Source organism: Anomaloglossus baeobatrachus, chromosome 11 (genome assembly GCF_048569485.1).
Source record: "Anomaloglossus baeobatrachus isolate aAnoBae1 chromosome 11, aAnoBae1.hap1, whole genome shotgun sequence".
In the NCBI taxonomy this organism is placed as follows: Eukaryota; Metazoa; Chordata; class Amphibia; order Anura; family Aromobatidae; genus Anomaloglossus; species Anomaloglossus baeobatrachus.
Genome location: NC_134363.1, coordinates 189684636 through 189808116, shown reverse-complemented (window position 1 = coordinate 189808116; position 123481 = coordinate 189684636). Strand labels below are relative to the sequence as shown.

At 52.3% G+C, this 123481-nt stretch overlaps 4 protein-coding genes across 13 annotated transcripts in view; 2 read left to right on the top strand and 2 right to left on the bottom strand.

The window, feature by feature from the left end:
* The first annotated feature begins 12031 nt into the window (after positions 1–12031).
* LOC142257076 (cryptochrome-1-like) lies at positions 12032–49921 on the top strand. 7 transcript variants are annotated; one of them, XM_075329146.1, is made up of 11 exons: positions 12032–12241; positions 20243–20462; positions 20560–20754; positions 25636–25754; positions 29809–29963; positions 30036–30176; positions 31092–31259; positions 31521–31661; positions 31803–31954; positions 42969–43201; positions 49435–49921. In XM_075329146.1, the coding sequence occupies exons 2-11, from the start codon at positions 20248–20250 to the stop codon at positions 49479–49481; spliced, it is 1566 nt and encodes a 521-aa protein (XP_075185261.1). In that variant the 5' UTR covers positions 12032–12241; positions 20243–20247; the 3' UTR covers positions 49482–49921. The 7 variants fall into 7 exon arrangements, with proteins under 7 accessions (XP_075185261.1, XP_075185260.1, XP_075185258.1 ...); XM_075329145.1 differs by lacking the exon at positions 12032–12241 and adding an exon at positions 13140–13248; XM_075329143.1 differs by lacking the exon at positions 12032–12241 and adding an exon at positions 13140–13305.
* A 2841-nt stretch (positions 49922–52762) lies between these two features.
* FOXRED1 (FAD dependent oxidoreductase domain containing 1) lies at positions 52763–67880 on the bottom strand. Of its 2 annotated transcripts, XM_075328591.1 has the most exons (12): positions 67685–67880; positions 60279–60499; positions 59889–59999; positions 58920–59038; positions 55915–56009; positions 55736–55837; positions 55358–55434; positions 55070–55230; positions 54863–54992; positions 53994–54098; positions 53617–53872; positions 52763–53276 (listed from the first exon to the last, which is right to left on the bottom strand). In XM_075328591.1, the coding sequence occupies exons 1-11, from the start codon at positions 67821–67823 to the stop codon at positions 53618–53620; spliced, it is 1515 nt and encodes a 504-aa protein (XP_075184706.1). In that variant the 5' UTR covers positions 67824–67880; the 3' UTR covers positions 52763–53276; position 53617. The 2 variants fall into 2 exon arrangements, with proteins under 2 accessions (XP_075184706.1, XP_075184707.1); XM_075328592.1 differs by lacking the exon at positions 67685–67880 and having other exon boundaries at positions 60266–60351.
* A 119-nt stretch (positions 67881–67999) lies between these two features.
* SRPRA (SRP receptor subunit alpha) lies at positions 68000–83694 on the top strand. The gene is made up of 14 exons (XM_075328590.1): positions 68000–68227; positions 74629–74712; positions 74888–75051; positions 75151–75305; positions 75499–75649; positions 75727–75883; positions 76191–76312; positions 76389–76507; positions 76680–76766; positions 79019–79191; positions 79261–79474; positions 79606–79769; positions 79861–79959; positions 82426–83694. Exons 1-14 carry the CDS (start codon positions 68111–68113, stop codon positions 82552–82554), a joined length of 1935 nt encoding a protein of 644 aa, XP_075184705.1. The 5' UTR covers positions 68000–68110; the 3' UTR covers positions 82555–83694.
* Positions 83695–111979: 28285 nt separating this feature from the next.
* The window catches only part of FAM118B (family with sequence similarity 118 member B), a 25217-nt gene continuing 13715 nt past the window's right edge, over positions 111980–123481 (bottom strand). For 2 of the 3 annotated variants that reach the window (XM_075329026.1, XM_075329027.1), the window contains exons 5-8: positions 122236–122463; positions 121714–121842; positions 114540–114825; positions 111980–112684 (exon numbers count right to left, since the gene is read on the bottom strand). In XM_075329026.1, coding sequence (XP_075185141.1) covers positions 112026–112684; positions 114540–114825; positions 121714–121842; positions 122236–122463 — 1302 coding nt within the window. In that variant the 3' untranslated portion in view covers positions 111980–112025. The remainder of the gene's footprint in view (positions 112685–114539; positions 114826–121713; positions 121843–122235; positions 122464–123481) is intronic. The other variant, XM_075329028.1, reaches the window with a different exon arrangement.

Genomic DNA, 123481 nt, shown 5'->3' with positions numbered 1-123481 from the left:
CAGTGACTAACATTACACAGGTCATGTAGGGAATTGAGGAATACATATAAATGCTGCTGTGTAGATGGGCAATGGAGGAACTGATTTGAGGGTTGACCACATCCTCGTTGGTGCAGGAGCATGTGACCTGACACGCCCATCAGCCTCCACCAATGGTAAAACCTCACAGGGGAATGCTGCTTTTTTATTGGTGGAGGCTGATGGGCGTGTCAGGTCACATGCTCCTGCACCAACGAGGATGTGCCACCCCTTTATGGACAGCAGTGCTGGGCAGTGTGTGAGGAGACCGCACCAGCGAGGAAGCGTTCACCCCCTTTAATATTTAGCAGATGCCCTTACACCTCAGCCGATCACATGCCCCTTACACCACGGCCTATCGCACGCCCTTACACCTCAGCCGATCACATGCCCCTTACACCACGGCTTATTGCACACCCTTACACCTCGGCCTATCGCACGCCCTTACACCTCAGCCTATCACATGCCCCTTACACCACGGCCTATCGCACACCCTTACACCTCAGCCTATCACATGCCCCTTACACCACGGCCTATCGCACGCCCTTACACCTCGACCTATCACATGCCGCTTCCACCTCGCCTATCGCACGCCCTTACACCTCGGCCTATCGCACGCCCTTACACCTCGGCCTATCACATGCCCCTTACACCACGGCCTATCGCACGCCCTTACACCTCGACCTATCACATGCCCCTTACACCTCGGCCTATCGCACACCCTTACACCTCGGCCTATCACATGCCCCTTCCACCTCGCCTATCGCACGCCCTTACAGCTTTTTTGTCTAATTAACCCCCCTTGTTTTATTATTTCTAGTTGACTGTGAATATTTTCTCATGAATGGTGATATATCTATTGATGGAAGAAATTAAATTGAAAAGACTGAGGATCTGACATCTAATACTTTGTGTATGAGTTGATACAATGGATACGGCCGAATGACAGTGTTCGGTGGATATATGGAAAATGCTAAACAGCAACCACTACGGCCGCTCGAGCAATGGGGGACTATACTTATCCTCCTGTTTCATGAGATTTAGATATATGTATAAGTATGTTAGTCTATATACTATATTATATGTCTTGTCATAATATCTTCATTCGTCCTCTTTTGTTGATATCTAAATTGAAGATGGGCACATATATATATACCCCATAGTTACCTCTGTTTCATGAGATGATATTATTCAGATCACTAGTTTATATATATAACACAATTTTTTGCACATATATTTCATCTGATACCTGCACGCACGGCTGTCACTGGCGGCCGGCCCTGACCAGTCTGCTGTGTCTATACTGGTTTTTCACTCCCGGGTTATAATATCCTGGGGCTGATGACCGGTGACGCGGTAGCTGGATGAGCGTCGGCAAGGCGTCATGACAACGCGCGCGTCATCTAAGGGGTTGATGGTGATTGGAGACAGGCAATATTTAAAGCCTGTGCTCCCGGGTGATTAGACACGCCCCCTGACGAAGGTTGAGAAGCCGAAACACGTGTCGGGAGTCCTACTACACAGCGGTAATTACAATCTATGTGTCTTGGTGACCACTATGGCTTGGTATTTGAGCATGCTGTAATAGCGGTAGTGTATCTAACCTTTGCTTCAATGTGGCGATGGCGACCTGAGGCATTATTATCTGGATATCTAGCACATGATGCATAGGTCTCTTTTGGCTACATATTGATCATTAGTAAAATCTGTGGTATAGCGACCCCTGCTGTATATTTGTAAAAACTACCTATATGTGAGCTTACCTATATACCTATATATCTAGCTTATGACGCAGAGGTTCCTTTTGGCTATATATTGGCCATTGGGTTAATTTTGGAATATAGTGACCCCTGCTGTCTACTTGTAAAAATGATTTCTATATAATTGGATCTAATTTTCTCTTAGGATCCTGGTATATATGTAGACACATATTCTGGATATTTTTGAATAACAACCCCTCTACCACATTAGCATAGATACTATGTGCATGAATAGAGGCTATAATTTATAATAGGATATGCTATTGGTGGTCACAACCACACAACTCCGCTGTATATATTGAATTTTATATGACATATATGATGCATAATTTGTGTCCACTGGAATACTTGTGAGAACACTTGCTAATAATAAAAAATCACTTTTTGTATAAATTTGATCTTTATCTTTATTGGGCTCTGATCGTCTGTTCTCTTTTTTGTCTCATTATATTTATACGATTTATGCCCTGATTTGATATAGTCCTGGTTTCCAATTGAAATTATTATATATGAAATATCATAATTTATGAAAATGTAATAATGTATTCTATACTGCTGGTTTGTGTTCTTAATAGAGTCTGTAGCATACAGTGCAGCAAGAGAGCGCAGCAGCAGACAGATCGCTGGAAAATACATTATAAATAATTCTTATATATTCCTGTGAGCGCTGCTGACACCAGCAGTCAGGGTACGGTCGGGTCCCCGTGTCCTCCAGCACAGCAGCATCTGGATATGGGTTTCAGTGACTAACATTACACAGGTCATGTAGGGAATTGAGGAATACATATAAATGCTGCTGTGTAGATGGGCAATGGGGGAACTGACAGGGTATGTTTTGAGGGTTGACCGCTTCCTCGTTGGTGCAGGAGCATGTGACCTGACACGCCCATCAGCCTCCACCAATGGTAAAACCTCACAGGGGAATGCTGCTTTTTTATTGGTGGAGGCTGATGGGCATATCTGGTCACATGCTCCTGTAGCTGCCACCCCTTTATGGACAGCATTGCTGGGCAGTGTGTGAGGAGACCGCACCAGCGAGGAAGCGTTCACCCCCTTTAATATTTAGCAGATGCCCTTACACCTCGGCCGATCACATACCTCGGCCTATCACATGCCCCTTACACCTCGGCCTATTGCACACCCTTACACCTCGGCCTATCACATGCCCCTTACACCACGGCCTATCGCACACCCTTACACCTCGGCCTATCGCACACCCTTACACCTCGGCCTATCGCACGTCCTTACACCTCAGCCTATCGTACGCCCTTACACCTCGGCCTATCACATGCCCCTTACATACATATTCACTACTTCCGGGTCCTCTCATCAACCCTCATAAATAATCACTGCTTCCGGGTCCTCTCATCAACCCTCATAAATAGTCACTGCTTCCGGGTCCTCTCATCAACCCTCATACATATTCACTGCTTACCTCCTATTCTGATACACAGCCAAGATGAGCGCACGGCTGGGGGCTGCAGTCTGTAGCCGTATACTTTATCTGTGCTGGGTATCACAATATGGGGGGAGCTTACACCAATTTATTTATTTTTACACTATAGGGACGCAGACAGTGTGTGTGATTCCAACCAATATATGGTGAGTTTTTACCTCAGTGTTTGGTGAGTTTTTACCTCAGTACTTGGCAGACGGCAGGCAGGAGTCATAGCCATCTCTGGCCACGTGCACATGTTATTAGGGGAGTTTTACCTCAGTATTCGGTGAGTTTTTACCTCAGTGTTTGGTGAGATTTTACCTCAGTGTTTGGTGAGATTTTACCTCAGTGTTTGGTGAGATTTTACCTCAGTGTTTGGTGAGATTTTACCTCAGTGTTTGGTGAGTTTTTACCTCAGTATTTGGTGAGATTTTACCTCAGTGTTTGGTGAGATTTTACCTCAGTGTTTGGTGAGTTTTTACCTCAGTGTTTGGTGAGATTTTACCTCAGCATATGGTGAGTTTTTACCTCAGTGTTTGGTGAGTTTTTACCTCAGCATATGGTGAGTTTTTACCTCAGTGTTTGGTGAGATTTTACCTCAGTATTTGGTGAGATTTTACCTTAGTGTTTGGTGAGATTTTACCTCAGTGTTTGGTGAGATTTTACCTCAGTATTTGGTGAGATTTTACCTTAGTGTTTGGTGAGATTTTACCTCAGTGTTTGGTGAGTTTTTACCTCAGTGTTTGGTGAGATTTTACCTCAGTATTTGGTGAGATTTTACCTCAGTGTTTGGTGAGATTTTACCTCAGTGTTTGGTGAGTTTTTACCTCAGTGTTTGGTGAGATTTTACCTCAGCATATGGTGAGTTTTTACCTCAGTGTTTGGTGAGTTTTTACCTCAGCATATGGTGAGTTTTTACCTCAGTGTTTGGTGAGATTTTACCTCAGTATTTGGTGAGATTTTACCTCAGTGTTTGGTGAGTTTTTACCTCAGTGTTTGGTGAGATTTTACCTCAGCATATGGTGAGTTTTTACCTCAGTGTTTGGTGAGTTTTTACCTCAGCATATGGTGAGTTTTTACCTCAGTGTTTGGTGAGATTTTACCTCAGTGTTTGGTGAGATTTTACCTCAGTGTTTGGTGAGATTTTACCTCAGTGTTTGGTGAGTTTTTACATCAGTGTTTGGTGAGATTTTACCTCAGTGTTTGGTGAGATTTTACCTCAGTATTTGGTGAGTTTTTACCTCAGTGTTTGGTGATTTTTTTTACCTCAGTGTTTGGTGAGATTTTACCTCAGTATTTGGTGAGTTTTTACCTCAGTGTTTGGTGAGTTTTTTACCTCAGTGTTTGGTGAGTTTTTACCTCAGCATATGGTGAGTTTTTACCTCAGCATATGGTGAGTTTTTACCTCAGTGTTTGGTGAGTTTTTACCTCAGTGTTTGGTGAGTTTTTACCTCAGTGTTTGGTGACTTTTTACCTCAGTATTTGGTGACTTTTTACTTCAGGATTTGTAGTGAAAACCAGCAGTGGAACAATTAGAGGAGACGTATAATAGACACACGGTCGGCTCTGCTGAATTTATGACCCACTCCTAGATTTGGCTACAAATACTGAGGTAAGAGCTCCCCGAATATTCACTGTGTCCATCTGCCTCATTAGAGTGAAGGGTTCTGCTGGCTCTTGTCTGAATCACATTTTTGTGGGATTTACATGGAAACCCTGACATAAGTGCAGAACACAAGAATGTTATCTCAGCCTAAGGCTTTGTGCCCACGGGACTCTGTATCTGCAATTTTTTCTGCAGCTAAATCCGCAGCATTCCCCCGGAATCCGCACCTTTTCATAGGTGCGGATTTGACGCGGATTTCGTTGCGGATTTTGCGATATTTTTTTTTTTTTTTACATTCATTTGAATAGGCAAAATCCGCAGGTAAATCCGCAACATTAATTGACATGCTGCAGATTTTTCCGCACAGAAATCCGCATGATTTCCGCTGCGGAAAAATCCGCAGCGTGGGCACAGCATTTCCCAAATGCCATAGAAATGGCTGGGGAGTAGCTGTGCTGCAGATTTCCGAAAAATCCGCGGCATTTCCGCGAGAAATCCGAGACAAAATCCGCGCATTTTCCGCAGCGTGGACACGTAGCCTTATACTGAGAGCGATCAAAAAATGTTCTGTACCCGAAAATGCTACCAAAAAAAACATAACTTACCCTGCACAAACCCAGCCCCCACTCATGTCCGTCATCTGTCACTGGAAATATTGGGGGGTCCTCTGTTACTGGCAGAACAAAGACTCTGGAAAATCAACGGCTCCCACCCCCCAAATAAGATCCAGTGAAATTCGCACTAACAAATGTAAATGCCCCCCACGTTCTGAGCCCTACAGTGCGCTGACCAGCTGAAAGAGGCCACGTATGCGGCATTATTCTAGTGGAGAGAGCGCACTTAATAATTTACAGGGTGCGGGTCTCCAGAGGCAGAAGCTGGGTACAAAATATGGGGGGCACGATGTATGGGGGTTCTACAATGTATTGGGCGCTACAGTATATGAAGGTACAATGTATGGGGGCACAATGTATGGGGGTTCTACAATATATAGGTGCACAATGTATGGGGGTGCTACAATATATAGGTGCACAATGTAAGGGGGTGCTACAATATATGGGGTGCTACAGTATATGAAGGCACAATGTATGGGGGCACAATGTATGGGGGTTCTACAATATATAGGTGCATAATGTATGGGGGTGCTACAATATATAGGTGCACAATGTATGGGGGTGCTACAATATATGGGGTGCTACAGTATATGAAGGCACAATGTATGGGGGTGCTACAATACATGGGGGCACAATTTATGGGGGTGCTACAGTATATGGGGGCACAATACTGGCATATTAGCAGTTCTCTATAATGGGGGTGCGATCTCAGTGGCGGTCATTTAACCCTCTCAGTATCACGCTTTGATGCCATTTTTGTGGCAGTGTTTTCCTTTGTGGTGCGTTATTCCCATCCGGGCTCCTCATTGTATTTTATTGTTGTGATTTTTTATTTTTGAGGTTAATCCTGTAAAAAAAAAACCCAGAAGATAAGTAATTGCCGAATAAAGAAGACAACGTCTGGCTCGTGTTGTGACTGGTGTTGTGACTGGTTGTGCAGAGCTGGGGTCCCGGCGCTGCGCCCCCCACTCACTCAGGCAGAGAAGAGGATGGACACAGGCGCCTCAGATGCTGGAGAGTCTTCTCGATTGTGACCGTCAGCGATCACATTGGCCGAAATCAGTTCTAACGTCCCGTCACTTGCTTCCCATCCAGTGTGTACAGGGTTAACAGATGTGGGTGTGACCACAAAGGCTCGTTCTTATTGGTCTTTCCGGCGGAAGCTCCTCCCCCGCTCCGAATGTTGTATAACTCTTCAAAGAACGTGATATAACCAAGAGGAGAGAATATAAAAGCAGAAGGTACCGAGAGGAGAGGAGAAAAGAGCAGGAGGTACCGAGAGGAGAAAAGAGCAGGAGGTACCGAGAGGAGAGGAGAAAAGAGCAAGAGGTAAGTAGAGGAGAGGAGAAAAGAGCAGGAGGTACCGAGAGGAGAGGAGAAAAGAGCAGGAGGTACCGAGAGGAGAAAAGAGCAGGAGGTACCGAGAGGAGAAAAGAGCAGGAGGTACCGAGAGGAGAGGAGAAAAGAGCAAGAGGTAAGTAGAGGAGAGGAGAAAAGAGCAGGAGGTACCGAGAGGAGAGGAGAAAAGAGCAGGAGGTACCGAGAGGAGAGGAGAAAAGAGCAGGAGGTACCTAGAGAAGAGGAGAAAAGAGCAGGAGGTACCGAGAGGAGAAAAGAGCAGGAGGTACCGAGAGGAGAAAAGAGCAGGAGGTACCGAGAGGAGAGGAGAAAAGAGCAAGAGGTAAGTAGAGGAGAGGAGAAAAGAGCAGGAGGTACCGAGAGAAGAGGAGAAAAGAGCAGGAGGTACCGAGAGGAGAAAAGAGCAGGAGGTACCGAGAGGAGAGGAGAAAAGAGCAAGAGGTAAGTAGAGGAGAGGAGAAAAGAGCAGGAGGTACCGAGAGAAGAGGAGAAAAGAGCAGGAGGTACCGAGAGGAGAAAAGAGGAGGAGGTACGAGGGGAAAGGAGAAAAGAGCAGGAGGTACCTAGAGAAGAGGAGAAAAGAGCAGGAGGTACCGAGAGGAGAAAAGAGCAGGAGGTACGAGGGGAAAGGAGAAAAGAGCAGGAGGTACCGAGAGGAGAAAAGAGCAGAAGGTACCGAGAGGAGAAAAGAGCAGGAGGTACCGAGAGGATAGAGGAGAGTATAAAACAACAGAAGGTAAGTAGAGGAGAGGAGAAAAGAGCAGGAGGTACCGAGAGGATAGAGGAGAGGTGAAAAGAGCAGGAGGTACCGAGAGGAGAAAAGAGCAGGAAGTACCGAGAGGAGAGGAGAAAAGAGCAGGAGGTACCGAGAGGAGAAAAGAGCAGGAAGTACCGAGAGGAGAGGAGAAAAGAGCAGGAGGTACCGAGAGGAGAAAAGAGCAGGAAGTACCGAGAGGAGAGGAGAAAAGAGCAGGAAGTACCGAGAGGAGAGGAGAAAAGAGCAGGAAGTACCGAGAGGAGAGGAGAAAAGAGCAGGAGGTACCGAGAGGAGAAAAGAGCAGGAAGTACCGAGAGGAGAGGAGAAAAGAGCAGGAGGTACCGAGAGGAGAAAAGAGCAGGAGGTACCGAGAGGAGAGGAGAAAAGAGCAAGAGGTAAGTAGAGGAGAGGAGAAAAGAGCAGGAGGTACCGAGAGAAGAGGAGAAAAGAGCAGGAGGTACCGAGAGGAGAAAAGAGCAGGAGGTACGAGGGGAAAGGAGAAAAGAGCAGGAGGTACGAGGGGAAAGGAGAAAAGAGCAGGAGGTACCTAGAGAAGAGGAGAAAAGAGCAGGAGGTACCGAGAGGAGAAAAGAGCAGGAGGTACCGAGAGGAGAAAAGAGCAGGAGGTACGAGGGGAAAGGAGAAAAGAGCAGGAGGTACCTAGAGAAGAGGAGAAAAGAGCAGGAGGTACCGAGAGGAGAAAAGAGCAGGAGGTACCGAGAGGAGAAAAGAGCAGGAGGTACCGAGAGGAGAAAAGAGCAGGAGGTACCGAGAGGATAGAGGAGAGGTGAAAAGAGCAGGAGGTACCGAGAGAAGAGGAGAAAAGAGCAGGAGGTACCGAGAGGAGAAAACAGCAGGAGGTACCGAGAGGATAGAGGAGAGGAGAAAAGAGCAGGAGGTACCGAGAGGAGAGGAGAAAAGAGCAGGAGGTACCGAGAGGATAGAGTAGAGGATAAAACAGCAAGAGGTACCTAGAGGAAAGGAGAAAACAGCAGGAGGTACCGAGAGGAAAGGAGAAAACAGCAGGAGGTACCGAGAGGATAGATGAGAGCATAAAACAACAGGAGGTACCGAGAGAAGAGGAGAAAACAGCAGGAGGTACCGAGAGGAGAGCATAAAACAGCAGGAGGTACCGAGAGAAGAGGAGAAAACAGCAGGAGGTACGGAGAGGAGAGGAGAAAACCACAGGAGGTAGGGAGAGGAGGAAAGAGCAAGAGGTACGGAGAGGAGAGGAGAAAAGAGCAGGAGGTAGGGAGAGGAGAAAAGAGCAGGAGGTACCGAGAGGAGAGGAGAAAACAGCAGGAGGTACCGAGAGGATAGAGAAGAGCATAAAACAGCAGGAGGTACGGAGAAGAGAAAAGAGCAGGAGATACGGAGAGGAGAAAAGAGCAGGAGGTAACGAGAGGAGAAAACAGCAGGAGGTACCAAGAGGAGAAAATAGCAGAAGGTACCGAGAGGAGAGAACAGCAGGAGGTACCGAGAGGAGAGGAGAAAAGAGCAAGAGGTAAGTAGAGGAGAGGAGAAAAGAGCAGGAGGTACCGAGAGAAGAGGAGAAAAGAGCAGGAGGTACCGAGAGGAGAAAAGAGCAGGAGGTACGAGGGGAAAGGAGAAAAGAGCAGGAGGTACCTAGAGAAGAGGAGAAAAGAGCAGGAGGTACCGAGAGAAGAGGAGAAAAGAGCAGGAGGTACCGAGAGGAGAAAAGAGCAGGAGGTACGAGGGGAAAGGAGAAAAGAGCAGGAGGTACCTAGAGAAGAGGAGAAAAGAGCAGGAGGTACCGAGAGGAGAAAAGAGCAGGAGGTACGAGGGGAAAGGAGAAAAGAGCAGGAGGTACCTAGAGAAGAGGAGAAAAGAGCAGGAGGTACCGAGAGGAGAAAAGAGCAGGAGGTACGAGGGGAAAGGAGAAAAGAGCAGGAGGTACCGAGAGGAGAAAAGAGCAGGAGGTACCGAGAGGAGAAAAGAGCAGGAGGTACCGAGAGGATAGAGGAGAGTATAAAACAACAGGAGGTAAGTAGAGGAGAGGAGAAAAGAGCAGGAGGTACCGAGAGGATAGAGGAGAGGTGAAAAGAGCAGGAGGTACCGAGAGAAGAGGAGAAAAGAGCAGGCGGTACCGAGAGGAGAAAACAGCAGGAGGTACCGAGAGGATAGAGGAGAGGAGAAAAGAGCAGGAGGTACCGAGAGGAGAGGAGAAAAGAGCAGGAGGTACCGAGAGGATAGAGTAGAGGATAAAACAGCAAGAGGTACCTAGAGGAAAGGAGAAAACAGCAGGAGGTACCGAGAGGAAAGGAGAAAACAGCAGGAGGTACCGAGAGGATAGAGGAGAGCATAAAACAACAGGAGGTACCGAGAGAAGAGGAGAAAACAGCAGGAGGTACCGAGAGGAGAGCATAAAACAGCAGGAGGTACCGAGAGAAGAGGAGAAAACAGCAGGAGGTACGGAGAGGAGAGGAGAAAACCACAGGAGGTAGGGAGAGGAGGAAAGAGCAAGAGGTACGGAGAGGAGAGGAGAAAAGAGCAGGAGGTAGGGAGAGGAGAAAAGAGCAGGAGGTACCGAGACGAGAGGAGAAAACAGCAGGAGGTACCGAGAGGATAGAGAAGAGCATAAAACAGCAGGAGGTACGGAGAGGAGAAAAGAGCAGGAGATACGGAGAGGAGAAAAGAGCAGGAGGTAACGAGAGGAGAAAACAGCAGGAGGTACCAAGAGGAGAAAATAGCAGAAGGTACCGAGAGGAGAGAACAGCAGGAGGTACCGAGAGGAGAGGAGAAAAGAGCAAGAGGTAAGTAGAGGAGAGGAGAAAAGAGCAGGAGGTACCGAGAGAAGAGGAGAAAAGAGCAGGAGGTACCGAGAGGAGAAAAGAGCAGGAGGTACGAGGGGAAAGGAGAAAAGAGCAGGAGGTACCTAGAGAAGAGGAGAAAAGAGCAGGAGGTACCGAGAGAAGAGGAGAAAAGAGCAGGAGGTACCGAGAGGAGAAAAGAGCAGGAGGTACGAGGGGAAAGGAGAAAAGAGCAGGAGGTACCTAGAGAAGAGGAGAAAAGAGCAGGAGGTACCGAGAGGAGAAAAGAGCAGGAGGTACGAGGGGAAAGGAGAAAAGAGCAGGAGGTACCTAGAGAAGAGGAGAAAAGAGCAGGAGGTACCGAGAGGAGAAAAGAGCAGGAGGTACGAGGGGAAAGGAGAAAAGAGCAGGAGGTACCTAGAGAAGAGGAGAAAAGAGCAGGAGGTACCGAGAGGAGAAAAGAGCAGGAGGTACGAGGGGAAAGGAGAAAAGAGCAGGAGGTACCGAGAGGAGAAAAGAGCAGGAGGTACCGAGAGGATAGAGGAGAGTATAAAACAACAGGAGGTAAGTAGAGGAGAGGAGAAAAGAGCAGGAGGTACCGAGAGGATAGAGGAGAGGTGAAAAGAGCAGGAGGTACCGAGAGAAGAGGAGAAAAGAGCAGGAGGTACTGAGAGGAGAAAACAGCAGGAGGTACCGAGAGGATAGAGGAGAGGAGAAAAGAGCAGGAGGTACCGAGAGGAGAGGAGAAAAGAGCAGGAGGTACCGAGAGGATAGAGTAGAGGATAAAACAGCAAGAGGTACCTAGAGGAAAGGAGAAAACAGCAAGAGGTACCTAGAGGAAAGGAGAAAACAGCAGGAGGTACCGAGAGGAAAGGAGAAAACAGCAGGAGGTACCGAGAGGATAGAGGAGAGCATAAAACAACAGGAGGTACCGAGAGAAGAGGAGAAAACAGCAGGAGGTACCGAGAGGAGAGCATAAAACAGCAGGAGGTACCGAGAGAAGAGGAGAAAACAGCAGGAGGTACGGAGAGGAGAGGAGAAAACCACAGGAGGTAGGGAGAGGAGAAAAGAGCAAGAGGTACGGAGAGGAGAGGAGAGGAGAAACGAGCAGGAGGTAGGGAGAGGAGAAAAGAGCAGGAGGTACCGAGAGGAGAGGAGAAAACAGCAGGAGGTACTGAGAGGATAGAGAAGAGCATAAAACAGCAGGAGGTACGGAGAGGAGAAAAGAGCAGGAGATACGGAGAGGAGAAAAGAGCAGGAGGTAACGAGAGGAGAAAACAGCAGGAGGTACCAAGAGGAGAAAATAGCAGGAGGTACGGGGAGGAGAAAAGAGCAGGAGGTACCGAGAGGAGAAAATAGCAGGAGGTACGGGGAGGAGAAAAGAGCAGGAGGTACCGAGAGGAGAAAACAGCAGGAGGTACCTAGAGAAGAGGAGAAAAAAGCAGGAGGTACCTAGAGAAGAGGAGAAAAAAGCAGGAGGTACCGAGAGGAGAGGAGAAAAGAGCAGGACGTACCGAGAGGAGAGGAGAAAAAAGCAGGAGGTACCTAGAGAAGAGGAGAAAAAAATTGCCGAATAAAGAAGACAACGTCTGGCTCGTGTTGTGACTGGTTGTGCAGAGCTGGGGTCCCGGCGCTGCGCCCCCCACTCACTCAGGCAGAGAAGAGGATGGACACAGGCGCCTCAGATGCTGGAGAGTCTTCTCGATTGTGACCGTCAGCGATCACATTGGCCGAAATCAGTTCTAACGTCCCGTCACTTGCTTCCCATCCAGTGTGTACAGGGTTAACAGATGTGGGTGTGACCACAAAGGCTCGTTCTTATTGGTCTTTCCGGCGGAAGCTCCTCCCCCGCTCCGAATGTTGTATAACTCTTCAAAGAACGTGATATAACCAAGAGGAGAGAATATAAAAGCAGAAGGTACCGAGAGGAGAGGAGAAAAGAGCAGGAGGTACCGAGAGGAGAAAAGAGCAGGAGGTACCGAGAGGAGAAAAGAGCAGGAGGTACCGAGAGGAGAGGAGAAAAGAGCAAGAGGTAAGTAGAGGAGAGGAGAAAAGAGCAGGAGGTACCGAGAGGAGAGGAGAAAAGAGCAGGAGGTACCGAGAGGAGAGGAGAAAAGAGCAGGAGGTACCTAGAGAAGAGGAGAAAAGAGCAGGAGGTACCGAGAGGAGAAAAGAGCAGGAGGTACCGAGAGGAGAAAAGAGCAGGAGGTACCGAGAGGAGAGGAGAAAAGAGCAAGAGGTAAGTAGAGGAGAGGAGAAAAGAGCAGGAGGTACCGAGAGAAGAGGAGAAAAGAGCAGGAGGTACCGAGAGGAGAAAAGAGCAGGAGGTACCGAGAGGAGAGGAGAAAAGAGCAAGAGGTAAGTAGAGGAGAGGAGAAAAGAGCAGGAGGTACCGAGAGAAGAGGAGAAAAGAGCAGGAGGTACCGAGAGGAGAAAAGAGGAGGAGGTACGAGGGGAAAGGAGAAAAGAGCAGGAGGTACCGAGAGGAGAAAAGAGCAGAAGGTACCGAGAGGAGAAAAGAGCAGGAGGTACCGAGAGGATAGAGGAGAGTATAAAACAACAGAAGGTAAGTAGAGGAGAGGAGAAAAGAGCAGGAGGTACCGAGAGGATAGAGGAGAGGTGAAAAGAGCAGGAGGTACCGAGAGGAGAAAAGAGCAGGAAGTACCGAGAGGAGAGGAGAAAAGAGCAGGAGGTACCGAGAGGAGAAAAGAGCAGGAAGTACCGAGAGGAGAGGAGAAAAGAGCAGGAGGTACCGAGAGGAGAAAAGAGCAGGAAGTACCGAGAGGAGAGGAGAAAAGAGCAGGAAGTACCGAGAGGAGAGGAGAAAAGAGCAGGAAGTACCGAGAGGAGAGGAGAAAAGAGCAGGAGGTACCGAGAGGAGAAAAGAGCAGGAAGTACCGAGAGGAGAGGAGAAAAGAGCAGGAGGTACCGAGAGGAGAAAAGAGCAGGAGGTACCGAGAGGAGAGGAGAAAAGAGCAAGAGGTAAGTAGAGGAGAGGAGAAAAGAGCAGGAGGTACCGAGAGAAGAGGAGAAAAGAGCAGGAGGTACCGAGAGGAGAAAAGAGCAGGAGGTACGTGGGGAAAGGAGAAAAGAGCAGGAGGTACGAGGGGAAAGGAGAAAAGAGCAGGAGGTACCTAGAGAAGAGGAGAAAAGAGCAGGAGGTACCGAGAGGAGAAAAGAGCAGGAGGTACCGAGAGGAGAAAAGAGCAGGAGGTACGAGGGGAAAGGAGAAAAGAGCAGGAGGTACCTAGAGAAGAGGAGAAAAGAGCAGGAGGTACCGAGAGGAGAAAAGAGCAGGAGGTACCGAGAGGAGAAAAGAGCAGGAGGTACCGAGAGGAGAAAAGAGCAGGAGGTACCGAGAGGATAGAGGAGAGGTGAAAAGAGCAGGAGGTACCGAGAGAAGAGGAGAAAAGAGCAGGAGGTACCGAGAGGAGAAAACAGCAGGAGGTACCGAGAGGATAGAGGAGAGGAGAAAAGAGCAGGAGGTACCGAGAGGAGAGGAGAAAAGAGCAGGAGGTACCGAGAGGATAGAGTAGAGGATAAAACAGCAAGAGGTACCTAGAGGAAAGGAGAAAACAGCAGGAGGTACCGAGAGGAAAGGAGAAAACAGCAGGAGGTACCGAGAGGATAGATGAGAGCATAAAACAACAGGAGGTACCGAGAGAAGAGGAGAAAACAGCAGGAGGTACCGAGAGGAGAGCATAAAACAGCAGGAGGTACCGAGAGAAGAGGAGAAAACAGCAGGAGGTACGGAGAGGAGAGGAGAAAACCACAGGAGGTAGGGAGAGGAGGAAAGAGCAAGAGGTACGGAGAGGAGAGGAGAAAAGAGCAGGAGGTAGGGAGAGGAGAAAAGAGCAGGAGGTACCGAGAGGAGAGGAGAAAACAGCAGGAGGTACCGAGAGGATAGAGAAGAGCATAAAACAGCAGGAGGTACGGAGAAGAGAAAAGAGCAGGAGATACGGAGAGGAGAAAAGAGCAGGAGGTAACGAGAGGAGAAAACAGCAGGAGGTACCAAGAGGAGAAAATAGCAGAAGGTACCGAGAGGAGAGAACAGCAGGAGGTACCGAGAGGAGAGGAGAAAAGAGCAAGAGGTAAGTAGAGGAGAGGAGAAAAGAGCAGGAGGTACCGAGAGAAGAGGAGAAAAGAGCAGGAGGTACCGAGAGGAGAAAAGAGCAGGAGGTACGAGGGGAAAGGAGAAAAGAGCAGGAGGTACCTAGAGAAGAGGAGAAAAGAGCAGGAGGTACCTAGAGAAGAGGAGAAAAGAGCAGGAGGTACCGAGAGGAGAAAAGAGCAGGAGGTACGAGGGGAAAGGAGAAAAGAGCAGGAGGTACCTAGAGAAGAGGAGAAAAGAGCAGGAGGTACCGAGAGGAGAAAAGAGCAGGAGGTACGAGGGGAAAGGAGAAAAGAGCAGGAGGTACCGAGAGGAGAAAAGAGCAGGAGGTACCGAGAGGAGAAAAGAGCAGGAGGTACCGAGAGGATAGAGGAGAGTATAAAACAACAGGAGGTAAGTAGAGGAGAGGAGAAAAGAGCAGGAGGTACCGAGAGGATAGAGGAGAGGTGAAAAGAGCAGGAGGTACCGAGAGAAGAGGAGAAAAGAGCAGGAGGTACCGAGAGGAGAAAACAGCAGGAGGTACCGAGAGGATAGAGGAGAGGAGAAAAGAGCAGGAGGTACCGAGAGGAGAGGAGAAAAGAGCAGGAGGTACCGAGAGGATAGAGTAGAGGATAAAACAGCAAGAGGTACCTAGAGGAAAGGAGAAAACAGCAGGAGGTACCGAGAGGAAAGGAGAAAACAGCAGGAGGTACCGAGAGGATAGAGGAGAGCATAAAACAACAGGAGGTACCGAGAGAAGAGGAGAAAACAGCAGGAGGTACCGAGAGGAGAGCATAAAACAGCAGGAGGTACCGAGAGAAGAGGAGAAAACAGCAGGAGGTACGGAGAGGAGAGGAGAAAACCACAGGAGGTAGGGAGAGGAGGAAAGAGCAAGAGGTACGGAGAGGAGAGGAGAAAAGAGCAGGAGGTAGGGAGAGGAGAAAAGAGCAGGAGGTACCGAGACGAGAGGAGAAAACAGCAGGAGGTACCGAGAGGATAGAGAAGAGCATAAAACAGCAGGAGGTACGGAGAGGAGAAAAGAGCAGGAGATACGGAGAGGAGAAAAGAGCAGGAGGTAACGAGAGGAGAAAACAGCAGGAGGTACCAAGAGGAGAAAATAGCAGAAGGTACCGAGAGGAGAGAACAGCAGGAGGTACCGAGAGGAGAGGAGAAAAGAGCAAGAGGTAAGTAGAGGAGAGGAGAAAAGAGCAGGAGGTACCGAGAGAAGAGGAGAAAAGAGCAGGAGGTACCGAGAGGAGAAAAGAGCAGGAGGTACGAGGGGAAAGGAGAAAAGAGCAGGAGGTACCTAGAGAAGAGGAGAAAAGAGCAGGAGGTACCGAGAGAAGAGGAGAAAAGAGCAGGAGGTACCGAGAGGAGAAAAGAGCAGGAGGTACGAGGGGAAAGGAGAAAAGAGCAGGAGGTACCTAGAGAAGAGGAGAAAAGAGCAGGAGGTACCGAGAGGAGAAAAGAGCAGGAGGTACGAGGGGAAAGGAGAAAAGAGCAGGAGGTACCTAGAGAAGAGGAGAAAAGAGCAGGAGGTACCGAGAGGAGAAAAGAGCAGGAGGTACGAGGGGAAAGGAGAAAAGAGCAGGAGGTACCTAGAGAAGAGGAGAAAAGAGCAGGAGGTACCGAGAGGAGAAAAGAGCAGGAGGTACGAGGGGAAAGGAGAAAAGAGCAGGAGGTACCGAGAGGAGAAAAGAGCAGGAGGTACCGAGAGGATAGAGGAGAGTATAAAACAACAGGAGGTAAGTAGAGGAGAGGAGAAAAGAGCAGGAGGTACCGAGAGGATAGAGGAGAGGTGAAAAGAGCAGGAGGTACCGAGAGAAGAGGAGAAAAGAGCAGGAGGTACTGAGAGGAGAAAACAGCAGGAGGTACCGAGAGGATAGAGGAGAGGAGAAAAGAGCAGGAGGTACCGAGAGGAGAGGAGAAAAGAGCAGGAGGTACCGAGAGGATAGAGTAGAGGATAAAACAGCAAGAGGTACCTAGAGGAAAGGAGAAAACAGCAGGAGGTACCAAGAGGAAAGGAGAAAACAGCAGGAGGTACCGAGAGGATAGAGGAGAGCATAAAACAACAGGAGGTACCGAGAGAAGAGGAGAAAACAGCAGGAGGTACCGAGAGGAGAGCATAAAACAGCAGGAGGTACCGAGAGAAGAGGAGAAAACAGCAGGAGGTACGGAGAGGAGAGGAGAAAACCACAGGAGGTAGGGAGAGGAGAAAAGAGCAAGAGGTACGGAGAGGAGAGGAGAAAAGAGCAGGAGGTAGGGAGAGGAGAAAAGAGCAGGAGGTACCGAGAGGAGAGGAGAAAACAGCAGGAGGTACTGAGAGGATAGAGAAGAGCATAAAACAGCAGGAGGTACGGAGAGGAGAAAAGAGCAGGAGATACGGAGAGGAGAAAAGAGCAGGAGGTAACGAGAGGAGAAAACAGCAGGAGGTACCAAGAGGAGAAAATAGCAGGAGGTACGGGGAGGAGAAAAGAGCAGGAGGTACCGAGAGGAGAAAATAGCAGGAGGTACGGGGAGGAGAAAAGAGCAGGAGGTACCGAGAGGAGAAAACAGCAGGAGGTACCTAGAGAAGAGGAGAAAAAAGCAGGAGGTACCTAGAGAAGAGGAGAAAAAAGCAGGAGGTACCGAGAGGAGAGGAGAAAAGAGCAGGACGTACCGAGAGGAGAGGAGAAAAAAGCAGGAGGTACCTAGAGAAGAGGAGAAAAAAGCAGGAGGTACCGAGAGGAGAAAAAAGCAGGAGGCACCTAGAGAAGAGGAGAAAAAAGCAGGAGGTACCGAGAGGAGAGGAGAAAAGAGCAGGAGGTATGAGGGGAAAGGAGAAAAGAGCAGGCGGTACCTAGAGAAGAGGATAAAAAAGGAGGAGGTACCGAGAGGAGAAAAGAGAAGGAGGTACCTAGAGAAGAGGAGAAAAGAGAAGGAGGTACCTAGAGGAAAGGAGAAAAGAGCAGGAGGTACCTAGAGAAGAGGAGAAAAGAGAAGGAGGTACCTAGAGAAGAGGAGAAAAGAGCAGGAGGTACCTAGAGAAGAGGAGAAAAGAGCAGGAGGTACCTAGAGAAGAGGAGAAAAGAGAAGGAGGTACCTAGAGAAGAGGAGAAAAGAGCAGGAGGTACCGAGAGGAGAAAACAGCAGGAGGTACCTAGAGAAGAGGAGAAAAGAGCAGGAGGTACCTAGAGGAAAGGAGAAAAGAGCAGGAGGTACCTAGAGAAGAGGAGAAAAGAGCAGGAGGTACCTAGAGGAAAGGAGAAAAGAGCAGGAGGTACCTAGAGGAGAAAAGAGCATGAGGTACCTAGAGAAGAGGAGAAAAGAGCAGGAGGTACCTAGAGGAAAGGAGAAAAGAGCAGGAGGTACCTAGAGAAGAGGAGAAAAGAGCAGGAGGTACATCGAGGAAAGGAGAAAAGAACAGGAGGTACCTAGAGAAGAGGAGAAAAGAGCAGAAGGTACCTAGAGAAGAGGAGAAAAGAGCAGGAGGTACCTAGAGAAGAGGAGAAAAGAGCAGGAGGTACCTAGAGAAGAGGAGAAAAGAGCAGGAGGTACCTAGAGGAAAGGAGAAAAGAGCAGGAGGTACCTAGAGAAGAGGAGAAAAGAGCAGGAGGTACCTAGAGGAAAGGAGAAAAGAGCAGGAGGTACCTAGAGGAGAAAATAGCATGAGGTACCTAGAGAAGAGGAGAAAAGAGCAGGAGGTACCTAGAGGAGAAAAGAGCATGAGGTACCTAGAGAAGAGGAGAAAAGAGCAGGAGGTACTGAGAGGAGAAAACAGCAGGAGGTACCGAGAGGATAGAGGAGAGGAGAAAAGAGCAGGAGGTACCGAGAGGAGAGGAGAAAAGAGCAGGAGGTACCGAGAGGATAGAGTAGAGGATAAAACAGCAAGAGGTACCTAGAGGAAAGGAGAAAACAGCAGGAGGTACCGAGAGGAAAGGAGAAAACAGCAGGAGGTACCGAGAGGATAGAGGAGAGCATAAAACAACAGGAGGTACCGAGAGAAGAGGAGAAAACAGCAGGAGGTACCGAGAGGAGAGCATAAAACAGCAGGAGGTACCGAGAGAAGAGGAGAAAACAGCAGGAGGTACGGAGAGGAGAGGAGAAAACCACAGGAGGTAGGGAGAGGAGAAAAGAGCAAGAGGTACGGAGAGGAGAGGAGAAAAGAGCAGGAGGTAGGGAGAGGAGAAAAGAGCAGGAGGTACCGAGAGGAGAGGAGAAAACAGCAGGAGGTACCGAGAGGATAGAGAAGAGCATAAAACAGCAGGAGGTACGGAGAGGAGAAAAGAGCAGGAGATACGGAGAGGAGAAAAGAGCAGGAGGTAACGAGAGGAGAAAACAGCAGGAGGTACCAAGAGGAGAAAATAGCAGGAGGTACGGGGAGGAGAAAAGAGCAGGAGGTACCGAGAGGAGAAAATAGCAGGAGGTACGGGGAGGAGAAAAGAGCAGGAGGTACCGAGAGGAGAAAACAGCAGGAGGTACCTAGAGAAGAGGAGAAAAAAGCAGGAGGTACCTAGAGAAGAGGAGAAAAAAGCAGGAGGTACCGAGAGGAGAGGAGAAAAGAGCAGGAGGTACCGAGAGGAGAGGAGAAAAAAGCAGGAGGCACCTAGAGAAGAGGAGAAAAAAGCAGGAGGTACCGAGAGGAGAGGAGAAAAGAGCAGGAGGTATGAGGGGAAAGGAGAAAAGAGCAGGAGGTACCTAGAGAAGAGGATAAAAAAGGAGGAGGTACCGAGAGGAGAAAAGAGAAGGAGGTACCTAGAGGAAAGGAGAAAAGAGCAGGAGGTACCTAGAGAAGAGGAGAAAAGAGAAGGAGGTACCTAGAGAAGAGGAGAAAAGAGCAGGAGGTACCTAGAGAAGAGGAGAAAAGAGCAGGAGGTACCTAGAGAAGAGGAGAAAAGAGAAGGAGGTACCTAGAGAAGAGGAGAAAAGAGCAGGAGGTACCGAGAGGAGAAAACAGCAGGAGGTACCTAGAGAAGAGGAGAAAAGAGCAGGAGGTACCTAGAGGAAAGGAGAAAAGAGCAGGAGGTACCTAGAGGAGAAAAGAGCATGAGGTACCTAGAGAAGAGGAGAAAAGAGCAGGAGGTACCTAGAGGAAAGGAGAAAAGAGCAGGAGGTACCTAGAGAAGAGGAGAAAAGAGCAGGAGGTACATCGAGGAAAGGAGAAAAGAACAGGAGGTACCTAGAGAAGAGGAGAAAAGAGCAGAAGGTACCTAGAGAAGAGGAGAAAAGAGCAGGAGGTACCTAGAGAAGAGGAGAAAAGAGCAGGAGGTACCTAGAGAAGAGGAGAAAAGAGCAGGAGGTACCTAGAGGAAAGGAGAAAAGAGCAGGAGGTACCTAGAGAAGAGGAGAAAAGAGCAGGAGGTACCTAGAGGAAAGGAGAAAAGAGCAGGAGGTACCTAGAGGAGAAAAGAGCATGAGGTACCTAGAGAAGAGGAGAAAAGAGCAGGAGGTACCTAGAGGAAAGGAGAAAAGAGCAGGAGGTACCTAGAGAAGAGGAGAAAAGAGCAGGAGGTACCTAGAGAAGAGAAAAGAGCAGGAGGTACCTAGAGGAAAGGAGAAAAGAACAGGAGGTACCTAGAGAAGAGGAGAAAAGAGCAGGAGGTACCTAGAGAAGAGGAGAAAAGAGCAGGAGGTACCTAGAGGAAAGGAGAAAAGAACAGGAGGTACCTAGAGAAGAGGAGAAAAGAGCAGGAGGTACCAAGAGGAAAGGAGAAAATCCGCTACTATTAACCCCTCCATACTCTTATCATCCCCACCCCACTAACCTTCACTATCACCCCCATCATTCTTTATCACCCCCACCATCCTCTACTCTAACCAGCCATTACTGTTCTCCTGATTTCTGTGCAGCCATCATGCCGCAGCGCTCCATCCACTGGTTCAGGAAGGGGCTGCGCCTCCATGATAACCCTGCCCTGCTGGCCGCCATGAGGGACTGTGTTGAGCTGCACCCCATCTTTATTCTGGATCCCTGGTTCCCTAAGAACATGAAAGTCAGCGTGAACCGCTGGAGATTCCTCATCGAGTCCCTGAGAGATCTAGACGAAAACCTGAAGAGGATAAACTCCAGGTAGAGAAAGGGCGCTGGGGGTTACACTGTGGCCCCTCTAAGTAGGGGATCCTCCTCCACGCTTGTGCTTTATGGGGGGCTCATTCTGTCTTTGCAGGTTGTTTGTTGTAAGAGGAAAACCGGCAGAAGTTTTCCCTCAGCTTTTCAGGAAGTGGAGGGTGACGCGTCTGACGTTTGAGGTGGACACCGAGCCATACTCAAGGCAGCGGGATGCCGAGGTGGAGAGACTGGCCGCCGAACACAACGTGGAGGTCATCCAGAAGGTGTCCAACACCCTGTACGACGTGGACAGGTGGGTGCAAGAGTGACGGACCCTGTATGATGTGAACAGGTGGGTACAAACAGGTGGGTGCAGGAGTGATAGACCCTGTACGAGGTGGACAGGTGGGTGCAAGAGTGACGGACCCTGTATGATGTGGACAGGTGGGTACAGACAGGTGGGTGCAGGAGTGATAGACCCTGTATGACGTGGACAGGTGGGTGCAGGATTAAATGACCCTGGACGACATAGACAGGTGGGTGCAGGAGTTGTGGACCCTGTATGATGTGGACAGTTGAGTGCAAGAGTAATGGACCCTGTTCTATGTGGACAGGTGGGTGCAGGATTGCCAGACACTGTACGACGTAGACAGGTGGGTGCAAGAGTGACAGACTCTGTATGATGTGGACAGGTGGGTGCAGGAGTAACTTACCCTGAACGACATGGACAGGTGGGTGCAGGAGTGGTGAACCCTGCATGATGTGAATAGGTGAGTGCAAGAGTAATGGACCCTGTACTATGTGAACAGGTGGGTGCAGGATTGCCAGACCCTGTACCATGTGGATGGGTGGGTGCAGGAGTGATGAATCCTGTACCATGTGGCTGCAGGAGTGATAGACTCAGTTTCATGTGGGCAGGTGGGTGCAGGACTGATGGACCCTGTACCATGTGGATAGGTGGGTGCAGGAGTGATGGCCCCTGTACCATGTGGATAGGTGGGTGCAGGATTGATTGACACTGTACCATATGGACAGGTGGGTGCAGGACTAATGGCCCCTGTACCATGTGGATAGGTGGGTGCAGGAGTGATTGACCCTGTACCGTGTGGACAGGTGGGTGCAGGACTAATCGCCCCTGTACCATGTGGATAGGTGGGTGCAGGAGTGATGGCCCCTGTACCATGTGAACAGGTGGGTGCAGGAGTGATGGCCCCTGTACCATGTGGATAGGTGGGTGCAGGAGTGATGGCCCCTGTACCATGTGGACAGTTGGGTGCTGGAGGGATGGACACTGTACAACGTGGCAAGGTGCATGCAGGAGGGCCGTACCCTGTACGACGTGGATAGATGGGTGCAGGAGTGACAAACCCTGTATCATGTGGACAGGTGAGTGCAGGAGTGATGGCCCCTGTACCATGTGGACAGGTGGGTGCAGGAGTGATGGCCCCTGTACCATGTGAACAGGTGGGTGCAGGAGTGATGGCCCCTGTACCATGTGAACAGGTGGGTGCAGGAGTGATGGCCTCTGTACCATGTGGATAGGTGGGTGCAGGAGTGATGGCCCCTGTACCATGTGGATAGGTGGGTGCAGGAGTGATGGCCCCTGTACCATGTGGATAGGTGGGTGCAGGAGTGATGGCCCCTGTACCATGTGAACAGGTGGGTGCAGGAGTGATGGCCCCTGTACCATGTGGATAGGTGGGTGCAGGAGTTATGGCCCCTGTACCATGTGAACAGGTGGGTGCAGGAGTGATGGCCCCTGTACCATGTGGACAGGTGGGTGCAGGAGTGATGGCCCCTGTACCATGTGAACAGGTGGGTGCAGGAGTGATGGCCCCTGTACCATGTGGACAGGTGGCTGTAGGAGTGATGGCCCCTGTACCATGTGAACAGGTGGGTGCAGGAGTGATGGCCCCTGTACCATGTGAACAGGTGGGTGCAGGAGTGATGGCCCCTGTACCATGTGGATAGGTGGGTGCAGGAGTGATGGCCCCTGTACCATGTGGATAGGTGGGTGCAGGAGTGATGGCCCCTGTACCATGTGGACAGTTGGGTGCTGGAGGGATGGACACTGTACAACGTGGCAAGGTGCATGCAGGAGGGCCGTACCCTGTACGACGTGGATAGATGGGTGCAGGAGTGACAAACCCTGTATCATGTGGACAGGTGGGTGCAGGAGTGATGGCCCCTGTACCATGTGGACAGGTGGCTGTAGGAGTGATGGCCCCTGTACCATGTGAACAGGTGGGTGCAGGAGTGATGGCCCCTGTACCATGTGGACAGGTGGGTGCAGGAGTGATGGCCCCTGTACCATGTGAACAGGTGGCTGTAGGAGTGATGGCCCCTGTACCATGTGAACAGGTGGGTGCAGGACTGATGGCCCCTGTACCATGTGAACAGGTGGGTGCAGGAGTGATGGCCCCTGTACCATGTGAACAGGTGGGTGCAGGAGTGATGGCCCCTGTACCATGTGGATAGGTGGGTGCAGGACTGATGGCCCCTGTACCATGTGAACAGGTGGCTGTAGGAGTGATGGCCCCTGTACCATGTGAACAGGTGGGTGCAGGAGTGATGGCCCCTGTACCATGTGGACAGGTGGGTGCAGGAGTGATGGCCCCTGTACCATGTGAACAGGTGGCTGTAGGAGTGATGGCCCCTGTACCATGTGAACAGGTGGGTGCAGGAGTGATGGCCCCTGTACCATGTGGATAGGTGGGTGCAGGACTGATGGCCCCTGTACCATGTGAACAGGTGGCTGTAGGAGTGATGGCCCCTGTACCATGTGAACAGGTGGGTGCAGGAGTGATGGCCCCTGTACCATGTGGACAGGTGGGTGCAGGAGTGATGGCCCCTGTACCATGTGAACAGGTGGCTGTAGGAGTGATGGCCCCTGTACCATGTGAACAGGTGGGTGCAGGAGTGATGGCCCCTGTACCATGTGGACAGGTGGGTGCAGGAGTGATGGCCCCTGTACCATGTGAACAGGTGGGTGCAGGAGTGATGGCCCCTGTACCATGTGGATAGGTGGGTGCAGGAGTGATGGCCCCTGTACCATGTGGACAGGTGGGTGCAGGAGTGATGGCCCCTGTACCATGTGGACAGGTGGCTGTAGGAGTGATGGCCCCTGTACCATGTGAACAGGTGGGTGCAGGAGTGATGGCCCCTGTACCATGTGAACAGGTGGGTGCAGGAGTGATGGCCCCTGTACCATGTGAACAGGTGGCTGTAGGAGTGATGGCCCCTGTACCATGTGAACAGGTGGGTGCAGGAGTGATGGCCCCTGTACCATGTGGACAGGTGGGTGCAGGAGTGATGGCCCCTGTACCATGTGAACAGGTGGGTGCAGGAGTGATGGCCCCTGTACCATGTGAACAGGTGGGTGCAGGAGTGATGGCCCCTGTACCATGTGGACAGGTGGGTGCAGGAGTGATGGCCCCTGTACCATGTGAACAGGTGGGTGCAGGAGTGATGGCCCCTGTACCATGTGGACAGGTGGGTGCAGGAGTGATGGCCCCTGTACCATGTGAACAGGTGGGTGCAGGAGTGATGGCCCCTGTACCATGTGGACAGGTGGCTGTAAGAGTGATGGCCCCTGTACCATGTGAACAGGTGGGTGCAGGAGTGATGGCCCCTGTACCATGTGGATAGGTGGGTGCAGGAGTGATGGCCCCTGTACCATGTGAACAGGTGGGTGCAGGAGTGATGGCCCCTGTACCATGTGAACAGGTGGGTGCAGGAGTTATGGCCCCTGTACCATGTGGATAGGTGGGTGCAGGAGTTATGGCTCCCTGTACCATGTGAACAGGTGGGTGCAGGAGTGATGGCCCCCTGTACCATGTGAACAGGTGGGTGCAGGAGTGATGGCCCCTGTACCATGTGAACAGGTGGGTGCAGGAGTGATGGCCCCTGTACCATGTGAACAGGTGGGTGCAGGAGTGATGGCCCCTGTACCATGTGGACAGGTGGGTGCAGGAGTGATGGCCCCTGTACCATGTGAACAGGTGGGTGCAGGAGTGATGGCCCCTGTACCATGTGGATAGGTGGGTGCAGGAGTGATGGCCCCTGTACCATGTGGACAGGTGGGTGCAGGAGTGATGGCCCCTGTACCATGTGAACAGGTGGGTGCAGGAGTGATGGCCCCTGTACCATGTGGACAGGTGGCTGTAAGAGTGATGGCACCTGTACCATGTGAACAGGTGGGTGCAGGAGTGATGGCCCCTGTACCATGTGGATAGGTGGGTGCAGGAGTGATGGCCCCTGTACCATGTGAACAGGTGGGTGCAGGAGTGATGGCCCCTGTACCATGTGGATAGGTGGGTGCAGGAGTGATGGCCCCTGTACCATGTGAACAGGTGGGTGCAGGAGTTATGGCCCCTGTACCATGTGGATAGGTGGGTGCAGGAGTTATGGCTCCCTGTACCATGTGAACAGGTGGGTGCAGGAGTGATGGCCCCCTGTACCATGTGAACAGGTGGGTGCAGGAGTGATGGCCCCTGTACCATGTGAACAGGTGGGTGCAGGAGTGATGGCCCCTGTACCATGTGGACAGGTGGGTGCAGGAGTGATGGCCCCTGTACCATGTGAACAGGTGGGTGCAGGAGTGATGGCCCCTGTACCATGTGAACAGGTGGGTGCAGGAGTGATGGCCCCTGTACCATGTGGACAGGTGGGTGCAGGAGTGATGGCCCCCTGTACCATGTGAACAGGTGGGTGCAGGAGTGATGGCCCCTGTACCATGTGGACAGGTGGGTGCAGGAGTGATGGCCCCTGTACCATGTGGATAGGTGGGTGCAGGAGTGATGGCCCCTGTACCATGTGAACAGGTGGGTGCAGGAGTGATGGCCCCTGTACCATGTGGACAGGTGGGTGCAGGAGTGATGGCCCCTGTACCATGTGGACAGGTGGGTGCAGGAGTGATGGCCCCTGTACCATGTGGATAGGTGGGTGCAGGAGTGATGGCCCCTGTACCATGTGAACAGGTGGTTGCAGGAGTGATGGCCCCTGTACCATGTGGATAGGTGGGTGCAGGAGTGATGGCCCCTGTACCATGTGAACAGGTGGATGCAGGAGTGACAGCGACTGTAGTGCCCCTTATCTGTCCATGGTAAACTCCTTTGTTGTGATAGATGCCGAGTTTTCAATCATCTGGGCTCTTTATATTCACCTTTTTTCATTATCTTTCTTCATCCTACAGAGTGATTGCTGAAAACAATGGCAAGCCCCCTCTAACCTACATCCGCCTGCAAACTGTCCTCTCCTCTATAGGTCCTCCAAAGCGTCCGTGTCCACCACCCACTGAAGAAAATATGAGAGGTACAAACTGAGGGTATAGGCAGTGATAAGAGGCTGTGGGAGACTTAGTCAGCTGCTTCTAGTGAGGGGAGTGTGACTAGTGATGAGCGGGCACTACCATACTCGGGTGCTCAGTACTCATAACTAGTGATGAGCGGGCACTACCATGCTCGGGTACTTGGTGCTCGTAACTAGTGATGAGTGGGCACTACCATGCTCGGGTACTTGGTGCTCGTAACAAGTGATGAGCGGGCACTACCATGCTCAGGTGCTCAGTACTGGTAACTAGTGATGAGCGGGCACTACCATGCTCGGGTGCTCAGTACTCGTAACTAGTGATGATTGGGCACTACCATGCTTGGGTGCTCAGTACTCGTCACTAGTGATGATCGGGCACTACCATGCTCAGGTGCTCAGTACTGGTAACTAGTGATGAGCGGGCACTACCATGCTCGGGTGCTCAGTACTCGTAACTAGTGATGAGAGGGCACTACCATGCTCGGGTGCTTTGTACTCGTAACTAGTGATGAGCGGGCACTACCATGCTTGGGTGCTCAGTACTCGTAACTAGTGATGAGCGGGCACTACCATGCTTGGGTGCTCAGTACTCGTAACTAGTGATGAGCGGGCACTACCATGTTCGGTGCTTGTAACTAGTGATGAGCAGGGACTACCATGCTCAGGTGCTCAGTACTGGTAACTAGTGATGAGCGGGCACTACCATGCTCGGGTGCTCAGTACTCGTAACTAGTGATGAGAGGTCACTACCATGCTCGGGTGCTTTGTACTCGTAACTAGTGATGAGCGGGCACTACCATGCTTGGGTGCTCAGTACTCGTAACTAGTGATGAGCGGGCACTGCCATGCTTGGGTGCTCAGTACTCGTAACTAGTGATGAGCGGGCACTACCATGCTCGGGTGCTCAGTACTCGTAACTAGTGATGAGCGGGCACTACCATGCTCGGGTGCTCAGTACTCGTAACTAGTGATGAGCGGGCACTACCATGCTTGGGTGCTCAGTACTCGTAACTAGTGATGAGCAGGGACTACCATGCTCAGGTGCTCAGTAAACGTAACTAGTGATGAGCGGGCACTACCATGCTCGGGTACTTGGTGCTCGTAACTAGTGATGAGTGGGCACTACCATGCTCGGGTACTTGGTGCTCGTAACAAGTGATGAGCGGGCACTACCATGCTCAGGTGCTCAGTACTGGTAACTAGTGATGAGCGGGCACTACCATGCTCGGGTGCTCAGTACTCGTAACTAGTGATGATTGGGCACTACCATGCTTGGGTGCTCAGTACTCGTCACTAGTGATGATCGGGCACTACCATGCTCAGGTGCTCAGTACTGGTAACTAGTGATGAGCGGGCACTACCATGCTCGGGTGCTCAGTACTCGTAACTAGTGATGAGAGGGCACTACCATGCTCGGGTGCTTTGTACTCGTAACTAGTGATGAGCGGGCACTACCATGCTTGGGTGCTCAGTACTCGTAACTAGTGATGAGCGGGCACTACCATGCTTGGGTGCTCAGTACTCGTAACTAGTGATGAGCGGGCACTACCATGTTCGGTGCTTGTAACTAGTGATGAGCAGGGACTACCATGCTCAGGTGCTCAGTACTGGTAACTAGTGATGAGCGGGCACTACCATGCTCGGGTGCTCAGTACTCGTAACTAGTGATGAGAGGTCACTACCATGCTCGGGTGCTTTGTACTCGTAACTAGTGATGAGCGGGCACTACCATGCTTGGGTGCTCAGTACTCGTAACTAGTGATGAGCGGGCACTGCCATGCTTGGGTGCTCAGTACTCGTAACTAGTGATGAGCGGGCACTACCATGCTCGGGTGCTCAGTACTCGTAACTAGTGATGAGCGGGCACTACCATGCTCGGGTGCTCAGTACTCGTAACTAGTGATGAGCGGGCACTACCATGCTTGGGTGCTCAGTACTCGTAACTAGTGATGAGCAGGGACTACCATGCTCAGGTGCTCAGTAAACGTAACTAGTGATGAGCGGGCACTACCATGCTCGGGTGCTCGATACTCGTAACTAGTGATGAGTGAGCACTACCATGCTCTGACCACCTTGCTCTTTCTCCTCTCTGACACTCTTGCTCTTTCCTCCTCTCTGACATTCTTGCTCTTTCCTCCTCTCTGACCCCCTTGCTCCTTCTCCTCTCTGACTCTCGCTCCTTCCTTCTCTCTGACTCCCTCGCTCCTTCATCCTCTTTGACCCTCTTGCTCCTTCCTCCTCTCTGACCCTCTTGCTCCTTCCTCCTCTCTGACCCCTCGCTCCTTCCTCCTCTCTGACCCCCTCACTCCTTCCCCCTCTCTAACCTTCTTGCTCCTTCTCCTCTCTAACCCCCTCACTCCTTCCTCCTCTCTGACCTTCTCGCTCCTTCCTCCTCTCTGACCCTCTCCCTCCTTCCTCCTCTCTGACCCTCTCCCTCCTTCCTCCTCTCTGATCCTCTCCCTTCTTCCTCCTCTCTGATCCCCTCGCTCCTTCTTCCTCTCTGACCCCCTCGTTCCTTCCTCCTCTCTGACCCCCTCGCTCCTTCTTCTCTGACCTTCTTGCTTCTTCCTCCTCTCTGACCCCCTCGCTCCTTCTTCTCTGACCTTCTTGCTTATTCCTCCTCTCTGACCTTCTCGCTCCTTCCTCCTCTCTGACCCTCTCGCTCCTTCCTCCTCTCTGACCCTCTCGCTCCTTCCTCCTCTCTGACCCTGTCGCTCCTTCCTCCTCTCTGACCCTCTCGCTCCTTCCTCCTCTCTGACCCTCTCGCTCCTTCCTCCTCTCTGACCCTCTCGCTCCTTCCTCCTCTCTGACCCTCTCGCTCCTTCCTCCTCTCTGACCCTCTCGCTCCTTCCTCCTCTCTGACCCTCTCGCTCCTTCCTCCTCTCTGATCCCCTTGCCCCTTTCTGCTCTCTGACCCTCCCGCCCCTTTCTCCTCTCTGACCCCCTCGCCTGTTATGATTCGGAACCATGGAAGACCACCATAAATCATTGGTAAAATGTGACAAGAGCATTGGCAACTAATCTGGCCGCCATCCCCTTGCTAACCATCAACACTAGAAGTAGCCGAGGGGTGAACTAACATCCTGTGCACCGCGAACCCAGCCGGAGAACTAGCTATCCTAAAGGAAGGAAAGATGAATAACTCTCTGCCTCAGAAAATAGATAAAGAATAGCAAGCCCCCCACATTCAAAGACTGCGGTGGTATAGGAAAAACACAATACACAGATAGATGATAGGATTAGCAAAAGGTGAGGCCCTACTGACTAAATAGGACAGGACAGGAAAGGGACTGATGGTGGCCAGAGAAAAACCCTGCAAAAATCCAAAAGCATGATAGTACAAAAAAGCCCTCAGATCGCTAGATCTGAACTCCGTCCTATATCAGGCGCTCTTGTCATACCAATGAACAGAAAGCAGGAACCATTACAAATTCAAGAAGCAACAAACACATGGACTTATAGGAGCAATACTCCAAACAAAACTGCAGGGAGCTTCCCAGCTAAGCAACTGAGAGGGAAGATCCCTGCATGCAAATAAACTGACAATAACCACAGCAAATGACAAACTCAGATAAGAGCAAAAAGAACCAAACAACAAATAAAGAGCCAAGCACTTATCTGGGGTAGATGTGGTCTGGAGCAGGATGAAGCAGGCTGGTGTACAAAGAACAACTGACATCCGGCATAGCCTGCCAGCAGACCAGGGTTTAAATAAGCAGAGAGTTAGCAATGGAAACGCCCATTGCTCAACACACCTGGTCTCTGTCCAAACCATTCTTGGCCACAAGAGGGAGCCTCACAGCAGAAAAAGCATAAGTGACATTCACAACACTCGCCCCTCTCTCCTCTCTGATGCTCAGGTTGGATGCTCGGATGGGATTGGCTTGTGTACAGAGTTTAATGGAAGTCAACGGGAAACTCAAGCAATTTTCTGGAAAAATGCTTGAGTTCCCCACTGACTTGACTCAAGTGTCCAACCTGCTTGTCTTGTTACCGTGCACCCAAGCATGGTAGAGGTCGCTCATCACTAGACATCACCACGTGTCGTTCTTCTTAGATTGCCGCACGCCATGGAAGACTTCATATGAGGAGATTTACGGGATTCCCACATTAGAAGAGCTGGGACAAGACCCCAGCAAGCTGGGACCTCACCTGTACCTCGGGGGAGAAAGCGAGGCCCTGCGGCGGCTGGACCTCCACATGAGTAGGACGGTGAGGAGACGTCTGCAGTGATTGGATCAGACGGATCTTGCTAAGTGCTTATTGGTTGTTTCTTTCTTTCAGGTCTGGGTGTGTAACTTCAAGAAACCTGACACCGAACCCAATAGTCTGACCCCCAGTACGACAGTGCTGAGCCCCTATGTGAAATTTGGCTGTCTGTCCGCACGGGTCTTCTACTGGAGATTGGTGGAGATCTACAACGGGGTGAAAAGATCTGTTCCAGACAAGTCCTTTCTATATTCGCTTTATGGATTGTGGGGAATGGAAGACACTTACCTCGCTCCTTCCTCGTCTCTGACCCCCCCCCCACTCGCTCCTTCCTCATCTCTGACCCTCCTAACTCCTTCCTCCTCTCTGACTCCCCCCTCACTCCTTCCTCCTCTCTGACCTCCCCCCCACTCGCTCCTTCCTCATCTCTGACCCCCCTAACTCTTCCTCCTCTCTGACCCCCCCTCGCTCCTTCCTCCTCTCTGACCCCCCCTCGCTCCTTCCTCCTCTCTGACACCCCTAACCCCTTCCTTCCCTCTGGCGCCCCTCGCTCCTTCCTCCTCTCTGACACCCCTAACTCCTTCCTTCCCTCTGGCGCCCCTCGTTCCTTCCTCCTCTCTGTCCCCCCCTTGCCCCTTCCTCCTCACTGGCTCCTTCCTCTCTGACTCCTCTCGCCCCATCCTCCTCTCTGACCCCCCTGGCTCCCTCCGCTCTGGCTCCTTCCTCTCTGACCCCTCGTTCCTTCCCCCTCGCTGCTTCCTCCTCTCTACCCCCTCCTCGCTCCTTTCTCCTCTCTGACCCCTCTCGCCCCTTCCCCCTCTCTGGTTCTTTCCACTCTGACCCCCTTGCTCCTTTCTGACCCCCGTCGCCCCCTTCTGCTCTTTGACCCCTTGTTTCTTCCCCCTCTCTTCCTCTCTGACCCCCTCGCCCCTTTCTCCTCTCTGACCCCTCGTTCCTTTCCCCTCTCTTGCTCCTTCCCCCTCCTCTCTGCCTCCTCGCTCCCTCCTCTCTGCCTCCTCGCTCCTTCCCCCTCGGTCCCTCCTTGCTCCTTCCCCCTCGCTCCCTCCTCTCTGGCCTTCTTGCTCTCTCTATGCCACCTCTTGATCATTTCTCCATGTTCCCCTTCTGCAGAGGCCGCACTCGTCTCCACCCGTGTCACTCCACGGTCAGCTTTTATGGCGCGAATTCTACTACACAGCAGGGGCAGGAACACCCAACTTTGACAAGATGGTGGGAAACTCTGTGTGTGTGCAGGTGGATTGGGATGAGAACAAGGAATATTTGAAAGCCTGGACAGAAGTGAGTGCCATGGGCGGAGGAGGGGGATGGTGCTGCAGGCTCATGCCTAACTGCAGTCCGTATTGAACACTGATCTGCCTCCGGGGTCTCCAGCTGTGGTAGAACTACTACCCCCAGCATTCCATGACAGTCACAGGCTGACACCAGTACATAATTACAGCCCTGGTGACCTGTTCTCCTGTGTCTGTTCTGACATATGCTGTAGAGTGTCAGCTCATGTGTCCAGTCCGCTTGGTGATCACTGTATCTGATCTCTCACAGGCCAGGACTGGTTTCCCCTTCATTGACGCCATCATGACGCAGCTGAGGACGGAGGGCTGGATCCACCATCTTGCTCGGCACGCCGTTGCCTGTTTCTTGACCCGCGGAGATCTCTGGATATCGTGGGAGGAAGGTCAAAAGGTCAGAGATGGCAGCGATGTACTGCTGCATTGTGGGTGATCTGATGGGAGTGATGGTCACGGGCTGGTGGGATTGATGTCCGCAGTCATACACCTGGCGGAGCAGATGGGCCGCTGACGCCGTGTCCCCCTCCCCCCACAGGTGTTTGAGGAGCTGCTGCTGGACGCTGACTGGTCGCTGAATGCTGGGAACTGGCTGTGGCTCTCCGCCAGCGCCTTCTTCCACCGCTTCTTCCGTGTTTACTCCCCGGTGGTCTTTGGGAAGAAAACAGACAAAAATGGAGATTACATAAAGTGAGTACCGAACCATCTCCTGAGACGCCTCCGACACCGGGAAAGACGGCCTTCACCTTCTGGTCATAAAGATCTCTGCTTGCTGACGAGGAATAGTAACACAAAACAGGAACATCCTTTTAAGGCCTTGTTCACACACTGCATTTTTGCATCTTTCAAGGATTAAAAATGCTGCACTTTCCAGTACCAGTGAGTGAGCTGTCTGAAGTCTGCACTTACCAGTGAGTGAGCTTTCTGAAGTCTGCGCTTACCAGTGAGTGAGCTTTCTGAAGTCTGCACTTACCAGTGAGTGAACTTTCTGAAGTCTGCACTTACCAGTGAGTGAACTTTCTGAAGTCTGCACTTACCAGTGAGTGAGCTTTCTGAAGTCTGCGCTTACCAGTGAGTGAGCTTTCTGAAGTCTGCACTTACCAGTGAGTGAGCTTTCTGAAGTCTGCACTTACCAGTGAGTGAGCTTTCTGAAGTCTGCACTTACCAGTGAGTGAGCTTTCTGAAGTCTGAGCTTACCAGTGAGTGAGCTTTCTGAAGTCTGCGCTTACCAGTGAGTGAGCTTTCTGAAGTCTGCGCTTACCAGTGAGTGAGCTTTCTGAAGTCTGCACTTACCAGTGAGTGAGCTTTCTGAAGTCTGCACTTACCAGTGAGTGAGCTTTCTGAAGTCTGCACTTACCAGTGAGTGAGCTTTCTGAAGTCTGCACTTACCAGTGAGTGAGCTTTCTGAAGTCTGCACTTACCAGTGAGTGAGCTTTCTGAAGTCTGCACTTACCAGTGAGTGAGCTTTCTGAAGTCTGCACTTACCAGTGAGTGAGCTTTCTGAAGTCTGCACTTACCAGTGAGTGAGCTTTCTGAAGTCTGCGCTTACCAGTGAGTGAGCTTTCTGAAGTCTGCACTTACCAGTGAGTGAGCTTTCTGAAGTCTGCACTTACCAGTGAGTGAGCTTTCTGAAGTCTGCACTTACCAGTGAGTGAGCTTTCTGAAGTCTGCGCTTACCAGTGAGTGAGCTTTCTGAAGTCTGCACTTACCAGTGAGTGAGCTTTCTGAAGTCTGCGCTTACCAGTGAGTGAGCTTTCTGAAGTCTGCGCTTACCAGTGAGTGAGCTTTCTGAAGTCTGCACTTACCAGTGAGTGAGCTTTCTGAAGTCTGCGCTTACCAGTGAGTGAGCTTTCTGAAGTCTGCGCTTACCAGTGAGTGAGCTTTCTGAAGTCTGCGCTTACCAGTGAGTGAACTTTCTGAAGTCTGCACTTACCAGTGAGTGAGCTTTCTGAAGTCTGCACTTACCAGTGAGTGAGCTTTCTGAAGTCTGCACTTACCAGTGAGTGAGCTTTCTGAAGTCTGCACTTACCAGTGAGTGAGCTTTCTGAAGTCTGCGCTTACCAGTGAGTGAGCTTTCTGAAGTCTGCACTTACCAGTGAGTGAGCTTTCTGAAGTCTGCACTCGCTGCTTGTTGTTTCCTGGCGGATGTGAACCTTCTGAATGTATTCTTCTACTCTACATCGCCAGCTCTTTTGAACTGCATAGTGCGGACAAGAAACCCAAATTCCCATAGACTTTGCTTGAAAAGCAGAACACAACCATTTTGCCATTAAACGCTGCAGTTGAAAAAGCAGCAAAGAAGGGAATTTTGTTACTTACCGTAAATTCCTTTTCTTCTAGCTCTTATTGGGAGACCCAGACGATTGGGTGTATAGCTACTGCCTCCGGAGGCCACACAAAGCATTACACTAAAAAGTGTAAGGCCCCTCCCCTTCTGGCTATACACCCCCCGTGGGATCACGGGCTGCTCAGTTTTAGTGCTAAAGCAAGAAGGAGGAAAGCCAATAACTGGTTTAAACAAATTCACTCCGAGTAACATCGGAGAACTGAAAACCGTTCAACATGAACAACATGTGTACCCGCAAACAAACCAAAAATCCCGAAGGACAACAGGGCGGGTGCTGGGTCTCCCAATAAGAGCTAGAAGAAAAGGAATTTACGGTAAGTAACAAAATTCCCTTCTTCTTCGGCGCTCTATTGGGAGACCCAGACGATTGGGACGTCCAAAAGCAGTCCCTGGGTGGGTAACAAAATACCTCAAGTTAGAGCTGCAAGACAGCCCTCCTCTACGAGGAGGCCACTGCCGCCTGCAGGACTCTTCTACCTAGGCTGGCGTCCGCCGAAGCATAGGTATGCACCTGATAATGTTTGGTGAAAGTGTGCAAACTCGACCAGGTAGCTGCCTGGCACACTTGTTGAGCCGAAGCCTGGTGTCGTAATGCCCAGGACGCACCCACGGCTCTGGTTGAATGGGCCTTCAGCCCTGAAGGAACCGGAAGCCCCGCAGAACGGTAGGCTTCCAGAATTGGTTCTTTGATCCATCGAGCCAGGGTGGCTTTAGAAGCCTGCGACCCCTTGCGCTGGCCAGCGACAAGGACAAAGAGTGCATCAGAGCGGCGCAGGGGCGCCGTGCGGGAAATGTAGATTCTGAGTGCTCTCACCAGATCTAACAAATGTAAATCCTTTTCATACCGGTGAACCGGATGAGGACAAAAGGAAGGTAAGGAGATATCCTGATTAATATGAAATGAGGATACTACCTTAGGGAGAAACTCCTGAATGGGGCGCAGCACTACCTTGTCCTGGTGGACCACCAGGAAGGGAGCCTTGGATGACAGCGCTGCTAGCTCAGACACTCTCCGAAGAGACGTGATCGCTACCAGAAAGGCCACTTTCCGTGATAGTCGAGAGAGTGAAACATCCGTCAGAGACTCGAAAGGCGGCTTCTGGAGAGCAACTAGTACCCTGTTCAGATCCCATGGATCCAACGGCCGCTCGTACGGGGGGACGATATGACAAACCCCCTGCAGGGACGTGCGTACCTGCGGACGTCGTGCTAGACGCTTCTGAAAAAACACCAATAGCGCCGAGACTTGCCCTTTAAGGGAGCCGAGCGACAAGCCCTTTTCCAACCCAGATTGCAGGAAGGAAAGAAAAGTAGGCAATGCCAATGGCCAGGGGGACACTCCTTGTACAGAGCACCAGTAAAAGAAAATCTTCCACTTCCGTGGTAGATCTTAGCAGACGTGGGCTTCATAGCCTGTCTCATGGTGGCAACGACCCCTTGGGATAATCCTGAGGACACTAGGATCTAGGACGCAATGGCCACACAGTAGGTTCAGGGCCGTAGAATTCGGATGGAAAAACGGCCCTTGGGACAGTAAGTCTGGCCGGTCTGGTAGTGCCCACGGTTGACCGACCGTGAGATGCCTGTCGCCAGAGCTCTTTGATCGTCATGAAAACCGGGACCTTGCTGTTGTGCCGATTCGTGAAACCCGTCCGGGTGCAGAGACCATTCTCCTGCGTCCACGCCCTGGTGACTGAGGAAGTCTGCTTCCCAGTTTTCTACGCCCGGGATGTGAACTGCGGATATGGTGTATGCTCTGTCTTCCACCCCTAGCAGAATCCGGCGGACTTCCTGGGAGGCTCGCCGACTGCGTAGTCCGCCTTGGTGGTTGATGTATGCCACCGCTGTGGATTGTCCGACTGAATTCGGATCTGTTTGCCTTCCAGCCACTGCAGGAAGTCTTGCAGGGCAATATACACTGCCCAGAGCTCCAGACAATTGATCTGAAGAGTGGACTCCTCTGAAGAGAGTCCTTGATCGTCTGAGAAAGGGGGACGTTCCTGTGTAGGGACATCGACTTCCCCTCCCATTAGCGAAGAATGTTCTATTGAAGTGGACGCAGATGAAACTGCGTGAAAGGGACTGCCTCTGGATGAGGTGTCTCCTTGAAGGAGAGACTGCACCCCCGTCTGTAGTGACCGCTGTTTGTCCAGTGGAAGCTTCACCATCGCTGAGAGAGTGTGAAACCCCAAGCTAAGATATGCCAGCGATTGGGTTTAACTTTGAAAAGTTGAGGACCCACCCGAAACTCTGGGAAGTCTCCAGCGCCATGTTCAGGCTGTGTTGGCTTGCCTCTTAAAAGAGTGCCTTGACAAGTAGATGGTCTAAGTAAGGGATCACAGGGTGACCCTGAGAGTGCGGGAGTGGTCCCACTGCTGCCATGAACTTGGTGAAAACCCGTGGGGCTGTCGCCAGACCGAAGGGTAGGGCTACGAACCGAAGATGCTCGTCTTCAATAACGAATCGTAGCAAACGCCGGTGCTCTGGAGCAATCGGCACGTGGAGATAAGCATCCTGATGTCTATTGATGCTAGGAAATCTCCTTGAGACATTGAGGCAATGACGGAGCGGAGGGATTCCATCCGGAACCGCCTGGTTTTCACGTGCTTGTTGAGCAGTTTAAGGTCCAGAACGGAACGGAAGAGCCTCGGCTCGGCCGGTGAGGAAGTTTTTGCGACAAACTGTCTCTCACCCACCGGCCATTGACCTGTGGCAGTTAAATGTCGCTAAAGCGGGGGAGTCTGCCACCGACCGCGGACGCGGAGAGAGAGGGCTGAAAGTCATGAGGAAACCGCCTTGGTAGCGGTTCCTCCGGCTGCCTTCTCCGGGCGTGATTGAGCCCGCCAGGAACCTGCGCCCCTCTGAGCCTTTTGAGTCCTGTTGGACGAGGGCAATTGGGACGTGCCCGAGCCTGGGAAGGACCGAAACCTCGACTGTCCCTTCTCCTGATGGGTCTTGTTTGATAGCTGGGGTAAGGAAGAATCCGTACCCTTGGACAGTTGAATGATTTAATCCAATCGTTCACGAAACAGTCTGTCACCAGATAAAGGCAATCTGGTTAAGCACTTTTGTGGAAGCAGCATCTGCTCCAATCCCTTAACACTAGGAGCGTAACAACACGGAGGTGGCGGACGCCACTGACGTACGGCTCGTAGAGTCCAGGACAGCATAAACAGCTTGAGTCGCAATGCCGACATTGCGAGGTGAAGGACGCTACTGCGGCCAAGATGTACATGTGACCGCGTCCCTCTGCGCAATACTAGCTGAAATAGCTTGGAGTGCCTCTATGGCTGCGAATGCCGGGGCAACCGACCCGCCGATAGCTTCATAGACAGATTGCAACCAGAGGGCTATCTGTCTGTCAATGGCATCTTTAAGTGAAGTCCCATCTTCCACTGCAACTATAGATCTAGCCGCAAGCCTGGAGATTGGGGGATCCACCCTTGGAGCGCTTGAGCACGTCAGGGGGGAAGAGACAACGCGTATCCTCAATACGGTTGGAGAAACGCTTATCGGGATAAGCGTGGTGGTCCTGGACTGCTTCTCTGGAGTCAGAGTGACCAGAAAAGTACTCAATATACGCTTGAGATACCGAAATAGGGATTTCTTCTGCTGTGAAGCTGACCCCTCCACTGGAGGAGTTGAGGGAGAAATACCCAACCTTCCATTGATGGACGCTATAAGATTATTCACTATAGCGTCACCATCCGGTGTATCCGGATTGAGAGCGGTCTCAGGATCAGAGTCCTGAACAGCTACGTCTGCATCATCATACAGAGAGTACTGTGATGAAGTCGAGGGCCGTTCTTAGGGAGCTCGCTTAGGCCGTCTGGGACTGTCGTCCGTGTCAGAGCCTGCACCCTGGGATGCATGGGACCTTCCTGGAGCCATGATTTGTTTCGAAATCAGGGTGGCCAGGGGCATTGAATCAACATTGCCCAAGGTCTGTCTGGACTGCAAAGTCTGTAAGATGTTAGTCATAGTCACAGACAATATAGCAGCGGAAACTGTAACTCCGTCCCTGTCCCTGGACAGGGATCACAGGTGGTTCTTTTGGCCACCTGTAGCAGAGACCCCGTTGAGTAATTGCACACACTGGGGGTCCTGGAACAGTATCGCATGCAGTACAAGCAGCATAGAAAGCCTGTGCCTTGGCACCCATGCTTTTTTTTTTTTTTGTTGCTGTCTAGCCATCTAGGAGCATTAGCCAAGAATAGCAACCGTACAGTGCAATGTATAGCATACAAGCATGAAGTACAATAAACACTTCAGCACATGCAGTACAAGGAGCATAGAAAGCCTGTGCCTTGGCACCTTTGCTTTTCTGCTGCCGTTGTCTAGTTATTCAGGAGCATTAGCCAAGAAAAGCGACATACAGTGAATGTATAGCATACAAGCATGAAAATAACCACTGCAGCACATGCAATCCAAGCAGCATTGAAAGCTTGTGCCCTAGCACCCTTGCTTTTCTGCTGCTGTTGTCTAGTCATCAAGGAGCATTAGCCAAGAATAGCGACATGCAGTGAATGTACAAGCATGAAAATAAACTCTGCAGTACATGCAATCCAAGCAGCATTGAAAGCTTGTGCCTTAGCACCATTGCTGTTTGCTGCCGCTGTCTAGCCATCTAGGCGGGTAGACAGCCAAGAATAGCCCTTACAGTGCAATGTAAAGCATACAAGCATAAAGGACACATGACACTGCAGCACATGCAAGACAAGCAGCATATAGAGTCTGTGCTTTAGCACCCCTGATCTTTTGCTGCTGTTTCTAGGTCTGCATCCTGAAGAGCGACCGTACAAAAGTACAACAGGACACTTCGGCATTAGTGGGTCAGCACTTTAGTTGCCGCTTACCGCCCGCACAAAAGCGGGTGTGTGGCGCCGGAATCCTGTGCTGGTAGCTCAGCGCTTGTCTCCGTTTTCCCGCTCTGCGTGCCGGAATGGCTGCCGGCGTCCAGAGGAGAGGGGCGGGCCGAGGGCGTGCCCGAGACAAGAGCGGGAACCCGGCGCCCACTGTGTCTAGTGAAGGGGGCTGGAGAATGCAAATAAGGCTCCAGCCCTCGGCGCTGCTATAGAACAGCGTCTCTCCCTTTCCCTGAGTGACAGGGTGGGGGCGGGAACGAAGCGGCGCTAGGCCGCAAAAGCCGGGGACTAAAGTTAGAAGCGCCGCCGCCGTAAAAGCGCGGTCGGCGCGTCCCCGGCGCACTACAAGTCGCAGCTGCGCCGCCGCTCCAGGGGCGGTCGGCGCGGCGGTCCCCACACGTAAAGTCCCCCAGTAATCTGCAGGGACTATAAGCCCAGCGCACAGCGCTACAGTCCCCGGCGCACTAGCACACCCAGCAAGCCTGGAGTGTGCGTGGCCTGCCATACGGGGACACAGAGTACCTGAAAGTTGCAGGGCCTTGTCCCTGAACGGCACTCCCGCTCCACATCCAGCAGGTTCTATGGGTCTGTGGATGGAGCCCGGCCTCAGGGCTTGGTGGCCGGAAAGATCCCACTTCCTCAGAGCCCCTCAGGGGGATGGGGAAGGAAAACAGCATGTGGGCTCCAGCCTCCGTACCAGCAATAGGTACCTCAACCTTACAAACCGCAAGTGGGGTGAGAAGGGAGCATGCTGGGGGCCCTAGTATGGGCCCTCTTTTCTTCCATCCGATATAGTCAGCAGCTACTGCTGACTAAACAGTGGAGCTTATGCATGGATGTGTGCCTCCTTCGCACAAAGCTTGAAAACTGGGCAGCCCGTGATCCCACGGGGGGTGTATAGCCAGAAGGGGAGGGGCCTTACACTTTTTAGTGTAATGCTTTGTGTGGCCTCCGGAGGCAGTAGCTATACACCCAATCGTCTGGGTCTCCCAATAGAGCGCCGAAGAAAAAGCAGGTAACAAGCAACGTGCGGACACAGCCTTACACTTGCGATTAACTCGCACGAGTGCAATGCGAGAAAATCTCACAATCTCAGGACCAATGTTAATCAATGAGGCGGCTCCGATCTGCTATTTTTTTTCTCAGCCCAAATCGGACTGATATAAAAATCGCAGCATGCTGCGTTTTGGTGAGTTTCACGTGCGAGTCACTCCAATGAAAGTCTAAAGGCTGCTTTACACCAGACAATGTATCGTGCGATAGATCGTCGGGGTCACGGTTTTTGTGACGCACATCCGGCATTGCTGGCGATGCCGGCCTTTGTGACACCTCCTAGCGACGCAGTATCGCTCACAAGTCGTGAGTTGTGTACTGCTCGCTAGGTTCCATAATATCGTTTAATTTAGTTGTTCATCGTTTCCGTGGTAGCACACGCCGCTCCGTGTGACACCCCGGGAACGATGAACAGCAGCTCACCTGCGTCACGTGGCCGCCGCCGGCTATGTGAAGGAAGGAGGTGGGCGGGATGTTTACATCTCCGCCCCTCCGCTTCCATTGGCCGGCGGCCGTGTGACGTCGCTGTGACGCCGAACGTCCCTCCCACTCCAGGAAGTGGACGTTCGCCGCCCACAGCGTGGTCAGACGGGAGGTAAGTAGTGTGACGGGGGTTACCGACTTTGTGCGACACGGGCAGCGATTTGCCCGTGACGCCAAAAGGACGGGGGCGGGTACGATCGATTGTGAAATTGCACAATCGGTCGCACCGTGTAAAGCGGCCTTAAGGGTGCGTGAAAAAAAAAAAACGGATGTCACACGGACGGCACACACACCATCCTAGTGACATGCGTTTTTATAAATACATTTATCGCAAGGTGCAGAAAACACTGGAAATGAGTGAGGTCTGTCAATGTCGGTCAATCTCTATCTTTCAGTCGGTCTCTCTCTCTGTTTTCCTGTCGGCCGGTCTCTATTCTCTCTCTGTCCATGTCGGTCTATCCTTCTCCCCTCCTCTCTCAATCCCCGATCACCAGCGCGGCGCTGCACGGCTGTCACAAAGCTCCAGCGGCTTTTCCTCTTTTGAAAAAGCCGGCCGCTCATTATTCAATCTCGTATTCCCTGCTTTCCCCGCCCACCGGCGCCTATGATTGGTTGCAGTCAGACACGCCCCCACATTGAGTGACAGCTGTCTCACTGCAACCAATCACAGCTGCCGGTGGGCGGGTCTATATCGTGCAGTAAATTAAATAAATAAATAATTTTAAAAAAAAAACGGCGTGCGGTCCCCCCAATTTTCATACCAGCCAGGGTAAAGCCATACGGCAAGAGGCTGGTATTCTCAGGATGGGGAGCGCCACGTTATGGGGAGCCCCCCACCCTAAAAATGTCAGCCAGCAGCCGCCGGGAATTGCTGCATCCATTAGATGTGACAGTCCCGGGACTGTGCCCGACTCAACCCAAATTGCCCTGGTGCGGTGGCATTCGGGGTAATAAGGAGTTAATGGCAGCCCATAGCTGCCACTAAGTCCTAGGTTAATCATGGCAGGCGTCTCCCCGAGATGCCTTCCATGATTAATCTGTAACATAAAGAAAATTAAAGACATACACCAAAAATCCTTTATTTGAAATAAATGACAAAAAAAACACCCTCTTTCACCACTTTATTAAACCCCCAAATACCCATCCAGGTCCGACGTAATCCACAGAGGTCCCACGATGCTTTCAACTCTGCTACATCAGAAGCTGACAGAGAGCGGCCACAGACCACGACCGCTCTCTGTGAGCTCCCCGCATTGACTGAAGGGAGTCGCGCTGTCAGCGGTGCCGTCACTCAGGTTACCCGCGGCCACAGATCTCAGGTGGAGGACTGCAGCTGTGGCCGCGGGTAACCTCAGTGACAGCATTGCTGATCGCGCAGCTCACTTAAGTCACTCAGGGGATTTGTGGTCACCGGTGAGACCTTTACTGGTGACCGAAAATCAGGCCACGGCACACAAACAGAGCCGCGGGATGACAATGAAGTCGGGCGAAGTTCATTCTGATCCCGCGGCTCTGTCTGTGTCTGCTGTCAGCGGCCATGTAGCAGAGCTGAATGGCAGATGACATAGCTGCTGAGAATAAAAACGGATCCCATACGGATCACACACGGATTGCACATGGACTTTGTAGTGAGAAAAATGAGAAAAATCACAGAATCGCATTGCACACTGATCAACACTCGGACAGAGCTCATGCTACTTTCTAGTATGAGACTCGGTCCGATTTTACACTCTCAAGTGTGACTCCAGCCTAAGGGTGCGCTCACACGAGCATGAAAATCAGACGAGTGCAATGCAAGAAAATCTCACATTGCACTCGGACCTATGTTAGTGAATGAAGGAGAGCAGATAAGTCAGCTTTTCTCGTATACAGATTCTGGATGTGGGAAAAGCGGCAGCATGCTGCAATGTTCTGCTAGAGCCGTATCACTCACACCCATTCAAGTGAATGGATGCGAGAGATACATCGGACTGCACTCGGATGTTATCCCAGTGCAGTGCGATATACGCACAGGCTGACAATGGAGGAGATGGGAGGATTAACCCCTCCCTCTCCTCCGAAGCGCCCGTCCTCAGCTTCACAGCTGTGACCTGATTGCAGGATCGGGTCACAGTTGCATGACACTCGGCTCACGCTCGCAGCAGAGACTGAGCCGGGAGTCATTAGCATATCGCATCACATGCCATAATGATGATTGTGTGCACAGCGCCTAGTTGTTTATTGGGCGGGTTAGCGAGGGACCCTGCTGGACGGCCCTCGTGGTGCAGGTGGAGGCCGGTGCATGGTCCTCATGGTGCAGGTGGAAGCCGGTGCATGATCCTCGTGCTGCAGGTGGAGGCCGGTGCATGGTCCTCGTGCTGGAGGTGGAGGCCGGTGCATGGTCCTCGTGGTGCAGGTGGAGGCCGGTGCATGGTCCTCGTGCTGGAGGTGGAGGCCGGTGCATGGTCCTCGTGCTGGAGGTGGAGGCCGGTGCATGATCCTCGTGCTGCAGGTGGAGGCCGGTGCATGGTCCTCGTGCTGCAGGTGGAGGCCGGTGCATGGTCCTCGTGCTGCAGGTGGAGGCCGGTGCATGGTCCTCGTGGTGCAGGTGGAGGCCGGTGCATGGCCCTCGTGGTGCAGGTGGAGGCCGGTGCATGGTCCTCATGGTGCAGGTGGAGGCCGGTGCATGGTCCTCGTGGTGCAGGTGGAGGCCGGTGCATGGCCCTCGTGGTGCAGGTGGAGGCCGGTGCATGGTCCTCGTGCTGCAGGTGGAGGCCGGTGCATGGCCCTCGTGGTGCAGGTGGAGGCCGGTGCATGGTCCTCGTGGTGCAGGTGGAGGCCGGTGCATGGTCCTCGTGGTGCAGGTGGAGGCCGGTGCATGATCCTCGTGCTGCAGGTGGAGGCCGGTGCATGGTGGGGAGCTCTTCATGCCTCTGATCTCGCTGCCGCTGATCACTTTTCTGCTTCCTTGTGGTAGGAAATATTTGCCGATCTTGAGGAAGTTCCCAGCTGAGTACATATACGAGCCGTGGAAATCCCCCCGCAGCATGCAGGAGCGCGCCGGCTGCATCATCGGGAAGGACTACCCCAAACCCATAGTGGAGCACGGGTCTGTGAGCAAGCGAAACATCCAGCGCATGAAGGCTGCGTACGCCCGGAGGTCGGGGAGTGTCGGGGAGGACGGGCCACAAAGCTCCAGCAAGAAAAAGGGTGAGAGCAGGTTCAGGGTGACAGGTGAACTACAGGGCGCAGCAAACATCGGGGACCTAACACAGCTTCACCGACTGGTGGGGTCTGACTTCTCTTATTGGCTCACTCCTTCATGCTTTACACTGCAGCTCTGCTTGTTTAGAATGCCGGCTGTGTACAAGTTCAGACCTTTGTCGGTGCACACAGGTGCTTTCCCACGTGAGGGGCTTCTCCACAATGACGTATGCATTACACAGTACAGGTGATAGATGGCGGGGTGACTCTGAACCATGTCACAGGTGCTTGCTGTCAGTGAACGGCAACATTCAAAGCATGAAGGATCGCACAGCCCTCCGTATGTCCACACAGCTGCAGGGCTTGTTACAGTGTTAGGCCATGTGCGCACGTACATGGTGAAATTCCTGCAGTGATTTGGCAGTGCATGTGCGCTTCAAATTGCTGCACAAACACTGCTTAATGGATCCGGTGTGTCGGCAGAATAGATGCCGATTTCATGCGCGCTGGATGCCGCCCCCACCATAGACAGAGCAGGAGCAGCATCCAAAGCGCACAAAACAATTGACATGCTGCATTTTTGAACGCACGGATTTGGGTCAAAATTTTAGCACCTAAATCACTGCGTACAAAAAAGCAACGTACGAATGGATTATGCACAATCTACATAGATTGTGCTGGGGACGCAGGACGCATGCATTTACGCTGCAGTGCAATACGCAGCATAAATGCATGAAATTACGTGCGCACAAGCCCTAACAGTGCATCACTGCTACCGCACCTGAGCAGACGGACACGATGAATCCGGGCCAGACCGGCCATATTCACCGACAATAAAAATGAACACATTTTATTGAAATCTTCCCATTTTTAAACCTAATTTTTCAATGTATGAATCACAAGTCCTCATAGGAGCAGGAAAGTGTCATTTATCTGTCTATAGGATATAATGTGACGCCTCGGTATAAATGGACATATGATGTGTTCACTGGACACGGATCATTATAGATATAGCAATGAGACTTCTAGCCACGGGGCTTATAGCCACGGGGCTTATAGAGCAATGAGACTTATAGCCACGGGGCTTATAGAGCAATGAGACTTATAGCCACAGGGCTTATAGAGCAATGAGACTTATAGCCACAGGGCTTATAGAGCAATGAGACTTATAGCCACAGGGCTTATAGAGCAATGAGACTTATAGCCACGGGGCTTATAGAGCAATGAGACTTATAGCCATGGGGCTTATAGATATAGCAATGAGACTTATAGCCATGGGGCTTATAGATATAGCAATGAGACTTATAGCCATGGGGCTTATAGATATAGCAATGAGACTTATAGCCATGGGGCTTATAGATATAGCAATGAGACTTATAGCCACGGGGCTTATAGATATAGCAATGAGACTTATAGCCACGGGGCTTATAGAGCAATGAGACTTATAGCCATGGGGCTTATAGATATAGCAATGAGACTTATAGCCATGGGGCTTATAGATATAGCAATGAGACTTATAGCCATGGGGCTTATAGATATAGCAATGAGACTTATAGCCATGGGGCTTATAGAGCAATGAGACTTATAGCCATGGGGCTTATAGAGCAATGAGACTTATAGCCACGGGGCTTATAGAGCAATGAGACTTATAGCCATGGGGCTTATAGAGCAATGAGACTTATAGCCATGGGGCTTATAGATATAGCAATGAGACTTATAGCCATGGGGCTTATAGATATAGCAATAAGACTTATAGCCATGGGGCTTATAGATATAGCAATGAGACTTATAGCCATGGGGCTTATAGATATAGCAATGAGACTTATAGCCATGGGGCTTATAGATATAGCAATGAGACTTATAGCCATGGGGCTTATAGATATAGCAATGAGACTTATAGCCACGGGGCTTATAGATATAGCAATGAGACTTATAGCCACGGGGCTTATAGAGCAATGAGACTTATAGCCATGGGGCTTATAGATATAGCAATGAGACTTATAGCCATGGGGCTTATAGATATAGCAATGAGACTTATAGCCATGGGGCTTATAGATATAGCAATGAGACTTATAGCCATGGGGCTTATAGAGCAATGAGACTTATAGCCATGGGGCTTATAGAGCAATGAGACATATAGCCACGGGGCTTATAGAGCAATGAGACTTATAGCCATGGGGCTTATAGAGCAATGAGACTTATAGCCACGGGGCTTATAGAGCAATGAGACTTATAGCCATGGGGCTTATAGATATAGCAATGAGACTTATAGCCATGGGGCTTATAGATATAGCAATGAGACTTATAGCCATGGGGCTTATAGAGCAATGAGACTTATAGCCATGGGGCTTATAGAGCAATGAGACTTATAGCCATGGGGCTTATAGAGCAATGAGACTTATAGCCACGGGGCTTATAGAGCAATGAGACTTATAGCCATGGGGCTTATAGATATAGCAATGAGACTTATAGCCATGGGGCTTATAGATATAGCAATGAGACTTATAGCCATGGGGCTTATAGATATAGCAATGAGACTTATAGCCATGGGGCTTATAGAGCAATGAGACTTATAGCCATGGGGCTTATAGAGCAATGAGACTTATAGCCACGGGGCTTATAGAGCAATGAGACTTATAGCCATGGGGCTTATAGAGCAATGAGACTTATAGCCATGGGGCTTATAGATATAGCAATGAGACTTATAGCCATGGGGCTTATAGATATAGCAATAAGACTTATAGCCATGGGGCTTATAGATATAGCAATGAGACTTATAGCCATGGGGCTTATAGATATAGCAATGAGACTTATAGCCATGGGGCTTATAGATATAGCAATGAGACTTATAGCCATGGGGCTTATAGATATAGCAATGAGACTTATAGCCACGGGGCTTATAGATATAGCAATGAGACTTATAGCCACGGGGCTTATAGAGCAATGAGACTTATAGCCATGGGGCTTATAGATATAGCAATGAGACTTATAGCCATGGGGCTTATAGATATAGCAATGAGACTTATAGCCATGGGGCTTATAGATATAGCAATGAGACTTATAGCCATGGGGCTTATAGAGCAATGAGACTTATAGCCATGGGGCTTATAGAGCAATGAGACATATAGCCACGGGGCTTATAGAGCAATGAGACTTATAGCCATGGGGCTTATAGAGCAATGAGACTTATAGCCACGGGGCTTATAGAGCAATGAGACTTATAGCCATGGGGCTTATAGATATAGCAATGAGACTTATAGCCATGGGGCTTATAGATATAGCAATGAGACTTATAGCCATGGGGCTTATAGAGCAATGAGACTTATAGCCATGGGGCTTATAGAGCAATGAGACTTATAGCCATGGGGCTTATAGAGCAATGAGACTTATAGCCACGGGGCTTATAGAGCAATGAGACTTATAGCCATGGGGCTTATAGAGCAATGAGACTTATAGCCACGGGGCTTATAGAGCAATGAGACTTATAGCCACGGGGCTTATAGAGCAATGAGACTTATAGCCATGAGGCTTAGGGCTGCTTCTCACTTGCGAGTTTCTCGCAGTAGAGCAATGTGAGAAAATCTCGCATTGGAATCGGGCACATGTTAGTGAATGATTCAGCTCTCATCTGCGATTTTTTTTCTCAGTCCAAATCGGACTGAGCATGCTGCTTTTTTGCGAGTTTCTACTGCGAGTCTCTCCAATGCAAGTCTATGGGAGCGTGTAAATAATCGGATGTCACGGGACGGCACTCACACCATCCTAGTGACATCCGATTTTCTAAATACATTTCTCGCATGTTTCCTAAAACACTGGAAACGAGTGATGTCTCACAATGTCTGTCAATCACTATTCTCTGTCAGTCGGTCTCTCCCTCTCGGTCTCTATTCTCTCTCTGTTGGTCCGTCACTATCTCTGTCCCTCTCACAGTCTGTCGGTCATTTTCCCCTCCTCTCTCATACTCACCGATCCCCGATGCGGCGCTGCACGGCATTCACACTGCTGTGGCGGCTTTTACTATTTTGAAAAAGCCGGCCGCTCATTAAACAATCTCGTATTCCCTGCTTTCCCCGCCCACAGGCGCCTATGATTGGTTGCAGTGAGACACGCCCCCACGCTGAGTGACAGGTGTCTCACTGCAACCAATCACAGCAGCCGGTGGGCGGGTCTATACTGTGCAGCGAAATAAATAATTAAAAAAACCCGGCGTGCAGTCCCCCAATTTTAATACCAGCCAGATAAAGCCATACGGCTGAAGGCTGGTATTCTCAGGATGGGGAGCCCCACGTTATGGGGAGCCCCCCAGCCTAACAATATCAGTCAGCAGCCGCCCAGAATTGCCGCATACATTAGATGCAACAGTTCTGGGACTATACCCGGCTCTTCCCGATTTGCCCTGGTGCATTGGCAAATTGGGGTAATAAGGAGTTAATGGCAGCCCATAGCTGCTACTAAATCCTAGATTAATCATGTCAGGCGTCTCCCCGAGATACCTTCCATGATTAATCTGTAAGTTACAGTAAATAAACACACACCTGAAAAAATCATTTATTAGAAATAAAAAACACTAACAAATTCCCTGGTTCACCAATTTAATAAGCCCCAAAAAGCCCTCCATGTCCGGCGTACTCCAGGATGGTCCAGCGTCGCTTCCAGCTCTGCTGCATGGAGGTGACCGGAGCTGCAGAAGACACCGCTGCTCCTGTCACCTCCACGCAGCAACTGAGGTGAGTAGCGCAATCAGCTGAGCTGTCACTGAGGTTACCCGCGGCCACTCAGGGGATTAGCGGTCACCGGTGAGTCCTTCACAGGTGACCGCTAATCAGGACGCGGCACAGACAGAGCCGCAGCATGACAATGAAGTTGGGTGAAGTTCCCCCGAGTTCATTCTGATCGTGCGGCTCTGTCTGTGTCTGCTGTCATCTGCCATTCAGCTCTGCTACATGGCTGTCTGTGTCTGCTGTCATCTGCCATTCAGCTCTGCTACATGGCTGTCTGTGTCTGCTGTCAGCGGCAGAGCTGAATGGCAGATGACATAGTAAAAATTACACATTACACACGCTAGTAAAATCATTAATTTATTCAGAAAAAGCATCGCACTTGCGTTGCACTCGCACCCAACGTGAACTAAAATCAGCCGAGTTTTTTTCAGCCCAGTCGGACCGATTTTACTCGCATAGATGTGTTTCCAGCCTTATAGATAAAGCCATGTGACTTATAGCCATGGGGCTTATAGATAAAGCCATGTGACTTATAGCCATGGGGCTTATAGATAAAGCCATGTGACTTATAGCCATGGGGCTTATAGATAAAGCCATGTGACTTATAGCCATGGGGCTTATAGATAAAGCCATGTGACTTATAGCCATGGGGCTTATAGATAAAGCCATGTGACTTATAGCCATGGGGCTTATAGATAAAGCCATGTGACTTATAGCCATGGGGCTTATAGATAAAGCCATGTGACTTATAGCCATGGGCCTTATAGATAAAGCCATGTGACTTATAGCCATGGGGCTTATAGATAAAGCCATGTGACTTATAGCCATGGGGCTTATAGATAAAGCCATGTGACTTATAGCCATGGGGCTTATAGATAAAGCCATGTGACTTATAGCCATGGGGCTTATAGATAAAGCAATGTGACTTATAGCCATGGGGCTTATAGATAAAGCAATGTGACTTATAGCCATGGGGCTTATAGATAAAGCCATGTGACTTATAGCCATGGGGCTTATAGATAAAGCAATGTGACTTATAGCCATGGGGCTTATAGATAAAGCCATGTGACTTATAGCCATGGGGCTTATAGATAAAGCAATGTGACTTAAATCACCCGAGGACTTGTGATTAATACACTGAAAAACTAGGTTTAAAATTGTAAAAATTATTCATTTTTATAGTCATAAAGAAACACTTTTCCAACTTTTCTAGAGGTCTGCTCCGTGGAGTTCACATTTATTGTGGGGTTTGAATGCGCAAATCTGGAAATTGATTTCAACATATTCACTGACAGCAAGCAGCTATCTCGTCTGCTAGAAGGTTGTTGCATTTTATTTGCAAAAGAGAGAAAACTCCTTTCGCTTGTCAGAAGTGACTGTTGCCAGCAGAAATCTCCAATGCGGGGTCTCCAGCTGCTCCTAAAGTACAACCCCCACATTCCCCCCCAAATTCTGGGGGTTGTAGTTTGGCAGCACTGGCCGTGCACAGTTAGATGTGATGTGGATCCTTCCTCGCAGGTGTGAAGAGGACGGCGTCAGTGGCTGAGTTCTTCAAAAAGAAGTGAAATGGTGCAGAAAGAAAAGGAAGCAATGGCTGCAAGAAAAGGCGATGAACCTCGCGGCTCCAAGAACATAGAGCCATCGCAGCAGCAGCGGATGTGCACCCCTCGTGTGGCGGTGACCGCCATTATCGGCGCTGCAGTGTCTGTTTGCACGGTGGATGCAAAGTACCGCTCTGTGGGTGCATCTTATTGTGGTGCATATTGGGGGACCCTGCCCCTGAGCGCAGGTAATGGAGGGTCCGGGGCGAGTCGCTGCTGGTTATGAACTCATTGGATCTAGAGCATTTAATACTGTTTGCATTACCTTCTTCCTCCTCTTCAGGCTAGCTATATTTTTGTCAAACCTTTTATGTACAACTTTTTAGCTCAAAAAGTCTCATGTTCTGCTAAAATTTTATAAAATTTATACAAATTTTAATAAAATTTATATAAATAAAAATAAAGTTCAGGTGTCCATAAAAATCACTTCCAGGTGCGGTGGGGGTACGGGGCCATCTGCACAAAAAATTAGCAACGTGATACAGTCAATGCATCAATCAAAAACATATGTGAACTCCAAACTGCGGCAACAATGGAGGACACGTATCAACAAGACACCTGCAGCAACAATGGCGGACACGTATCAACAAGACACCTGCAGCAACAATGGCGGACACGTATCAACAAGACACCTGCGGCAACAATGGAGGACACGTATCAACAAGACACCTGCAGCAACAATGGAGGACACGTATCAAAAAGACACCTGCAGCAACAATGGAGGACACGTATCAACAAGACACCTGCAGCAACAATGGAGGACACGTATCAAACAGACACATGCAGCAACAATGGAGGACACGTATCAAAAAGACACCTGCAGCAACAATGGGGAACACGTATCAACAAGACACCTGCGGCAACAATGGAGGACACGTATCAAAAAGACACCTGCAGCAACAATGGGGAACACGTATCAACAAGACACCTGCAGCAACAATGGGGAACACGTATCAACAAGACACCTGCAGCAACAATGGAGGACACGTATCAAAAAGACACCTGCAGCAACAATGGAGGACACGTATCAAAAAGACACCTGCAGCAACAATGGGGAACACGTATCAACAAGACACCTGCAGCAACAATGGAGGACACGTATCAACAAGACACCTGCAGCAACAATGGCGGACACGTATCAAAAAGACACCTGCAGCAACAATGGGGAACACGTATCAACAAGACACCTGCAGCAACAATGGGGAACACGTATCAACAAGACACCTGCAGCAACAATGGAGGACACATATCAACAAGACACCTGCAGCAACAATGGGGAACACGTATCAACAAGACACCTGCAGCAACAATGGAGGACACGTATCAACAAGACACCTGCAGCAACAATGGAGGACACGTATCAACAAGACACCTGCAGCAACAATGGCGGACACGTATCAACAAGACACCTGCAGCAACAATGGCGGACATCTGCAGCAACAAGACATCTGCAGCAACAATGGAGGACACGTATCAACAAGACACCTGCAGCAACAATGGCGGACATCTGCAGCAACAATGGCGGCCACGAATCAAAAAGACATCTGCAGCAACAATGGCGGCCACGAATCAAAAAGACATCTGCAGCAACAATGGCGGATACGAATCAAAAAGACATCTGCGGCAACAATGGCGGACGCGTATCAAAAAGACACCTGCAGCAACAATGGCGGATACGAATCAAAAATACACCTGCAGCAACAATGGCGGATACGAATCAAAAATACACCTGCAGCAACAATGGCGGACACGTATCAAACAGACATCTGCAGCAACAATGGCGGACACGAATCAAAAAGACATCTGCAGCAACAATGGCGGATACGAATCAAAAAGATACCTGCAGCAACAATGGCGGACACGTATCAAAAATACATCTGCAGCAACAATGGCGGACACGAATCAAAAAGACATCTGCAGCAACAATGGCGGATACGAATCAAAAAGATACCTGCAGCAACAATGGCGGACACGTATCAAACAGACATCTGCAGCAACAGTGGCGGACACGTATCAAAAATACACCTGCAGCAACAATGGCGGACACGTATCAAAAATACATCTGCGGCAACAATGGCGGCCACATATCAAAAATACACCTGCAGCAACAATGGCGGTCACGAATCAAAAAGACATCTGCGGCAACAATGGGGAACACGTATCAAAAATACACCTGCAGCAACAATGGGGAACACGTATCAAAAATACACCTGCAGCAACAATGGCGGCCACGAATCAAAAAGACACCTGCAGCAACAGTGGCGGACACGTATCAAAAATACACCTGCAGCAACAATGGCGGCCACGAATCAAAAATACACCTGCAGCAACAATGGCGGCCACGAATCAAAAATACACCTGCAGCAACAATGGCGGCCATGAATCAAAAAGACACCTGCAGCAACAATGGCGGCCACGAATCAAAAAGACACCTGCAGCAACAATGGCGGCCACGAATCAAAAATACACCTGCAGCAACAATGGCGGCCATGAATCAAAAAGACACCTGCAGCAACAATGGCGGACACGTATCAAAAAGACATCTGCGGCAACAATGGGGAACACGTTCCAAAAAGACAAGGAACGTTCTGGGAAAATGGACTTAAACCCCACAAATGATGACTCTTTTTGTCAAATATTTTTTGTTACAATATATTTTAAAATAAATGTGGATTAACTATTCAGTAAAAGGAAACCCCCCCCCCCCCCCCCCAAGTTAGAAGAATGGCTGCGTCTGCAGCAGAACCCATCACTGTTTGCTACATACGGGGGCCGCAGACAGTATAGAGGGTAATGTACCTAATAGAGCTAGTTCTTCCCGCTGAGGGTCTGCTTCAATTGCATCCAGGCCGTGGAGGACTCTGCGCTGACACATTGTAACAACTGTGGAGACTGCAGATGTGCTAAGCTCAAAAGAGATCGTCTTCACCAGATCCAATAGTCACAAACCTTCAGCTGTAAGACGTATTATTAATATGCAGACCCCAGAAAGAAGATGGATTCTATTCACCGACAGGGAGCAGAGATCTGAAGAAGGCCACAGAGTAGAAAGTAACTGCCTGGATGCCCCCATTATATTCCTGACACCCCCCCCCCCCCAATGTCGGCTCATGCACCCGCAGCTGTCACAGAAGACACGGCCAGGGGCATGCACCCATGATGGTCTCTGACCATGGAAACGTGTCACCTGATAATCCAGAGAGGATTAGATCCCGATCCCTGTAATAAGCCGATCACACAAAGGATCCGGTAATCATAAAAATATATTGTGTTTATTGTAAATAAGCATCTTATGAGGAACTACCAGCGGTGATCCTCTGTAGCCCCCGATACATTCCAAGCACGACTCGTAGGTCTTCATTTGGAAAGGAATTCCCTATGACAACTCCTCCTGGCCTTGTGCTCGGACCAGTCATTCTCATAGATCCTCGCTACAAACGTCACAAGTAGAAAAAGCAGCAATTTCTCCGAGACCCAGAATGACCTTAGGACAACAGAGAACGGGTGCAGGAAGAGTTGCCATGGGGTCACCTCTTCCTTAAGGTGATTTTCTGGCTGTTCCCCTTTAATTACAGTTTGCAGCAGATTGTACAATTAACCACATTCATACACGTCTGATGTGAGGTCTTTGATTGGCGGTGTTATCCCTGAAGGTGGCGCCGTCGGCCTCCATCTTTGTCTCATTTTATTGTAATTTTGGCAGCAGCGAATATGGACGGCTCCGAATATGGAGGCAGCGATTGTGATCTCCCGTCCTCTCTGTGGAGACAAGACATCTTAAACATCAAAGAAGATTGCAAAGGGTTAAAATGCACCCCTCAGCCCACTAGTACCAAAGTTGGGGTCACCCAGCTTTCCACATGCCCTGAATGGCATATCTATCCTTGTGTTAATGAAATACAGGAATTCTTTGAGTGTCAGTCTTTACTTCACCACACAGATTGCATTCATGAATCAGGAGGCTCAGGATGAGCACAAGGACAATCACAGGTGTGTGTAACAGGCATTGCTTTATCATCAGTGCAGTGCCACATGAGACCGCGATGTGCAGAGAGGTTGTCGGGGTGCAGATCGGACCAGCGCCCCATCCCCCGCTCACCTCACACAATGTTCTTCTCCATGATGGGTTGTTGAGAGATAAAACGCTGGAACCCGAAAGATTCGAGGTCCAATGTGGTAAACTGTCCGCTGTTCAGCAGCTCCGCCACCGCGCGGCCCACGGCCGGAGCCTGCTGCAAGCCGTGCCCGCTGAACCCGCAGGCAAAGTAAAGGTTCTGCACCAGCGGGTGGATGCCGATGACACCGTTCTGGTCATACGTGTTGTAGTCATAAAATCCGGCCCAGGCCGACTTCACCTGCACGAGAGACGCCGCGTAATTACAGACACGAGCCGCTGCCCGCAGGAGGCAGAAAAGGTCCGCAGCGGATGAGGAAAGAGATGATGGGAGCCATTGTGATGTAGGACCTCGGACGTACCTTTAGGGACTCGAATACGGGCACTCTATGCGCCAGAAGCGGCCAGACCTTCTGCTGGAAATACTCGTGGTCCACGTCCAGGTTACTGGTGTCCGGCTCCTCCTCCTGCGCAGAAGAAAGACATTTATTGCAGCGGCTGCTACTCCACCTGCGCTGCCAGTGGTTCTCTGCCTACGCTGCCGCCGCTCCTCCGCCTGTGTTGCCGCTGGTTCTCTGTCTGCTCTGCAGCTGCTCCTCTCTGCGCTGCCGCTGATTCCCCCCCCGCGCTGCTGCCGGTTCTCTGCTGCTGCTCCCCCGCCTGCGCAGCTGCCGGTTCTCTGCCGCGGCTGCTTCTCCTGCGCTGCCGCCAGTTCTCTGCCTGCTTTGCCGCTGCTCCCCCCCCTGCACTGCCACAGGTTCTCTGCCGCTGCTCCCCTCCTGCGTTGCCACTGGTTTTCTGCCGCTGCTCCCCTCCTGCGTTGCCACCGGTTCTCTGCCGCTGCTCCCCCTCCCTGTGCTGCCACCGGTTCTCTGCCGCTGCTCCCCCTCTGCGCTACCACCGGTTCTCTGCCGCTGCTCCTCCGCATGCGCTGCTGCTGGTTTTCTGCCTGCTCTGCCGCTGCTCCTCCCCATGCGCTGCCGCCGGTTCTCTGCCTGCTCTGCCGCTTCTCCCCCCCTGCGCTGCCGCCGGTCCTCTGCCGCTGCTCCTCCCCCTGCGCTGCCGCCGGTCCTCTGCCGCTGCTCCTCCCCCTGCGCTGCCGCCGGTTCTCTGCCTGCTCTGCCGCTTCTCCCCCCCTGCGCTGCCGCCGGTCCTCTGCCGCTGCTCCTCCCCCTGCGCTGCCGCCGGTTCTCTGCCTGTGCTGACACTCCCTGCGCACAGCGCCACTCACCTCCGGGGGAGAGAGGCCCCCAATGTAGTTTCCTCCCATCCCCTCCCTCCTGAAATAAACCCCAGAGCTGTCGATCAGCATCGGGCAGTCCAGGCCGGGCCCAGCAGGACAGTGGAACATGTAGATGTATCTGGAGGAGAAGTCACATGACCCTGAATACAAATGCCGCAGGGTTAGACCCGCGCAGGATGATGAGGGTGATGATACCTCTTTCTGGGCTCTACAGGAAGTCTGACGTTTTCATAGCTGCCGGGGTTCCCGCGCCCGATCCCAACCATCTCGGCCACTTTTGAAGACCAAGCGCCGGCGGCATTGACGACCGCCATACAGTCCACGGGCTGGTTCTCTAAGCTGTTCTGCGTCTGAACCTGGGAATATCACAATGTCCTGGATTTTAAAAAACTACAAAAATCAGAATGATCAGAATATTAAAAAACTAGAACAATGTTCCATGAGACCTCAGCGGTCGCAGAGCTGCGCCCGGAGAACACTCACTATGGCTTGTTTGATGATTTTGCAGGTCACCAGCTCGCCGTCCGCTGTCAGCATTTTTTGCTTCACAGAGTTGAACCCTACAAAAAGTAACATTTTACCTGACGTCCGGCATTCTGGGACATGTAGTGCTACCTCGGCAGCTCCAGCATTGTATAGTGCAGAGCGGCTGCAGTGCTGCCATCCAGTGGTCATTATCGGTGCTGTATATATTAATGATGTGTTGGTGTAACATCGGGTGGAACGCACAGAGCGGTGATAGCTGAAGCTCTGCCCTCACATAAGGACGTGCAGGAGACATGAGTGGGTATTTGGGGGAATCTAGTACAAAGGATCGGGGTCCTCCCTGTTCCTGCGGGTCCTGCTGTGTGCGGCACTCACCGGTCACCTCCCCGTGGCAGTGCAGGACGCCCATGGACATGGCCTTACGCCGGAGAGCAGTGAGCAGCAGCCAGGGATCAAACCAGCCCTCGTTCTCCAGCCCTGAGCACAGAGAAACCCGCAGTCATTCCAGTGATCCAGAAACCTGGTAATCCAGCACAGAGCGGAGCGGACCTCACCATAAGAGGCCAGCGCCACGTCCTGCGTACTGATCCACGGAAACTTCCTCTTCAGCTGATCCGGGGAGAGTAGCGTCACCTTGGCCCCCTGCTCCCTGCGGTGCAAGAAAATACAAAGTGTCAGCAAGACATCAACCCAAAATCAGGGCGTCACTGTCTGCTCCTGGGAAAGCTGGGTGTGAACAGGAGCGCCCGCTGTGACACCCACTGATGCGGCACTGCTGCTGTCAATGACCAGGTCTTAGCATCTCGTGGGAAATGACTTGACACCAAGTGTCTGCGGAGGACAAGTGGCCAAAACAGTCTCAGAAAAGTCCAACCCGGCTCCCGCAGACCCCGGGGGGCCCCTAACAACCGCCACCATCAGCCCTGCCGCTCACACCACCACTCACCCTGCAGCCGGCTATGAAAGCGATACATTGTAACAAACCCTCAGGACAGCAGCAGTGCTCACACTGGATACAATGTAACAAACCCTCAGGACAACAGCGCTCACACTGGATACAATGTAACAAACCCTCAGGACAGCAGCAGTGCTCACACTGGATACAATGTAACAAACCCTCAGGACAACAGCAGTGCTCACACTGGCTACAATGTAACAAACCCTCAGGACAGCAGCAGTGCTCACACTGGATACATTGTAACAAACCATCAGGACAGCAGCAGTGCTCACACTGGCTACAATGTAACAAACCCTCAGGACAGCAGCAGTGCTCACACTGGATACAATGTAACAAACCATCAGGACAGCAGCAGTGCTCACACTGGCTACAATGTAACAAACCCTCAGGACAGCAGCAGTGCTCACACTGGATACAATGTAACAAACCCGCAGGACAGCAGCAGTGCTCACACTGGATACAATGTAACAAACCATCAGGACAGCAGCAGGGCTCACACTGGATACAATGTAACAAACCCTCAGGACAGCAGCAGTGCTCACACTGGATACAATGTAACAAACCCTCAGGACAGCAGCAGTGCTCACACTGGATACAATGTAACAAACCATCAGGACAGCAGCAGTGCTCACACTGGATACAATGTAACAAACCCTCAGGACAGCAGCAGTGCTCACACTGGATACAATGTAACAAACCCTCAGGACAACAGCAGTGCTCACACTGGATACAATGTAACAAACCCGCAGGACAGCAGCAGTGCTCACACTGGATACAATGTAACAAACCATCAGGACAGCAGCAGGGCTCACACTGGATACAATGTAACAAACCCTCAGGACAGCAGCAGTGCTCACACTGGATACAATGTAACAAACCCTCAGGACAGCAGCAGTGCTCACACTGGATACAATGTAACAAACCCTCAGGACAGCAGCAGTGCTCACACTGGATACAATGTAACAAACCATCAGGACAGCAGCAGTGCTCACACTGGATACAATGTAACAAACCCTCAGGACAGCAGCAGTGCTCACACTGGATACAATGTAACAAACCCTCAGGACAGCAGCAGTGCTCACACTGGATACAATGTAACAAACCCTCAGGACAGCAGCAGTGCTCACACTGGATACAATGTAACAAACCCTCAGGACAGCAGCAGTGCTCACACCGGATACAATGTAACAAACCCTCAGGACAGCAGCAGTGCTCACACTGGCTACAATGTAACAAACCCTCAGGACAGCAGCAGTGCTCACACTGGCTACAATGTAACAAACCATCAGGACAGCAGCAGTGCTCACACTGGCTACAATGTAACAAACCCTCAGGACAGCAGCAGTGCTCACACTGGATACAATGTAACAAACCCTCAGGACAGCAGCAGTGCTCACACCGGATACAATGTAACAAACCCTCAGGACAGCAGCAGTGCTCACACTGGCTACAATGTAACAAACCCTCAGGACAGCAGCAGTGCTCACACTGGCTACAATGTAACAAACCCTCAGGACAGCAGCAGTGCTCACACTGGATTCAATGTAACAAACCACCAGGACAGCAGCAGTGCTCACACTGGATTCAATGTAACAAACCATCAGGACAGCAGCAGTGCTCACACTGGATACATTGTAACAAACCCTCAGGACAGCAGCAGGGCTCACACTGGATACAATGTAACAAACCATCAGGACAGCAGCAGTGCTCACACTGGCTACAATGTAACAAACCCTCAGGACAGCAGCAGTGCTCACACTGGATACAATGTAACAAACCATCAGGACAGCAGCAGTGCTCACACTGGATACAATGTAACAAACCATCAGGACAGCAGCAGTGCTCACACTGGCTACAATGTAACAAACCCTCAGGACAGCAGCAGTGCTCACACTGGCTACAATGTAACAAACCCTCAGGACAGCAGCAGTGCTCACACTGGCTACAATGTAACAAACCCTCAGGACAGCAGCAGTGCTCACACTGGATACAATGTAACAAACCCTCAGGACAGCAGCAGTGCTCACACTGGATACAATGTAACAAACCCGCAGGACAGCAGCAGTGCTCACACTGGCTACAATGTAACAAACCCTCAGGACAGCAGCAGTGCTCACACTGGATACAATGTAACAAACCATCAGGACAGCAGCAGTGCTCACACTGGCTACAATGTAACAAACCCTCAGGACAGCAGCAGTGCTCACACTGGCTACAATGTAACAAACCATCAGGGCAGCAGCAGTGCTCACACTGGCTACAATGTAACAAACCATCAGGACAGCAGCAGTGCTCACACTGGCTACAATGTAACAAACCCTCAGGACAGCAGCAGTGCTCACACTGGATACAATGTAACAAACCATCAGGACAGCAGCAGTGCTCACACTGGCTACAATGTAACAAACCCTCAGGACAGCAGCAGTGCTCACACTGGATACAATGTAACAAACCCTTCACAAGTGCTCTGCCTCATTACATAAACAAGAAGGTTTCCATTCAGTGACTGCAAAGATTTCCAGGACGCCCACCATTATCCGACTTATTTACAGAAGAACGGAGCGGCCCTGGTACTACAACCACTACCATCCCCGCCAGTACCTCTGCACACGGTAATTTTCTTCCAGGATCTCGGCTCCTTTCTCACTGGACAGGAAGAGGTAACCCGAAGGGTTAAACTGAATGTCAACGGGGTCTTCATTTATAATACCCAAGTACTCCTGCAATAAGAGACACGGGGGTCTGAGGGGTCCAAGATACAGGATCAGTAATGTATGTACACAGTGACTGCACCAGCAGAATAGTGAGTGCAGCTCTGGAGTATAATACAGGAGGTAACTCAGGATCAGTAATGTATGTACACAGTGACGGCACCAGCAGAATAGTGAGTGCAGCTCTGGAGTATAATACAGGAGGTAACTCAGGATCAGTAATGTATGTATGTACACAGTGACTGCACCAGCAGAATAGTGAGTGCAGCTCTGGAGTATAATACAGGAGGTAACTCAGGATCAGTAATGTAATGTATGTACACAGTGACTGCACCAGCAGAAGAGTGAGTGCAGCTCTGGAGTATAATACAGGAGGTAACTCAGGATCAGTAATGTATGTACACAGTGACTGCACCAGCAGAATAGTGAGTGCAGCTCTGGAGTATAATACAGGAGGTAACTCAGGATCAGTAATGTAATGTATGTACACAGTGACTGCACCAGCAGAATAGTGAGTGCAGCTCTGGAGTATAATACAGGAGGTAACTCAGGATCAGTAATGTATGTACACAGTGACTGCACCAGCAGAATAGTAAGTGCAGCTCTGGAGTATAATACAGGAGGTAACTCAGGATCAGTAATGTAATGTATGTACACAGTGACTGCACCAGCAGAATAGTGAGTGCAGCTCTGGAGTATAATACAGGAGGTAACTCAGGATCAGTAATGTATGTACACAGTGACTGCACCAGCAGAATAGTGAGTGCAGCTCTGGAGTATAATGCCAGGTGATATGTGACCGCACTGTGGGATTTTTGTATCAGTCCCCTTATGTTCTGTTACATTACTGGCGTCTTACATTAATGTTGCGCAGGAAATGGGCTCCAAACAGCGACATCTGGATGTTTTCTTTTCGGGAGAACTGCTGCCGGATGCCGCCTGCGGAGAGAACGGTGGAGGCGTGCGAGTACTAGGGATGAGAGAAGAGAGGGCGTTATTAGGTGACGTTACCTGGGTCTTCTCGGGTGAGTTGTGTACTCGGAGGGTGTGTGATATATTACAGATAACGGGGTCACAGACGTGCTGGCAATGGGGGGCCGCCTCGTATTCAGGGGGATGATGCGTATCACACGAGCGCTTACAAGGAAGCGCCTCAGTGTAACAGTCACGGTAAGATGTGGAGGTTCTGACAGTGCCGGCGCGGCCCGATGCTCTGTGCAGGCGGCCGCTGATCACCTGGAGGACTCACGGTCGGGTCGCGCTCCACCACCAGCACGTTGTACGCTTTCTTCTTGGTCAGCATTCGCTTCAGCCAATAAGCGACAGCCCAGCCCATGACTCCGCCTCCCACAATGACGATATCCGCGTGTTCTGGCGGGAGATGCTCCATGGATTTCAATGGTGACCAGTCGCTGCCCGGCAGAACGTCCCGCACTTTATTGTGGATCTTCTGTATTTCACCGGAAAGAACTGGGAAGAAAGCAGAAATAACAATATAATAATAATGCGAAGAAGAAAATCTGATCACCGACACCGAGAAGACGGCAACAGGAGGCAAGAGAATCAGTGATGTCATCACCAGGGGCGGAGCCGACAACCTCACACTATATACAGGCTGGTTGTCAGTATCGGGGGCGGGGCTGATGACCTCACAGTATATACAGGCTGGTTGTCAGTACTGGGGGGTGCGGCTGACGACCTCACACTATATACAGGCTGGTTGTCAGTATCGGGGGCGGGGCTGATGACCTCACAGTATATACAGGCTGGTTGTCAGTATTGGGGGCGGGGCTGACGACCTCACACTAGATACAGGCTGGTTGTCAGTATTGGGGGCGGGGCTGACGACCTCACACTATATACAGGCTGGTTGTCAGTATCGGGGGCGGGGCTGACGACCTCACACTATATACAGGCTGGTTGTCAGTATCGGGGGCGGGGCTGATGACCTCACAGTATATACAGGCTGGTTGTCAGTATCGGGGGCGGGGCTGACGACCTCACACTATATACAGGCTGGTTGTCAGTATCGGGGGCGGGGCTGACGACCTCACGCTATATACAGGCTGGTTGTCAGTATCGGGGGCGGGGCTGATGACCTCACACTAGATACAGGCTGGTTGTCAGTATCGGGGGCGGGGCTGATGACCTCACAGTATATACAGGCTGGTTGTCAGTATTGGGGGCGGGGCTGATGACCTCACACTATATACAGGCTGGTTGTCAGTATCGGGGGCGGGGCTGACGACCTCACACTATATACAGGCTGGTTGTCAGTATCGGGGGCGGGGCTGACGACCTCACGCTATATACAGGCTGGTTGTCAGTATCGGGGGCGGGGCTGATGACCTCACACTATATACAGGCTGGTTGTCAGTATTGGGGGCGGGGCTGACAACCTCACACTATATACAGGCTGGTTGTCAGTATCGGGGGCGGGGCTGATGACCTCACACTATATACAGGCTGGTTGTCAGTATTGGGGGCGGGGCTGATGACCTCACACTATATACAGGCTGGTTGTCAGTATTGGGGGCGGGGCTGATGACCTCACACTATATACAGGCTGGTTGTCAGTATTGGGGGCGGGGCTGATGACCTCACACTATATACAGGCTGGTTGTCAGTATTGGGGGCGGGGCTGATGACCTCACACTATATACAGGCTGGTTGTCAGTATTGGGGGCGGGGCTGACGACCTCACACTAGATACAGGCTGGTTGTCAGTATCGGGGGCGGGGCTGACGACCTCACACTATATACAGGCTGGTTGTCAGTATCGGGGGCGGGGCTGACGACCTCACGCTATATACAGGCTGGTTGTCAGTATTGGGGGCGGGGCTGATGACCTCACACTATATACAGGCTGGTTGTCAGTATTGGGGGCGGGGCTGATGACCTCACACTATATACAGGCTGGTTGTCAGTATTGGGGGCGGGGCTGACGACCTCACACTAGATACAGGCTGGTTGTCAGTATCGGGGGCGGGGCTGACGACCTCACAGTATACACAGGCTGGTTGTCAGTATTGGGGGCGGGGCTGACGACCTCACACTAGATACAGGCTGGTTGTCAGTATTGGGGGCGGGGCTGACGACCTCACACTATATACAGGCTGGTTGTCAGTATCGGGGGCGGGGCTGACGACCTCACACTATATACAGGCTGGTTGTCAGTATCGGGGGCGGGGCTGACGACCTCACGCTATATACAGGCTGGTTGTCAGTATTGGGGGCGGGGCTGATGACCTCACACTATATACAGGCTGGTTGTCAGTATTGGGGGCGGGGCTGATGACCTCACACTATATACAGGCTGGTTGTCAGTATTGGGGGCGGGGCTGACGACCTCACACTAGATACAGGCTGGTTGTCAGTATCGGGGGCGGGGCTGATGACCTCACACTAGATACAGGCTGGTTGTCAGTATTGGGGGCGGGGCTGACGACCTCACAGTATACACAGGCTGGTTGTCAGTATTGGGGGCGGGGCTGACGACCTCACACTAGATACAGGCTGGTTGTCAGTATCGGGGGCGGGGCTGACGACCTCACAGTATACACAGGCTGGTTGTCAGTATTGGGGGCGGGGCTGACGACCTCACACTAGATACAGGCTGGTTGTCAGTATTGGGGGCGGGGCTGATGACCTCACACTATATACAGGCTGGTTGTCAGTATCTGGGGCGGGGCTGACGACCTCACACTATATACAGGCTGGTTGTCAGTATCGGGGGCGGGGCTGACGACCTCACGCTATATACAGGCTGGTTGTCAGTATCGGGGGCGGGGCTGACGACCTCACACTATATACAGGCTGGTTGTCAGTATCGGGGGCGGGGCTGATGACCTCACACTAGATACAGGCTGGTTGTCAGTATTGGGGGCGGGGCTGACAACCTCACACTAGATACAGGCTGGTTGTCAGTATTGGGGGCGGGGCTGACAACCTCACACTAGATACAGGCTGGTTGTCAGTATCGGGGGCGGGGCTGACGACCTCACACTAGATACAGGCTGGTTGTCAGTATTGGGGGCGGGGCTGACGACCTCACACTAGATACAGGCTGGTTGTCAGTATTGGGGGCGGGGCTGACGACCTCACACTAGATACAGGCTGGTTGTCAGTATTGGGGGCGGGGCTGACGACCTCACACTATATACAGGCTGGTTGTCAGTATCGGGGGCGGGGCTGACGACCTCACGCTATATACAGGCTGGTTGTCAGTATTGGGGGCGGGGCTGATGACCTCACACTATATACAGGCTGGTTGTCAGTATTGGGGGCGGGGCTGATGACCTCACACTATATACAGGCTGGTTGTCAGTATTGGGGGCGGGGCTGATGACCTCACACTATATACAGGCTGGTTGTCAGTATTGGGGGCGGGGCTGATGACCTCACACTAGATACAGGCTGGTTGTCAGTATTGGGGGCGGGGCTGACGACCTCACACTAGATACAGGCTGGTTGTCAGTATTGGGGGCGGGGCTGACGACCTCACACTAGATACAGGCTGGTTGTCAGTATTGGGGGCGGGGCTGACGACCTCACACTATATACAGGCTGGTTGTCAGTATCGGGGGCGGGGCTGACGACCTCACGCTATATACAGGCTGGTTGTCAGTATTGGGGGCGGGGCTGATGACCTCACACTATATACAGGCTGGTTGTCAGTATTGGGGGCGGGGCTGATGACCTCACACTATATACAGGCTGGTTGTCAGTATTGGGGGCGGGGCTGATGACCTCACACTAGATACAGGCTGGTTGTCAGTATCGGGGGCGGGGCTGATGACCTCACACTAGATACAGGCTGGTTGTCAGTATTGGGGGCGGGGCTGACGACCTCACAGTATACACAGGCTGGTTGTCAGTATTGGGGGCGGGGCTGACGACCTCACACTAGATACAGGCTGGTTGTCAGTATCGGGGGCGGGGCTGACGACCTCACAGTATACACAGGCTGGTTGTCAGTATTGGGGGCGGGGCTGACGACCTCACACTAGATACAGGCTGGTTGTCAGTATTGGGGGCGGGGCTGACGACCTCACACTAGATACAGGCTGGTTGTCAGTATTGGGGGCGGGGCTGATGACCTCACACTATATACAGGCTGGTTGTCAGTATCGGGGGCGGGGCTGACGACCTCACACTAGATACAGGCTGGTTGTCAGTATCGGGGGCGGGGCTGACGACCTCACGCTATATACAGGCTGGTTGTCAGTATTGGGGGCGGGGCTGACGACCTCACACTAGATACAGGCTGGTTGTCAGTATTGGGGGCGGGGCTGACGACCTCACACTAGATACAGGCTGGTTGTCAGTATTGGGGGCGGGGCTGACGACCTCACACTATATACAGGCTGGTTGTCAGTATTGGGGGCGGGGCTGACGACCTCACACTAGATACAGGCTGGTTGTCAGTATCGGGGGCGGGGCTGACGACCTCACACTATATACAGGCTGGTTGTCAGTATCGGGGGCGGGGCTGACGACCTCACAGTATACACAGGCTGGTTGTCAGTATTGGGGGCGGGGCTGACGACCTCACGCTATATACAGGCTGGTTGTCAGTATTGGGGGCGGGGCTGACGACCTCACGCTATATACAGGCTGGTTGTCAGTATTGGGGGCGGGGCTGACGACCTCACGCTATATACAGGCTGGTTGTCAGTATTGGGGGCGGGGCTGACGACCTCACACTATATACAGGCGGGTTGTCAGTATTGGGGGCGGGGCTGACGACCTCACGCTATATACAGGCTGGTTGTCAGTATCGGGGCGGGGCTGACGACCTCACAGTATACACAGGCTGGTTGTCAGTATCGGGGGCGGGGCTGACGACCTCACAGTATACACAGGCTGGTTGTCAGTATTGGGGGCGGGGCTGACGACCTCACACTATATACAGGCGGGTTGTCAGTATTGGGGGCGGGGCTGACGACCTCACACTATATACAGGCTGGTTGTAGGGCTTTATCAGCTGATTCTCTATGGAGCAGTGCGGAGCTGATAATGACACTGACACTTTATGATGGGTTTAGTCATTAACGTTTAATATTAAGCAATAACCAGATATCTTGTGCGCACTCGTCCGCGTCCTCATTGTCAGCAGTTGTGACGCCTCGTTTACTGCACGGGGTTAATACAAGGTAACGAGTCCAGAAGTAACGAGCTGTTATTTCCCAGTTATCATCGGTCCTGTGACTTCTGATCCTCGGGTGACAACCTGTGAGGACGCTGCGCTGGGGCTCCCGCCGGTTGTCAGAGGACTTTACTGCAATCAGGTGCCAGAAAGTGACAGAACAGAAAAGTCACAGAGAGACGCAGGGAGGCGGCGACCCCGACGGGGAGAGAGATCATGTATAGTGCCGCCGAGCATGAGGGCGATATAATAAATACACTGAACAATATATCATAATCTCCCGGGAAATATAATATATATATATATATATATATATATAAAGAAACAACAAAGAGCCAGCACCAATGTGCACTAAGGCATCAAATATTCCTGTCAGGTTTCCAGGTTTTCCAGTTCTCTTTTGAATGAGCTTGCCCTCAGTTAACATGGAGTTTAAGGTTCTGTTGCCCTACTTCCTGTCCAGCTGCTTAAAAGGCCGCCTCTCAGCCCAGTCCAGTGCCTGAGTATACTGCTTGCTGTGTGCTCCTGCTTTGCTGTTTCTACTTCCTGATTGCCTTGGATTCTCCTGAAAATCTACCGACCGACTCTGGACCATACCCGGTTTGCGTCAAGCTGTGCCCGGACTCCGTCTGCCGTCTTGATCAGCACTCTGCCCGGTTCGTAACCACTCTGGACAATCCTCCCGTACGGACACTCCTGGACTATACCACTTGCCCCTTGTGTACCGGCTGCTGCGCATTTAGGCCTTCCGGGGTTGATTGCCGGACAGTCCCTGTCCAGGGGTTCGCTCTGGTGGTCTCCCTGGGGGAGTCCGGTGCGTGGCCCCGGGAATCCCCTTCGCTCCGTTGCGTAAAAGTGTTTTGTGTGTTTGTTTTACTGTGTTTATTCCCGTTGTGTATCTACCGTGTGTACATATTATATAACATCTTGTACCAAGAACTCGTCTGTTGTCATTGCCCTACGCTATCGAAATCCTCAGAACATACAGTAGTATTACAATTCCAAACTGCATTATAAAAATTTTTTTGAGATTTTTGGCAAAAAATTGCAATTTCTTGAGCTGCTTCGCCACGTCACGGCAAATCTCATTTGAAGCAGTCCTACACTAAAATATTTTTATAAAATGTGCCATGCGGCCTCACATATAAATAGCAGAACTGCTCTCAGCAGCACTCACCTGGTCTATTGCAGTCCCGTACCCATGACTGAGTCATGGCTGTGGGCGGGACAGGTCCAAGCAAATGCTGCATGAAGTATATATAGCCTGTGGACAAAGCCTGATGACCCAATGTGAACAGTCACCAAACGCCAAAATCTATACAGATGGAATACATCCCAAATTGGGGTGCATAGCAAGGTGGAGGTCAACCACCGACCAATTCAACAAAGAAACAACAAAGAGCCAGCACCAAATGTGCACTAAGGCATCAAATATTCCAAACTGCATTATAAAAATTTTTTTGAGATTTTTGGCAAAAAATTGCAATTTCTTGAGCTGCTTCGCCACGTCACGGCAAATCTCATTTGAAGCAGTCCTACACTAAAATAGTCCAGAAGTAACGAGCTGTTATTTCCCAGTTATCATCGGTCCTGTGACGTCTGATCCTCGGGTGACAACCTGTGAGGACGCTGCGCTGGGGCTCCCGCCGGTTGTCAGAGGACTTTACTGCAATCAGGTGCCAGAAAGTGACAGAACAGAAAAGTCACAGAGAGACGCAGGGAGGCGGCGACCCCGACGGGGAGAGAGATCATGTATAGTGCCGCCGAGCATGAGGGCGATATAATAAATACACTGAACAATGTATCATAATCTCCCGGGAAATATAATATATATATATATATATATATATATATATATATATATATATAAAAAATAACCTCCCAGTATATAATGGAATCTCCATATATATATCTCCATATATATATATATATATATATATATATATATATATATATATATATATATATATATATGATAATCTCCCGGTAAACATAATAATCTCCCAGTATATAATGTAATTTCTTGGTATATATATAGAAATCTCCCGGTATATAATATCTCCCGCTGTACATATAATAATCTCCCAGTATACATATAATAATCTTCTGGTATATATTATGTAATCTCCCAGTGTATAATGTAATCTCCTGCTGTACATATAATAATCTCCCAGTATATATTATGTAATCTCCCAGTATACATATAATAATCTCCCAGTATATATTATGTAATCTCCCAGTATACATATAATAATCTCCCAGTATATATTATGTAATCTCCCAGTGTATAATGTAATCTCCTGCTGTACATATAATAATCTTCCGGTATACATTATGTAATCTCCCAGTATATATAAATTCTCCTGGTATACAATGTAATCTCCAGGTATATAATAATACACTTTGCATCACTCGGTGTAGCGGGAATCTATATGGTGCAGTATATACAGACACACTGTATACCCAGCACACACACACCACTGTCCTGTATTGGGGGGTTCACTTACTTTTGGAGAACTCATCCTCCTTGAGTGAGGCTGCGGAGGTCCGGAAGCCCCTGTGTGCGGCCGCAGTGGCCCCCAGGCTCGGGCCCCCGCGGGTCAGCAGCAGCCGCGCTCCCGTCCCGCACACTCTGCTCACACCCATAGCGCCTTACACTGACTGCCACAGCAGATAGAGGATTTTCACATTCTGTGACATCATCAGGAAGCGTCGTGCTGACAGCCAATCACAGCAGTGCAGTGAAATATCGCAGGCTCCTCCAGAGGGCGCGCGGGTCAGTTGATGGGTGCAGTAAGATGGCGGCGGGTGATAGTGTGGAGCGCGCAGGAGCCGCCTCTTCCGGTACAGGTGGAAGTGACGCGTTCCCGGTGTTTCTCTGACGTGTCCCGGGGCCGTGAGTGACGTGCGGAGCGCAGCGCGGACAGAGAAACATGTTGGACTTCTTCACCATCTTCAGTAAAGGCGGCATCGTGCTCTGGTGCTTCCAGGGGGTGCGCGGCTCCATCAGCGGCCCGGTCAATGCGCTGCTGCGCTCCGTCATCCTACAGGTGAGCACCGGGGCCGCTGCGGGGCTGAGATGTGGGGTCTTGCCGGGTCCAAACAGGAGACGTTCTGTCATGCTGGGCCCATCACTATCTGTGGTGTCAGATGTAATGTGGTGGAGCCGACACAGACCTAACCGGAGAGTCCGGGGGTGCGAAGGGAGGAGCTACGGGGAGAGAGGAGGAGCTACGGGGAGAGAGGAGGAGCTACGGGGAGAGGAGAATCGGGGGGGGAGAGAGGAGGAGCTACAGGGAGAGGAGAATCGGGGGGAGGGAGAGAGGAGGAGCTACGGGGAGAGAGGAGGAGCTACAGGGAGAGGAGAATCGGGGGGGGAGAGAGGAGGAGCTACAGGGAGAGGAGAATCGGGGGGGGAGAGAGGAGGAGCTACGGGGAGAGGGGAGGAGCTACGGGGAGAGGAGAATCGGGGGGGAGAGAGGAGGAGCTACAGGGAGAGGAGAATCGGGGGGAGGGAGAGGAGAATCGGGGGGAGGGAGAGGAGAATCGGGGGGGGGGGAGGGAGAGGAGAATCGGGGGGGGGAGGGAGAGGAGAATCGGGGGGGGGGAGGGAGAGGAGAAGCTACAGGGAGAGGAGAATCTGGGGGGGAGAGAGAGGAGAAGCTACAGGGAGAGGAGAATCTGGGGGGGAGAGAGAAGAGGAACTACAGGGAGAGGAGAATCTGGGGGGGAGAGAGGAGGAACTACAGGGAGAGGAGAATCTGGGGGGGAGAGAGAGGAGGAACTACAGGGAGAGGAGAATCTGGGGGGGAGAGAGAGGAGGAACTACAGGGAGAGGAGAATCTGGGGGGGAGAGAGAGGAGGAACTACAGGGAGAGGAGAATCTGGGGGGGAGAGAGAGGAGGAACTACAGGGAGAGGAGAATCTGGGGGGGAGAGAGAGGAGGAACTACAGGGAGAGGAGAATCTGGGGGGGAGAGAGAGGAGGAACTACAGGGAGAGGAGAATCTGGGGGGGAGAGAGAGGAGGAACTACAGGGAGAGGAGAATCTGGGGGGGAGAGAGAGGAGGAACTACAGGGAGAGGAGAATCTGGGGGGGAGAGAGAGGAGGAACTACAGGGAGAGGAGAATCTGGGGGGGAGAGAGAGGAGGAACTACAGGGAGAGGAGAATCTGGGGGGGAGAGAGAGGAGGAACTACAGGGAGAGGAGAATCTGGGGGGGAGAGAGAGGAGGAACTACAGGGAGAGGAGAATCTGGGGGGGAGAGAGAGGAGGAACTACAGGGAGAGGAGAATCTGGGGGGGAGAGAGAGGAGGAACTACAGGGAGAGGAGAATCTGGGGGGGAGAGAGAGGAGGAACTACAGGGAGAGGAGAATCTGGGGGGGAGAGAGAGGAGGAACTACAGGGAGAGGAGAATCTGGGGGGGAGAGAGAGGAGGAACTACAGGGAGAGGAGAATCTGGGGGGGAGAGAGAGGAGGAACTACAGGGAGAGGAGAATCTGGGGGGGAGAGAGAGGAGGAACTACAGGGAGAGGAGAATCTGGGGGGGAGAGAGAGGAGGAACTACAGGGAGAGGAGAATCTGGGGGGGAGAGAGAGGAGGAACTACAGGGAGAGGAGAATCTGGGGGGGAGAGAGAGGAGGAACTACAGGGAGAGGAGAATCTGGGGGGGAGAGAGAGGAGGAACTACAGGGAGAGGAGAATCTGGGGGGGAGAGAGAGGAGGAACTACAGGGAGAGGAGAATCTGGGGGGGAGAGAGAGGAGGAACTACAGGGAGAGGAGAATCTGGGGGGGAGAGAGAGGAGGAACTACAGGGAGAGGAGAATCTGGGGGGGAGAGAGAGGAGGAACTACAGGGAGAGGAGAATCTGGGGGGGAGAGAGAGGAGGAACTACAGGGAGAGGAGAATCTGGGGGGGAGAGAGAGGAGGAACTACAGGGAGAGGAGAATCTGGGGGGGAGAGAGAGGAGGAACTACAGGGAGAGGAGAATCTGGGGGGGAGAGAGAGGAGGAACTACAGGGAGAGGAGAATCTGGGGGGGAGAGAGAGGAGGAACTACAGGGAGAGGAGAATCTGGGGGGGAGAGAGAGGAGGAACTACAGGGAGAGGAGAATCTGGGGGGGGAGAGAGAGGAGGAACTACAGGGAGAGGAGAATCTGGGGGGGGAGAGAGAGGAGGAGCTACAGGGAGAGGAGAATCTGGGGGGGAGAGAGAGGAGAAGCTACAGGGAGAGGAGAATCGAGGGGGAGGAGAATCGGGGGGGAGAGAGGAGGAGCTACAAGGGGGAGGAGAATCGGGGAGAGAGGAGGAGCTACAGGGGGAGGAGAATCTGGGGGGGAGAGAGAGGAGGAGCTACAGGGAGAGGAGAATCTGGGGGGGAGAGAGAGGAGAAGCTACAGGGAGAGGAGAATCGAGGGGGAGGAGAATCGGGGGGGAGAGAGGAGGAGCTACAAGGGGGAGGAGAATCGGGGAGAGAGGAGGAGCTACAGGGGGAGGAGAATCGAGAGAGAGAGGAGGAGCTACAAGGGGGAGGAGAATCGGGGGGAGAGAGGAGGAGCTACAGGGGGAGGAGAATCGGGGGGAGAGAGGAGGAGCTACAGGGGGAGGAGAATCGGGGGGAGAGAGGAGGAGCTACAGGGGGAGGAGAATCGGGGGGAGAGAGGAGGAGCTACAGGGGGAGGAGAATCGGGGGGAGAGAGGAGGAGCTACAGGGGGAGGAGAATCGGGGGAGAGAGAGGAGGAGCTACAGGGAGAGGAGAATCGGGGGAGAGAGAGGAGGAGCTACAGGGAGAGGAGAATCGGGGGAGAGAGAGGAGGAGCTACAGGGAGAGGAGAATCGGGGGAGAGAGAGGAGGAGCTACAGGGAGAGGAGAATCGGGGGAGAGAGAGGAGCTACAGGGAGAGGAGAATCGGGGGAGAGAGAGGAGGAGCTACAGGGAGAGGAGAATCGGGGGAGAGAGAGGAGGAGCTACAGGGAGAGGAGAATCGGGGGAGAGAGAGGAGGAGCTACAGGGAGAGGAGAATCGGGGGAGAGAGAGGAGGAGCTACAGGGAGAGGAGAATCGGGGGAGAGAGAGGAGGAGCTACAGGGAGAGGAGAATCGGGGGAGAGAGAGGAGGAGCTACAGGGAGAGGAGAATCGGGGGAGAGAGAGGAGGAGCTACAGGGAGAGGAGAATCGGGGGAGAGAGAGGAGGAGCTACAGGGAGAGGAGAATCGGGGGAGAGAGAGGAGGAGCTACAGGGAGAGGAGAATCGGGGGAGAGAGAGGAGGAGCTACAGGGAGAGGAGAATCGGGGGAGAGAGAGGAGGAGCTACAGGGAGAGGAGAATCGGGGTAGAGAGGAGGAGCTACAGGGAGAGGAGAATCGGGGGAGAGAGAGGAGGAGCTACAGGAAGAGGAGAATCTGGGGGGAGAAAGGAGGAGCTACAGGGAGAGGAGAATCTGGGGGGGAAAGAGGAGGAGCTACAAGGAGAGCAGAATCGGAGAGAGGAGGAGCTACAGGGAGAGGAGAATCGGGGGGCAGAGAGGAGGAACTTTGAGGAGAGGAGAATCGGGGGGGGGCAAAGAGGAGGAGCTATGAGGACAATTGGGGGGGCCCAGAGAGGAGGAGCTACGGGGAGTGGAGAATCGGGGGGTACAGAGAGGAGGAGCTATGGGGAGAGGAGGACCGGTGGGTAGAGAGAGGAGGAGCTACGGGGAGAGGAGGAAGGGGGGGGCAGAGAGAGGAAAAGAACGGGGGTGCGAACTGAGGAGGGAAGGGGACAGGAGAATCGAGGGGCGGGGGAGAAAAGAGAAAAGATGAAGACCGAAGGGCTGGGAAAGGAGGAAGATGAGGACTGGAGGGGTGGGGGGAGGTGGGAGATAGGGGGAGGTTCGGGGGCAGAAAAGGGAAGAGGACCGGGGGGGGCAGAGGAGAGGGACTGGGGGGCAAAGGAAAGAGAAGGATGACTGGGGGTGGCAGAGGAGAGAGGAGGAGGAGGAGGACCAGAGGAAGATTGGGGGGGAGAGGAGGATGGTGGGGGAGGAGGAGGATTGGGGGCAGCTTCACGGGGGCAAAAACAGGAGGAAAACCAAGGGGGCAGAGGAGAGAGGAGAATGACCAGGGGGGGAAGAGGAGAGAGGTAGAGGACCAGGTTGGGCAGAGGAGAGAGGTGGAGGACCGGGGGAGGGCAGAGGAGAGAGGAAAAGGACCATAGGGGGTCAGAAGAGAGAGGAAAAGGACCAGGGGGGGTCAGAAGAGAGAGGAAAAGGACCAGGGGGGGTCAGAAGAGAGAGGAAAAGGACCAGGGGGGGTCAGAAGAGAGAGGAAAAGGACCAGGGGGTGTCAGAAGAGAGAGAAAAAGGACCAGGGGGGTCAGAAGAGAGAGGGAAAAGGACCGGAGGGGAGGGCAGAATAGAGAGGAAAAGGACCAGGGGGGGGCAGAAGAGAGAGGAAAAGGACTGGAGGGGGGGGCAGAGGAGAGAGGAAAAGGACCGGGGTGGGGGGGGCAGAGGAGAGAGGAGGACCGGGGGAGCAGAGCAGAGAAGAGGAGGAGGACCGGGGGGGAGGGGGGGGGGGGCAGAAGAGAGAGGAGGAGGACCGGGGGGGGCAGAAGGGAGAGCAGCAGGACCGGGGGGGTCAGAAGGGAGAGGAGGCGGACCGGGGGGGGGGGGCAGAAGGGAGAGGAGGCGGACCGGGGGGGGGGGCAGAAGGGAGAGGAGGAGGACCGGGGGGGGCAGAAGGGAGAGGAGTAGGACCGGGGGGGGCAGAAGGGAGAGGAGGGGGACCGGGGGAGCAGAGGAGAGAAGAGGAGGAGGACCGGGGGGGGCAGAAGAGAGAGGAAAAGGACCGGGGGGAGGGGGGGGCAGAAGAGAGAGGAAAAGGACCGGGGGGAGGGGGGGGGAAGAGGAGAGAGGAAAAGGACCGGGGGGAGGGGGGGGGGGGAAGAGGAGAGAGGAAAAGGACCGGGGGGGAGAGAGAGGAAAGGGACTGGGGGGCAGAGGAGTGAAGAGGAGGACCGGGGGGGAAGCAGAGGAGAGAGGAAAAGGACCGGGGGGGGGGAGGAAAAGGGCCGGGGGGGCAGAGGAAGAGGAAAAGGGCCGGGGGGCAGAGGAGAGAGGAGGAGGACGGGGGGGGGGGGGGCACGCAGAAGAGAGAGGAAAAGGACCAGGGGGGGTGCAGATGAGAGAGGAGCACTGGGGGAGGCGAGGAGATGGCCAGCGTGCACTGATTCACTGGGAGCTAGGAGGTGACCGCGGCGCAGTGATTGTCGGGGTGTCAGGAGGTGACCGCGGTGCAGTGATTGTCGGGGTGTCAGGAGGTGACCGCGATGCAGTGATTGTCGGGGTGTCAGGAGGTGACCGCGGTGCAGTGATTGTCGGGGTGTCAGGAGGTGACCGCGGCGCAGTGATTGTCGGGGTGTCAGGAGGTGACCGCGGTGCAGTGATTGTCGGGGTGTCAGGAGGTGACCGCGATGCAGTGATTGTCGGGGTGTCAGGAGGTGACCGCGGCGCAGTGATTGTCGGGGTGTCAGGAGGTGACCGCGGCGCAGTGATTGTCGGGGTGTCAGGAGGTGACCGCGATGCAGTGATTGTCGGGGTGTCAGGAGGTGACCGCGGTGCAGTGATTGTCGGGGTGTCAGGAGGGACCGCGGCGCAGTGATTGTCGGGGTGTCAGGAGGTGACCGCGGTGCAGTGATTGTCGGGGTGTCAGGAGGTGACCGCGGTGCAGTGATTGTCGGGGTGTCAGGAGGTGACCGCGGTGCAGTGATTGTCGGGGTGTCAGGAGGTGACCGCGATGCAGTGATTGTCGGGGTGTCAGGAGGTGACCGCGGCGCAGTGATTGTCGGGGTGTCAGGAGGTGACCGCGGCGCAGTGATTCTCGGGGTGTCAGGAGGAGACCGCGGCGCAGTGATTCTCGGGGTGTCAGGAGGTGACCGCGATGCAGTGATTGTCGGGGTGTCAGGAGGTGACCGCGGCGAAGTGATTGTCGGGGTGTCAGGAGGTGACCGCGGCGCAGTGATTGTCGGGGTGTCAGGAGGTGACCGCGGCGCAGTGATTGTCGGGGTGTCAGGCTGCTGTATGAGTCGATCTCCATATGGCGGCATTTGCTCTGGTTCTTTAGGGGGCCCCGTATTGGAAGCACAATGGTTTTGTGGCTCAAGCACATAATATGGGGGTTCAGTATGAGGATGATGTGATTGTTTTACTGCGGCCCCTGTTATTGTGGGGGAGGGGGGTAATGACCAGACACGGGGGGGGGGGGCTGTGCCAGGAGGTAGAATGTTGTGATCGGTGGTTTAATATTTTGGGGTCCACTGAGTGCCTGTGAGATGCTGACTGTACTATAAGTATCTGGGTGTGATTGTTACTTTTGGGGTGTCCTGTTTTGATATACGGGGGGGGGGGGGGGCAGCAGTATTGGGGCTGGTTATGGTTGGTGGAGCACTACTCTCATCATTGTGTCTCTGCAGGAGCGCGGCGGCAGCAACTGCTACAACCATGACTCCCTCACCCTGAAGTACAAGCTGGACAATCAGTTTGAGCTGGTTTTCGTGGTAAGATGAGGGGGACGATGGCCGCGGCCGTGCACTGATCCGTGTCCCCCTCGCGCATCCTGAGCCTGCTGGTTCTGAAGACTGACACGAGAGTGGGGTGCTCAATGACGGGGGAGGGGGCGGCTGGCAGATTAGCCCCTGTGTCTCCCCCTAATCTGTCTCCCGTCCCCCGCAGGTCGGATACCAGAAGATTTTGACGCTGACGTATGTGGACAAGTTAATAGATGACGTCCATAAAGAGTTCCGGGACAAGTACCGCAATCAGATCCAGCAGAACGGCGCCCTGGGGTTACTGAGCGGCTCCTTCGATTTCCAGGATGATTTTGACTTCCTTCTCCGGTTGGTCGGGGGGTGAGGGGGTGTAATCCGCCCTCGATATCGGGGTGTCTGCGGCTCTGGGGATTTGTGGTCCTGGGCTGACTTGTCTCCCCCTTACAGGGCAGCGGAGGAGAGCAGCCGAGCTCGGGCCCCCGCCGCCATGAAGACATTCAAACAGTCTGAGAAGTCCAAGAAAACTGTGAAGTCCATGATCGAAAAACCGGGAGAGAAAGCCAAGGAGAATCACAAGAAGAGCAAGTCTTCTAAGAAAGAGAGTGAGTGGCGGGAATTACCCGTGCGGTGCCAGGACGGAGACTACCTGTGTATTGTAGGGGGTCTGGCTGACATCTGGGGTTCATGTAAGGCCAGGAAGGAGGTGTGGGGAGGGGTGTGGACCCCACAGACCTCGCCCGGCCTCGGGGGGCTCCTCTGCTTGTCCTTCATACACCAAACTCCTCTGTTTTGCAGATATCGCTCCAGAAGCCGTCACTTCCAACAAACCGAAGGCGAGTGCACCGCCATCCTCCGGGGACACGGAGGAGCTGAGCGCCGAGGAGACCATGCAAAGGAAGCGCGAGGAGTTCTTCAAGAAGAAGATGAAGACCGGGGACAAGGCCAGGTGTGGACATGGCACGTGGGGGTCCTGGGGCAGGGTCCGGACGTCACTGAATACTGACAACTTTTACTTTTCCATAGCAAATCACCAAAGCCGGAGGCTCAGAAGGAGAAGGGAAAGCAGCCGCGGGTGTGGGAGCTCGGGGCGTCCAACACCAAAGAGCTCGACTACAGCAAACCCACCACCAACGGCACCGCGGAGGAGGGGGCTGTGCCGGACGACGATCTGGAGGCGCTGGTGAGGCCCGGCTGTGTCCTGCAGCATCTACTCCACACCCTCTACAGGAGCGCACGATGTTAACCCATTAGGTTACTGTAATGGCAGCAATTAGTGGTTGTCACCAGGTAGAGGGCCTGTGCAGGATCAGATAATCATGGCAGCCTTCTGTGAATATCTACAGCTTCTGTGTTGGATTGCATGTCCGCACCGTTCACTTCTATGGAGCTGAGCTGTAATGCCAGACACAACCTGTAGACAGATGTGGCGCTGTTTTTGGAAGAAGCAGCCACATCCCCTTTATGTGTTTATGCAATGTGTCTTTCAGAGATTCCGCAGTGGTTTCATGTCAGGAAACCCCCCGGATGTGGAGTATGAAAGCAGCAGCGAGGAAGAGGAAGATGTCCCCACTGTCCAAAGCAAAAGCCCCCCATCTGTGGAGAAGTCCAGGTAGACCACCTGTCTATGCGACTGGCCGGGGCCGGGGGTCCGTGCTGTGCTCTCACCTCTGAGGGGTTTCTTCCAGTGCCAAGAAGAGTGGCTTCGGAGGGATGTTTGGGATGTTGAAGGGTCTGGTTGGGGCTAAAAGTCTAACCATGGATGACATGGAGCCGGTGCTGGAGAAGATGAAGGACCATCTCATAGGTGAGGCTGATGTAACGCTGCACAGGGAGTCATGCAGACCAGCTACTCCTGGCACTCAGCTTTACTGGATTCCTGAATGGCAAAAGAGCAGAAACAATAAGAGGAATACTGCATTTATCTGCTTCATTTGTGATCATTTTCTGCATTTCTTACATGTTTGCAATTCTTGTAGCCAAGAATGTAGCTGCGGACATTGCTGTGCAGCTCTGCGAGTCAGTGGCAAAGAGACTGGAAGGGAAAGTCATGGGAACTTTCTCAAGTAAGTCATATAACAGTACTGATCCTTTTTGTTACATCCAGTATTATACTCCGGAGCTGCGCTCACTATTCTGCTGGTGCAGTCACTGTGTATATACATTACATTACTGATCCTGAGTTACCTCCTGTAGTATACACTAGAGCTGCACTCACTATTCTGCTGGTGCAGTCACTGTGTATATACATTACATTACTGATCCTGAGTTACCTCCTGTAGTATACACTAGAGCTGCACTCACTATTCTGCTGGTGCAGTCACTGTGTATATACATTACATTACTGATCCTGAGTTACCTCCTGTAGTATACACTAGAGCTGCACTCACTATTCTGCTGGTGCAGTCACTGTTAGGTCCAGAAATCTTTGGCCAGTGACACAATTTTGGCGAGTTGGGTTCTGCATGCCACCACATTGGATTTGAAATGAAATCTCTACAGCAGAATTCAAGTGCAGATTGTAACGTTTAATTTGAAGGTTTGAACAAAAATATCTGATAGAAATTGTAGGAATTGTCACATTTCTTTACAAACACTCCACATTTTAGGAGGTCAAAAGTAATTGGACAAATAAACCAAACCCAAACAAAATATTTTTATTTTCAATATTTTGTTGCGAATCCTTTGGAGGCAATCACTGCCTTAAGTCTGGAACCCATGGACATCACCAAACGCTGGGTTTCCTCCTTCTTAATGCTTTGCCAGGCCTTTACAGCCGCAGCCTTCAGGTCTTGCTTGTTTGTGGGTCTTTCCGTCTTAAGTCTGGATTTGAGCAAGTGAAATGCATGCTCAATTGGGTTAAGATCTGGTGATTGACTTGGCCATTGCAGAATGTTCCACTTTTTTGCACTCATGAACTCCTGGGTAGCTTTGGCTGTATGCTTGGGGTCATTGTGCATCTGTACTATGAAGCGCCGTCCGATCAACTTTGCGGCATTTGGCTGAATCTGGGCTGAAAGTATATCCCGGTACACTTCAGAATTCATCCGGCTACTCTTGTCTGCTGTTATGTCATCAATAAACACAAGTGACCCAGTGCCATTGAAAGCCATGCATGCCCATGCCATCACGTTGCCTCCACCATGTTTTACAGAGGATGTGGTGTGCCTTGGATCATGTGCGGTTCCCTTTCTTCTCCAGTCTTTTTTCTTCCCATCATTCTGGTACAGGTCTTCACCAAAGAAAGTATGCGGCGATCATCCACCGCTGTTGTCATCCGTGGACGCCCAGGCCTTTTTGAGTTCCCAAGCTCACCAGTCAATTCCTTTTTTCTCAGAATGTACCCGACTGTTGATTTTGCTACTCCAAGCATGTCTGCTATCTCTCTGATGGATTTTTTCTTTTTTTTCAGCCTCAGGATGTTCTGCTTCACCTCAATTGAGAGTTCCTTAGACAGCATGTTGTCTGGTCACAGCAACAGCTTCCAAATGCAAAACCACACACCTGTAATCAACCCCAGACCTTTTAACTACTTCATTGATTACAGGTTAACGAGGGAGACGCCTTCAGAGTTAATTGCAGCCCTTAGAGTCCCTTGTCCAATTACTTTTGGTCCCTTGAAAAAGAGGAGGCTATGCATTACAGAGCTATGATTCCTAAACCCTTTCTCCGATTTGGATGTGAAAACTCTCATATTGCAGCTGGGAGTGTGCACTTTCAGCCCATATTATATATAGAATTGTATTTCTGAACATGTTTTTGTAAACAGCTAAAATAACAAAACTTGTGTCACTGTCCAAATATTTCTGGACCTAACTGTACATTACTGATCCTTTCGTTACATTCAGTATTATACTCCAGAGCTGCGCTCACTATTCTGCTGGTGCAGTCACTGTGTACATACATTATTGATCCTGAGTTACCTCCTGTATTATACTCCAGAGCTGCACTCACTATTCTGCTGGTGCAGTCACTGTGTACATACATTATTGATCCTGAGTTACCTCCTGTATTATACTCCAGAGCTGCACTCACTATTCTGCTGGTGGAGTCGCTGTGTACATACATTACATTACTGATCCTTTCGTTACATCTAGTATTATACTCCGGAGCTGTGCTCACTATTCTGCTGGTGCAGTCACTGTGTACATACATTACTGATCCTGAGTTACCCCCTGTATTATACTCCAGAGCTGCACTCACTATTCTGCTGGTGCAGTCACTGTGTACATACATTACTGATCCTGAGTTTCCTCCTGTATTATACTCCAGAGCTGCGCTCACTGCACTGCTGTTCCCTCCTCTTTCCTCCCATCAGCTGTGACGTCTGCAGTGAAACGAGCTTTACAGGAGTCCCTGGTGCAGATCTTGCAGCCAAAGCGTCGTGTGGATGTGCTGCGTGATGTGATGGAGTCACAGCGCATGCGTCGTCCATACGTCATCACTTTCTGTGGGGTGAATGGAGTGGGGAAATCCACCAACCTGGCCAAAGTAAGTGCGTGATTACCGGATGTGGCCGTGGCCCGTTCCCCCACTAATATGTCGCCTCTTCTGCTCCAGATTTCCTTCTGGCTGATAGAGAACGGGTATAACGTGCTGATAGCCGCGTGTGACACATTCCGGGCCGGGGCGGTGGAGCAGCTGCGCACCCACACAAAACGCCTTAATTCCCTGCACCCTCCTGAGAAGCACAATGGCCGCTCCATGGTGCAACTCTATGAGAAGGGCTACGGCAAAGACGCTGCTGGCATTGCCATGGAGGCCATATCTTACGGTGAGAACCCTCTGCAGGGAGACGCGTCTCCTAAGAGTAGCTGCTCTGGGGTTGTTAAGGCTGCAGAGTGGGTGGTGCTGTTTGGTAAATGAGACCCTCTGTGATTAAACTGCCTCTTTGTCTCGGTGCAGCTCGGAATCAGGGTTATGACGTGGTGCTGGTGGACACGGCCGGCCGCATGCAGGACAACGCTCCTCTGATGACCGCGCTGGCAAAGCTGATCGCTGTCAACATGCCGGACCTTGTCCTCTTTGTTGGGGAAGCCTTGGTGGGCAATGAGGCGGTGGATCAGCTGGTGCGGTGACACGTTGCTGGGTTTGGGCGCACGTTGGGGGTTGAGGTCGAGCTGCATGGAGGTAACTGCTGCTTGTTCTCCGAATTCACAGGTGAAGTTTAACAAGGCGCTGGCTGATCACTCACTGTCGGAAAAGCCGCGGCTCATCGATGGGATCGTGCTCACAAAGTTCGACACGATTGATGATAAGGTAAATCTGATGCCTGGTCCCAGCCTTACTCTATTATGCTGTCGCCAGCTCCTTACACTGGGACCCGGAGCTTTCCTCCTTCATGCCATCAATGGCTCTTTACACTTGGGCGCCGTCCGGTCCGGGGTTTTGCTCCTTCATGCCATCAGTGACTCCTTACACTTGAGCCTCGCAATGTTCACAGCTTTCCTTCTTCATGTCAGTGTCTCCTTACACTGGGGCCGCGCACTGTCCAGAGCTTTCCTCCTTCATGCTGTCAGTGGCTCCTTACACTGGGGCCCCGCACTGTCCAGAGCTTTCCTCCTTCATGCTGTCAGTGTCTCCTTACACTGGGGCCCTGCACTGTCCAGAGCTTTCCTCCTTCATGCTGTCAGTGGCTCCGTACACTGGGGCCCTGCACTGTCCAGAGCTTTCCTCCTTCATGCTGTCAGTGGCTCCTTACACTGGGGCCCCGCACTGTCCAGAGCTTTCCTCCTTCATGCTGTTAGTGTCTCCTTACACTGGGGCCCCGCACTGTCCAGAGCTTTCCTCCTTCATGCCGTCAGTGTCTCCTTACACTGGGGCCGCGCACTGTCCAGAGCTTTCCTCCTTCATGCTGTCAGTGGCTCCTTACACTGGGGCCCCGCACTGTCCAGAGCTTTCCTCCTTCATGCTGTCAGTGTCTCCTTACACTGGGGCCCTGCACTGTCCAGAGCTTTCCTCCTTCATGCTGTCAGTGGCTCCTTACACTGGGGCCCTGCACTGTCCAGAGCTTTCCTCCTTCATGCTGTCAGTGGCTCCTTACACTGGGGCCCCGCACTGTCCAGAGCTTTCCTCCTTCATGCTGTTAGTGTCTCCTTACACTGGGGCCCCGCACTGTCCAGAGCTTTCCTCCTTCATGCCGTCAGTGTCTCCTTACACTGGGGCCGCGCACTGTCCAGAGCTTTCCTCCTTCATGCCGTCATTGGCTCCTTACACTGGGGCCCCACACTGTCCAGACCTTTCCTCCTTCATGCCGTCAGTGGCTCCTTACACTGGGGCCCCGCACTGTCCAGAGCTTTCCTCCTTCATGCTGTTAGTGTCTCCTTACACTGGGGCCCCGCACTGTCCAGAGCTTTCCTCCTTCATGCTCTCAGTGTCTCCTTACACTGGGGCCCCGCACTGTCCAGAGCTTTCCTCCTTCATGCCGTCATTGGCTCCTTACACTGGGGCCCCGCACTGTCCGGCTGAGGGGAGATGCTATTGCCTTGGTTTTTACAGAGCCTTAAAGGGGACCTGTCAGATCCAATCTGCCCCCGCACCACGAGCAGTTCTGGGTGTATATTGCTAATCCCTGCCTCACTGTCTATGTATACGCTCGCATAGATAGAGATCTATAGAAAAAGTATTAATGATCTTTTATCGTATGCTAATGAGCGCGGGGACTAGTCCCCTGGGCGTTGCTTCAATTGCCAGTCGCCCCCATTAGCATGTTAGTACACCCCTGTGGTCGTGCTATCATGCTAATGAATACGCAGGGTCACAGGATGATCTCGCCTCTTCGCTGCCATCGCGTCTGACGGGGGATTTTGGCGCATTGCACATGGACCTGGAGTTTGGATCATGCGCACTATGAAGCTGGGTGTGCGCATCCCGGCTTCAAACTAACGTAGTGCGCATGATCCAGACTCCGGGGTCTTGTGCGCTGAGCCGAAATCCCCCATCAGACGCGATGGCAGCGGAGAGGCGAGATCATCCTGTGACCCTGCGTATTCATTACCACGACCACAGGGGCGCACTAACATGCTAATGGGGGTGGCTGGCAATGGAAGCAACGCCCAGGGGACTAGTCCCCATCCTCATTAGCATACGATAAAAGATGTTTAGAAATCCTTTTTCTATAGGTCCCTTTATCTATGCTGGTGTATACAGGGACAGTGAGGCAGGGATTAGCAATATACAACCAGAACTGCTCGTGGTGCGGGGGAAGATTGGACCTGACAGGTTCCCTTTAATCTTGGGGGTCTCCATGGTTACGCCTCCAGCGTGGGTGGGGATATCTCTTTAAAGGGGCAGTCGCACTCTTATTAAGACTTCAGTATAAATCTGCATAAGGTTTCACTTTGTCTTTTGTGTGAAAATTGATTTTCTTTTCTCACCTGACATCGCATCCTACCGTGAAATTCCACCCAGAATCCTGCGCTCCGTCTCCGCTCACCCCCATAGTGGATATTGTGTCCGCAGCTTGCTGTGCATTTCGTGTTCATTCATTCATTTTCAGTATCTCTGCTTGCTGTGATGTCCTAGTTCACACTGTGTGCGGCTCAGAGGATTGGGCGTTATTGTCCCCGATGATGAGGCCTCCTGCAGTCGCTGGCAGCAAGCAGAGATCTTGAAATTGGTGGTAAATGTATAAGCACAGGGCATGAGGAAGCTGCCGCCGTCTGTGTGCTGCACCACGGCATATGGCGGATCGTTGTGGCCTCACCTCTTCTTTCTCTCCCGCAGGTGGGCGCTGCCATCTCCATGACGTACATCACCGGGCAGCCCATCGTGTTTGTGGGCACGGGTCAGACGTACTGCGACCTGCGCAGCCTGAATGTGAAGGCGGTGGTGGGCGCGCTGATGAAGGCCTGAGCCCCGCGCACACGTCCCGCCAGTGTCCAGGTTTTATTATCCGCCATCAGCTGCTGTGAACAGTCACTGCCTGAATCCTCGCCCTATAGACTCATCCGCCCCATGAGCCCCCCACCTCCCGGGTGTCAGGACTGGGGGGACGGGACACAGGTCACACATTACCCAATGAGTCCAATAATCCGGCATTCTTACAACAGCGGTAAATCTTGGCGGTCCGGCTCTGCTCAGTCCGTACTGCCGCACCGCAACAAGGCTAAACGCGTTCCGGTAGCGACTGTCACACCCGGAGTGTCCAGCAGGTGGCGCTGATGTCACATCATTCTATTATATTGCTGCTAAAGTGCTATCCCCTATAAGGGTCCTCCAGAGCCATGGCAAGGGCGGCTCGCCAGGAGTGACCGGCATATCCCTTGTATTGTGGTTTCTTGCCACGATCGCGGCTTGCTGTCAGTGACTGTCAGCAGTCCGGTTTACTTTCAGAGGCTGAGCACCCTTTCCTGACCAGTGCTTCTCACAGCTGAGGGTTTGCTTCAATTGTATCCAGTCTAGACAATCCAGAAAACCTGGGATCAAAACAGGCTCCAAATGTGTCCTGCCCCAACACATTGTACCAGAATGCTGTGCATTGTCTACACTGGATCCAGCTCCGAGACGATACTGGGACAGGACACGCTCCGTCACCGTATCAAACCTGTTCACTGACGGCAAGCAGAGATCCTGCAGAAGTGACAAGCACAATGAAGGGTGTATAGGAAAGACGCCGGTCACAATACAGTGACTGCGGTTACATGGGGCTGGAGGACCCCTCAGTGTTCGTCTCCGGCCCGTCAATATCGCCCTGAGAACTCGCAGAAACGCCTCCAGAGCAGCAGTTCTCAGTGCAGGGATAGGCGGCGCCTGCCTCCAGGGGGCGCCCCTACTCCGCATATTGCTGGCCGGATCTCGGGGTTCATGCTTATCTGTCTGTCGGAGGCCTGTATCCATACGTATGTTCTGTCAGCACCCGCCTCATTCAGACGGGAGGCGTGGAGTCCGACACCTCGTGCCTCCTCGTGTAGTGGCGCCATGTTCTGCTCATGTGCAATATGGATCAGAGTGAAAATAATTTATAAGAGAATAAATTTCTTACATAATTATAAACTGTCTGTATGTTATTACCAGACGCCCCTCACAGCCTCGGGGGGCCCGTCACAGCCTGGGAGAAGACCGCCCTGGGCCCGTCACAGCCTGGGAGAAGACTGCCCTGGGCCCGTCACAGCCTCGGGGGGGGGGGGGCGCCCTGGGCCCGTCACAGCCTCGGGGGGGGGGGCGCCCTGGGCCCGTCACTGCCTCGGGGGGGGGGGGGTCGCCCTGGGCCCGTCACAGCCTCGGGGGGGGGGGGGGGGGGGGCGCCCTGGGCCCGTCACAGCCTCGGGGGGGGGGGGGCCCGCCCTGGGCCCGTCACAGCCTCGGGGGGGGGGTGGAACTAGACAGCGATTTTTTCACTTAAAGCATTTATTTAGTTGCAGCGCGATTGTTTCTGGCCACAGTGTGTAAACTGTAAGCGGGTGTCGGAGCATATGGATAACCAAAGGCATGGCATCTCTCCCCCTGCAGAGATCAGGTCACAGTACAAAAGATGAGGATGTCCAGCTCTTCAGGCAAAAAAATCACGTCTTTATTTTATCATGCAGACACAAAGAATGACATGACCAGCACAACGCGTTGTCTGAAGAGCTGGACATCCTCATCTTTTGTATTATTTTGGGCTGTGGCAGTGCCTGTCCGTGCTCCAGGATGAAATCAAGACTGAGCTTTTTCCACGGTGAGCTGATTCATACTATTGATCAGGTCAGTCCTCGGAGCGGTGGTCAGCCATCACTGGTCATGTGACAGTATTTCGGTCCAGGGCTGTTGTTTGTGGAGCAGGTTCGCCGCTGTCCGGTGATTTTCCTCGGCTCAGCAGCGGAGGTTTTGGCTGTCGGGGGCAGGGACCGGCGGTGACGCTCCAGCTCTTATCAGGCTCCGCTTTCTGCAGCTGTCCCTGTTCTGTTTTTGTGATATGAAATACCAAAGCCCCTGCACAGAGGAATCTGCCCTCGGCTGCCCCTAGGGGGCGCCTTCTGCTCTGTAACATGTGAGCGCCTGCTATGTGGAGTAGGAATCTGGCTAGTGGGGGCAATGCCTAGTAAAAGACTACTTAAGCAAGCATTGTTGACCTTAGGGAGATCAACATATCCACTGCGGAGACACCATCACGTGTTTCTCAACGCAGTGATTCTAGAGCATTGCCCCCTGGGAAGTATGCAAATAAGAAAGCCGCGGAGACACCATCACGTGTTTGTCAACGCTAGCCAGATTCCTACTCCACACTGATGAGGGGCAAATACCCCGAAACGGCTGTCTGTGGATGGATACCATGTTTGGTATAGGTGGTTTCCTTGACTGGAGGCTGCCCTTCCCGTGGCTGTTCCTTCCCGGTGAAAGACCTGGCTAGTTTCCTGCCAGCGTTGAGAAACATGTGATGGTGTCTCCGCGGCTTTCTTATTTGCATACTTCCCAGGGGGCAATGCTCTAGAATCACTGCGTTGTGAAACACGTGATGGTGTCTCCGCAGTGGATATGTTGATCTCCCTAAGGTCAACAATGCTTGCTTAAGCGCCCGCTATGTGGCAGAATTACATCCACTATAGAGGAGCTTTGGTGCTTTATAATCAGTAAAACTACAGGCGAGAAGCAGATGGAGATCGGACCGTGAAGTTCTGTATTTTTCTGGCAGAAGCAGCCTCATTTTCTGGACCTCACAGCTGAGGGTTTGTGGCAGCGTCGTCCTCTGGGAGTTGTGATAATCTGCTGGCGCTCAGCAGGATACACTGTAACAAACCCCCAGCTGAGAGCATTAGTTCTGTGCTAGTGTCCTGACAGTACGCCGAGCTCTTGACAATGGTGATCACCGTCTCTGTACACACGTGTAGGGGTCTGCACATCGGAGCGCTCTCCGTTACGTGAGATCTGCGGCGCTGGGTCCCAGATGTGAGACGTGTGCAGGCTGCACTACAGTAACGTGGATGATCCCAGGAGCGGGTCGTGCAGACGCTGGCTCCTCAGCCCCAAGCTCTCGTCCTCCAGGCTGATGGCGCCTGCTCTTCCTGTAAGACTCTCATGCTGCAGCCTCGGCCGTGTGACGTCGGGGAGCGGCGGCGTCATTTACAGATGCCTGTAAGAGAAGAACGAGAGTCAATGTCCCGCAGTGATGACCCCGACTGACCGGTGCACCACACAAATAAAGACAAAGGGCATTTAAAATATTTAAGGCTGAGAATACAGAAATAGCATTTCAGGAGTATAAAGATATCAATAGGAAATGTAAAAAAAAGAAATCAAGCTAGCAAAATTGGCTACTAAAACAAAAATCTCAAAGGACATTAAAATAAATCCCAAAATGAAAACAACGGATAGTATCGACCGCTTAAAATATGTTAATTATAGAGGACAAAGCAAAGAGTGAGATATTGAACAAGCACTTTGCATCCGTGTTCACCAAGGAACTGACTGTTCCAGGGATCATTCAACAAGTGAAAAATCAAAGTTCACCACCCGATATAATTACCCCTTGGTGACGGAGCTAATTTTCACCTTAATGACCAGACCAAATTTTGCAATTCTGACCAGCGTCACTTCATGAGGCTATAGCTCTGGAACGCTTCAAAGGATGCGAGTGATTCTGAGATTTCTTTTTTCGTGATATATTGGACTTCATGTTAGTATCAAATTTTGGTCAATATTTTTTGCATTTATTTATGAAAGAAATTTTAATTTTGGCAAATTTTGAAAACTTATCAATTTTTAACTTTTGAATTTTTATACCGTTAAACCAGAGAGTTCTGTGACACAAAATAGTTAATACATAACATTTCCCACTTGTCTACTTTACATCAGCACAATTTTGGAAACAAATTTTTTTTTGTTAGGAAGTTAGAAGGGTTCAAAGTTCATCAGCAATTTCTCATTTTTACATCAAAATTTACCAAACCATTTTTTTTAGGGACCTCATCACATTTGAAGTGACTTTGAGAGGCCTAGGTGACAGAAAATACCCAAAAGTGACCCCAGTCTAAAATCTGGACCCCCCCCCAAAGTACTCAAAACCACATCCAAGAAGTTTATTAACCCTTCTGGTGCTTCACAGGAACTAAAGCAATGTGGAATGAAAAAAAAAGCAAAAAATAAAATTTTACCTAAAATGTTGCTCTACTCCAACTTTATTCACTTTTAGAAGAAATAACACAACAAAATGAACCCCAAAACGTGTTACCCACTTTCTTATGAACGCGGCAATACCCCACATGTGGTCAGAAACCTCTGTTTGGGTAAATGGGAGGGCTTGGAACAGAAGGAGCAATATTTGAATTTGGAAAGCAAATTTGGCTGAAACAGATTGCGGGCACCATGTTGCATTTACCTGTCCGCTAAGGTACCTAAACAGCAGAAACCCCCCTCAAGTGACGCCATTTTGGAAACTAGACCCCTTAAGGCTTCTATCTAGGGGTATAGTGAGCATTTTGGACCCACAGGTACTTCACAGATTTTGATAACATTACGTTGTCACATTGAAAATTTTCATTTTTTTTCTCAAAATTGTTGCTTTAGCATCAATTTTCTCACTTTTTCAAGAGGTAATTCCAAAAATTTGACCCCCCAACATTTGTTACCCACTTTTTTATGAGCGCGGTGATATCTCACATATGGTCTGAAACCTTTGTTTGGACAAATGGGAGGGCTTGGAACGGAAGGAGCAATGAAGGGAATTTTGTTTACTTACCGTAAATTCCTTTTCTTCTAGCTCCAATTGGGAGACCCAGACAATTGGGTGTATAGGCTATGCCTCCGGAGGCCGCACAAAGTATTACACTTAAAAGTGTTAAGCCCCTCCCCTTCTGCCTATACACCCCCCGTGCTCCCACGGGCTCCTCAGTTTTGGTGCAAAAGCAAGAAGGAGGAAAAAGAATTATAAACTGGTTTAAAGTAACTTCAATCCGAAGGAATATCGGAGAACTGAAACCATTCAACATGAACAACATGTGTACACACAAAAAAACAGGGGCGGGCGCTGGGTCTCCCAATTGGAGCTAGAAGAAAAGGAATTTACGGTAAGTAAACAAAATTCCCTTCTTCTTTGTCGCTCCATTGGGAGACCCAGACAATTGGGACGTCCAAAAGCAGTCCCTGGGTGGGTAAAATAATACCTCGTAAGAGAGCCGTAAAACGGCCTCTTCCTACAGGTGGGCAACCGCCGCCTGAAGGACTCGTCTACCTAGGCTGGCATCCGCCGAAGCATAGGTATGCACCTGATAGTGCTTCGTGAAAGTGTGCAGGCTCGACCAGGTAGCCGCCTGACACACCTGCTGAGCCGTAGCCTGGTGCCTCAAAGCCCAGGACGCGCCCATGGCTCTGGTAGAATGGGCCTTCAGCCCTGAGGGAACCGGAAGCCCAGCCGAACGGTAGGCTTCGAGAATTGGCTCCTTGATCCACCGAGCCAAGGTTGATTTGGAAGCCTGTGACCCTTTACGCTGGCCAGCGACAAGGACAAAGAGTGCATCCGAGCGGCGCAGGGGCGCCGTACGAGAAATGTAGAGTCTGAGTGCTCTCACCAGATCTAACAAGTGCAAATCCTTTTCACATTGGTGAACTGGATGAGGACAAAAAAAAAAGGTAAGGAGATATCCTGATTGAGATGAAAGGGGGATACCACCTTAGGGAGAAATTCCGGAACCGGACGCAGAACCACCTTGTCCTGGTGAAAAACCAGGAAAGGGGCTTTGCATGACAGCGCTGCTAGCTCAGACACTCTCCGAAGTGAAGTGACTGCTACTAGAAAAACCACTTTCTGCGAAAGGCGTGAGAGAGAAATATCTCTCATTGGCTCGAATAGTGGTTTCTGAAGAACCAGCAGCACCCTGTTCAGATCCCAGGGTTCTAACGGCCGCTTGTAAGGAGGAACGATGTGACAAACCCCCTGCAGGAACGTGTGTACCTGTGGAAGTCTGGCTAGGCGCTTCTGGAAAAACACAGAGAGCGCTGAGACTTGTCCCTTAAGGGAGCCGAGCGACAAACCCTTTTCCAGTCCAGATTGAAGGAAGGACAGAAAAGTGGGCAAGGCAAAAGGCCAGGGAGAAAAACCCTGAGCAGAGCACCACGACAGGAAAATTTTCCACGTCCTGTGGTAGATCTTGGCGGACGTTGGTTTCCTAGCCTGTCTCATAGTGGCAATGACGTCTTGAGATAACCCTGAAGACGCTAGGATCCAGGACTCAATGGCCACACAGTCAGGTTGAGGGCCGCAGAATTCAGATGGAAAAACGGCCCTTGAGATAGCAAGTCTGGTCGGTCTGGTAGTGCCCACGGTTGGCCGACCGTGAGATGCCACAGATCCGGGTACCACGACCGCCTCGGCCAGTCTGGAGCGACGAGGATGACGCGGCGGCAGTCGGCCCTGATCTTGCGTAACACTCTGGGCAACAGTGCCAGCGGAGGAAACACATAAGGGAGCTGAAACTGCGACCAATCCTGAACTAAGGCGTCTGCCGCCAGAGCTCTGGGATCTTGAGACCGTGCCATGAACGTCGGTACCTTGTTGTTGTGCCGGGACGCCATGAGGTCGACGTCCGGCACCCCCCAGCGGCAACAGATCTCCTGAAACACGTCCGGGTGAAGCGACCATTCCCCTGCGTCCATGCCCTGGCGACTGAGATAATCTGCTTCCCAGTTTTCCACGCCTGGAATGTGAACTGCAGAGATGGTGGAGGCCGTGGCTTCCACCCACATCAAAATCCGCCGGACTTCCTGGAAGGCTTGCCGACTGCGTGTGCCGCCTTGGTGGTTGATGTAAGCCACCGCTGTGGAATTGTCCGACTGAATTCTGATCTGCTTGCCTTCCAGCCACTGCTGGAACGCTTTCAGGGCAAGATACACTGCCTGTATTTCCAGAACATTGATCTGAAGCGAGGACTCTTGCTGGGTCCACGTACCCTGAGCCCTGTGGTGGAGAAAAGCCGCTCCCCACCCTGACAGACTCGCGTCCGTCGTGACCACCTCCCAGGATGGGGGTAGGAAGGATTTCCCCTTCGATAATGAAGTGGGAAGAAGCCACCACCGAAGGGAAGCTTTGGTCGCCTGAGAGAGGGAGACGTTCCTGTCGAGGGACGTCGGCTTCCTGTCCCATTTGCGTAGGATGTCCCATTGAAGAGGACGCAGGTGAAACTGCGCGAAAGGAACTGCCTCCATTGCTGCCACCATCTTCCCCAGGAAGTGCATGAGGCGCCTCAAGGGGTGTGACTGGCCTTGAAGGAGAGATTGTACCCCTGTCTGTAGTGACCGCTGCTTGATCAGCGGAAGCTTCACTATCGCTGAGAGGGTATGAAACTCCATGCCAAGGTATGTGAGCGATTGGGCCGGTGTCAGATTTGACTTTGGAAAATTGATGATCCACCCGAAACTCTGGAGAGTCTCCAGGGTAGCGTCGAGGCTGTGTTGGCATGCCTCTTGAGAGGGTGCCTTGATCAGGAGATCGTCCAAGTAAGGGATCACCGAGTGACCCTGAGAGTGGAGGACCGCTACTACAGTAGCCATAACCTTGGTGAAAACCCGTGGGGCTGTTGCCAGGCCGAACGGCAGTGCCACGAACTGCAGGTGTTCGTTTCCTATGGCGAAGCGCAAGAAGCGCTGGTGCTCTGGAGCAATCGGTACGTGGAGATAAGCATCTTTGATATCGATCGATGCAAGGAAATCTCCTTGGGACATTGAGGCGATGACGGAGCGGAGGGATTCCATCCGGAACCGCCTGGTCGTTACGTGTTTGTTGAGAAGTTTCAGGTCCAGGACAGGACGGAAAGACCCGTCCTTCTTTGGGACCACAAACAAGTTGGAGTAAAAACCGTGGCCCTGTTGCTGAAGAGGAACAGGGACCACCACTCCTTCTGCCTTCAGAGTGCCCAACGCCTGCAGAAGAGCCTCGGCTCGCTCGGGAGGCGGGGATGACCTGAAGAATCGAGTCGGGGGACGAGAGGTGAACTCTATCTTGTAACCGTGAGACAGAATGTCTCTCACCCAACGGTCTTTTACCCGTGGCAGCCAGGCGTCGCAAAAGCGGGAGAGCCTGCCACCGACCGAAGATGCGGAGTGAGGAGGCCGAAAGTCATGAGGAAGCCGCTTTGGTAGCGGCACCTCCGGTGGCCTTTTTAGGACGTGACTTAGACCGCCATGCGTCAGAGTTCCTTTGATCTTTCTGAGGCCTTTTGGACGAGGAGAACTGGGACCTGCCCGCGCCCCGAAAGGACCGAAACCTCGACTGCCCCTTCCTCTGTTGGGGTATGTTCGGTTTGGGCTGGGGTAAGGATGTATCCTTTCCCTTGGATTGTTTGATGATTTCATCCAAACGCTCGCCAAACAATCGGTCGCCAGAAATTGGCAAACTGGTTAAGCGCTTTTTGGAAACAGAATCTGCCTTCCATTCCCGTAGCCACAAGGCCCTGCGGAGTACTACCGAATTGGCGGCTGCAACCGCCGTACGGCTCGCAGAGTCCAGGACAGCATTAATAGCGTAAGACGCAAATGCCGACGTCTGAGTGGTTATGGACGCCACCTGTGGCGCGGACGTGCGTGTGGCTGCGTCAATTTGCGCTTGACCTGCTGAGATAGCTTGTAGCGCCCATACGGCTGCGAATGCTGGGGCAAAAGAAGCGCCGATAGCTTCATAGATGGATTTCAACCAGAGTTCCATCTGCCTGTCAGTGGCATCTTTGAGTGAAGCCCCATCTTCCACTGCAAGTATGGATCTAGCTGCCAGTCTGGAGATTGGAGGATCCACTTTGGGACACTGAGCCCAACTTTTGACCACGTCAGGGGGAAAAGGATAACGTGCATCCTTAAGGCGCTTAGAAAAACGCTTATCTAGACAAGCATGGTGATTCTGGACTGCCTCTCTGAAATCAGAGTGGTCCAGAAACATACTCGGTGTACGCTTGGGGAACCTGAAACGGAATTTCTCCTGCTGAGAAGCCGACTCCTCTGCTGGAGGGACTGAGGGAGAAATATCCAACATACGATTGATGGACGCAATAAGGTCGTTCACTATGGCGTCCCCGTCCGGAGTATCAAGATTGAGAGCGGCCTCAGGATCAGAATCCTGATCAGCTGTCTCCGCATCATCAACCAGAGATTCCCCCCTCTGAGACCCTGCACAATATGATGATGTCGAGGGAAAATCTAAGCGAGCTCGCTTAGTCGGTCTGGGGCTGGGGTCTGTGTCAGAACCCTCAGCCTGGGATCCATGAGATACCCCGGGAGGACATTGTTGGTCCAGCTGAGGTGGGCCAGGGAACAAAGATTCAACAGAGTCCCTGTGCTGAGATACCGGCCTGGACTGCAAGGCTTCTAGTATCTTAGCCATAGTCTCAGAGAGTTTTGCAAACTCCGTCCCCGTTACCTGAACAGTGTTAGCAGGTGGCTCCCCCTGGGCCCCTCTTAGCAGAGGCTCCGGCTGAGTAAGTGCCACAGGGGCCGAACAGTGCACACAATGAGGGTCAGTGGAACCTGCCGGTAGCGGGGTCGTACATGCGGCGCAGGCAACATAATAAGCCTGTGTTTTGGCACCCCTGCCTTTCGTGGGCGCCATGCTATTATCTTCCCTGAGTAACACAATAGGGTATATAGCCAGAAATCAACTGTGCACCATACAGTGTAAAACATATATACCATAAACATATAATGTTACACTACTGCACAATGGGGCTAGCACCACAGGTGCTGCTTACCACCCGCCTAAAGCGGTTGTGAGGCCACCAGAGTCCCTGCCTGGGTCTCCCAGACTTTGTCCCCCTCTGCAGCGTCCGAGGAGCTGACAGGAATGGCTGCCGGCGTCCTGAGGAGAGGAGGGAGTCGTGGGCGTGACCCAGAAAGAGCGGGAACTGGTGCCTGCACTGTGCACAGTGAGGGGAGTGGAGTATGCAAAGCATGCTCCAGCCCTCAGTGCTGCTCGTTCTGTGCAGCGTCCCGCCCTTCCCCTGCCTGTCAGGGCTGTGGGCGGGAGGAAAGGAAACTAGGCCGCAAAAAGCCGGGGACTCTAGTAATAAACGCGGCCGCCGTAAAAGCGCGGCCGGCGTGAAAGTCCCCGGCGCACTACAAGTCCCAGCCGCGCCGCAGTGTTTCCATGGCCGCGGCGGTCAGTGCGGCAGTCCCTATACATAAACACACTCAGCAACGCTGAGTGTGTAATGGCACATATTAACCCGGTCAGTGCCGTGGTCCCCGGTGCACTAGCACACCCAGCAAAGCTGGAGTGTTGCTGTGCGCTGTCCCCACAGGGATACAGAGTACCTCCAAGTAGCAGGGCCATGTCCCTGAACGATGCCCGGCTCCTATCCAGCAGGCTCCACAGGAGTTGTGGATGAAGCACGGTCTCAGTGCCTGGAGACCGATAGGATCCCACTTCACCCAGAGCCCTGAGGGGGATGGGGAAGGAAAACAGCATGTGGGCTCCAGCCTCCGTACCCGCAATGGATACCTCAACCTTACAACACCACCGACAAGAGTGGGGTGAGAAGGGAGCATGCTGGGGGCTCTATATGGGCCCACTTTTCTTCCATCCGACATGGTCAGCAGCTGCTGCTGACCAATCTGTGGAGCTGTGCGTGCGTGTCTGACCTCCTTCGCACAAAGCAAAAAACTGAGGAGCCCGTGGGAGCACGGGGGGTGTATAGGCAGAAGGGGAGGGGCTTAACACTTTTAAGTGTAATACTTTGTGCGGCCTCCGGAGGCATAGCCTATACACCCAATTGTCTGGGTCTCCCAATGGAGCGACAAAGAAATTTGAATTTTGGAAAGGAAATTTGGCTGAAAAAGATTGCGGGCACCATGTTGCATTTGGAGGACCCCTAAGGTACGTAAACAGCAAAAAAAAAACCACAAGTGACCCCATATTGGAAACTAGGCCTCTCAAGGAATTTATCTAGATGTTTGGTGAGTACCCTGAACCCTCAGGTGCTTCGCAGAAGTTTATAACGTTGAGCCATGAAAATAAAAAAATTAAAATTTTACCACAAAATTGTTACTTCAACAAGGCAGCTTTTGTTTTGTTTTTTTTTAACAAGAGTTAAAGAAAAAAAATCATGAAATTTATTGTGCAATTTCTCCTGAGTTTGGTGATATCTTATGTGTGGTGGAAATCAATTGTTTGGGCACACGGCAGGGCTCGGAAGGGAAGGAGTGCCATTTGACTGCAAAATTGGCTGGAATCAATAGCGGACGCTATGTCGCATCTGGAAAGCCCCTAAGGTGCCTAAACAGTGGAGGTCCCCCACAAGTGACCCCATTCTGGAAACAAGACACCTCAAGGCTTTTATCTAGGTGTATAGTGAGCATTTTGAATTCACGAGTGCTTCACAGAATTTGATAAACTTAGGTTGCCATATTGAAAATTTTCATTTTTTTCATAATGTTGATTTAGCATCAAATTTCTCACTTTTTCAAGAGGCAACAATGGACCCCACAGGTTGTTATCCAATTTCTTGGGAGCGCAGGGATACCCCACATGTGGCCATAAACCTCTGTTTGGATGAATGGGATGGCTTGGAATGGAAGGAGCACCATTTGAATTTTGGAAAAGTTGAAATAAATTGTGCGCACCACATCAGACATACATCAGAAACCCCCCACAAGTGACCCCATTTTGGAAACTGGACCCCTCGAGGATTTTATTCAGGAGTACAGTAAGCATTTTGAATCCACAGGTACTTCACAAAAATGTTGCTGTAGCAACAATATTCTCACTGTTAAGCTATGTGGTCATGATCCAGCGACACTGTGCCTAGTACACAGTGCCAGCCTTCCTGCAGAGATGTGAGTGTTGTCCACTGAAGAACGCAGCTGCCCATGCCCACGATTTGGGTTCAGGCTGCTGTGGACTTTAGCTCTATTCTACCTGCAGAGAATACTCTCGTCTCTGCAGCATAAATTGACCTGCTGAGGCTCGGGAAGCTGCGCCACAGGTCAATTTATGCTGCGGAGAAAAGAAGCACAGTGGGCATGGGATCTCCAAAAATCCTTCCACTGTGCTTCTACTGCACAACGCAGCGTTATGGAAGCAGGGAAAACACACTGCGCCGAAAACGCTGCAAACCCTGATTGTGGGCACACAGCCTAAAATGCTACAATGGATGAATGGATAGATGTCAAACATATAACGTCCCACCCCCCTGCATATTCTAAGCTGGCGCCCTTTAGTGCCTTTCATGTGACACTAAAGGGTGCCTAGCCTTGTATTTAGCCCCCCCCAAAAAATAATTAAAATAAATGACGTGGGGTCCCCCCTATTTTTGATAGCCAGCTAGGGTAAAGCAGACAGCTGTAGCCTGCAAACCACAGCTAACAGCTTCATCTTGGCTGGTGATCAATTTGGAGGGCTCCCCAAGCTGTTGTTTTTTGTTTTGTTTTTTTTTTTTAAATTATTTATAAATAAATAATTAAAAAAACAAACAAACATGGGGTCCCCCCAAATTAGATCACCAGCCAAGGTGAAGCTGACAGCTGGGGTCTGGTATTCTCGGGGTGGGAAGAGCCATGGTTATTGGACTCTTCCCAGCCTAAAAATAGCAGGCAGCAGCTGCCCCAGAAGTGGCGCATCCATTAGATGCACCAATCCTGGCGCTTCGCCCCAACTCATCCCGTTGCCCTGGTGCGGTGGAAAACGGGGTAATAAATGGGGTTGATACCAGCTGTAATGTCACCTGACATCAAGCCCAACAGTTATTGATGTCATGGCGTCTATCAGATACCCAACATAACTAATTGACAGTAATAAAAAAAAAATTGACAACAAAAAAAAATTATTTGAAAAAAACACTCCCCAAAACATTCCCTCTTTTTCACTAATTTATTGAAGAAAAAAAAAAAATAGGGTCCCCTGTAATCCATTTTGGAAGTCCCACGACGACTCTAGACCAGGGTTCCCCAACTACAGTCCTCAAAGCCCACCAACAGTGCATGTTTTCAGGATTTCCTTAGTATTGCACTGCTGTTGGAACCAGCACCTGGGCAGGTAATTACATTAACACCTCTGCAATATTAAGGAAATCCCAAAAACTGCACTGTTGGTGGGCCTTGAGGACTGGAGTTGGGGACCTCTGCTCTAGACCTTCTGGATTTTCTAGGAGTGCAGACCCTCCATTTGAGGAGAGTGGGTGCAAAGAATCAGCACCCACTCTCCCCGGGTCACAGCAGCAGAGTCCATGCAGCCAGCGCAGCAATCTGAACACAGGAAACTGAGCTGTCAGCTGCTCTGCGCATGTGACCAGCGTGCACTGTGAAGGAGGAGGGATCGCGGTGGATGAAGGCTGTAAAAGGTACGGGGGTCACTGGGGGGGAATAGGGTGTGACCTGGCAGGGCCTGGGGAGCAGTTTTCTGTCGCATGTGTCATGGCACATGCAACAGAAATCAGAGGAAAAGAGTAAATGCGGCCGGCGCACTGCTGTGCGCGTGGCCAGCTTGAATTTTTGGGAGGGGGTTGGGGGGGGCACTTTGGCGACACCGGGGAAGAGATTTATCTCCCATCTGGCATGTTTGATCATGCCAGGTGGGAGATAAATCATTTTTTACCGGCGCTGTCATTTACTAGAACGTGATCATCAGTACACGGTGTATACCGGTGATCACGTGACTGGAAAAAACAGCCCGAATCATGATCTCCAGGGTCTCAACTACCCCCGGTAGCTGAAGCCCCGGAGATTTTGCAACGCTGGGGGGCGCTATTTACCTTTTTCTGACTGCCGTTTTAATACGTAAGGCGGTCGCAATGGGGTTAATTTAACACAAGAAGACGTACGCCTGCGTCTTGAACAAACTAAACAATGACAAATCCCCAGGGCCAGATGGAATTCATCCACTGATATTGAGGGAATTGAGCTCCGTAATCGACAGACGGCTGTATCTCATCTTCTTAGATGCTTGTAACAGGGTTGGTGCCTCAGGATTGGAGGATTGCTGATGTGGTACTGATATTTAAGAAAGGTAAGAGGGTAGATCCAGGCAACTACCGTCCAGTAAGCCTGACATCAGTAGTATGCAAAGTTTTTGAGGGCATTTTAAGGGATGACATGCAAAAATATACTGCAGAAAATAATATGATAACTGACAGACAGCATGGATTCATGAAAGATAAGTCGTGTCTAACCAACCTGTTGGGGTTCTATGAGGGGGTAAGTGCAGACCTGGATATTGGTAATGCAGCTGATGTGATTTATCTGGACTTTGCAAAGGCATTTGCTCCTGTACCACATAATAGTCTTATACTAAAGCTCCAGAAGCAAGGACTGGGGGAAACTATATGCAACTGGGTAAGGAATTGGCTAAAAGAGGAAACAAAGAGTAGTCATAAATGCTACATTCTCTAACTGGGCCATAGTCAGCAGTGGGGACCGCAGGGATCTGTACTGGGAGCAGTGGGGACCGCAGGGATCTGTACTGGGAGCAGTGGGGACCGCAGGGATCTGTACTGGGAGCAGTGGGGACCGCAGGGATCTGTACTGGGAGCAGTGGGGGCCGCAGGGATCTGTACTGGGAGCAGTGGGGACCGCAGGGATCTGTACTGGGAGCAGTGGGGACCGCAGGGATCTGTACTGGGAGCAGTGGGGACCGCAGGGATCTGTACTGGGAGCAGTGGGGACCGCGGGCATCTGTACTGGGAGCAGTGGGGACCGCAGGCATCTGTACTGGGAGCAGTGGGGTGCCGCAGGGATCTGTACTGGGAGCAGTAGGGTGCCGCAGGGATCTGTACTGGGAGCAGTGGGGTGCCGCAGGGATCTGTACTGGGAGCAGTAGGGTGCCGCATGGATCTGTACTGGGAGCAGTGGGGTGCCGCAGGGATCTGTTCTAGGACCGATTATTTTTAATCTCTTTATTAATGACCTTGTGGATGGGATTGATAGTAAAGTGTCAGTCTTTGCTGATGACACCAAACTATGTAGGTGTGAGGTAAATCCTGGGATATGAAGAGGAATTATGACTAGAAGTCATAATTGCTCTCATCACTCCCTGGCAGTGCCCCCCTCCCTTCTTGTGCTCAAATGTCCAGCATCTGTGAAGGTGTCACATCCCACTTACACCTCCAACAGCCATCTCCTCTGATATGGAGATGAGATGATGTGAGGACAATGGACCCAGGATGACTCCCTGCCGTCACCCTGTAACAAGAGTTGTATCTCATTAGCAAGGCTTGGAAGTAGCCAGACAGAACGACTCCAGTAAAAAATGGTTCATATCTCGCAAGCCATATCTCCGATAAATATGGCAACCATAAAAATGGTGTTTGCGCAGGCGGACGATGCTGGCACACCTTTTTTATGGAAGGGGGAGCTTGGGAAATACCCCAGGCGTGATATCAGCCATATGGGAACTCGTAGACAGGTCATGAGTCCCCTCGTTCTGTAGCTAAATTCATAACTGTCACAATGAGAGCATTGGCGTCTGCCTACGACGCTCCCAGGCAAAGTTATGGCCAATATCCCCTTTGCTGGATAATTCTGATCCATGCAGGGGGAGTGGCAGTGCTTCCCTGTGAGGTCACTAAGGTAGGAGGGGACCTGGATCTGCCCAGGTTGATAACCCTACTTCGGCCATTTTCCAGGGTTCTTCTCGCTGGGGGCACGTGCAGGAAACATCTGTGGGAGTTCCTAGAAACCTGGTCTACAGCGCCCCCCTGTGGCCAGACGCAACAAGGTAACTGCGGGAACTGTGTATGCCTGTTTGTAACCCATGCTTTGATTGTAACTGTACTCTGACATAACTGTATATTCTGTAGATTCCCTATTGTATATATTGTAGTTTCTAGTGTGCTTTAGGCGATTAAATTATATAATTAATCTTGGGCTGTTCTGTTATCTCGATCTTGAATCCCATGTCTGTGTGTTCGGCTAATAGTTACCGTGAAGCGGTTGGTGGCAGCGAGTTGTGCCAAGGATTATTGTGGGGAGGCCAGTGAGATTCGGGAAGATATTATATATTCCGCCCGCGGAGGTCGGGGGAATATATACCTTACTCTCACCGGGGACCCTTCAATAATCGGCATAAGTAGTATAGCGGCCTCCTTGCTTATTGTCGGGCAATTCCATAATTGGCCTGACTATAAGAGGGGCGCTAGAGAGCGCGTCACGTGCTCTGTCTGTCGGTCGGGAGGTATAAAGGAGGGGTGACCCCCACTTGTTACCCCCCGATTGTGACGTACTGGTAGCCAGCGCGGGGGATTTCTGAGTGACCCCCCCGGTGGTTTGTGACATATTGGTGGCATAGCGGTGGGATCGAGATAATAGTGTGTGTGAGTGTGAGACCCATACTCCCAGACACTAAAGACTGCCTGCAGCAGCTGTGGCTGCTGGGGTCTTCAGACTAGCTCAACACTAGAGTGTCAGAGTGCAGATACTGTAAGGTGTGTGGAGGCATCAGGTGTCAGTTCTGTGTCAGTGACCAAAAGTCTGCAAGAATGGCTGAGAGCACCAGGAGCAAAGCCAAAGGAATGGCCGATGCTCAGGCCAGAGACGATGAGGAGGTTGTCCACGAGTCCTCCAGGAGCTCGACGCCAGAAAACAGCTCTGCAGAGGACATTGCACAACCGGGCACTGCTGGACAAGATGAGGAGCAGCTCGCCCAAGGGTCCTCAACGAGCCAGACGCCAGCCCTCCGCTCTGCAATGGACAGTGAAGCACCAGGCTCCGCAGCGGGCCGCAGATCACCACGTGCCATTCCACCGAGCCTGGGAGGCTCGGATAGCCTTCTTCAAATGGCTATGGCCCTACGCCAGGCTGGAGACCGGGAGGGCTACAAGGAACTCATGGCCGAGCGTGAGCGGCAAGCAGCGCGTGAAGAGCGCCAGGCAGAGCGTAACTACCAGCTGCAGCTAGCTCAGCTCCGGCCCTCATCAGCCACCCGTGACCTTCCAGACACCAAACTTCCAAAGGTCCGTGTTGAGGACTTCCCAGTGCTGGAGAAGGATGGAGACTTGGACTCTTTCTTGACTGCTTTTGAACGGACTTGCTTGCAGCATCATCTGAACAAGGACCAGTGGGCCAAATACCTGACCCCCCGTTTAAGGGGTAAGGCCCTGGATATCCTTGGGGACTTGCCTGCTGAGGCGGATCAGGGCTACGACACCATCAAGCGGGCCCTGATCCAACAGTACAACCTCACCCCGGAGTCCTACCGCAAGAAGTTCCGGACGCTGCAGAAGGGACCAAAGGACTCCTGGGCTGACCACCGGCGGGCACTTGCCCGAGCTGCCGACCACTGGACCCAAGGCCTGCAGCTTTCCACCGGACCGGAGATCCTGGACTTGTTCATCACGGAGCAACTCTTGTGGAACTGCCCTGAGGATCTCCGCCAGTTCATCCGAGACCAGAAGCCAAAGGGATCCACGGCTACAGCTGCCCTGGCAGATGACTACACCAACAATCGGGCTCCTGAAGCCAGGAGAGCAGCCACCAGCAGCACCTGGAGAGGGGGTAAGATGAACTCTGCGACTGCCCCACCTGCCCCTAGACTGCAGGGGGTGTCCCCCTCAACTCCCCTCTCCAGGCCCGTGGCAGAACCAAGACGGTGCCACCAGTGCAACCTACCTGGACACTTCAAGGCCATGTGCCCTCAGCGTCCCAAGGCCCCGGCTCCGTCCCCGTCCCAAGGGCCGCCCAAGGTGTATTGTGTGGGTGGGGGTGGTGGTAGGTCCCTGGACAGCTTCCAACCTGTCACCGTCGGCCAGTCTGTGACCATAGGACTGCGAGACAGCGCCTCGGAGGTGACTCTGGTGCGGCCTGAGATGGTGTCCCCCCAAGACTTGATCCCTGGAAAAACCCTCGCTGTCTCCGGGATTGGAGGCATTGACCCGGCGCTGCCTGTTGCTGACATTTATGTGGACTGGGGCGCAGGGCGAGGGGTGAGGGAGGTGGGGGTAACTGATCGGATCCCTGCAAACGTGCTACTTGGGACAGATTTGGGGCAAATAACCTCCCAGTTTGGCCCCGCCCCAAAGGCTGAACCTTCAGCCAGTGCTGACGTGCCTCCGGACAATGTTAATGTGTTATCTATGAATGATGTAAGGGAGGAGGGAGTGAACTCTGATTTTTCTGCTTGCACAGACACCATAGACACACACACAGCTGCAGCTGTGACAGGGGAGGGGGTCAGAGAAAGGTGTGACAATGCCTCTACAAGTAACCAGCCTGTGAGCTGGGATCTGCTGCCCTCTGCAGGGATAAGCAGAGAGCAGGGTGCTGCAGGGGGAGGACCAGTGTGTGGGGTGGGGGCTACCACAGCAAATGTGGGGTCCCCAGAGATTTCACAGCGGGGTTCTGTTGCTGCAGGGGGGGAACAGGCAGGTGAGATTGGGGCCGGTCCAGGAGCGGAAGTGCTCCCAGGTAAGATCTCGGTGCAGGGTTCCCCCACAACCGGGGTGTCAGGAAGCCAGGTAGGTCTGCCTGAACCGGCGACTTGGTCAGGAACGGAGGAGGAGCAGGCACGACCCACGGTCGCAGCGGCTGTGGCCGCTGTCACCCGCAGTGGGAGTGCTGGAAGCCAAGGGGCCTCCCGGAGGTCCGATAGCTCTTCCCCTTCTGACCAAGTGGCAGCCGAGTCAGGTGGAGGCCAGGACACAGGTCCCGGGGTACTGACCGAAGATGTGACAGTCTCGTCGATTCTGGCCACATCTAGTCAGGGGTTTCAGGCAGCGTTAGAAGCTGACGACAGCCTGAAAGCTCTAAAGGAGCAGGCGGCACAGCCTCCCTCGGACTCGGACCCGGAGCGAGTGGTCTGGGACCAAGGACGGCTGTACCGGGCCACGGTCCAGCAGGGTTCACCGGAGGCGTGGCCCAGGGACCGACAGTTGGTGGTACCCTATCCGTTCCGGACGGAGTTGTTGCGGATCGCACATGAGATTCCGATGGCCGGACACCTAGGGATCGCTAAGACCAAGGCCAGGTTAAACCAGCATTTCTACTGGCCAAAAATGGGGGCCGATGTGGCTGCCTACTGCCGTTCGTGTGAAACCTGTCAGAGAGTGGGGAAGGCGGGGCCACACCCCAAAGCCCCACTAGTATCTCTGCCAATCATCGATGAGCCTTTCAGGAGGGTGGCTGTGGATCTGGTCGGCCCGCTGGCCATCCCCAGCAGCTCCGGGAAACGCTTCATACTGACGGTAGTTGACTATGCCACCCGGTACCCAGAAGCAGTGGCCTTGTCGTCCATTCGGGTTGACAAGGTGGCCACCGCATTGCTGGAGATTTTCTCCCGAGTGGGTTTTCCCCAGGAAATGCTCACTGACCGGGGGACCCAATTCATGTCCCAGCTGATGGAGGCCCTCTGTAAGCAAGTCCAGGTGCGACATCTGGTGGCCAGCCCGTACCATCCACAGACTAATGGCCTGTGCGAGCGGTTCAATGGCACCTTAAAGCAGATGCTTAAGATGTTGGTCGACTCCCATGGGCGTGACTGGGAGCGGTATCTCCCACACCTGTTATTTGCTTACCGGGAGGTTCCACAGGCCTCAACAGGATTCTCACCGTTTGAGCTCCTGTACGGGCGACGTGTGCGGGGCCCCCTGGCTCTGGTGAAAGAGGCTTGGGAAGGGGATTTGGCCACCCCTGGAGTGTCGGTTATCGAGTATGTCATGCGCTTCCGGGACAAAATGCAGGCCTTGACGCAACTGGTACACGACAATATGGCTCAAGCCCAGGCCGATCAGAAGCGTTGGTACGACCAGAACGCTTGTGAGAGGACCTACCAAGTGGGTCAAAAGGTGTGGGTACTGGTCCCCGTACCACAGGACAAGCTTCAGGCAGCCTGGGAAGGCCCATACCTCGTGTACCAGCAGCTCAACCCTGTAACGTACCTGGTCACCCTGGACCCTGCCCGTGGAAGGCGGAAGCCCTTCCATGTGAACATGATGAAGGCACATCATGAGCGGGAGGCATGTGCGCTCCCCGTGTGCAACCTGCCCGAGGAGGGAGAAGCGGAAACCCTCTTGGATATGCTAGCCCAGGTTAGGGCAGGCGGATCCATTGAGGATGTGGAGGTTGGCCACCAGCTCTTGGAGGACCAACGGTCCCAGCTGTGGGCCACCCTACACCCCTTCCGGGGGTTGTTTACCAACCAGCCCGGAAGGACTGACTTGGCTGTCCATCACGTGGACACTGGGGATCATCCCCCGATCCGGCGTTCAGCATATCGGGTCTCCCTGGAGGTGCAGCAACACATGCGCCAGGAGATTGACGAGATGCTGAAGCTGGGGGTGATCCAGGCATCCAACAGCGCTTGGGCCTCGCCTGTAGTCCTCGTCCCTAAGAAGGACCGAACCACTCGGTTCTGCGTGGACTACAGGGGGCTCAATGCTGTCACGGTCGCCGATGCGTACCCAATGCCACGCATCGATGACCTGCTCGATCAGTTGGCCGGGGCTCAGTACCTGACCATCATGGACCTGAGCCGGGGATATTGGCAGATCCCCCTGACTCGCAAGGCCAGGGAACGCTCTGCCTTTATTACCCCATTTGGACTGTACGAGTCCACGGTGATGCCATTCGGGATGAGGAATGCCCCTGCCACTTTCCAGCGGATGGTCAACACCCTGCTCAAGGGACTTGAAGGGTACGCGGCCGCGTACCTGGATGACATTGCCGTCTTCAGTCCCACCTGGGAGGACCACCTAGAGCATCTAGCACAGGTGCTCAGGCGGATCCACCGGGCAGGTTTGACCATCAAGCCGGGAAAGTGTCAGCTGGCCATGAGCGAGGTCCAGTACCTCGGTCACCGGGTAGGTGGGGGAACGCTGAAGCCCGAGCCTGAGAAAGTGGAGGCCATCGCATCCTGGCCCACCCCCAGGACCAAGAAGCAGGTGATGTCCTTCTTGGGGACCGCTGGGTACTATAGGAGGTTTGTTCCATGCTATAGTAGCCTGGCAAAGCCCTTGACGGACCTCACCAAGAAGAAGCTGCCCTCTGCAGTCGATTGGACAATGGACTGCGAGACAGCCTTCCGGGCCCTAAAGGACGCCCTGTCCAGCCCGCCCGTGCTACAGGCAGCCGACTTCACGCGGCCGTTTGTAGTACAGACCGACGCCAGTGACTTCGGCCTCGGTGCGGTGCTCAGCCAGGTGGACTCTGCGAGCCAAGAGCACCCAGTCTTGTACCTGAGCAGGAAGCTGTTACCAAGGGAAGTGGCCTATTCTACAATGGAGAAGGAGTGCCTGGCCATAGTGTGGGCCCTGCAGCGTCTGCAACCCTATCTATACGGGCGCCACTTCATCGTGGAGACGGACCACAATCCCCTCAGCTGGTTGCACACCGTCTCTGGGACGAATGGGCGATTGTTGCGATGGAGCCTTGCGCTCCAGCAATACGACTTCACCATTCGCCACAAAAGGGGCCGTGACCACGGTAACGCAGACGGGCTGTCCCGACAAGGAGAGGTCGCGGACGGGCGCACGGGGGAACACCGGAGTGTGCTGCCCCCTAGCGCCCTCAAAAGGGGGGAGGTGTGAGGTAAATCCTGGGATATGAAGAGGAATTATGACTAGAAGTCATAATTGCTCTCATCACTCCCTGGCAGTGCCCCCCTCCCTTCTTGTGCTCAAATGTCCAGCATCTGTGAAGGTGTCACATCCCACTTACACCTCCAACAGCCATCTCCTCTGATATGGAGATGAGATGATGTGAGGACAATGGACCCAGGATGACTCCCTGCCGTCACCCTGTAACAAGAGTTGTATCTCATTAGCAAGGCTTGGAAGTAGCCAGACAGAACGACTCCAGTAAAAAATGGTTCATATCTCGCAAGCCATATCTCCGATAAATATGGCAACCATAAAAATGGTGTTTGCGCAGGCGGACGATGCTGGCACACCTTTTTTATGGAAGGGGGAGCTTGGGAAATACCCCAGGCGTGATATCAGCCATATGGGAACTCGTAGACAGGTCATGAGTCCCCTCGTTCTGTAGCTAAATTCATAACTGTCACAATGAGAGCATTGGCGTCTGCCTACGACGCTCCCAGGCAAAGTTATGGCCAATATCCCCTTTGCTGGATAATTCTGATCCATGCAGGGGGAGTGGCAGTGCTTCCCTGTGAGGTCACTAAGGTAGGAGGGGACCTGGATCTGCCCAGGTTGATAACCCTACTTCGGCCATTTTCCAGGGTTCTTCTCGCTGGGGGCACGTGCAGGAAACATCTGTGGGAGTTCCTAGAAACCTGGTCTACAGCGCCCCCCTGTGGCCAGACGCAACAAGGTAACTGCGGGAACTGTGTATGCCTGTTTGTAACCCATGCTTTGATTGTAACTGTACTCTGACATAACTGTATATTCTGTAGATTCCCTATTGTATATATTGTAGTTTCTAGTGTGCTTTAGGCGATTAAATTATATAATTAATCTTGGGCTGTTCTGTTATCTCGATCTTGAATCCCACGTCTGTGTGTTCGGCTAATAGTTACCGTGAAGCGGTTGGTGGCAGCGAGTTGTGCCAAGGATTATTGTGGGGAGGCCAGTGAGATTCGGGAAGATATTATATATTCCGCCCGCGGAGGTCGGGGGAATATATACCTTACTCTCACCGGGGACCCTTCAATAATCGGCATAAGTAGTATAGCGGCCTCCTTGCTTATTGTCGGGCAATTCCATAATTGGCCTGACTATAAGAGGGGCGCTAGAGAGCGCGTCACGTGCTCTGTCTGTCGGTCGGGAGGTATAAAGGAGGGGTGACCCCCACTTGTTACCCCCCGATTGTGACGTACTGGTAGCCAGCGCGGGGGATTTCTGAGTGACCCCCCTGGTGGTTTGTGACAGTAGGATATTAAAAACTGACTGTCACGAACCACCAGGGAGGGTCAGTCAGAAATCCCCCGTGCTGGCCACCAATGTCACGATCGGGGGGTAACAAGTGGGGGTCACCCCTACTTTATACCTCCCGACCGACAGACAGAGCACGTGACGCGCTTTCTAGCGCCCCTCTTATAGTCAGGCCAATTATGGAATTGCCCGACAATAAGCAAGGAGGCCGCTATACTACTTATGCCGATTATTGAAGGGTCCCCGGTGAGAGTAGGGTATATATTCCCCCGACCTCCGCGGGCGGAATATATAAAATCTCCTCGCCTCTCACTGGCCTCCCCACAATAATCCTTGGCACAACTCGCTGCCACCAACCGCTTCACGGTAACTATTAGCTGAACACACAGACGTGGGATTCAAGATCGAGATAACAGAACAGCCCAATATTAATTATATAATTTAATCGGCCTAAGCCACACTAGAAACTACAATATATACATTACGGAATCTACAGAATATATACAGTGCATAGGTCAGAGTACAGTTACAGACAAAGCATGGTTTGCAAACAGGCATACACAGTTCCAGCAGTTACCTTGTGTGTCTGGCCACAGGGGGGCGCCGTGGACCAGGTTTCCAGGATCTCCCTCACAGGTCTTCCCTGACCAGACCCCCGAGCAAAAGAACACTGGAAAATGGCCGAATTGGGGTTATCAACCTGGGCAAATCCAGGTCCCCTCCTACCTTAGTGACCTCACAGGGAGCACTGCTCCACCCCTGGCTGGAGTTATGGATAATATCCACAACAGGGGATATGGGCCATAACTTGGCCTGGGGACGTCGTAGGCGGACGCCAACGCTCTCATTGTGACAGTTATGAATTTAGCTACAGAACGAGAGGACTCATGACTTGTCTACTAGTTCCCCATTGGCGGATATCACGCCTGGGGTATTTCCCCAGGTCTTACTCCCATAAAAAGGGTGCGCCAGCATCGTCCGCATGCGGAGACACCATTTTTATGCCTGCCATTTTTATCGGAAATATGGCTTGCGAGATATGAACCATATTTTACTGGAGTCGTTCTGTCTGGATACTTCCAAGCTTGCTAATTAGATAGCAGCCCTGGCTACAGGGTGACGGCCGGGAGTCATCCTGTGTCCACTGTTCCCAGATCATCTAATCTCCATATCACAGGAGATGGCCATGGGATGTGTTGCTGGGATGTGACACCTTCCAAGATGTTGGACATTGAGAACAAGAAGGGAGGGGCACTGCCATGGAGTGATGAGAGCGATTATGACTGGAAATCATAATTCCTCTTCATATCCCAGGATTTTCCTCACACTGACCTTGATAGTATAATATTACAAAAAGATCTGGATAAGATGTCAAAATGGGCAGATACTTGGCAAATGAGATTTAATGTTGATAAATGTAAAGTAATGCACCTAGGACGGAGTAATCCTATAGCTGCGTATACATTAAATGGAAGTAAACTCGGGACTACAGAACAGGAGAAGGACTTGGGGATTCTCATTACAAATAAGCTGAGCAGCAGCACTCAATGTCAGGCAGCAGCTGCTAAAGCAAACAAGATTCTAGGGTGTATAAAAAGAGAGATTAGATCCCGTGATCCCAACGTATTGTTACCCCTCTATAAATCACTTGTAAGGCCACATCTGGAATATGGGATCCAGTTTTGGACTCCACATTTTAAAAAGGACATTCAGAAGTTAGAGTCAGTTCAAAGGCGGGCAACTATACTATTACAAGGAATGGAGGCCGCCCATATGATGAGTAATGGAGGCCGCCCATATGATGAGTAATAAAGGCCTCCCGTATGATGAGGAATGGAGGCCGCCTGTATGATGAGTAATGGAGGCCGCCCGTATGATGAGTAATGAAGGCCTCCCATATGATGACAGGTTGAAAAAGTTAGATATGTTTAGCTTAGAAAAAAGACGTCTCAGAGGAGATCTCATTTATATGTATAAATACATGTGCGGTCAATATAAAGGACTGGCACATGACTTATTTCTTCCAAAGACAATACTAAGGACCAGGGGGCACTCACTGCGGGGGAAGAAAAGCGATTCCGACAGCTAAATAGGAAAGGGTTCTTTACAGTTAGAGCAGTCAGACTGTGGAATGCACTACCACAAGAGGTAGTAATGGCAGATACTATAACAGCTTTATATCCGGGCGGAGGATTCCTCAGGACACAACATTGTTGGTTATAAATGACTTAGTGATCAGGTGTAGAACTGGTGGAGGAAGGTTGAACAAGATGCACCTAGGTCTTTTTATAAACCTATGTAACGGAGCCTGGGGGCTGCTAATCGGGCGTGTGAACGGAGCCTGGGGGCTGCTAATCGGGCGTGTGAACGGAGCCTGGGGGCTGCTAATCGGGCGTGTGAACGGAGCCTGGGGGCTGCTAATCGGGCGTGTGAACGGAGCCTGGGGGCTGCTAATCGGGCGTGTGAACGGAGCCTGGGGGCTGCTAATCGGGCGTGTGAACGGAGCCTGGGGGCTGCTAATCGGGCGTGTGAACGGAGCCTGGGGGCTGCTAATCGGGCGTGTGAACGGAGCCTGGGGGCTGCTAATCGGGCGTGTGAACGGAGCCTAGGGGCTGCTAATCGGGCGTGTGAACGGAGCCTAGGGGCTGCTAATCGGGCGTGTGAACGGAGCCTAGGGGCTGCTAATCGGGCGTGTGAACGGAGCCTAGGGGCTGCTAATCGGGCGTGTGAACGGAGCCTAGGGGCTGCTAATCGGGCGTGTGAACGGAGCCTAGGGGCTGCTAATCGGGCGTGTGAACGGAGCCTAGGGGCTGCTAATCGGGCGTGTGAACGGAGCCTAGGGGCTGCTAATCGGGAGTGTGAACGGAGCCTAGGGGCTGCTAATCGGGCGTGTGAACGGAGCCTAGGGGCTGCTAATCGGGCGTGTGAACGGAGCCTAGGGGCTGCTAATCGGGCGTGTGAACGGAGCCTAGGGGCTGCTAATCGGGCGTGTGAACGGAGCCTAGGGGCTGCTAATCGGGCGTGTGAACGGAGCCTAGGGGCTGCTAATCGGGCGTGTGAACGGAGCCTAGGGGCTGCTAATCGGGCGTGTGAACGGAGCCTAGGGGCTGCTAATCGGGCGTGTGAACGGAGCCTAGGGGCTGCTAATCGGGCGTGTGAACGGAGCCTAGGGGCTGCTAATCGGGCGTGTGAACAGAGCCTAGGGGCTGCTAATCGGGCGTGTGAACAGAGCCTAGGGGCTGCTAATCTGGCGTGTGAACAGAGCCTAGGGGCTGCTAATCGGGCGTGTGAACAGAGCCTAGGGGCTGCTAATCGGGCGTGTGAACAGAGCCTAGGGGCTGCTAATCGGGCGTGTGAACAGAGCCTAGGGGCTGCTAATCGGGCGTGTGAACAGAGCCTAGGGGCTGCTAATCGGGCGTGTGAACAGAGCCTAGGGGCTGCTAATCGGGCGTGTGAACAGAGCCTAGGGGCTGCTAATCGGGCGTGTGAACAGAGCCTAGGGGCTGCTAATCGGGCGTGTGAACAGAGCCTAGGGGCTGCTAATCGGGCGTGTGAACAGAGCCTAGGGGCTGCTAATCGGGCGTGTGAACAGAGCCTAGGGGCTGCTAATCGGGCGTGTGAACAGAGCCCGGAGGTTGTGACGGCCAATCAGCAGCTTCCTTGTGATATACTGGATAGTGGCGGCTTTTCACCTGTTGGTCACTTTACAGGCGGCCGAGCTCTTTGTCTCGCGAATCATATTGGATTTGTTGCTGCGTAAAGCTGTATTCCAGCAGAGCGGCGCTCAGTGGTGACTTTCACTTTTATTAATTCTGCCTCAATTCACCCTCGCTCTGTTTGGATGATATTTTGTTTTTTCCTGCACAATGACACAGACAGAAAGCGTGCGCCGGTCCCTGAGGTGCTCAGTCTGCTCCATCACATGTAGCAGCGGCTTGTGCACACCTGATCGCGGCGCAGGTTTGCAATCCTTGGGGAGTGTTAAGTGTTGTCAATCAACTCATTCCAGCCTGAAACTAAAGTCATCCAGTCTGAGCCCAGCGTGCAGCTGCAGTCCGGCAACTTCTGTTCATGTTGAAATTTTAGGCCGGGGTCACACTAGTGTACAGCATGGAATGCGATCTGCTAATAACACTCAGCTTAAACTATGCCGCGAGCGTGAGCCGAGCGTCGTCTGCCGCGAGCGTGAGCCGAGCGTCGTCTGCCGCGAGCGTGAGCCGGGCCTCGTCTGCCACGAGCCGGACCTTGTCTGCCGCGAGCCGAGCGTCGTCTATAGTGAGCGTGAGCTGAGCGTCGTCTGCCACGAGCGTGATCTGAGCGTCGACTATAGTGAGCGCGATCAGAGCCGAGCGTCATCTGCAGATCTGCTCGGCCTCATTTCCTAACATTGGCCTGATTGCGAGATTTTGAAACCTTGCACTCTCCTGATGTAAATGCTAATGTGAACGAGCCCTTATTGTTTTTCTCGCTAACATTAATTACAAGGCTTCTTTGCTCCCCGAGTGGAGTTGCCGCCTCACCCCGAGTGGAGTTGCCGCCTCACCCCGAGTGGAGTTGCCGCCTGACCCCGAGTGGAGTTGCCGCCTCACCCCGAGTGGAGTTGCCGCCTCACCCCGAGTGGAGTTACCGCCTCACCCCGAGTGGAGTTACCGCCTCACCCCGAGTGGAGTCACCGCCCCACCCCGAGTGGAGTTACCGCCTCACCCCGAGTGGAGTCACCGTCTGACCGTCGGATGCTGGAGATGCATTGTTGGTTATTTTGCAATCTCGGTGGGGCTCGTGCACACCCGCATCACTGTGCGCAGCTTCTCATCCAGGGAATGTTATTTACACTGATTCCTATGTGATTGGAGAAGCACAGGCAGGCAGCGCTCCAGCTCGGGGACACGCGGCCTCATGATACGACGCGTTCTGGAGAGGAAACCACACGGGTAACGCTGCAGCCCATCACAGCTATCGATCACTCACATGATTGCAGCTACAGCTTCCCGGGGGAACGGCCAGATTCCTGGCACATTACACTAAAGGGCTGAGTATACAGACCGCGCCGGACTAATGAAGGACGAAACGCAGCCGCCCGTCTGCTGCAAGTCGCCCGTCTGCTGCAAGTCGCCCGTCTGCTGCAAGTCGCCCGTCTGCTGCAAAGAAACCGGAGGCCACAACCTCGTGTGATTACAAATGTCATCAATTACATACGGCACAAGATGCGAGTAATTACTAAGGAGAAATAACTGCAGACACTGAACAAGCAGGGAGTGCTGGGAGATTACAGCAGTGGAGGCAGCAGCAGTGTGAGCACAGCTGGAAAGCATGGTAAAAGAGAAGAAATTTCACTGCACCAGCAGAATAGTGAGTGTAGCTCTGGAGTATAATACAGGAAGTAACACCGGATCAGTAATGTAATGTATGTGCACAGTGACTGCACCAGCAGAATAGTGAGTGCAGCTCTAGAGTATAATACAGAAGGTAACACAGGATCAGAAATGTAATGTATGTGCACAGTGACTGCACCAGCAGAATAGTGAGTGCAGCTCTGGAGCATACTACAGGAGGTAACTCAGGATCAGTAATGTAATGTATGTACACAGTGACTGCACCAGCAGAATAGTGAGTGCTGCTCTGGAGTATAATACAGGAGGTAACTCAGGATCAGTAATGTAATGTATGTGCACAGTGACTGCACCAGCAGAATAGTGAGTGCAGCTCTGGAGCATAATACAGGAGGTAACTCAGGATCAGTAATGTAATGTATGTACACAGTGACTGCACCAGCAGAATAGTGAGTGCTGCTCTGGAGTATAATACAGGAGGTAACTCAGGATCAGTAATGTAATGTATGTGCACAGTAACTGCACCAGCAGAATAGTGAGCGCAGCTCTGGAGCATACTACAGGAGGTAACTCAGGATCAGTAATGTAATGTATGTACACAGTGACTGCACCAGCAGAATAGTGAGTGCTGCTCTGGAGTATAATACAGGAGGTAACTCAGGATCAGCAATGTAATGTATGTGCACAGTGACTGCACCAGCAGAATAGTGAGTGCAGCTCTGGAGCATAATACAGGAGGTAACTCAGGATCAGTAATGTAATGTATGTACACAGTGATTGCACCAGCAGAATAGTGAGTGCTGCTCTGGAGTATAATACAGGAGGTAACTCAGGATCAGTAATGTAATGTATGTGCACAGTGACTGCACCAGCAGAATAGTGAGCGCAGCTCTGGAGTATAATACAGGAGGTAACTCAGGATCAGTAATGTAATGTATGTGCACAGTGACTGCACCAGCAGAATAGTGAGTGCAGCTCTGGAGTATACTACAGAAGGTAACTCAGGATCAGTAATGTAATGTATGTGCACAGTGACTGCACCAGCAGAATAGTGAGTGCAGCTCTGGAATATAATACAGGAGGTAACTCAGGATCAGCAATGTAATGTATGTGCACAGTGACTGCACCAGCAGAATAGTGAGCGCAGCTCTGTTTCTCTCGGTCGCTCATTCTCGTTGATAAAATAATCCGAGATTAATTACTAAACCGTTTAATAACCAAATACTAAGAACTTTCATATTTTCCTATTAATGAAAAATCTAAGTGTTCGCTGCAGTTCATGTTGCTTTTATTTCCGGCCTCTCTTTGCCGGCTTTGGTCTTAGGTCTGAGCTGTAGTTTAAGGCAGTAGGGGGCGCTGTTCTCGCTCGCATTGAGTAGCGGTAGTGGGATGGAGGAGGGGATGGAAGTCTGGCGGTCGCTTCCTCGGCTGCTGCCCTCTCCTGGTCACACAAGGCTTGTGCGTCCCGGTGGTTGGCGCTCTGCTGGATGGCGAGCAGGTGTAAGCTCGCGGACAGTTTGCTGATGTTGGCGTTCATATGAGCGAGCAGATGGTTTCTCTCCATTTCCACCTTTAGGATTTTCCTGAACACGGCGCTGTTCCTGTCCGCGCCCGTTGCGAGCTGGCACAAGTCCAGGTGTAACGCGTTCACCTTGGTCATGATCCCCTTTCGTAATCTTTCCTGCGTGGCTGTGAAGCTTCTGAGCTGCTCCTCCAGAGTCCACCGCCCGTGGCTGAGTGGCGGCTGTGGAGTGGTTATCCGGTGACAGTTGGTGCGCGGCGGGTCCAAGGACTGAGGCACCTTGGGAGGGACGGACGGCAGGACTCCATGTTCCAGATCGCTCTGTGTACAACTGTCTGTTCTGGGGTCTTCAAGGAAAAATGGCAGAAACTGACCTCTGACCTCATAAGACTCCTCCGCTTCATAGCTTTGACCACATGATTGACCTAAAATGTTAACGTGAAGATTTTAAAAATCAAGTAATGTCATTGGTTTGGGGGAGGGGGGGGGGTCGGGTTTCACAAGTGTTATGCAGACTTTTTACCAATAAGGCCCCCGTTACAGGCCGCATGGGGGACGTCACCCAGCTCGCCCAGACCCTGACCTCCAAATCTGCCCGGCTATGTGCAGGGAATCCACATGTGGCAGACAGTATGGGGAAGATCAGCCACAAACGAGCACAACATCAGACAGAACTGATCGGCAGAAGTCACAAGGGTCTGTCTGGTGGTCCGACACTCCTCCGACGTGTCCTGAGGTGGGGGAAACCTGGGCTGTAATCTCATCCTCCATATTCAGCTCTGCAGCCTCCTCACCCAGAGCCTCACCTCCACAGACTGTCCTCCGGAACAAACCTCCTCTCATCACTTCCCTACGCAGATGGGGGGGGCCACTGCCTCGCCGGTCCGAGCACCCAGATATCCAGGAACCACTATATGTGCACAGCGGAGACCATGGCTCTACGGACCCCCTATGCCCAACCAGATTTCCTCAATATGGGAGCGCCCACTGGTGGACACAGGTGGAAAAGGCCTGTGCTAGAATAGTATGTGGCCCCTGTGTGTCAGGACCTGTGCTGCTCTGGAGGTAGATGTGGCCCCCCTTACTTCTTGGGCCCCTGGAAGCAGCTGCTCACACGAGGCGGCTGCGTCTGTCTCCTGCACACAGTGAGGGACCCCCTGAGTGGACACCACGGACCACCGCTGACCAGTCCGGTCCTCACTCCTCCAGGCCAGCCTTGCGTTTGCTCCTGCTCATCATCCTGACGGACGGTTCTGTCTGCCCGATCCGCATCCTGAAAATTGCTAAAACACATTTGGCTCTGCTGCGTCTGACGGCCTCGCTCAGCTATGTCACCGCTCTATAGTGTCCCGATAATACTGGATATAGGGGACGTTTATCTTCTCCCCTCGGATTGTGCTCCCAGGTGGACCTGACCAATGCTCAACGCATCTTCACTAATACACGACGGAGGTGCTGCGATCCGGGGACTCCATCCTCAGCTCCTCCAAAAAATGAGTCTCCTGCCATTGAAGAGACTTCACTCCATCATGGGACATTAAGTATGGACGGAAACAATGGCTCATATTCACTGACAGCAAGCGGAGCCCCGAAACTGTCCGAATATATCATTATACGATGACGCTTTATAGATGTAGGAGAGGACGACGGAAATGGTATTTACGAAGATAATGAGCGAGGAGACGTGTCGCCATCACACTGGACACAGTACTGCGGTGTAGAAATACTGGCACATAAAGAAGAGCGCCTGCTGGGGGCTTCTGAATGAGGACCCCCAGAGCCAGAACAGACCACTATACGAATATATGGAAGTCACTATGGACAACAAAGGAGAAGCAAATCAGGACAGATATCCCGTATATTCACAGAGCATCGACAAGTAGTGCAGATTCATTTTCTAGATAATTACAGTACGTCTAATTAACATACCTCCAGTATTATACTCCAGAGCTGCACTCACTATTCTGCTGGTGCAGTCACTGTGTACATACATTACATTACTGATCCTGAGTTACCTCCTGTATTATACTCCAGAGCTGCACTCACTATTCTGCTGGTGCAGTCACTGTGTACATACATTACATTACTGATCCTGAGTTACCTCCTGTATTATACTCCAGAGCTGCACTCACTATTCTGCTGGTTGTTATTGGATACCATTACACCCTCGTTTTGCAGTATAAGACAGCCATAGCAGTGATTTCCGGTCCCCATGATTTGGGCATGAATCACCTGTAGCCCGCACCGCGTGGTGATGATGAGCTGCAGCGCTGTCCGTACCTGTGCGGCCTTTTGTGGAGATCTCGTTCGCGAGCCTCTCGAAGTACTCGGGGAGGTCGGAGTACTCGGTGCCGTAAGAAATGACCTTTATGCCCTTGTCCAGCATGTTCTCCCGCAGCTTCTTGAACTCGTCCACGTCTTCCCTGCGGACCAGCATGAAGTGCTCCAGGTCCGACTTGTGCTTCACCGCCTCCAGGAACAAGGCCTGGAACGTGGTGTCATCCACGGTGCGGCCACAGCCCAAAAACAGGAAGGACTTGGTCTCGTAGAGTTTCTGGATTTCTCTCTGCAGCAAAGAAGAAAATAAAGAGAAAAAGTAACAGGGAAAAATAAAAGTAATAATAATTTTTATTTCTATAGCATCAACATATTCCGCAGCGCTTTACAATTCAGGGGGGACACGAACAGACAAAGACATTACAAGGTAACAAAATGCAACATAAACCAAGAGGAGCGAGGGTCCTGCTCACCATCTACAATGTATGAGGAGATACAGAGGACAGAGATGAGGAGGAGCGAAGGTCCTTCTCACCAGCTACAATGTATGAGGAGATACGGGGACAGATGAGGAGGAGCGAGGGTCCTGCTCACAAACTACAATGTATGAGGAGATACAGGGGACAGAGATGAGGGAGAGTGAGGGTCCTGCTCACCAGCTACAATGTATGAGGAGATACAGAGGACAAAGATGAGGGTGAGCGAAGGTCCTGCTCACCAGCTACAATGTATGAGGAGATACAAGGGACAGAGATGAGGAAGAGCGAGGGTCCTGCTCACCATCTACAATGTATGAGGAGATACAGGGGACAGAGATGAGGGGGAGCGAGGGTCCTGCTCACCATCTACAATGTATGAGGAGATACAGGGGACAGAGATGAGGGGGAGCGAGGGTCCTGCTCACAATCTACAATGTATGAACAGATACAGGGGACAGAGATGAGGGGGGGAGCGAGGGTCCTGCTCACCAGCTACAATGTATGAGGAGATACAGGGGACAGAGATGAGGGGAGCGAGGGTCCAGCTCACAAACTACAATGTATGAGCAGATACAGGGGACAGAGATGAGGGGGAGCGAGGGTCCTGCTCACCAGCTGCAATGTATGAGGAGATACAGGGGACAGAGATGAGGAAGAGCGAGGGTCCTGCTCACCAGCTACAATGTATGAGGAGATACAGGGGACAGAGATGAGGGGAGCGAGGGTCCTGCTCACAATCTACAATGTATGAGGAGATACAGGGGACAGAGATGAGGGGGAGCGAGGGTCCTGCTCACCATCTACAATGTATGAGGAGATACAGGGGACAGAGATGAAGGGGAGCGAGGGTCCTGCTCACAATCTACAATGTATGAGGAGATACAGGGGACAGAGATGAGGGAGAGTGAGGGTCCTGCTCACCAGCTACAATGTATGAGGAGATACAGAGGACAGAGATGAGGGGGAGCGAGGGTCCTGCTCACCATCTACAATGTATGAGGAGATACAGGGGACAGAGATGAGGGGGAGCGAGGGTCCTGCTCACCATCTACAATGTATGAGGAGATACAGGGGACAGAGATGAGGGGGAGCGAGGGTCCTGCTCACAATCTACAATGTATGAGGAGATACAGGGGACAGAGATGAGGGGGAGCGAGGGTCCTTCTCACCAGCTACAATGTATGAGGAGATACGGGGACAGATGAGGAGGAGCGAGGGTCCTGCTCACAAACTACAATGTATGAGGAGATACAGGGGACAGAGATGAGGGAGAGTGAGGGTCCTGCTCACCAGCTACAATGTATGAGGAGATACAGAGGACAAAGATGAGGGTGAGCGAAGGTCCTGCTCACCAGCTACAATGTATGAGGAGATACAAGGGACAGAGATGAGGAAGAGCGAGGGTCCTGCTCACAATCTACAATGTATGAACAGATACAGGGGACAGAGATGAGGGGGGGAGCGAGGGTCCTGCTCACCAGCTACAATGTATGAGGAGATAGGGGGGCAGAGATGAGGGGGAGCGAAGGTCCTGCTCACCATCTACAATGTATGAGGAGATACAGGGGACAGAGATGAGGAGGAGCGAGGGTCCTGCTCACAATCTACAATGTATGAGGAGATACAGGGGACAGAGATGAGGGGGAGCGAGGGTCCTGCTCACCAGCTACAATGTATGAGGAGATACAGGGGACAGAGATGAGGAGGAGCGAGGGTCCTGCTCACCATCTACAATGTATGAGGAGATACAGAGGACAGAGATGAGGGGGAGCGAGGGTCCTGCTCACAATCTACAATGTATGAGAAGATACAGGGGACAGAGATGAGGAGGAGCGAGGGTCCTGCTCACCATCTACAATGTATGAGGAGATACAGGGGACAGAGATGAGGGGGAGCGAGGGTCCTGCTCACAATCTACAATGTATGAGAAGATACAGGGGACAGAGATGAGGGGGAGCGAGGGTCCTGCTCACAATCTACAATGTATGAGGAGATACAGGGGACAGAGATGAGGGGGAGCGAGGGTCCTTCTCACCAGCTACAATGTATGAGGAGATACGGGGACAGATGAGGAGGAGCGAGGGTCCTGCTCACAAACTACAATGTATGAGGAGATACAGGGGACAGAGATGAGGGAGAGTGAGGGTCCTGCTCACCAGCTACAATGTATGAGGAGATACAGAGGACAAAGATGAGGGTGAGCGAAGGTCCTGCTCACCAGCTACAATGTATGAGGAGATACAAGGGACAGAGATGAGGAAGAGCGAGGGTCCTGCTCACCATCTACAATGTATGAGGAGATACAGGGGACAGAGATGAGGGGGAGCGAGGGTCCTGCTCACCATCTACAATGTATGAGGAGATACAGGGGACAGAGATGAGGGGGAGCGAGGGTCCTGCTCACAATCTACAATGTATGAACAGATACAGGGGACAGAGATGAGGGGGGGAGCGAGGGTCCTGCTCACCAGCTACAATGTATGAGGAGATAGGGGGGCAGAGATGAGGGGGGCGAGGGTCCTGGTCACCAGCTACAATGTATGAGGAGATACAGGGGACAGAGATGAGGGGAGCGAGGGTCCAGCTCACAAACTACAATGTATGAGCAGATACAGGGGACAGAGATGAGGGGGAGCGAGGGTCCTGCTCACCAGCTGCAATGTATGAGGAGATACAGGGGACAGAGATGAGGAAGAGCGAGGGTCCTGCTCACCAGCTACAATGTATGAGGAGATACAGGGGACAGAGATGAGGGGAGCGAGGGTCCTGCTCACAATCTACAATGTATGAGATACAGGGGACAGAGATGAGGGGGAGCGAGGATCCTGCTCACCATCTACAATGTATGAGGAGATACAGGGGACAGAGATGAGGGGGAGCGAGGGTCCTGCTCACAATCTACAATGTATGAGGAGATACAGGGGACGGAGATGAGGGGGAGCGAGGGTCCTGCTCACAATCTACAATGTATGAGGAGATACAGGGGACAGAGATGAGGGAGAGTGAGGGTCCTGCTCACCATCTACAATGTATGAGGAGATACAGAGGACAGAGATGAGGGGGAGCGAGGGTCCTGCTCACCATCTACAATGTATGAGGAGATACAGGGGACAGAGATGAGGGAGAGTGAGGGTCCTGCTCACCAGCTACAATGTATGAGGAGATACAGAGGACAGAGATGAGGGGGAGCGAGGGTCCTGCTCACCATCTACAATGTATGAGGAGATACAGGGGACAGAGATGAGGGGGAGCGAGGGTCCTGCTCACAATCTACAATGTATGAGGAGATACAGGGGACGGAGATGAGGAGGAGCGAGGGTCCTGCTCACCAGCTACAATGTATGAGGAGATACAGGGGACGGAGATGAGGAGGAGCGAGGGTCCTGCTCACAATCTACAATGTATGAGGAGATACAAGGGACGGAGATGAGGAGGAGCGAGGGTTCTGCTCACAATCTACAATGTATGAACAGATACAGGGGACAGAGATGAGGAGGAGCGAGGGTCCTGCCACCAGCTACAATGTATGAGGAGATAGGGGGGCAGAGATGAGGGGGAGCGAGGGTCCTGCTCACCAGCTACAATGTATGAGGAGATAGGGGGGCAGAGATGAGGGGGAGCGAGGGTCCTGCTCACCAGCTACAATGTATGAGGAGATAGGGGGGCAGAGATGAGGGGGAGCGAGGGTCCTGGTCACCTGCTACAATGTATGAGGAGATACAGGGGACAGAGATGAGGGGAGCGAGGGTCCTGCTCACCAGCTACAATGTATGAGGAGATAGGGGGCAGAGATGAGGGGGAGCGAGGGTCCTGCTCCCAATCTACAATATATGAGGAGATACAGGGGACAGAGATGAGGGGGAGCGAGGGTCCTGCTCACCATCTACAATATATGAGGAGATACAGGGGACAGAGATGAGGGGGAGCGAGGGTCCTGCTCACCATCTACAATGTATGAGGAGATACGGGGACGGAGATGAGGGGGAGCGAGGGTCCTGCTCACAATCTACAATGTATGAGGAGATACGGGGACAGAGATGAGGGGGAGCGAGGGTCCTGCTCACCATCTACAATGTATGAGGAGATACAGGGGACAGAGATGAGGGGGAGCGAGGGTCCTGCTCACCATCTACAATGTATGAGGAGATACAGGGGACAGAGATGAGGGGGAGCGAAGGTCCTGCTCACCATCTACAATGTATGAGGAGATACAGAAGACAGAGATGAGGGGGAGCGAAGGTCCTGCTCACCAGCTACAATGTATGAGGAGATACAGGGGACAGAGATGAGGAGGAGCGAGGGTCCTGCTCACAATATACAATGTATGAGGAGATACGGGGACAGAGATGAGGGGGAGCGAGGGTCCTGCTCACCATCTACAATGTATGAGGAGATACGGGGACAGAGATGAGGGGGAGCGAGGGTCCTGCTCACATCTACAATGTATGAGGAGATACGGGGACAGATGAGGGTCCTGCTCACCATCTACAATGTATGAGGAGATACAGGGGACAGAGATGAGGGGGAGCGAGGGTCCTGCTCACCATCTACAATGTATGAGGAGATACGGGGACGGAGATGAGGGGGAGCGAGGGTCCTGCTCACAATCTACAATGTATGAGGAGATACGGGGACAGAGATGAGGGGGAGCGAGGGTCCTGCTCACCATCTACAATGTATGAGGAGATACAGGGGACAGAGATGAGGGGGAGCGAGGGTCCTGCTCACCATCTACAATGTATGAGGAGATACAGGGGACAGAGATGAGGGGGAGCGAAGGTCCTGCTCACCATCTACAATGTATGAGGAGATACAGAAGACAGAGATGAGGGGGAGCGAAGGTCCTGCTCACCAGCTACAATGTATGAGGAGATACAGGGGACAGAGATGAGGAGGAGCGAGGGTCCTGCTCACAATATACAATGTATGAGGAGATACGGGGACAGAGATGAGGGGGAGCGAGGGTCCTGCTCACCATCTACAATGTATGAGGAGATACGGGGACAGAGATGAGGGGGAGCGAGGGTCCTGCTCACAATCTACAATGTATGAGGAGATACAGGGGACAGAGATGAGGGGGAGCGAGGGTCCTGCTCACCAGCTACAATGTATGAGGAGATACAGGGGACAGAGATGAGGAGGAGCGAGGGTCCTGCTCACCATCTACAATGTATGAGGAGATACAGAGGACAGAGATGAGGGGGAGCGAAGGTCCTGCTCACCATCTACAATGTATGAGGAGATACAGGGGACAGAGATGAGGAGGAGCGAGGGTCCTGCTCACCATCTACAATGTATGAGGAGATACAGGGGACAGAGATGAGGAGGAGCGAGGGTCCTGCTCACCATCTACAATGTATGAGGAGATACAGGGGACAGAGATGAGGAGGAGCGAGGGTCCTGCTCACAATCTACAATGTATGAGAAGATACAGGGGACAGAGATGAGGAGGAGCGAGGGTCCTGCTCACCATCTACAATGTATGAGGAGATACAGGGGACAGAGATGAGGAGGAGCGAGGGTCCTGCTCACCATCTACAATGTATGAGGAGATACAGGGGACAGAGATGAGGGGGAGCGAGGGTCCTGCTCACCATCTACAATGTATGAGGAGATACAGGGGACAGAGATGAGGGGGAGCGAAGGTCCTGCTCACCATCTACAATGTATGAGGAGATACAGGGGACAGAGATGAGGAGGAGCGAAGGTCCTGCTCACCATCTACAACGTATGAGGAGATACAGGGGACAGAGATGAGGGGGAGCGAAGGTCCTGCTCACCAGCTACAATGTATGAGGAGATACAGGGGACAGAGATGAGGGGGAGCGAGGGTCCTGCTCACCAGCTACAATGTATGAGGAGATACGGGGACAGAGATGAGGGGGAGCGAGGGTCCTGCTCACATCTACAATGTATGAGGAGATACAAGGGACAGAGATGAGGGGGAGCGAGGGTCCTGCTCACCATCTACAATGTATGAGGAGATATAGGGGACAGAGATGAGGGGGAGCGAGGGTCCTGCTCACCATCTACAATGTATGAGGAGATACAGGGGACAGAGATGAGGGGGAGCTAAGGTCCTGCTCACCATCTACAATGTATGAGGAGATACAGGGGACAGAGATGAGGAGGAGCGAGGGTCCTGCTCACAATCTACAATGTATGAGGAGATACAGGGGACAGAGATGAGGGGGAGCGAGGGTCCTGCTCACCAGCTACAATGTATGAGGAGATAGGGGGCAGAGATGAGGGGGAGCGACGGTCCTGCTCCCAATCTACAATATATGAGGAGATACAGGGGACAGAGATGAGGGGGAGCGAGGGTCCTGCTCACCATCTACAATATATGAGGAGATACAGGGGACAGAGATGAGGGGGAGCGAGGGTCCTGCTCACCATCTACAATGTATGAGGAGATACGGGGACGGAGATGAGGGGGAGCGAGGGTCCTGCTCACAATCTACAATGTATGAGGAGATACGGGGACAGAGATGAGGGGGAGCGAGGGTCCTGCTCACAATATACAATGTCTCTTACACAGAACACATAATACCACAAACAGGAAGGATCATGTGATGGGAAAGCAGCACAGAGTATGTCAGGAGAGATGTGTACTGCACTGGTGAGAGGTAGTTTCAGAGAACATGGAAGGTGCTGGCAGCACAGAGTGTTTCAGCAGAGGGTAGGTGTGAGCTCACCATGACCTCGGTGTTCCTGAGGACGTTTTGGTATCCAGCCGGGTGCAGGACGATGCCGCTGGGGTTGGTGTAGACGCCGTGTATGTGCAGGACGCTCAGCTGCTTCTTCTCCTGAGCCCATTCTAGCACCTGGTACAAAAGTAGACGAGATATTACAGATCGCTCCGGGAACAGCCGCGGCACCCCAGCGCCGGCCGCTCCGGGAACAGCCGCGGCACCCCAGCGCCAGCCGCTCCGGGAACAGCCGCGGCACCCCAGCGCCAGCCGCTCCGGGAACAGCCGCGACACCCCAGCGCCAGCCGCTCCGGGAACAACCGCGACACCCCAGCGCCAGCCGCTCCGGGAACAACCGCGGCACCCCAGCGCCAGCCGCTCCGGGAACAACCGCGGCACCCCAGCGCCAGCCGCTCCGGGAACAACCGCGGCACCCCAGCGCCAGCCGCTCCGGTAGAAGAGACGTATCCCCACACTGGCCGCCAGAATATAACCAGTATATAATCACACATGGCCGCTGTGATTCACCTTCTTCTCGTCGGTGAGGTCTAGGGATTCAAGTTGCTTTCCCTGATGAACGGCGTAGATCTCCAGGAGGTTGTCAAAGTTGGTTGTCAGGACCAGTGCGCCGTGCTCCATCAGCTGCAGCACGGACTGGAGGAGTTGCTTCCCAGAGTCCTCCATCTTTGACTCCAGGTCATCGAAGACTTCATAGAGACAGTCCTTGAAGAAAGTGGAGCGGACATTGCTGGTGCGCTGCGAGGAAGGAGAGAGCGAGAAACAGGTCACAAACAGAACGCAAGAGAGGAGACCACAAGATCACACCATCGCCCCCAGCACACCGCACCGACCGGTGACCCCCACATCACCCCCAGCACACCGCACCGACCGGTGACCCCCACATCATCCACCATCGCCCCCAGCACACCGCACCGACCGGTGACCCCCACATCATCACCCCCAGCACACCGCACCGACCGGTGACCCCCCACATCACACACCATCGCCCCCAGCCCAGCACACCGCACCGACCAGTGACCCCCACATCTTCACCCCCAGCACACCGCACCGAAAGGTGACCCTCACACATCACACACCATCGCCCCCAGCACACCGCACCGAAAGGTGACCCCCCACCACCATCGCCCTCAGCACACCGCACCGACTGGTGACCCCCCCCCCCCCCACATCGCACATGAGGGCCCCCAGCACTGACCGGGAACCCCCCCACATCACACATGATGGCCCCCAGCACTAACCGGGAACCCCCCCACATCACACACGATGGCCCCCAGCACTGACCGGTGACCCCCCCACATCACACTTGATAGCCCCCAGCACTGACCGGTGACCCCCACATCGCACATGATGGCCCCCAGCACTGACCGGTGACCCCCACATCGCACATGATGGCCCCCAGCACTGACCGGGAACCCCCCACATCGCACATGATGGCCCCCAGCACTGACCGGTGACCCCCCCCCCCACATCACACATGATGGCCCCCAGCACTGACCAGTGACCCCCCCCCACATCACACATGATGGCCCCCAGCACTGACCGGTGACCCCCCCACATCACACATGATGGCCCCCAGCACTGACCGGTGACCCCCCCCCCCACATCGCACATGATGGCCCCCAGCACTGACCAGTGACCCCCCCCCCCCACATCACACATGATGGCCCCCAGCACTGACCGGTGACCCCCCCACATCACACATGATGGCCCCCAGCACTGACCGGTGACCCCCCCACATCACACATGATGGCCC

What these genes read in the sequence shown, in the direction of transcription:
- FOXRED1 (XM_075328591.1), bottom strand. Translation starts at nt 67,823, where the DNA reads ATGGGTGTGAGCAGAGTGTGCGGGACGGGAGCGCGGCTGCTGCTGACC. An exon ending in TGGTGGAGCGCGACCCGACC is followed by an intron (nt 60,000 to 60,278) that starts GTGAGTCCTCCA and finishes TCTCATCCCTAG; the next exon opens with TACTCGCACGCCTCCACCGT. An exon ending in GGGGCCTCTCTCCCCCGGAG is followed by an intron (nt 54,099 to 54,862) that starts GTGAGTGGCGCT and finishes TCTTCTGCGCAG; the next exon opens with GAGGAGGAGCCGGACACCAG.
- SRPRA (XM_075328590.1), top strand. Translation starts at nt 68,111, where the DNA reads ATGTTGGACTTCTTCACCATCTTCAGTAAAGGCGGCATCGTGCTCTGG. An exon ending in AAGACCGGGGACAAGGCCAG is followed by an intron (nt 75,650 to 75,726) that starts GTGTGGACATGG and finishes ACTTTTCCATAG; the next exon opens with CAAATCACCAAAGCCGGAGG. An exon ending in AATCCACCAACCTGGCCAAA is followed by an intron (nt 79,192 to 79,260) that starts GTAAGTGCGTGA and finishes CTTCTGCTCCAG; the next exon opens with ATTTCCTTCTGGCTGATAGA.
- LOC142257076 (XM_075329146.1), top strand. Translation starts at nt 20,248, where the DNA reads ATGCCGCAGCGCTCCATCCACTGGTTCAGGAAGGGGCTGCGCCTCCAT. An exon ending in ACCTCCACATGAGTAGGACG is followed by an intron (nt 29,964 to 30,035) that starts GTGAGGAGACGT and finishes TCTTTCTTTCAG; the next exon opens with GTCTGGGTGTGTAACTTCAA. An exon ending in AAAAATGGAGATTACATAAA is followed by an intron (nt 31,955 to 42,968) that starts GTGAGTACCGAA and finishes TCCTTGTGGTAG; the next exon opens with GAAATATTTGCCGATCTTGA.